We start from the raw sequence: 143408 nt of genomic DNA on the forward strand, positions 1-143408 counted from the left end.
CCCGCCCCCTGGCCCCCTTGCTCCCTCGTTCCCTCTTTTCCTCCCAGGAGTACACAACAAGGCTGCTGAGAGTTCCCCCCTTCTCCCCCCCACCCCCCGTGGGAGCTGGCTGCAAAGGAGTCTCTGGGAGCAGAGCAGCCGCCTGAAGAAAATAGAAACACGGGAGGCCGCCTGGACGAGGTGTGGATCAACCCAGACACTGGAGGGGACCGACACTCTCCAACCTGCCCCAGCTGCCTGCAGGCTGTGTTCTAGGTTCCCAGCTTTTGTGAGCTTTCCCGTGCGGTGGAAGGCTCCGGAGATGCAACTGTCTTTGAGTCGTTTGCGCTCCTGTCGGTGACCCCTCACCAGGTTGGACACTGAAGGAACCCACGCTTTTGTCTGCTGTGTGCTCCCCCTCTACAGTCAGTAGACGTGTGTGATGCAGCTCCCTGGGAAAAGGCTTGTTACAAAACAGCACATAACAAACAAACAAACAAACAAACACGAAAAAGGCTTTTGAACGGAAGGGAGCTGAGAATGAACTTCTCGGTTGTATGGTGGAGCATGTCTCCCACGTGCATCCTTTTCCTTTGAAACAGCAAGCAAAATTTAAAGAGGTGGTGAAGAGCTCTCTGTTGGGATTTATCCTCGACTGAGGGTATCTAAAACTGAGTACCGCAGACAGGAAGGGCTTTTTTCTCTCACCCAGAATGTGAGAGGAGCCTTTGGAGGGAGCTGTGTTCTCTGCACTGCTATGAAGCGGCCCACCTAACTGTGGCCTCGGGGCGGGGCATCAAGTCAAGTCGGCCGCCCTAGCTGCAGGCCTCAGCCTGATTTGCATGTGGAACAGTGCGGAGGAGGAAGACTTGGAGCAGGGGCTTTGATTTTTTATTTCCTGGCAGATGGGTCTCCCTGGCAGAAGCTGTGTTAGCTGGCGAAAACAGGTCGATACTCTAGACCCGAACGGTCGGTCACTCTGCAGACCCCACAAGATGACTCAAGCTGAGACAGTGCCAGGCTAGGCTGGGACTGAATATTGAAGCGAAGGAAGGGAGTAAGAATGGAAAAGAAGGACCTCGCTCCTTCAGTGTATACCAGCGGCCTGGGGTCAGTTAGAGGGGGTGAGAGGGCGAGCACAAGATGGCTCCGCGGTTGAAAGCTGCTTACAGTTGGTGACAGCCATGCCTAACGACCCTTTCAGGACTCCCCCAGGCAGGCCTCTGTGGGGAAAGGAGAAAATCGACTCCCCTCAGTCGCCCTGGCCTCCATCCCTCTCCCGCCGCCATAAACGTTAAGAATCAGGCCTGATAGTAGGTCCGGCCAATTCTCTTGCCTTTTTTGCGATTTAGGATTACAGGCGCGAGCGAGCCACTGTAGTCAAGTATACTGATGGAGGTTGTAGCGAGCTTATATGCGAAAGGAAAGTAGTTGGCTGGGCCGAGGGTGCAGCTGGACCGGTAGACAGACTTGGTTGCCTGGCACGCACAAAGCCCCGACGAGTGTGTGATCCCCAGTAGTGCACGATGGCACACAGCCAGGATCAGACGTTCAGGGTCCTCCAGGGAGACCGGTGGAGCGGCGGAGGCACGCGGGGCGGGGCGTATGCAGATGAGGCGGCGCGCAATGGCTGCCGGTCCCGCGTGGTTCGGGGGGACGCGTGTTGCTCCCGCATGGCGAAAAACACCGCGTGACGGAGTGTGATGTGCGTGGGGACGAAGAGACAAGGACGGGTCTCTGGAGGTCGCGCGCGGCGAGGCGGTGTCGCGAGTGCGGTGACCGTGCGTTCAAAGTGCGTTGAGCGCGAGGGAGAGCGCGCGCGGGGCGGCTGCAACTCATACTTACCTGGCAGGGGAGATACCATGATCACGAAGGTGGTTTTCCCAGGGCGAGGCTTATCCATTGCACTCCGGATGTGCTGACCCCTGCGATTTCCCCAAATGCGGGAAACTCGACTGCATAATTTGTGGTAGTGGGGGACTGCGTTCGCGCTCTCCCCTGGTTCTCTCTGGTCTGAAAGAAAAGAATCTCTGCCGACTGGATGGCGAGTAGGCGGTCCACAGGCATGTGGGCTTTTCGTTTCCCTTGCGGAAGTTCGGTGTTTTCTGGTGGTATTTGCAGCTTGAAGGGCTCATGGGGTTTTTTTTCCGCTTTTTTTTTTTTTTTGGCCTTTCGAGACAGGGTTTCTCTGTGGCTTTGGAGCTTGTGCTGTCTAGCTCTTGTAGACCACGATGGTCTCCAACTCACAGACATCCGCCTGTCTCTGCCTCCCGAGTGCTGGGATTAAATTAGCTTTGTGCGACCAACGCCTGACATCTTGCATTAAAGAGTAATGTTAACAGTGCACGCTAAGGACTAAAGTTGCAGGGGCAGATTAGACCAGAAGTAAGAGAAACTTGTTTTACTCTTAAACAAGACCGCGAAGAACTTTTGTCTAACAATCACTAAATATGCTTCCACAGGGCTCCTGCTCCCTGCTCCCTGCTCCTGATTACGTCCTGGAGTGCCTTTCTTATGAAACTTAAAATCCAGCACCTCCAGTCGGATGACTGCCACCCAGCCTTGCAATTCCTGCATCGGAAGACCTCTCCTCTGAATGGCCTCTTCACACACGTGGCATACACAAACACATAAATATCTAAACCAGCATGAGGGGCTGGTTCCGTCGGTAGAACCGATGCATAAGGCTTCACAACTTCTCAGCCAGGAGTGGTCGCTAGGAGTGAGTTCTAGGCCAGCCTGTGTTACGGAGTGACTCAAATTCCCTCCCAAAACCAGGAAAAGAGAGTAAGTACTCTCCGTTTCTGTGTTGGTGCCAGTGGCAGTTGCTCCTTCAAAGATGCAGTGGAGCGTGGCGACTCCGGGGGACTGGCTGAGCACCATTAAACCCATCCACACTCACTCCGGCCCTTTATGGCCAGGACACCTTTATTCTTGGGGCGCTCAGGCCTATGGGTCGTAGATCTCTTTGGTTCAAACTTCTAGTGTCCGTTTTTTGTAAAATCAAACCAGTTCTAGGGTCTGGAAGTCTATGTGCCAGCATGGTCATCTCTGTGAGGGTCCTCTTCTAGGTGCGAGTCACTACTTGGTATCCTCACCTGGCAGAAGGCACAGCTTTATCACTGCGTCAACCCACAGTTGCAGCGTTGCGTTTTTTGGCTCCAGACCATGCCTGTATCCTGGAAGAGAAAACAGATTTGAGGATATGTATGGAGATCCTTATCACAATTGTGTGTCACTCAGGTTCTAAGGGATATGGGGAGGGGGAGGGCATGATGCCCTCCCTCTTCTGTCCTCCACTGGGCACTGTGCACATGGAATACACCGAAATACACACAGGCCAAACACTTGTAAAAGTAAAATCACTCTCTCCCCACCCCTCATCCTTTTCTTTGTTTTTCCAGACAAGGTTTCTCATGTATTGCCCTGGCTGTCCTGAAAGTTGCTCTGTACAACCGGCTGGCCTCAAACTCACAGAACTCCATCTGCCTCTGCTTTCCCGAGTGCTGAAACTACAGGCTGCGCCATCACCTGCTGGGTGGGAGTGGTTTCTCTGGAGGAGTGTATATAACATGCTTTGACGTCAGCCGCCAGCGCCAGCTGGCAAACAATGACATGGAGATTTCTTATGAAAGCTTGGCATTAGCTGAGGCTTGTCCCACTAGCTCTTGCCTGGAGTCACCCAAGGTTCATCTGCACTTTTGGAGCATCCGTCTTTAGCCCACAGGCCTAGAATATCTGACAGATTTTTCTGTGAAGCAGGAAGTTTTTGAAAGACTGACTTGCCTAATCTTGGCAAAGTTCAACAGTCTTTTTCCTTTGTGTCCTGCTTGTCCTGTCAATGTAGAGTAAAAGTGCCAGCAAAAGAAACCAACCAGTTCCTGAGCAGGAAATCTAGCAGGCTGGCCCTGAACCCAGAGCCAGTCAGTGAAAGAACCACCCTAGCCCTGAATCTAGAAACTAACAAACATACCCTGACTCTGAAACCAGAGCCAAAGAAACACACTTTGGCCCCTGACCAACTGAACTAACCAATGCCTGAGCAGGAAAAACAACCAATCCCTGAGCAGAAAAATCTTCTCCCTGGGAAATATCTATCCCTAAGAAACGCTATATAGGTCCCCTCTGCCTGCTCAGTTGTGGGCTGTGTTTTTCCACCCTGACAGAGTCAGCCACCTTCCTGGACTCCTCCTTCCCAAAGAAATCTCTTTCTCAAAAGAGTCTTGGGTGAAGAACTTCATTCCCCAGTGCAGAATAGAAGAACCTTTCTGAGACATCCCTTAGGGGGACTGAGCAGCAAAAACCTTGCTGAGAGATTCCCTTGGGGGGCAGGGGGTGGGGGGCGGGGTTGAGCAAGGCTGAGCAGAAAAAAGTAACTTTTCTGCCAGAGCTGGAGGAGATAGCTATATTTCTGCAGGGGTTTCCCCTTTAGCAGAGTGAATCAGAAGAAGCAACACCTTGGGTCAGAGAGAAGCAGCAGCAGCAGAACTCTGCCAGGAGGCCCCCTTAAGGGGGAGGGGGCCTCAAGCAAAGCCCAGCTGTAATAGCTCTCTCTAGGAGAGGAGCAGGGTTGCTATAACCTGCAGGGAGACCATGCCCCACTGCTCCCCAGCTTCAGCTATCTCTCAACTTCCGGACAAGTTAGGATACCTCTCCCTCCAGGGCTGAGCTGTCCTATTGTGGCTCCAGCCACCAAGCTGCCCTAGGTATAGCCCGGCTTCCTGATAAGTCAGGTTATCTGTGCAGCCCGAGAGTGCTGTAAGACTCACACTCGCAGTCAACAGTCAAGACAAGAGCAGTTTCTTGCCCAATGGCTAGTTTTGCCAAATTGAAAGCAAACTCCAGGGGCTGGAGAGATGGCTCAGCGGTTAAGAGCACTGACTGTTCTTCCAGAGGTCCTGAGTTCAATTCCCAGCAACCACATGGTGGCTCACAACCACCTTGAATGAGATCTGCATGCAGGCAGAATACTGTATACATAATAAATAAATAAATAAATAAATCTTTAAAAAAATGGAGTTTCCTTGATGCCCATCATCTTCTCTGAGGCAAATGGTGCTGCCGGGAGCAGACATGTCTCATTGTCACGAAAAGCCCTATGTTAACAAAACATTTTAAATGCCATATTCTATAGGTCTTTGAAGTGTTTGAAGACCATCTATCTACCTAAAATATATCTTGACAGGCGGTGGTGGTGGTGGTGGTGGTGGTGGTGGTGGTGGTGGTGGTGGTGGTACACGTCTTTAATCCCAGCACTTGGAAGGCAGAGGGCAGGCAGATCTATGGGAGTTCCAGGACAGGCTCCAAAGCTACAGAGAAAACCTGTTCCGAAAAATAAATAAATAAATAAATAAATATCTCTAACCTCGAAAACAGAATACCTAAGATGACTAAAAGTTTGATTGTTATAGGTAACTAACTACTAGCCTTCATTTCTTTATTATCGTGACTAGTTTGTAGTAGTAACTTTCAAGGACAGGAAATTTACATTATATGGTCAAATGAGCTTCGTAGAACCAACACCTTAAACAAGAGTAGAAATTTATGTACAGCATGTTCTAACAAAAATAACCTTCAATCAGTATCGATATACAAAAATACAAGCATAGGAATGTATATACGGTTACAACAAAAATAACCTTAAATTTGTATCAGGATACAAAAATCCATACCAATGTAATATGTAAGACTAGTAGTTGCTGTTTCAGTTTAAAAGTGGAATTCAGCAATCTACCCTTTGGTCGTATCATTTCTATATCACCGCTTTTTCTTTTCAGAACAAGATCCCTGAATCTCATCTCCTTTGTTCAGTTTTTTTCCCCTGACCATTACTGATAACAACTTGCAACCAACCTTACCCTAGATGATGACAAGTATCCGCAACCCACCGAATGACCAAAACCCACCCACCCCCACATCTTGGGAATGTGGGCATCATGTTCTCTAGATTGCTGCCTGTTGTCCTGGGGGTTGGGGGTGGGCGCTGCCACCTCCAGGGGAGGGAACCTGAGAAAATGGAGATAATGGTGAAGACCTGGGAGAGCTAGCCATATCCTTTGTTGCCAGTCTCTGTGTAATGGGAAAGTCCCAGCGGGAGTAGCACACGCTCGAGAGGCTGGACCATCTCAGCTAGCCGCCTTGAAATTGTCCTGAGCAGTCTGTAGTCTAAAGATGATCTGTTGGGCGGTGTTTGTCAGCTTAGCGGCTGGCCTTACCACAGTCCAGGTGGAATCGTTGTTGTGGGGCCCCCTCATCCTTTTGGAGACTTCAAAGGTCGCTGTTAGGAATGGTCATTGTTTACTGCAGAAAACTTAAAACATTTTAAAGGTCATAGGCAGCAGATCTCGGAGAGGTTGAAGGACCACCATTTGTTAAGTACATCTGGGGTACACAAATTTAATTCCTAGTTACCTGATAGAGCCTCAAGCCTGAAATCATGTACAGGAAGGTAGATGAAGCCTTTTTCAAGAACTAGTTAGTACTCCATATGACCATTAATATCATAACAGAAAATGTAAATATATGTATATATGCATATATATCTTATAAATGTTGAGATAAGACTTATACCTTAACCTCCAAGCCCTCTTTCTAGCCTCAGGGTACTTTCAAAAGGTGAGTTCGGCTCTAATGTCAACTATTCTGGCATGTTGAAGTTTCAAGACTTTTGTGAAAAACCACAGTCCAGTTCTCCTGACATGCTGGCTTCAAGTTTGAAGCATAGGCACACTGTTTTTGTTTTTCAAGTGTGGCTTCCTGTGCCTCGGTTGAGAGGCACCACCAGGGCCACACAGCATCCGGGACTGGGGGAAACACAGTGAAGGTGGAAAGGCCGGAGTCAGGTTTTTTGATTTAGCATTTTTATTTGTTTAAGTCGTTGGTGCTGAGTGAGGCTCGATCTCGCATGCTAGGCATGCCCTCTCTCACCAACCTATATAATAAAGTCCCTGCCCAAGCCGTAGTTTTGTTTGTTGTTGTTCTGAGACAGGGTCTCACTGTAGCTCTGGCTGGCCTAGAACTCACAGAGCTCACCACACACCCAGCCCTCCAGCATTAGTGTTTCATTTCTGTTTGTTTGAGAGAGGGTCTCGCTCTGTAGCTCTGGCTGTCGCGGAACTCACTATGCAGCCCCTCGCAGCCGTGACGAGAGTTAGGGTCATCAGAGAGGAGGGAACCTCAGTGGAGAACCTGCCTCCAAAAGATCAGGCTGGAGGCTGGAAAACCTGAAGGGCGTTTTCCTGATCAGCGGTGAGTGAGGGAAGGCCCAGCCCACTATGGGCGGTGCCACCCCTGGGCGGCTGGTCCTGGGTCCTTGGAGAAAGCCTGGCACGCACAGAGCTCCGAGTGCGTGATCCCCAGCAGTAGACGATGGCACACAGCTAGGATCAGACGTTTAGGGTCATCCTAGGCTACATAGAACGCTCCGGGCGGGTCGCGCGACCGAGGCACGCGGGGCGGGGCGGGGCGGGGCATATGCAGATGAGGCGGCGCGCAATGGCTGCCGGTCCCGCAGGGCTCGGAAGGCCGGTCGCGCGTGGTGCTACACCGAGAAACGGAGCGAGATGTCGGTGGTGAGGGGCGAGGAGCGGGGTCTGGAGGTCGCGCGCGGCGAGGCGGTGTCGCGAGTACGGTGACCGTGCGTTCAAAGTGCGTTGAGCGCGAGGGAGAGCGCGCGCGGGGCGGCTGCAACTCATACTTACCTGGCAGGGGAGATACCATGATCACGAAGGTGGTTTTCCCAGGGCGAGGCTTATCCATTGCACTCCGGATGTGCTGACCCCTGCGATTTCCCCAAATGCGGGAAACTCGACTGCATAATTTGTGGTAGTGGGGGACTGCGTTCGCGCTCTCCCCTGGTCTTCTCGGTTGAAAATAAGACTCAGTTGTAGTTTCTTTTGGTCTGCAGCCAGATGCAAGGTGTCTCTTATGCCTAGCACTTGCTACGGCGGTAACACTCAACTCAGTTTGATGGTAAGGTAACTTGTGATGAGGTGGTTGAAAAGACTGCTACGGGGTGGGGTGGACCCCGAGAAGGAAATCATGGGGTTTTGGGTGAGCGAGACTTAAATCAGGGTGTTATTAACGACCCTTTCCTGCCTGTTTAAGTCCTAAGTTTAGACAAGTTAGTCTTGAAAGAAAAACAAAACATCTTGGGCCACAAATTGCAGCTAATTACTACACAGTTGACTGACAGGTTACAGAGTCTTGTCCCGTTCCCCCGGGCTGGGAATCTTTACAACCGGCAACTAGCAAAAAATGGATAGTCACCTCTTCTATGAGAGCAACCAGGCTCCAGTCGTGGTATTCCTGATTTAAGGAGTTAATTTTTGATCCAGTTTAATCCCAGCAGCACTCACGCGGTGCAGCATCGCCGAGTTCACGCCTGAAAGGGGGGGGTGGGGGTGGAGAAAGTAAGATCTGGCTTTTGCAAGGCTTTTTTTCCTTTTCATTTATCTTCTCTCCTCTTCCTTTTTCTTCCTCTCTCTTCTCTGTATAGCACTGGCTACACACTCAGGACCAGGTTGGTCCAGAAAGATTTGCCGGCCTCTGCAGACATCCTGAGAGCCACCCACCGCACACCACTAGGGATTGTCTGTCGGTCTTGTCAGTGGCAAACGGCTCCTCTGACATCTACTGTCGTGAGATGGCTTTTCCTAATATACCAACCGAAATGTTGGTACGATAAAGCACAGTGCCCTGCACGTTTTTTCTTTCAGACCAAGAAAAACCAGGGGAGAGCGCGAACGCAGTCCCCCACTACCACAAATTATGCAGTCGAGTTTCCCGCATTTGGGGAAATCGCAGGGGTCAGCACATCCGGAGTGCAATGGATAAGCCTCGCCCTGGGAAAACCACCTTCGTGATCATGGTATCTCCCCTGCCAGGTAAGTATGAGTTGCAGCCGCCCCGCGCGCGCTCTCCCTCGCGCTCAACGCACTTTAAACGCACGGTCACCGCACTCGCGACACCGCCTCGCCGCGCGCGACTTCCAGAGACCCGTCCTTGTCTCTTCGTCCCCACGCACATCACACTCCGTCACGCGGTGTTTTTCACCATGCGGGAGCAACACGCGTCCCCCCGAACCACGCGGGACCGGCAGCCATTGCGCGCCGCCTCATCTACATACGCCCCGCCCTCGGCCTGATGTCACAGGCCCGCTCTGAGCTAGGACGCACTCCGACCGGCCCTGGCCCTGAGCCTGAAGGGGCGCTCTGCGCATGGCCAGCCCTCCCCTCCCCTCCCCTCCCCTACCCTCACCCTCCTCTCCCTCCCCCTCTCCCCTCCCCTCCCCTCCCGCTGCCACTCCTCTCCCCTCCCCTCCCCTCTTTGTTTTAATTCAGTTGCTGCTCGGTGTGGTGACTGCAGACCTTTAACCTCCGCATTCCAGAGGCAGAGCCAGGGAGCAGGAGGCATGGCAGAGGGAGGCAGAGAGAGGAGCTCTTAGAAATCGAGGCCCTACTTGTCTATGTCTCGAGGTCTAGGCCAACCAAGACCACATAATGAGATCCTGTTTACAAAGGAAAAAGAAGACAAATCCAGTTGCTTATCTCCTATCAACCACAGTCCTGAGTTTGAGGCTGAGGGCTTACAACCTGAGAGGAGCTGCGACCCTCCCGGCTCAGCAGGACAAGAACACCTGCGCGACAAGAGACCCAACGTTTGGCCTTGGGACTCTGGAGAAAACACATCCACTTAAGAATAAAGTAGAGGGGCTGGAGAGATGGCCCAGTGGTTAAGAGCACTGGCTGTTCTTCCAGAGGACCTGGGTTCAATGTCCAGCACCCACATGGCAGCTCACAACTGTCTTTAGCGGCCAGTTCCAGGGGATCTGATACCTTCACACCAATGCACATAAAATAAAGTTAAATAAATTATTTTTTTTTAAAGAATAAAGTAGAAAAGGCCAGTGAGTAGATACTGATTTACTTAGTGATTTACTTCAATCAAGGCTTGTACGGCCCATTTGCCAAGCATGACTCCACTTGCTCTCTGAAACAGAGTGACCTGGAGAAATAGCTGTTAAGGTCTTTGCCCTTAGCAACCTGCTGACCTTGGGTATGCTTTTGTTAACTCTTGCTTCCTTGCCTGCCCCACCTGTGGTGGTAGAGTATAAAATAAATACAAACCGGACCTGCCCAGCATTGAAGCTTCCTTTTAGTGGCTGTCCATGTTGTGCCCAGATTTCGGAACCCCAAAAGAACCCGCCAACAAGGGAATGTAAGGAAGCCTTCCTAAAATCGACCCAATTGAGCCTGGTGGTAAAGGGCCTTTAACTCCCGTGCCCAAAGCTTGGGATCCCATCTGAGGGGTCAATACTGCACTGTAGGAGGAGCAGAGGTCCAGTCCTGTGCTTCCTGGGGTACCTCTGACAAGGTCCTGTATACAATGGGGTTTCTCCGGGGTAGGACCTGAATAGGGCGGGAAACAGGAGTATCTAGGGCTCCGTATTCCTGGGAATAAGGGGCCCAGAGCAGACCCTGACTCCCGTTTCCCGGAAGTGGCAGACAGTTACCCTGTACATCAGTCTTTGATCTACACCTATTGCCCCAATAGTGTCCCTTTTTACATCGGGGACAAAGACCTGGCCCTGGGCAAGGAGGTGCAAAAGAGTCTTTAATGGGACAATTTTTCTTAAAGTGACCCCCTTGTCCACTTCCAAAACATGACTTAAATCTGGCCCCCCTACCGATCCTCTTATTACCCTGCATGGCAGAGGCGATAACTTGTCCCATAATGTGATGTCCATCTATATCTCTACAAATTTGAATGTAATCATTGAGGCTTCTGGTCTTATGAGGCTGTAAAGCCACCTTGCAGTATTTGTTGGCACTTTCAAAAGCTAATTGTTTTACTATAGGCATGGCATTATCGGCATCCCCAAACATGCACCCTGCAAGTTGCAGGAGCCAATCCACAAACTCAGAATAGGGTTCAGATGGTCCCTGAAGGACCTTAGAAAGTTGGTCTCCTGCAGCCTTATTAGGTAAGGCTTTCCATGCTTGGCCAGCAGCCACTGAGATCTGTGCAGGGTCATAAAGAATCTGCTGGCCTAGACCTGCATAGGCTCCCATGCCAGTAAGCATTTCTAAGTTCCTTCCAGGGAAACCAGCAGCTGTGTTGTGCTGCGCTGTTTGATTACAAAGTTCTTGGTATTCACCCCTCCAGATCAAATATTCTCCCTCTGACAGCGTAGCTCGACATAATTGCTGCCAATCACTGGGGGTGCAATTCAAGGCTGCAAAGGATTCAAAAATAGCCAGAGTAAAAGGGGCATGAGGGCCGTATGCCACAACTGCCTCCTTTAGTTTTATATTCTTAAAGGTAAGAGGGGCATGCTCTCTCTGACTCTGGCCTTGGGGATTAATTGTCTCTATGACTGGGAATATCACTCCACCCCTCTGCTCTTCAGGAGGGGCTGAAGGAAGACAGAAAGAACTAGAATGCTTGGGATTATGAGCAGGGGGACACGGCTCAAGGGAGCATCTCCTAAGCTTAGGCTTTAATTTGAGGATGTCATTCTCGAATTGAAGTGCTTCACCTTCCTCAGTCTCATCCCCTGAAGAGGAGAGAGAGGACTCAGAGGAAGAAACATCAGAAGCTTGGAGTGACATAACAGACTCTTTGTCCTGAGCCTCTGCAAAAGCAGCTTTGGCTTTCTCAACCTGCTCTTTCACCTCCACATCCTCACTAAGAAGTGCCTCCTTGACCTGACACCACAGAGAAAAAGTAACAATTGATATGGCATTTGCCCCTTCTTTTTGTAATGTCCTTTGTAGGTCTCCCTTCACCTGCTCCCAATCAGGGATATTAAGGTCACCAGAGACCAAAAACCAAGGGCTGACCTCATGTACAGTTCTCAAGAAGCCTTTGCTGTCTTATGTTTGATACCGATGCCCTGTTTTTTAACAATTGGTGTAGGAAGCCGGTTCCTGCATTATCCATTACAATAATAGGTGCCTGAAGACACCACGTTGTAAATTACTTCACAGGCACTGGGTAATCTCCATTCCTTTGATCTCTGCCTATCCCGTGGCTCATTTAGCCTGAGGAGCTAAAGCCATTCATAGGGTAACACGTCCCAGGCGGCTGGTCAGCCTTTATAAGGGATGGTTTTCTTGGTTTAGTGTCTCCACTCTGGTAAGATGCATTAAAGCTTGTCTGCAGAAGGATCCGAGTGTCCCGTGTATGATTTCTTGCTGGCGAGAAATACAAATTGGACCAGTTGGTCCCCCATAATTTGGTTTCCTTTTTAAGATACATCCTTTGATTTTTCCAAAGATTGTAGTCTCTCAGCCTATTTCCAAGGGGCATGTGGTTTTCACCGATGGTTCTTCAAAGGGTACAGCTGTAGTTGTATCTTTTCCCATCATAAGACAGCCAGAATCGCTGCAGCTTCTGCCCAAATGGCCGAACTCTTAGCCTTGGCCATGGCTCTGCAGCTCTTCCCCACAGTTGGTCCCCCATAAGAGAGTAAGAACTAGCAGCACCCATGTTCAATACACCCTCTCCTTACCTTATTGAAAATGCTGGTAAGCCTTCACGGGTGATCCTTCAGCGTCTTCACTTCTTTCCCTATCTCGGTGGGACCTCCACTTGTAGCGCCTGCCTACAACACTTCCACAGTATAGGGCGAGGGGCTTGAGGATTCAAATAAAGACAAGACAGCAGGTCTTTCTTGCAGGGAGAATGCCCTTTACTCCAACAAGAGTGGGGGCTTATATACCAGTCAGCAGGGATGGTGGAAAACTACCCAGATCACAAGTTCAGGTTCCCTGGCCCATCAGGCAATCCTGAATGGGCGAATAACAGGATAACAGGAACTTGCACTCAGGCTTTCAAGGAAGGAAGAAAACAGGATGTACCTGCTAGGTAAGCTCCTAGTCACAAGCTGGTCAGCAGACCCCTATGGGGGAAGGGCCCAACAGATTCTCTGGACTTCCTCAGTGTCTGTTGTTATGCCCCCCTTTTCACTTCTGATTTTGTTAATTTGCATGTTCTCTCTCTGCCTTTTGATTAGTTTGGATAAAGGTTTATCTATCTTGTTAATTTTTTCGAAGAACCTACTCTCTGTTTCATTGATTCTTTGTATTGTTTTCTTTGTTTCTACTTTATTGATTTCAGCCCTCAATTTGATTATTTCCTGGCATCAACTCCTCCTGGATAATTTCTTTGTTTCTTCCTCAACTGGTGATTAATGCAACTGAACAGTGTTCAATTTCCATGAGTTTGTAGTTTTTCTGCAATTTGTGTTATTGAATTCTAACTTTAAGCTATGGTGATCCCATAAGATACAGGGGGTCATTGCAATTGTTTTTTGTATCTGTTGAGGTTTACTTTGTTGCCGAGTATGTGGTCGATTTTAGAGAAGGTTCCATGTGTTGCTGAGAAGAAAGTATTTGGATGGAATCTTGTGTTTGGATGGAATGTTCTATAGATGTCTGTTAAACACAATTGGGTCATAACTTCTGTTAGTTCCTTTGTCTCTTTGCTAAGTTTCTGTCTGGTAGTCCTATCCAGTGGTGAGAGTAGGGTGTTGAAGTCTTCCACTGTAAGTGTGTGGGGTTTTATGTGTGATTTGTGTTTTAGTAATGTTTCTTTTATGAATGTACTTGTGCATGGGCATCGATGTTCAGAATTGAGACTTCATCTTGATGGACTTTTCCTTTGATGAATATGAAATGCCCTTCTTCATCTCTTTTGATTCATTTTAGTTTGTAGTCTAATTTTTTAGATATTAGGATAGCCACACCAGCTGTTTCTTAAGTCCATTTGATTGGAAAATCTTTTCCGAACCATTTACTCTGAGGTAATGTCTGTCTTTGAAGTTAAGGTGTTTTTCTGACCCGTGCCGCAGGTCCAGTCATTCAGGGTTCCGAAGGGGGGCTGCCTGAAAGAGTCATGGGCAAGAGAAAGAAAGGAGACCAAGCGGCGAGAGAAAAGACAAGAGTCCATCTATGCAATGTCAAGGTCTCGATTTATTGGGGCTTAGAGTGGGCTTAAATAGCCCTGCAACAATAGAATTGGGGGGGGAATAACAGAAGGAACATCAGGTATTTGCTGGGACTGGAACATTCTTCTTATCAGCCGGAACATCTAGTGGTCTTCCTTGGAACAGCGAACAGAAAAGCCCCAGACCCTTTCTCGGAACAGAAGCAGTTAGCAGTTCCGCTTGGCCAAACCGTATCTAATTACAGGTTACAGGAGGCTCACAGAGCTGGCTTTAAGCCGAAAACTTAAAGGTCATTAAAAGGCTTACAAAGGTGGGCTTTAAGTCACATAGTTTTGGGCCCATGGAGGTGAGGACTAGGCCACAGGTAGCATTCTTAGGGGGTCTTTGTTCATGACCATCTCTGTCTTAGGTTAGTTGGACCTTGCCACCTCACTGACTTTACCCGTCTTCGGGTGATAAAAAAACCCGCCATCCAGGAGTCCCATGTCTTAGGTTAGTCAAGGAGGGAAGGAAGTTGCCCGCCATCGAGGCGGCCATTTGTACCCGGAGCTACCAGTGTTGCATGCCTAGGGATGGCAAGTTTGGCTCTAAAGCCTGTGACTAGGCCTTTAGCAATTTAGAAAAATTAAGCCTCTCTTGATGGCCCAAAGGGTTGCCTGGTTCGCTCTGCTCGTTACGCTGCTCATCACCTGGGTTCTGGATCCGGTGATACTGTACAGAGACAAAATCTTTAGGGAGAAGTGAATCTATCTGACTTTTTATAAAGCGATTCATTCTTTGGAGGGCCCACAGGCCAAAAGAAATCATCAGCAATAGTCCTATAAGAGATCCCAGGAGAGATGGTAGCAAAGTAGAAAGCCAGGGGGAGGTTGAAAACCAATTTTTATACCAGGACTCTTGTTGCTCTCTTTGTTTCTTTCTATCCTCTAGATTTTTCTTTATTTTTTTCTATACTATCTTGTACTAACCCAGTTTTATCTTTGTAAAAACAGCACTCTTCTTTGAGAGCTGCACAGAGTCCGCCTTCTTTGAGGAAAATCAAATCCAGTCCTCTCCTGTTTTGCAGTACCACTTCTGACAGGGAGACCAGAGAGTCCTTTAAATTTTGAAGTCCTGTTTGCAGTTCTTTTATATCTTTATCTACTGCTTGGGACAATTGAGTCAAATGTGCATATTGCTGTTTGGAAGTTATTAGGGAAGCTATTCCTGTCCCGGCTCCAGCTGCCCCTAAGCCCAGCATGACAGCTAAGGTGATGGCTGAAATGGGCTCTCTCTTGTGACCGGGCCTCTCCTCCCAGCTAGGGATCAGCTCCTCCGGGGCATGTACTGTTAGGCAGGGCAACAGCCGTACCAAAACGCATTAATCTTTACTCTCTATAAACTGAAGGGTGGAGATAAAAGTGGTGGGTCCCTAAGAGCAAGCAAGGTAGGTTGATTGGGGAGCAGCCACATAAAAGAAAGTTTGATTTTAATGAGACAAATGTCTCATTACAAATGGATTGTAAGGGAATTGGAAGCAGTATACGGGGTCCTAAAATACAAGTACCAAGACCTGAGATTTAAGTGAGTGTGAGTCCTTGCTTATTGGGGGACCATCTCAATTGGTTGGTATCATTAGTAAAAGTGAGATTATTAAATTCTGCAATACCTTCATAAAAAGGTGGTATGGGAGAAAAGCATATCCAGCATTCCTGGTAATTGGAGTCATTAAAAGACTGGAGGGTCATGGCAGAAGCATTTACCATGGATTTAAGGCCTGAGAATTCCAGTCCTTTAGGACTGTGGGGGTTTTTATAGTCATCAGCTCAGAATCTAATGCCTCTAGGCGATGGTAGTGGACCAAAACCAATTTTTTGAAGATGGCGTCAATCTTAACCAGACTTAATGAATCTGGTTAGTTTTTGAAAAGGTAGAGGTGACAATTTAAGTAGTTAATCTAGTAGAACAGGCAAGGTAGGAATTATTAAGTGCCTGCAATTCCCTGATAAAGGGGAGGGGTGGAAGAATAGCAGACCCTACCGTCCTCTATAAGGGAGTGGTTGGCTTGATGAGAGGCCTGAACAGTAGGGTTAATTAAGGATAGAATAAGGTCAGCGGAGGAGGGAGGTCCTGGGGGGAAAAATGATCAGGGGTTCCCTAGTCTGGAGAGGCCCCACATAAATCATAATGCACATAAATCAACTATCAGGGGGGAATAGGAGGGGGTGGTCGTAATAGTTGTGGAAGCATTGGCAGCATCATTGGCTTGGTTGAGGATCATCCAGGTGTAGTTGTAGATCTGATAAGGGCTTCCAGAGGCAATGGCAATTGAAGGAGGGAACACACAAGTAGCCAAAAAGACAGCATCTTTTATATAGAATTAAGCAGAATTAGAAGGCTTCTCAGGGGCTTCCTCTGGGTGGATTATTTAGTTTTAAAAGGCATTTAGGCAACCATCTAGCATTATTGGTCTGAGTATCAAAATTCCATGCATGTCCTTTTCCCCAAATGAGGACCGGATCTGGTCCGTGCCGCTTGTAAGTTAGGGGATCTTTCCATAAGGCTTGAGTATAATTTTGAGCCATTGATGGATGTCAGAGGCTATCCTCGGCTGATTAAGGCATGCCCCACCACTGCCTGGCTTGTGGGCTAGCCTCATGTCTCACCGCTGCTACAGAAGCACGGAGGCAGGCGTTTCACACCCCCAAGTCAGCGGCATGCTGCGTCCCCAAAGGCCCAGCGGTCCCTGCTGCTATGGGCTCGGCAGGCAGGTCCACGCACACATGCTGGGCAGGACTAGGCCACATGGGCTGTCCGGTAGCACAGGTCTTGGGAATTAAGCACAAAATTGCTGGAAAGCTTTGTTAGTATATCCAGACCCATTATCTGTTTTTATAACTTTTGGCATTCCCATGTAAGCAAAACATCTTAAACAGTGACTTATAACATGCCTGGTGGCTTCTCCTGTTTGTGGAGTGGCACATTTTTAACTTGCCAAACTCTGTAATGTGAGTCACATCCATTCGCCATAAATGGTTGGGGAGCAGGCCTTGAGGATTCATCCTTAAATTAGCCATAGCCATATTGTGGACCTATTCCTCATTGTTTGATGATTTGACCAGCAGTCTCTCTGGTTAAGCCAAATTTCTTACTTAGACTTTTGCTATTATGAAGTTACAAGCCTGTTGAGCTTTTTCTATTTGAGGCAAATCAACTGATTTTGTTAATCAGATAATTCATTCCATTTGGCTAGTAATCAGGGAAAGGCCTATTTAGTAGGCTCCCATTGTGACCCATAAACATGGCAATTCTCTTAGGTGAATAACATTTTGAATTTGCTCAAATTAATCTAATATTGGATCCTATGTATGGAATTGTCTCTATTACCATAAGATCCTTGAAGACATAATGACTATCAGTATATAAATTAAATGAATTATTTACCAGGATTTAAAAGACCATTATAACAGCTTGCAGTTTAATTATTTGAGCTGAAGCCAGAGCTGTCTGCTCTATCTATTTCTTTCTATTAATAACCTATATAAGTGACTCTCCCAATAGAACCATTGGTAAAAATTAGCATAGCATATTTTTATAGGACTAATTTTGGAAATATAAAAGATGCATTAGTGCAAATTGTAACAGTTCATGAGCTAGAAACTGATTATTAATTCTTCCTGAAAACTGAGCAAAGACAATCACCCATAAGTCATTGTTCTGAAACCATCAATTAAACTGTTGCTTAGAGTAGGAGACATGTATCATACTTGGTTCTCTTCTAAAATACTTTCTAAAATATTGAACGAATGCGAATTCGGGTGTCAGCAATATTGGGGAAGCTGCACAACCCAGCAAGGGTTACAGGCTCCTTATATAGAAAAAAACTGCAGATCAGCATACAGGCAAGGGGCATAAAGTGATTGATTACAAAGTATGATCTCATGTTAGATTGGTCACCCAGGTGTGACTTGCTTTTCTACAAAGGAAAAACCATAGAACGTACCCTGGAAAGTCCTTGATTATCTGTTGGCCAGTCAGGTGTGACCCAAAGAGGATTGTCTTGGCGATTGCCCCCGTCTAAACCATAGGATGTGCCCGGGGTTGGGGCCAACCCCCTTGTAATGGGCCAAGGCCTGTGGGAAACTTTTTCTCTCTCTGTGAACTAAAATCTTTTAAAACTTTTTCTCTCAGCAAACTAAAATATTTCATTCCCCCATCTTTTTTTGTGAGGTTTTAATCCTAAAACCCATGGTCCTGCTTATTGCCTGAGAGCCTGATATTGCTGATTAAGAACTAGGGTTTGGGTTATGGGTAAGCATTCTTTAATAAATCGGAGTAGGTGATTAAGAATGTATAGCCCAGAAGTAAGCAGCAGTAAAAGAATAAGTAGGGGTCCTAAGAGGGTGGAGATTCCTTTAAAACAGCCTTGTTGGGACTCCCGTTCCTTTCACCGATGGTTGAGTCTTTCTCTGAGCTTGGCCATGGAATCCCTAATAACTCCAGAATGGTTAACATAGAAACAGCACTCCTCTTTTAGGGCAGCATAGAGCAATCATGGAATTGTTGTCTCTCCAGCGTCCCCATCAGAGAGTGAGAGATATTGGCATTCCCCCATGTAAGGGAGTTTCTTTTGACTTAGCATTTCAACCAGGGAAAATGGGCGATGCATTCTTTTCCATGCTACTTCCTGCTGACTTTGGGACGAAGTTAGGGACCCAAGAAGGCTGAAATGCTAGTCAAAAGCAAAAAAAAAAAAAAAAAAAAAAAAAAAAAAAAGGGAATTTAGGCCTATACGGCATTTCTGTACCATGTAGGCTAATGCTGAATCGCCTCCTCTAATTATAGAACTTGTCTACCTTTCTAGTTAGCTGTTTGGGTATATCTGGATCATTATCTCCTTATAGAATTTTACTTAAAGGATTTAAATCATCATTAGATGTCCCAAAAAGGGTACTTAACCAATGTTTTATAACAATTTCTAAAAAACTCATTTAAAGATTTTTAAAGTATCTTTTCCAATTGCTATCTATTAAGCCTTAATTTCTTTAGAATATAACATATGTCTTTAACAGTTCTCTAGATTTATTTAGAGTTTCTGAGTAGCCTTTTCTAATCTAACCTTCGAGGCTGACAAGCTGATAAGCCCTTATTTGCATGTTAGCTGACCTGTCAAGCTGTGAATCTAACAGGTTGGCTCTTTTGTGAGGCTTCTCATAAATCCTTCTCAAAATGATGCATTAACCCTTATTTTCTAGATGTCCTTTTTTAACCATAAAAATTTAGTAAGACCTATATCCTCTCATCTGCCAAATTTTATAGTATCATAGATTACTCATATCTCTAAGCTAATGCTATAAACTTTTGCTAACTTTTTAATTGACTATCTCCTAGGGCTCAAATCATAATTTTTCCTGTTAAGACATTGACTCATTAACTGGATGCTCTTTTTGACTCTATTAAAGTGATTTTGATATTTTTAAAACAATATCCAAGGCAATGTAAATATCTCTAATCATATCCAAGGCAATTTAGGCATTTCCATTCATCCGCATTCATAAATTCACAATCACATCACGCATCCAGGTGTGGCCACACCGTTCATTCATAACTTGCATACGTCTCACATTTCTCCTTTTGCCTAGGTTATGATCAATTTGTAGAAAAGAAAAATCCCTAATTGGAATTTTTAACATAGTAGCTTATAGTCAATCATTGAAACATGAGCATCCAAAATTTGAACAATTCTAAGCTTAAATATGTTGCCTTTTCTTTTCTATAAGTCTCAAAAACAGTTTCTGTCTGGCTGTATCAATAGCACTTATATACATTAATTAGCCATCAACCATGGTGACATCTCCCAAGGCTGTAAGTTGCAGCCCCCAAGCTTGACCGCCTCTAAGAAATGCTGCCAGCAAAGAGCAGACCAGTGAGTCCTCCGTGGCTTGCAAGTATGCAGAGCCCCAGGAGGGTGAGAGCTGGGGCTGAGGGAATTGGGGAAGGTCAGTCATTGGCTTCTGTACATGACAATGGTCTCGACTTCTGAAGGAAGTCTTTAACAGTCAGCAAGAGGCAAGACCTCTCACCAACGAGTTCAGGGCTCTGAATGACGTCCCTGAGAAGAGCCCAATAATTAAGAATAACTTCAGGAACATTTTTTTTGGGGGGTTTAACTCATACATCTTACCTAAATCTCTCCCAACCTTTTCCCAGGTCTGGGGAGCTATGTCTGGTCCCATTAAAATCAAACATAGACAAGCTTTATTAATAAAACAGAAAAAATGGACTAAATCTTTCTTTTTAACTCATTTCTTTTTATCTTCTCCTTTTTAATTTTTACTCCTTTTTATCTTTCTTTTTTAACTCTTATTCCTTTCTCCCTGAATGCTATTTTGAACTCTGTTATGAATTTTAACCCCTTACTAATGAAAGTACCCATGGCATTTGGACGGCAATGATTGGTACCTTACCTCCACCTGGAGAGAGCTCCAGTTTAGCTGTCTACAGGATCCTCTTTGTCCCGGGCTGTCTTTTCGCCGTCTGACAGCTGACCATACTTCGGGTCCCTGTTCAGGCACCACTTGACCTGTCCCGCAGATCAGTCATTCAGGGTTCCGAAGGGGGGCTGCCTGAAAGAGTCATGGGCAAGAGAAAGAAAGGAGACCAAGCGGCGAGAGAAAGGACAAGAGTCCGTCTGTGCAATGTCAAGGTCTCGATTTATTGGGGCTTAGAATGGGCTTAAATAGCCCTGCAACAATAGAATTGGGGGGAATAACAGAAGGAACATCAGCTATTTGCTGGGACTGGAACATTCTTCTTATCAGCCGGAACATCTAGTGGTCTTCCTTGGAACAGCGAACAGAAAAGCCCCAGACCCTTTCTCGGAACAGAAGCAGTAAGTGGGCTAGGATTGTGGTCTTATTCTTGATCAGTAGGATTGCCAACAGTCCATTTGGCTTCTGTTAGATCAAAATTGATCAAGGCAACACGGAAATGAGAGAAGGAGCTCTACAGGCGCAAAATCGTACACCTTGCCCCTTCTTTGTCTCTTCCCTTTATTTTTGAGGCAGGAACTGTCTATGTAGGTCTGGCTGTCCTGGAACCCACTGTGTAGACCAGACTGGACTTGAATTCACACAGATCATCCTGATTCTGCCTCGTGAGTGCTGCTGGGATTAATTCGTCCACCACAACTGATCCCCCCACCCCAACCTGACACCAGAATTGTCCTTTGATCAGAACAACTGAAGGACAGTGGTCTCTCCTGGGGAGTGGAGACTGTGCATCAGAGAAAAGGACGTTGGGAAAGGAAAGCTTCATCAGCGTGTTGCGGGGAACTTTCTAGAATAAGCACCCCAACACCAGTGAGAGTGGAAGAGAGATGTCACCAGAATCCAGGATGAAAAGGGGAAATTAGTTAAAGTCTAATGCCCAGACTCCAAAGCCCAAAAAGAAAACTCGGAGTTCCCAAAAGGCAGCTCAGCAGACAAGGTTAAACAAAGGTCCACAGGACTCAAGCCCTTAGACCAGATACCACACCCTAGAATGGTGTCCACATTCCTCTGGTCCAAAGAGGATCAGATATCAATTGTAGAAGTCCCCAGCCCAGGAGACAAATAGCAAACTCATTTCCTCTGCAGCATCCTGCTTAATTGCACCTTGCCTGAAGCATACAATCTTTGTCCTGTCCTGGGTAACCACAGAAGTTTTGTGATCTTGAGGCTTCCAGACCTACAGTTTTCCTTATAAAAACACCCCTCAGTCGAAAGTGGGCACTCCATTTGTTCCCAAACAATTGGGGTCCTTGCTGCAGCCCCTATCCTCGAGTCAATAAAGAAAACTTTGTCCTTGCATTCCCTTGTTGGCGGGTTCTTTTGGGGTTCCGAAATCTGGGCACAACATGGACAGCCACTAAAAGGAAGCTTCAATGCTGGGCAGGTCCGGTTTGTATTTATTTTATACTCTACCACCACAGGTGGGGCAGGCAAGGAAGCAAGAGTTAACAAAAGCATACCCAAGGTCAGCAGGTTGCTAAGGGCAAAGACCTTAACAGCTATTTCTCCAGGTCACTCTGTTTCAGAGAGCAAGTGGAGTCATGCTTGGCAAATGGGCCGTACAAGCCTTGATTGAAGTAAATCACTAAGTAAATCAGTATCTACTCACTGGCCTTTTCTACTTTATTCTTTTTTTAAAAAAAAATTAATTTATTTAACTTTATTTTATGTGCATTGGTGTGAAGGTATCAGATCCCCTGGAACTGGCCGCTAAAGACAGTTGTGAGCTGCCATGTGGGTGCTGGACATTGAACCCAGGTCCTCTGGAAGAACAGCCAGTGCTCTTAACCACTGGGCCATCTCTCCAGCCCCTCTACTTTATTCTTAAGTGGATGTGTTTTCTCCAGAGTCCCAAGGCCAAACGTTGGGTCTCTTGTCGCGCAGGTGTTCTTGTCCTGCTGAGCCGGGAGGGTCGCAGCTCCTCTCAGGTTGTAAGCCCTCAGCCTCAAACTCAGGACTGTGGTTGATAGGAGATAAGCAACTGGATTTGTCTTCTTTTTCCTTTGTAAACAGGATCTCATTATGTGGTCTTGGTTGGCCTAGACCTCGAGACATAGACAAGTAGGGCCTCGATTTCTAAGAGCTCCTCTCTCTGCCTCCCTCTGCCATGCCTCCTGCTCCCTGGCTCTGCCTCTGGAATGCGGAGGTTAAAGGTCTGCAGCCACCACACCGAGCAGCAACTGAATTAAAACAAAGAGGGGAGGGGAGGGGAGGGGAGGGCTGGCCATGCGCAGAGCGCCCCTTCAGGCTCAGGGCCAGGGCCGGTCGGAGTGCGTCCTAGCTCAGAGCGGGCCTGTGACATCAGGCCGAGGGCGGGGCGTATGCAGATGAGGCGGCGCGCAATGGCTGCCGGTCCCGCGGGGCTCGGAGGGACGCGTCCAGCTCCCGCATGGTGAAAAACACCGCGTGACGGAGTGTGATGTGCGTGGGGACGAAGAGACAAGGACGGGTCTCTGGAAGTCGCGCGCGGCGAGGCGGTGTCGCGAGTGCGGTGACCGTGCGTTTAAAGTGCGTTGAGCGCGAGGGAGAGCGCGCGCGGGGCGGCTGCAACTCATACTTACCTGGCAGGGGAGATACCATGATCACGAAGGTGGTTTTCCCAGGGCGAGGCTTATCCATTGCACTCCGGATGTGCTGACCCCTGCGATTTCCCCAAATGCGGGAAACTCGACTGCATAATTTGTGGTAGTGGGGGACTGCGTTCGCGCTCTCCCCTGGTTTTTCTTGGTCTGAAAGAAAAAACGTGCAGGGCACTGTGCTTTATCGTACCAACATTTCGGTTGGTATATTAGGAAAAGCCATCTCACGACAGTAGATGTCAGAGGAGCCGTTTGCCACTGACAAGACCGACAGACAATCCCTAGTGGTGTGCGGTGGGTGGCTCTCAGGATGTCTGCAGAGGCCGGCAAATCTTTCTGGACCAACCTGGTCCTGAGTGTGTAGCCAGTGCTATACAGAGAAGAGAGAGGAAGAAAAAGGAAGAGGAGAGAAGATAAATGAAAAGGAAAAAAAGCCTTGCAAAAGCCAGATCTTACTTTCTCCACCCCCACCCCCCCCTTTCAGGCGTGAACTCGGCGATGCTGCACCGCGTGAGTGCTGCTGGGATTAAACTGGATCAAAAATTAACTCCTTAAATCAGGAATACCACGACTGGAGCCTGGTTGCTCTCATAGAAGAGGTGACTATCCATTTTTTGCTAGTTGCCGGTTGTAAAGATTCCCAGCCCGGGGGAACGGGACAAGACTCTGTAACCTGTCAGTCAACTGTGTAGTAATTAGCTGCAATTTGTGGCCCAAGATGTTTTGTTTTTCTTTCAAGACTAACTTGTCTAAACTTAGGACTTAAACAGGCAGGAAAGGGTCGTTAATAACACCCTGATTTAAGTCTCGCTCACCCAAAACCCCATGATTTCCTTCTCGGGGTCCACCCCACCCCGTAGCAGTCTTTTCAACCACCTCATCACAAGTTACCTTACCATCAAACTGAGTTGAGTGTTACCGCCGTAGCAAGTGCTAGGCATAAGAGACACCTTGCATCTGGCTGCAGACCAAAAGAAACTACAACTGAGTCTTATTTTCAACCGAGAAGACCAGGGGAGAGCGCGAACGCAGTCCCCCACTACCACAAATTATGCAGTCGAGTTTCCCGCATTTGGGGAAATCGCAGGGGTCAGCACATCCGGAGTGCAATGGATAAGCCTCGCCCTGGGAAAACCACCTTCGTGATCATGGTATCTCCCCTGCCAGGTAAGTATGAGTTGCAGCCGCCCCGCGCGCGCTCTCCCTCGCGCTCAACGCACTTTGAACGCACGGTCACCGCACTCGCGACACCGCCTCGCCGCGCGCGACCTCCAGACCCCGCTCCTCGCCCCTCACCACCGACATCTCGCTCCGTTTCTCGGTGTAGCACCACGCGCGACCGGGCCTTCCGAGCCCTGCGGGACCGGCAGCCATTGCGCGCCGCCTCATCTGCATACGCCCCGCCCCGCCCGCCCCGCGTGCCTCGGTCGCGCGACCCGCCCGGAGCGTTCTATGTAGCCTAGGATGACCCTAAACGTCTGATCCTAGCTGTGTGCCATCGTCTACTGCTGGGGATCACGCACTCGGAGCTCTGTGCGTGCCAGGCTTTCTCCAAGGACCCAGGACCAGCCGCCCAGGGGTGGCACCGCCCATAGTGGGCTGGGCCTTCCCTCACTCACCGCTGATCAGGAAAACGCCCTTCAGGTTTTCCAGCCTCCAGCCTGATCTTTTGGAGGCAGGTTCTCCACTGAGGTTCCCTCCTCTCTGATGACCCTAACTCTCGTCACGGCTGCGAGGGGCTGCATAGTGAGTTCCGCGACAGCCAGAGCTACAGAGCGAGACCCTCTCTCAAACAAACAGAAATGAAACACTAATGCTGGAGGGCTGGGTGTGTGGTGAGCTCTGTGAGTTCTAGGCCAGCCAGAGCTACAGTGAGACCCTGTCTCAGAACAACAACAAACAAAACTACGGCTTGGGCAGGGACTTTATTATATAGGTTGGTGAGAGAGGGCATGCCTAGCATGCGAGATCGAGCCTCACTCAGCACCAACGACTTAAACAAATAAAAATGCTAAATCAAAAAACCTGACTCCGGCCTTTCCACCTTCACTGTGTTTCCCCCAGTCCCGGATGCTGTGTGGCCCTGGTGGTGCCTCTCAACCGAGGCACAGGAAGCCACACTTGAAAAACAAAAACAGTGTGCCTATGCTTCAAACTTGAAGCCAGCATGTCAGGAGAACTGGACTGTGGTTTTTCACAAAAGTCTTGAAACTTCAACATGCCAGAATAGTTGACATTAGAGCCGAACTCACCTTTTGAAAGTACCCTGAGGCTAGAAAGAGGGCTTGGAGGTTAAGGTATAAGTCTTATCTCAACATTTATAAGATATATATGCATATATACATATATTTACATTTTCTGTTATGATATTAATGGTCATATGGAGTACTAACTAGTTCTTGAAAAAGGCTTCATCTACCTTCCTGTACATGATTTCAGGCTTGAGGCTCTATCAGGTAACTAGGAATTAAATTTGTGTACCCCAGATGTACTTAACAAATGGTGGTCCTTCAACCTCTCCGAGATCTGCTGCCTATGACCTTTAAAATGTTTTAAGTTTTCTGCAGTAAACAATGACCATTCCTAACAGCGACCTTTGAAGTCTCCAAAAGGATGAGGGGGCCCCACAACAACGATTCCACCTGGACTGTGGTAAGGCCAGCCGCTAAGCTGACAAACACCGCCCAACAGATCATCTTTAGACTACAGACTGCTCAGGACAATTTCAAGGCGGCTAGCTGAGATGGTCCAGCCTCTCGAGCGTGTGCTACTCCCGCTGGGACTTTCCCATTACACAGAGACTGGCAACAAAGGATATGGCTAGCTCTCCCAGGTCTTCACCATTATCTCCATTTTCTCAGGTTCCCTCCCCTGGAGGTGGCAGCGCCCACCCCCAACCCCCAGGACAACAGGCAGCAATCTAGAGAACATGATGCCCACATTCCCAAGATGTGGGGGTGGGTGGGTTTTGGTCATTCGGTGGGTTGCGGATACTTGTCATCATCTAGGGTAAGGTTGGTTGCAAGTTGTTATCAGTAATGGTCAGGGGAAAAAACTGAACAAAGGAGATGAGATTCAGGGATCTTGTTCTGAAAAGAAAAAGCGGTGATATAGAAATGATACGACCAAAGGGTAGATTGCTGAATTCCACTTTTAAACTGAAACAGCAACTACTAGTCTTACATATTACATTGGTATGGATTTTTGTATCCTGATACAAATTTAAGGTTATTTTTGTTGTAACCGTATATACGTTCCTATGCTTGTATTTTTGTATATCGATACTGATTGAAGGTTATTTTTGTTAGAACATGCTGTACATAAATTTCTACTCTTGTTTAAGGTGTTGGTTCTACGAAGCTCATTTGACCATATAATGTAAATTTCCTGTCCTTGAAAGTTACTACTACAAACTAGTCACGATAATAAAGAAATGAAGGCTAGTAGTTAGTTACCTATAACAATCAAACTTTTAGTCATCTTAGGTATTCTGTTTTCGAGGTTAGAGATATTTATTTATTTATTTATTTATTTTTCGGAACAGGTTTTCTCTGTAGCTTTGGAGCCTGTCCTGGAACTCCCATAGATCTGCCTGCCCTCTGCCTTCCAAGTGCTGGGATTAAAGACGTGTACCACCACCACCACCACCACCACCACCACCACCACCACCACCGCCTGTCAAGATATATTTTAGGTAGATAGATGGTCTTCAAACACTTCAAAGACCTATAGAATATGGCATTTAAAATGTTTTGTTAACATAGGGCTTTTCGTGACAATGAGACATGTCTGCTCCCGGCAGCACCATTTGCCTCAGAGAAGATGATGGGCATCAAGGAAACTCCATTTTTTTAAAGATTTATTTATTTATTTATTTATTATGTATACAGTATTCTGCCTGCATGCAGATCTCATTCAAGGTGGTTGTGAGCCACCATGTGGTTGCTGGGAATTGAACTCAGGACCTCTGGAAGAACAGTCAGTGCTCTTAACCGCTGAGCCATCTCTCCAGCCCCTGGAGTTTGCTTTCAATTTGGCAAAACTAGCCATTGGGCAAGAAACTGCTCTTGTCTTGACTGTTGACTGCGAGTGTGAGTCTTACAGCACTCTCGGGCTGCACAGATAACCTGACTTATCAGGAAGCCGGGCTATACCTAGGGCAGCTTGGTGGCTGGAGCCACAATAGGACAGCTCAGCCCTGGAGGGAGAGGTATCCTAACTTGTCCGGAAGTTGAGAGATAGCTGAAGCTGGGGAGCAGTGGGGCATGGTCTCCCTGCAGGTTATAGCAACCCTGCTCCTCTCCTAGAGAGAGCTATTACAGCTGGGCTTTGCTTGAGGCCCCCTCCCCCTTAAGGGGGCCTCCTGGCAGAGTTCTGCTGCTGCTGCTTCTCTCTGACCCAAGGTGTTGCTTCTTCTGATTCACTCTGCTAAAGGGGAAACCCCTGCAGAAATATAGCTATCTCCTCCAGCTCTGGCAGAAAAGTTACTTTTTTCTGCTCAGCCTTGCTCAACCCCGCCCCCCACCCCCTGCCCCCCAAGGGAATCTCTCAGCAAGGTTTTTGCTGCTCAGTCCCCCTAAGGGATGTCTCAGAAAGGTTCTTCTATTCTGCACTGGGGAATGAAGTTCTTCACCCAAGACTCTTTTGAGAAAGAGATTTCTTTGGGAAGGAGGAGTCCAGGAAGGTGGCTGACTCTGTCAGGGTGGAAAAACACAGCCCACAACTGAGCAGGCAGAGGGGACCTATATAGCGTTTCTTAGGGATAGATATTTCCCAGGGAGAAGATTTTTCTGCTCAGGGATTGGTTGTTTTTCCTGCTCAGGCATTGGTTAGTTCAGTTGGTCAGGGGCCAAAGTGTGTTTCTTTGGCTCTGGTTTCAGAGTCAGGGTATGTTTGTTAGTTTCTAGATTCAGGGCTAGGGTGGTTCTTTCACTGACTGGCTCTGGGTTCAGGGCCAGCCTGCTAGATTTCCTGCTCAGGAACTGGTTGGTTTCTTTTGCTGGCACTTTTACTCTACATTGACAGGACAAGCAGGACACAAAGGAAAAAGACTGTTGAACTTTGCCAAGATTAGGCAAGTCAGTCTTTCAAAAACTTCCTGCTTCACAGAAAAATCTGTCAGATATTCTAGGCCTGTGGGCTAAAGACGGATGCTCCAAAAGTGCAGATGAACCTTGGGTGACTCCAGGCAAGAGCTAGTGGGACAAGCCTCAGCTAATGCCAAGCTTTCATAAGAAATCTCCATGTCATTGTTTGCCAGCTGGCGCTGGCGGCTGACGTCAAAGCATGTTATATACACTCCTCCAGAGAAACCACTCCCACCCAGCAGGTGATGGCGCAGCCTGTAGTTTCAGCACTCGGGAAAGCAGAGGCAGATGGAGTTCTGTGAGTTTGAGGCCAGCCGGTTGTACAGAGCAACTTTCAGGACAGCCAGGGCAATACATGAGAAACCTTGTCTGGAAAAACAAAGAAAAGGATGAGGGGTGGGGAGAGAGTGATTTTACTTTTACAAGTGTTTGGCCTGTGTGTATTTCGGTGTATTCCATGTGCACAGTGCCCAGTGGAGGACAGAAGAGGGAGGGCATCATGCCCTCCCCCTCCCCATATCCCTTAGAACCTGAGTGACACACAATTGTGATAAGGATCTCCATACATATCCTCAAATCTGTTTTCTCTTCCAGGATACAGGCATGGTCTGGAGCCAAAAAACGCAACGCTGCAACTGTGGGTTGACGCAGTGATAAAGCTGTGCCTTCTGCCAGGTGAGGATACCAAGTAGTGACTCGCACCTAGAAGAGGACCCTCACAGAGATGACCATGCTGGCACATAGACTTCCAGACCCTAGAACTGGTTTGATTTTACAAAAAACGGACACTAGAAGTTTGAACCAAAGAGATCTACGACCCATAGGCCTGAGCGCCCCAAGAATAAAGGTGTCCTGGCCATAAAGGGCCGGAGTGAGTGTGGATGGGTTTAATGGTGCTCAGCCAGTCCCCCGGAGTCGCCACGCTCCACTGCATCTTTGAAGGAGCAACTGCCACTGGCACCAACACAGAAACGGAGAGTACTTACTCTCTTTTCCTGGTTTTGGGAGGGAATTTGAGTCACTCCGTAACACAGGCTGGCCTAGAACTCACTCCTAGCGACCACTCCTGGCTGAGAAGTTGTGAAGCCTTATGCATCGGTTCTACCGACGGAACCAGCCCCTCATGCTGGTTTAGATATTTATGTGTTTGTGTATGCCACGTGTGTGAAGAGGCCATTCAGAGGAGAGGTCTTCCGATGCAGGAATTGCAAGGCTGGGTGGCAGTCATCCGACTGGAGGTGCTGGATTTTAAGTTTCATAAGAAAGGCACTCCAGGACGTAATCAGGAGCAGGGAGCAGGGAGCAGGAGCCCTGTGGAAGCATATTTAGTGATTGTTAGACAAAAGTTCTTCGCGGTCTTGTTTAAGAGTAAAACAAGTTTCTCTTACTTCTGGTCTAATCTGCCCCTGCAACTTTAGTCCTTAGCGTGCACTGTTAACATTACTCTTTAATGCAAGATGTCAGGCGTTGGTCGCACAAAGCTAATTTAATCCCAGCACTCGGGAGGCAGAGACAGGCGGATGTCTGTGAGTTGGAGACCATCGTGGTCTACAAGAGCTAGACAGCACAAGCTCCAAAGCCACAGAGAAACCCTGTCTCGAAAGGCCAAAAAAAAAAAAAAAGCGGAAAAAAAACCCCATGAGCCCTTCAAGCTGCAAATACCACCAGAAAACACCGAACTTCCGCAAGGGAAACGAAAAGCCCACATGCCTGTGGACCGCCTACTCGCCATCCAGTCGGCAGAGATTCTTTTCTTTCAGACCAGAGAGAACCAGGGGAGAGCGCGAACGCAGTCCCCCACTACCACAAATTATGCAGTCGAGTTTCCCGCATTTGGGGAAATCGCAGGGGTCAGCACATCCGGAGTGCAATGGATAAGCCTCGCCCTGGGAAAACCACCTTCGTGATCATGGTATCTCCCCTGCCAGGTAAGTATGAGTTGCAGCCGCCCCGCGCGCGCTCTCCCTCGCGCTCAACGCACTTTGAACGCACGGTCACCGCACTCGCGACACCGCCTCGCCGCGCGCGACCTCCAGAGACCCGTCCTTGTCTCTTCGTCCCCACGCACATCACACTCCGTCACGCGGTGTTTTTCGCCATGCGGGAGCAACACGCGTCCCCCCGAACCACGCGGGACCGGCAGCCATTGCGCGCCGCCTCATCTGCATACGCCCCGCCCCGCGTGCCTCCGCCGCTCCACCGGTCTCCCTGGAGGACCCTGAACGTCTGATCCTGGCTGTGTGCCATCGTGCACTACTGGGGATCACACACTCGTCGGGGCTTTGTGCGTGCCAGGCAACCAAGTCTGTCTACCGGTCCAGCTGCACCCTCGGCCCAGCCAACTACTTTCCTTTCGCATATAAGCTCGCTACAACCTCCATCAGTATACTTGACTACAGTGGCTCGCTCGCGCCTGTAATCCTAAATCGCAAAAAAGGCAAGAGAATTGGCCGGACCTACTATCAGGCCTGATTCTTAACGTTTATGGCGGCGGGAGAGGGATGGAGGCCAGGGCGACTGAGGGGAGTCGATTTTCTCCTTTCCCCACAGAGGCCTGCCTGGGGGAGTCCTGAAAGGGTCGTTAGGCATGGCTGTCACCAACTGTAAGCAGCTTTCAACCGCGGAGCCATCTTGTGCTCGCCCTCTCACCCCCTCTAACTGACCCCAGGCCGCTGGTATACACTGAAGGAGCGAGGTCCTTCTTTTCCATTCTTACTCCCTTCCTTCGCTTCAATATTCAGTCCCAGCCTAGCCTGGCACTGTCTCAGCTTGAGTCATCTTGTGGGGTCTGCAGAGTGACCGACCGTTCGGGTCTAGAGTATCGACCTGTTTTCGCCAGCTAACACAGCTTCTGCCAGGGAGACCCATCTGCCAGGAAATAAAAAATCAAAGCCCCTGCTCCAAGTCTTCCTCCTCCGCACTGTTCCACATGCAAATCAGGCTGAGGCCTGCAGCTAGGGCGGCCGACTTGACTTGATGCCCCGCCCCGAGGCCACAGTTAGGTGGGCCGCTTCATAGCAGTGCAGAGAACACAGCTCCCTCCAAAGGCTCCTCTCACATTCTGGGTGAGAGAAAAAAGCCCTTCCTGTCTGCGGTACTCAGTTTTAGATACCCTCAGTCGAGGATAAATCCCAACAGAGAGCTCTTCACCACCTCTTTAAATTTTGCTTGCTGTTTCAAAGGAAAAGGATGCACGTGGGAGACATGCTCCACCATACAACCGAGAAGTTCATTCTCAGCTCCCTTCCGTTCAAAAGCCTTTTTCGTGTTTGTTTGTTTGTTTGTTTGTTATGTGCTGTTTTGTAACAAGCCTTTTCCCAGGGAGCTGCATCACACACGTCTACTGACTGTAGAGGGGGAGCACACAGCAGACAAAAGCGTGGGTTCCTTCAGTGTCCAACCTGGTGAGGGGTCACCGACAGGAGCGCAAACGACTCAAAGACAGTTGCATCTCCGGAGCCTTCCACCGCACGGGAAAGCTCACAAAAGCTGGGAACCTAGAACACAGCCTGCAGGCAGCTGGGGCAGGTTGGAGAGTGTCGGTCCCCTCCAGTGTCTGGGTTGATCCACACCTCGTCCAGGCGGCCTCCCGTGTTTCTATTTTCTTCAGGCGGCTGCTCTGCTCCCAGAGACTCCTTTGCAGCCAGCTCCCACGGGGGGTGGGGGGGAGAAGGGGGGAACTCTCAGCAGCCTTGTTGTGTACTCCTGGGAGGAAAAGAGGGAACGAGGGAGCAAGGGGGCCAGGGGGCGGGCCTAATGGGGTCTGGTCAGTTTCAGGAACTTCCTGAAGCGATTTTGAGTTGTGTACCTCCTGGCTTAAGAAGTTTTAATCTCCCGGGAAAATGCCACACAACAACGCAGGTACGTGTATGTGTGTGCTGTGTGCAGGTAGCCAGAGTCCAACAGACGGGTGCCTGCAACCGGAGGAGGTACCGGCCGGGCGGGCGGTCATGAGCTGCTGGAGTGGGGTGCTGAGAACCCCCGCTCTGGTCCTCGGCAGGTGTGCCGGTCTCTCCGGCCTCTCACGCCCACTCTCGGTAGATGAGTCTGCCAGCTGACCCGAGCAGGTTTTTGAAGCCCAAGTCCCCTAGGTTCTCTCAACCCGGTTTTCTGCACCGTGCTCGATCTGCTTCACTCGGCCTTCAGGCCTCACTGGAATCGGCTTCTTAAAAGGTGGTTCCAGCTCGGCCCTTCTTCACACCCGCTGCCAGACACGCTGTGACTGCTCGGCTTTACGTCCTGTGCCTCCCACCAGGTAGGCGAAGTCCCCTTCTGGGCTTGGAACACCTCATGCTTCTGGCAACCCCCTAGTGCCGCCTCATTGGACTCCAGCGATGATAGGGAAACATTCGGTGTACTCCTCCCAGCAGTGACTCCAGAGTGACTGCGTTTACAGTCAATGACCTGTTCTACAGGGCTGCACAGGAGCGGAGCGGCCTTCCTAAGTGTGCCCCGTGGGTTCTTTTTGCTGGGTTTCATCCATTAAATCTAAAAGGGGGGAGGGGGCATGCGTGGGGGCTACAGCAAGCGAGTGTCCTGGTCACGGGCCGACTCCTGGGAAGTTGGTTTTCCCTTCCACTCCGTGGGGTCTGGGGAATCAGATTCAGGTTGTCTGCCTGGCAGCGGTTACCTGTACCCAGTGAGCCACCTTGCTGCCCCCTAACCATTTAGGGGAGGAGTGGGGGATGGGGTGGGGGTGGGGGCTGCATCTGTGTAGCCCTTGCCTGGCTTGGAGGAACTTGCTATGTAGACTAGGCTGGCCTCAAATTCCGAGATGGAGCCTGCTGCCGCTGGCATTAAAGGTGTACACCACCACACCCGGTGTTCTTGCCTGGCCTTAAATTCACAGCGGCAGTCCTGCACTGCCTTTCCCTGCCCTGCACCCTGAGACTACCATGCTAAAAGGCCAGAGACATGTCTCTTTTTTTTTCTTTCTCCAAGATGTATTTATTTTATCTATGAGTGCTCTATCTGCATGTATGCCTGCACGCCAGAAGCGTCAGATCCCACTACAGATGCCTTGAGCCACCGTGTGGTTGCTGGGAATTGAACCCCGGGACCTCTGGAAGAGCAGCCAGTACTCTTAACAGCTGAGCCATCTCTCCAGCCCCCTACATATGTTGTTTTCCAAGGTGTTGGTGAGACAGCCTGGTACACTGTCCTCTCATTACGTTTGTTATGCACCCACCACCCAAGGTCTGCTGGGTAGACGGTACCCCAGCCCCACAGGAGGTACTTTGACAGTAAATCCTGGGCCTGCCAAGTCGTCTTCGGGGCTAAACGCACTTGCTGTTATTATGGCTGGCAGCCCGAGTTTGATCTCCACAGTCCACTTGATGGAAGACTCACAGGAGGAGCCCTGGGACCATCCTCGCAGTCCCTGCCCTCACACACTACACACACACATTTAAATATAATTTGGGCCTGGCAGTAGTGGCTAATGCCCTTAATCTCAGCATTCGGGGAAGGCACAGGCCAGCCAGGCCTATAGAGCTAGTTCCAGGACAGCCAAAGCTACACAAAGAAACCTTGTCTCAAAACAAACAAGTAAACCTCAGGACCTGGCGGTGGACCAGCACTTTGGAGATAGATCTGCGATTTCGAGGATAGCCTGATCTACAGAGCCAGGGCCAGGACAGGCAAGGCCACACAGAGGATCCCAGTCTGGAAAAAGACAAGATTTATTTATAAAGTCTGTGTTGGAGAGATGTGTCGGAGCGCCCTGACTTGCTCTTCACTAGGACCCCCGGGCTCTTTTCCCAGTATCCACAATGAGGCTCCAGTTCCGGGGCATCCGATGCCCTCTTCGACCTCCACGCGTTCCCCGGTGCTGCACACATGTGGAACACAGACCGTGGTCAGGTAAAAGTATCTCTAAACAGTATATAAGATCACTCCACTTCTTTCCCCTCCAAAAGAGACAATTTTGATAACACAATAACCCACGTGGAAGAGAACCATCGTACATTTGGCCCTCTATCGCCCCTAGGCATTTACACGGCACCTTCACATTTCCAAAGCATGGTACCAACATTTATTAATCCTCACAACACCCCTGTGAGGTAGGTCAGCGTGTCCTTTATAGCAGAGAACTGAGGCAGAAGTCAAGAGAATCTTGCCCAAACCCGATTGAGGTCACAAGGGCAGCTGGTGAGGGCCGGACGAGTCCAGAAGCAGGGGCTGTCCGGTCCTGCACTCACCCACCGGTGGACACCCTGTGGGTGCATTTCTATCAACGAAGGTCGCGTACAGGAAGGACGGAAAGGACCTTTCGGCCAACAACAGGAGAACCGACCCTGAACAGCACGCGGAAACGTGTCAGTCGGGGAGGACACTGACCAGCACGCCAACGAGGGAAGAGAAGAGAACACATGCGCTGAGCAAAGGCTGGGCGGGGGGTCACGGCGACCGACCACCGCCTGCGAGGAGGACCCGGCGACCTTCAGACGGTTTGGAAAACTACAGTTTTACAAACTAGGAACCCATTCCAGGGGTGACCAGCCCAAATCCCGTGGTTTCCTTCAAGAGAAGAGGACTTGGGAAAAGACAGAGGTGAAGTCCGCCCAACCTAACTTTACTCAGGGAATGAAGATCGTGCCAGCTCCCGTCAGAGAGCCAGGGAGTGTGTGACACGGGACCACCACCGGCACTCCGCATCCCGTCTGCACACCGACTTTTGTCCCCGGGAATCTACTTCCCTCCCCACACAAGAGCTCTTCCTTCCAGCAGAAGGCTTGCCCTCTGTGCTAGTCAATAGGCTGTCAGGGTGGCCGTGGTGACCACGGAGGGGCTCGGTGGACAGATGGCTGCGCCCAACTGGCTGAGCTAGGGACGGGATCCAGGGCTCTATGATGCTCCTGCATTTCGGAAACGGCAGTGGTCTGCCTCCGTCCTGCTGTCCAGCTGCACCTTCTGGGTGGTGCTCTCCGGTAAAGCGTTCGGTGAACCTGGTTCAGTTGGCCATTTCAAAAAAAGAAGGGGAGGAAAACAAAAACAAAAAACCTGCACTGTAAAGCATAATACTGGAGTAGATTTATTATCGCTACCCCAAATTCCAGAGCGATACAAGGAGCATGGAGTTAAAACGCCGCTGGTATCGCCGGGCGTTTTACAATATTGGTTTAGTCCACGAGTTTAAGGCAAACATGTAACGCATCTGCTTTTCTTCAGAGATCATATAAAGCTCACAGAAACTGACCCAAAACTCTACGTTCATTAATTCAAAGTAAGTCTCATTAAGAAGGTTTACACGGATACATGAAAAAACGCAGGACACAGGATACTTAAAAAGAAAAAAGAAAAAAAAAATCTAGAAAGTCAACCTTTATCATGTGTGAACAACGGACTCTGAGAGTCCACACCTTGCCAGCTGTTTCTGTTGTCCCCAGTGAGCTTAGATGCCTTCTGTTGAAGGCAGCCCTTTTCAACAGAAAAGTGTGGCCTATGTGTCTCCGTTTAAAACCGCAAGGCAGTTCTGCAGCAGCTGGAGGTTGCCCTAGAGGGAGCAAACAAAATCAACCGTCTTTAGTCCCTAAAGCTCAAAAGAAAGAGTCATTGTTTGCAAACATTTTCATCGTTAGGTGATGTGTATGGGTGTTTGGCTGCATTTGTGTCTGGGCACGTGTGTGCCCGCTGCTGTCAGAGGCTTCGCCAAGCGACCGAGAAAGGATGAGAGAGATCGCATTCTGGCGTCAGAATTCTAGAAACATTTCTGTCTCGGTTTAAAGACACAAAGTACCAGCTCGTTCACCAAATAAATTTCTACATAGACCAATATTAATGGTTTAGATAGTCTGACTGTTAAATAAAGATTTGGTTTTATTTCATGTGGACGAGTGATTTGTCTGTGTCTGAAGAGGGCATCAGATCCCCCGGAACTGCGATTACTGACAGCATGAGCTACCGAGTGGGTGCTGGGAATGAAGAGCCTGGATTCTCTGAGAGAGCAGCCAGTGCTCTCAACAGTCCTACCACGGTCTCTCTACAGCCTTGATGTGGTTTGACAAGGGTAAAATAAAGACCCCCGTGTCTGATGTTAACTGGTGAATTTGGTTTCTGATTTTTGTGACTGGCCATTAAGCTGGTATTTTTAAAAAAGTGCAAACATCACACACAAATATTCTACAGCATTCACATGCAGCTAGCCATTTGTAGAACATTTGAACTTGCTTCAAAACTTAAAAGAGATTTCACTAAAGGTGTAGCATTCTGGAGGCAGACAAACGTGGATCTATGTTGAGCTCTAGGGCAGCCAGGACCCTGTCTCAACTCCCCCACACCCAACTGTGATGGTGTGACGAATGGCTTCCATAGACTGCTATTTGAATGTTTAGGGAGTGGCATTAGGAGGTGTGGTCTTGTTGGGGGAAAGTGTCATTGTGGGTGGTCTTTGCAGTTTCAAAGCCCAAGCTAGGCTCAATGCTTCTCACTTCTCTCTACTGTTTGGAGATCCAGATATAGGACTCTCAGCTTCATCTCCAGCACCATCTGCCTGCCTGCCTGCCTCACCGTGCCTCCCACGACGATGATGGACTAAATAAAACTCTATATACCAGCCCCAGCTAAATGTTTTCCTTTAGAAGTGTTGCTGTGATTACGGTGTCTCTTCATAGCAATATAATACCAACTAAGAGATCTCCCCTAGCTGGGCAGTGTTATTGCGTGCCTTTAATCCCAGAACTGGGGTGGCAGAGGCAGTTGGATCTCTGTGAGTTCCAGGCCAGCCTGGTCTGCAACGTGAGTTCCAGGACAGTCAGTACTGTTACACAGACCGTGTAAATAAAAAAGAAAGACCCCTCTCCCAAGAAATCAAATTCATTTTAGAGATGTATACAAATATAATTAGGATTTACACACACACACACACACACACACACACTTTTAAAAATTTTATATGTATGAGCACTTTGCCTGCCTCTCTGTCATCCGTGTACCACGTGCATACCTGGTGCTTGAGGATGTCAGAAAGGGCATCAGGTCTCCCAGAACTGGAGTTATAGAGAATTGTGAGCCTCCTGTTAAGAACTGGAAACTCAACACAAGTGTCTTGCCTTTTTTTGTTTTTTCTCTTTTTGAGTCAGGGTTTCTCTGTGTGTCCCTGCTGTCCTGAAACGAGCACTGTAGGTCAGGTTAGTCTCAAACTTACAAAGATCCACATGCTTTTGTTCCCAGAGTTCTGTGATTAAAGGCATAGACCACCACAACCAGCATACTAAGTCCTCTTAATCACCGAGTCCTCTGTCCATTGCAGTCTTTTCCATTTTTCCATTTTAAAAATATTTTTGTTGCATATTGTGTGTATATGTGTAGGAATCCACACATGCGCAGGAGACTTGTGTCCTATATTTTTTAACTTAAAATTGATTTACTCTGTGTTTGAGAAAGGGAGGGAGGAGGGGGAGAGGAGGAGGGAGGAGGGAGGTGTAAGCACACCACAGCCAAGGCCCTCCCCTCATGTGGAGGTCAAAGGATAACTTGTAGGGGCCAGTCCTCACTTTGTGCCTTCTTCTGCTGCTGTGCTGCACACCTCAGTCTAGATGACCCACAACCTCCCAAACAGTTCTGTGTCTGCCTCTCATCTTGTCTTAGGAGTGCTGGGTTACAGATGTGCCCTGGGTTACAGATGTGCCCTGGGAGTGCTGGGTTACAGATGTGCCCTGGGAGTGCAGGGTTACAGATGTGCCCTGGGAGTGCTGGGTTACAGATGTGTCCTGGGAGTGCAGGGTTACAGATGTGCCCTGGGAGTGCTGGGTTACAGATGTGTCCTGGGAGTGCAGGGTTACAAATGTGCCCTGGGAGTGCTGGGTTACAGATGTGCCCTGGGAGTGCTGGGTTACAGATTGTACTGTTGCTGGAGTTTCTTGTCTCACCAGTTCCTTCTGCTTCAGACCCGATTAATCACACAGAAACATAGTAATTATAAAATTGGTAGCCTATGGCTAGGGCGGCTTCTTCTTCTTCTTCTTCTTCTTCTTCTTCTTCTTCTTCTTCTTCTTCTTCTTCTTCTTCTTTTCTTCTTCTTCTTCTTTTTCTTCTTCCTCTCTCTCTCTCTCTCTCTCTCTCTCTCTCTCTCTCTCTCGTTTCCAGACAGTGTTTCTCTGTGGTTTTGGAGGCTGTCCTGGAACTAGTTCTTGTAGACCAGGCTGGTCTCAAATTCACAGAGATCCTCCTGCCTCTGCCTCCCGAGTGCTTAAAGTAGCGCACTACCACCGCCTGGCTAGCTCTCTCTTAACTATTAACCCATAACTACTAATCTATGTATTTCTACATGGACTTATCTTACCAGAGAACACCTGGCAAACCCAGTCTCTACATTGAAAAAGGTGAGCTTGTTGTTTTAAGATACCTTTATTCAGAAAAATACCAGCTAAACGCAAGCCAGACTGTGCCCAGGGGCAGCAAGGCAGGGAGGCCAGGGAGAAGGGGCAGCAGAAGGGGAAGAGAGTGTTCCATGTGCTCGGGGTTGCTAAGAGCCCATCCTGTGTCACCCTTACATCACCTTGACCACACCTTGACAGGCATGGTCAGGCACACCTGTAGCCAGCCCCTAGGAGGCATGGTGATGGTGTCTCCTACAACTCCCCTTTTAGTCTAATAGAGGATTAAAGCTTAATAGTCTAAAATATCCAAAATTAACAATCATAAAGGTGAAATACAAGAAGATACAATAATCTTCTTTGCACATCCTAACTATGTCTATTTCAGCTAAGTCTTAATAGGAAAGTTATTCCTTAGAACTAGGCTTACACTACCCTAATAGACAATAATGGGGAACGGGGGCATAGCATCCTCTAAGTTACATCCTGCTTAAATGGGACAATGGTAGCTTTGTGGGGTCCTGTGGGGGGAAAATGTTAGTATAGTGAAAGCCTCTAATGGATTATATCCAGTCCATGTTAGATGGGATTTGCTTGATTGAAGATCTAGTTTGAAATCCTCAATTTGATTGGAGTCAGTACTCGAAACTCTAGTTGGAGTGTTAGTTGAAATGGAGTAAGTTGGATCCAGTGTAGTCTAGGAGGTATGGCCCAATTCCTTTTCCAGAGTGTAACCCTACAATACATGGTGTATCCACAAGGTCTCTTTCTGCCTACCAATCCTAGAATTCTTTTATCTCCCAACAGTGGCCCAACAGTGTTTTATTCATCAACCAATAAGAGAAACACATATACAGAAGGACATCCCCTTCAGCCAGGGCTAGGAGACAAGAAGAATTCTGTAAAAAGGTAGGCAGAGTGAGACAGCAAGGAGACACCATGTAGAAACTCAGAGATCTGCCCACCTCTCAGAGTTCTGGGAGTAAAGGCATGTACCAGTACCACCTGTCAGGCTTTAATTAGTTAAAAAAATTATTTTGGGGACTGGAGAAATAGATGACTCATCGTTTAAAAGCACTTGCTACTCTTATAGAGGACCCAACTTTGATTCTCAGCACCCAATTTAGCTGTTTCACAGCTGCATGTAACTGCAGGGAATCTGACATCCTCCTCTGGCCTCTGCAGGTACCCATACCCATGTGGGACACACATACACAAATATAAAAATGACTTTAAAAACTTAAAAATTGAGACTGCAGAGATGTTTCAGCAGTTAAGTGCTGAGGAATAATACTCTTGTACACTGTAAAGCTTTGTCGTTTGAACTGGTTTAATAAAATGCTGATTGGTCAGGCAGGAAGTTCAGGTAGGGTGACCAAGCTAAGCATTCTGGGAAGAGCCAAGCCAGAGAGTCATGGGCAAACACAGAGAAGCAATATGAGAATGCCATACTAAGAATGGATGCCAAGCCATGTGGCTAAACATAGATAAGAATTATGGGTTAATTTAAGTGTAAGAGTTAGCTAGTAACAAGCCTGAGCTATTGATGGAACATTTGTAAGTAATATGCCTCTGAGTGCTTATTTGGGAATTGGTGGGAGGGAGAGAAACATCTGTTAATAGTTAAGAGTACTGGCTGCTCTTCAGAGGACCTAGGTGTTGTTATTTTGTTTAAGTTTAAAAGTTAGAAAGTCTAGCTGAGCAGGGCGGTGGTGGTGCACGCCTTTAATCCCAGCATTTGGGAGGCAGAGGCAGACAGATCTCTGAGTTTGAGACTAGCCTGGTCTACAAGAGCTAGTTCCAGGACAGCCTCCAAAAGCCACAGAGAAACCCTGTCTAGAAAAACCAAAAATAAATAAATTAATTAATTAATTAATTAATTAAAAAGTCGAGAGATGGAACCGGAACCGGCGTGATGGAACACAAATCATAGAGAGTACATTAACCACAGAGTTTATTCCAGGATAGGAGAGCGAGAGCGTGAGAGGGAGAGACAGAAAGAGGATAGGAGACACGAAGGTAAGAGAGGACTTGAGAGTAAGAGGAAGGGGAGAGAGCAAAAAAAGGAAGACAGTGTAAGTGGGCAGGGGTCTGTCTTTTAAAGGGGTCCTTTATATCTGCGTGCAAGTCCACATGGAACCCTGGGCTGACCAGAGTACTGCCTGAGTACATCCTGCCAGGTAACCGGGGTAGGCCAGCATGATGCCTGAAGCTTTCATTAGGTGAATGTCCCAGCACCCACACTGCAGTTCACACCTGTCTGTAACTCCAGTTCCAGGGCTTGTGACACCCTTACACAGATATACATGCAGGCTAAACACCAATGAACATAAAAAAATTATATTTTAAAAAAGGAAAAAACCACCCTTTCCTCCGACTCATCACAAACCAGAGTCCTCATCCAGTGGCTGATGGAAGCAGAGACAGACATCCACAGAAATACACTGAGCTGAAATCTGGAACCTAGTTGAAGAGAGGGAGGAATGAAGAACGAAGGGGTCTGTACCAGGTTGGAGAAACCCACAGAAACAGTTGCCTGAAAAAGGGAAAGCATATCGACCCCAGAGGCTCTTTGGGAGGCCAGTACGGACTAATCCAGCCCCCTGATCATGGATGCCAATGGGGAGGCCCCTGCACTCCTGGGAGCCTCCGGAGGTGGACTGGCGTTTTGCCCTGGTGTGTGTGGGGGACTTTGAGAGCCCATCCCACGTGAAGGGATGCACTCTATCCCTGAACACATGGGGAGGGGCCTAGGCCCAGCACAGGAAGATTTGGTGGACTTGGTGGAGCCCCGGTTGGGGGTCCTACCCTGCCTGGGGAGTGGTGGGTGGATGGGGGGGGGTAGGTTGGAGGTGGGGGAGAAGGAATGGGGGTGAGGGGAGGGAGAGGGAGAGGGGAATTACATAGGAAACAAGCCTGTTCCCTAACTTGAATTAATAATAATAATAATAATAATAATAATAATAATAATAATAATAATAATAAAGAGGGAAAAAAAGGAAAAAACCTCCACCAAATTCTTAGGGCTGGACCTCGTGGTGGTGCACGCCTTTAATCACCAGCTCTTGAGAGGTAGAGGTAGGTAGATCTTTGTGAGTTGAAGGTTGGCCTGGTTTATAATAGTGAGTTCCAGGAAGAGAAGAAAAGAAGAAAAGGGGAAAAAGGAAAAAAGAAAAAGATACCTCAGCAGGCGAGGGCCCTTGCCACTGAAGCTGATTGAGTTCCAGCTCAGAACTCAGGGTTGGAATGAGCTGTCCTCTGCAACAAGTTCTCTCCTCCCCATGGGAACATTTAAAAATGTATATTGATTTTTTTGAGACTTGCTCTCATTGTATTGCCCAGGGTAGACTGGAACTCATTATATAGAACAGGCTGTCCTCTAACTTACAGAAATCTGCCTTGCTTCTGCTTCCTGAATGCTGAGTTAAAAGTTGTGCTTCCTCATGCATATAAAAAATATGCATGGACATATTTGTGGTATGTACCATGTTCACAAGTGCGTTAGAGGTTGTAGAGTTTTTTGTTTTTTTAACTGAAGCAGGGACTCTTGCTATGAACCAGAGCTCACTGATTCAGTCTATAGTTAGCTTCTCTGAGGTGTCCCCTTTCTCTGCTTCTGGAACTGGAGTTTCAGGCAGATGAACTACCTCCACTCAGCGCTGGAAATGGAACTGAGCTAGCTCTTCAGCTCCCCTGCGCAGGTTTTGTACGTACATGTAAATACAGCTTCTGTGAGGTGACGTGTGCGACCGCTGCATCACCTCCAGTAGACAGCATTTCACAGCTCTACTCCCATTCACATGCTGCCAGTTCTTAAATTCTTATGAGTTGTGCGGTTGGTGTAGACCATTCATCTGAACTCATTTATTATCAGCGTTTTGACTGGTTGTGGATCCCAGCAGCGACCTCTACGTCAATCAACGTTCGTGCTGCATAAAACCGCTTCTCTGGCCAGTTGAGAAAAACCACAAACCAGATATAAATAAGTACAAGTATAAGGCAACTTGACAGCATAACCTTTTTACACCAGCCTACAGGCCTACAGGTACCGACAGGCCTAATGAAATTCACTGGGGTTACAACAAATAAACTCCAAACTAAAGAGCAGTTTAATAAAAGATTTTAGAGTTTCCAGCTCTATAATACCATCTAGCAGTAAAAAGAAATATCAAGAAAAAAAAACAGCAGTAACTAGACAAGCACACTCTTCTAGCTTAAGTTTTTTCCCTTACACAACTCAAAAGTCTAACGTTGTACAGTAAAACCAGGGGAGAGCGCGAACGCAGTCCCCCACTACCACAAATTATGCAGTCGAGTTTCCCGCATTTGGGGAAATCGCAGGGGTCAGCACATCCGGAGTGCAATGGATAAGCCTCGCCCTGGGAAAACCACCTTCGTGATCATGGTATCTCCCCTGCCAGGTAAGTATGAGTTGCAGCCGCCCCGCGCGCGCTCTCCCTCATTATAGACTTACTCTCTACTTACGGTCTGTTTTTTACTGATCCTCCTCTCCCTCACATTCCCTTGGTCTAATAGTGAACCCTAAAACCACCCTGTACATAAGTGAATATTATCCATTAACAGTATGGGAAGCCTTCTTGCGGGGAACCTGCATCCTCTGCGTGCATGTCATTTACATACACCACGCCTTTGTTGTGACGTTGCAGGAATGCGTGCTAAGGCCCCGCCTACTAAGGGTGGCGGGGCGAGGCTTGTTATTGATTGAGGGTCAAGTCTGGAAACAAAAGGGGCGGTGAAAACCTGTCTTTGAGGCTCAGGCTCTGGGCAAAAAAGCAGCTCTAGCTCATCGTTTCCGCCAGCGGAAGGAACTCATCCTCACAGTTCAGTTCTAGGAGATTCACCCCTGTAATGTTTAACTGCCGATAGAAAATCTTTTTACTTTTGCATAGTATTTTTCTAGGTAGGTCTACCACATATCACTTATTTGCATACAAACCACTAAGCCTAATAAAAACCTGGGGAGAAAGGCCAAGATAACAACTTGGAAGAAAGAAATCAGAGTGCACGGTGGCGCACAATTGTAATCTCAGGGCTCCGCAGGTCAAGGCAGGCGGAGCAAAGTCAGCCTGGGCTGTGTAGCGAGTTCTAGGTCAGACTGGGCCAGTGAGACCATCTCAGAGGCTAAATAAAGCGACAGCAACAACAAAAATCCATAAAAAGGCAACTGCTGTTTTCAGCGGCAAAGAAAACGCAGAGCCAAGCTGATCCCCGACCCTCCTCCGGTGCCCGTGCCCTGGGACGCCCTGCGCAGGCGCGCACAGGAAGGGCTCGCATGACCAGCGGAAGTGGAGAGTCGGGACGCTTTAGGGGAGGTACCCGCGGAGTACACAGACACCCGGACCTGCAGGGGACCGCGTAGGCCTCCCTAGGCCGCCATGAACCGGCTGCAGGATGATTACGATCCCTACGCCGTGGAAGAGCCGAGCGACGAGGAGCCGGCTCTGAGCAGGTGGGCCGCTGCCCCGCGGTGTCCGCCCGGCCCTGGCCCGAGGCCGTCGTGCTCGCCGAGCCTGGGTACACTGTTCCCGCTTCACTTGTAGGAGCCTCAGGGTGCCTGGTGGGGCTGCTCAGTCTCTGGGGAACCGGGATGGACAGCAGTGCGGGAAGAGGGATGTTCCAGAATCCCGGGGGGCCCCCAAGCGTAAATCTCAGCTGGAACCCTGCTCCTTAGCGTTTGCTAGCACTGTGACTGAAGGCAAGTCAGTTCTCCTCAGCTTCGCATCTGTAAATGGAAATACAAGTGTGGGACTCGTGAGGTCCACAGGCCTCAGTACTCATCTGGAAGACTGTCAAATAGAAATAACGGAGCAGTGAACGGGGAATTTCTTTTGGCTTATGATAAGAGATACAAAATACACAATTCTTGTCTTGGTCTGTGGTACTTTTGGAAAGGGAGTATTTATCCTACCTGAGGGAACTTGGAATGCTTTTACTTATATGTAAAACATGTTTTTTTTCCCCGTTTTTAAAAACCTTGCCGGATATTAAACCCAGGGAATTTTTTAAATCTATCTGTTTCGGTTTTTTAATTTTAGTTTTGAGACAGGGCCTCAATGTGTAGCTCTGCTTGGCCTGGAACTTGCTCTATAGACCAAGTTCATTTTGAACTCAAGAGACCCACTTGCCTCTCTGCTTCCAAGTGCTAGGGTTAAAGTGCACCCCCCTGACTGGCTTGTTTACTCCTTTATTAACCTAGATTCTAGAGTAGTGGTTCTCAACCTTCCTGATGCTGGGGCCCCTTAATACAGTTCATGCTGTGCTGACCTCAACCATAAAATTACTTCATTGCTTGGCAGGTGTTCGGTGTTTCGTGGGTTGGTTAAAGGAAGAGGATCACTCCTAGATGAATTTTAGGTTTTCTGGCAGCTGGGAGGAACAGTTTCTGTGAACTGAACTCCAAACATTTGTGCAAAGTTGTATTTGATTGTTACACAAAAGGTGTTTTTTTTTGTTTGTTTTTTTTGTTTTTTGTTTTTTTTTTGTTAAAACAAGTTCCTTATACCAAAGTCCCTAATATAGTCATATGTCCATGTCCTTCTGAAGAAAAGCATCACACATGTGCCACTTTAGTCCTTATTGTTCACTGTATTATTGGGTATTGCAGTACCCAGTAATCCAAATTATCCAGGTGTGCCAGGACAGTCTTGTGACCAAAGTCATGCAAAGACTGTAAAGCTCTTTCAGAAAAACAACTCTATAGATAACAGCAAACAATCACTGTTTTTTACAGTGATTTCTTCAAGGTCTCAGTACTTCTAGAAAGCAGCTATTATGAAGTTTATCTTTAATACAGTGAAAAACAACTGTTTCATTCTAATGTTTACCTTAGATACAATGATTCTACTAATTTTTCTTGCTATATTTCTACTTTATAAATAATCTTGCTACTGTTATGAATCATACTATAAATATCTGTATTCAGGGTATCTGATATGTGACTCACGAGGAAATTGAGAACCATTGTAGAAAGGGCATGTGGGTGCTGGGAGGGGAGCTAGATATGAACATGCACACAGTAAGTCTGTTACAAGCTAAACCATCTATTTAACTGCTATATGTTGATATATTAACTGTATATTAATTGTATCTCTCTCTCTCTCTCTCTCTCTCTCTCTATATATATATATATATATATATATATCCTAAATAAAACTCTCAGTTTTGTGAAGTAAGTTTTTTTCAGTTGATAGAATTATGAATTGGTACAAATATTGAAAATCAATGTGATAATACAAGAAGTCAGAAAGAGGGACAGAAAAGATGGCTCAGGGGTTAAGAGCACTGGCTGTTCTTCCAGAGGACCCGGGTTCAATTCCCAGCACCTACAGAGCTGCTCACAACCATCTAACTGTAGCTTCAGTTCTACGGGATCCAGTGCTCTTTTCTGGCCTCTATGGGCACCAGGCAACACAATTGATGCACAGATACACATACAAACAGAACACCCCCACCCCCACACACAAACGAAAGAAAGAAAGAAGCCAGACAGTGGTGGGACACACCTTTAATCCAAGCACTCAGGAGGCAGAGGCAGGTGGATCTCTGGGTTCAAGGCCAGCTTGGTTCTGCAGAGTGAGTTGTCGGACTACACAGAGAAATCCTGTCTCACAAAACCAAAACAAACAAGCAAACAAAAAGTAACCAACCAAACAAATAAAAAACCCAGAAACCCGCCCCCTGAAAATCGGAAGGATTAGCTGATCTATTGTTTATTAATGATTATTGCTGCATGTAATGTGATAGGTATATCAGATGTAAATTTGTCAAATTTACATTTGCTATTAAAATGATAGAAGTTTTAAGTGATTTTATTTTGTTTTGTGATGCTATATTTTTAACCTAGGACCTTGCACATTTTATGTGAGTATTGTACCACTGAGCCACAGCCTAGCCGTGATTTTAATATTCAGGGCTAGAGAGATGGCTCAGTGGTTAAGAGCACTAGCCACTCTTCCAGAGAGGTCCTGAGTTCAATTCCCATTTGTAGTGGGATCTGATGCCCTCTTCTAGCCTAAAGGCATACATGGAGATAGAGCACTCCTGTACATACTCCTGTAATAAATAAATTAAAAACAAAGAAAAATACTTTAGTATTCATATTCCCTGTCTGTTATGTTAGTTCTGAAGATGAAGTGGATGTGCTGTTACATGGAACTCCTGACCAAAAACGAAAACTCATCCGGGAATGTCTTACTGGAGAAAGTGAATCATCTAGTGAAGATGAATTTGAAAAAGAAATGGAAGCTGAATTGAACTCTACCATAAAGACAATGGAGGATAAGCTGTCCTCCATGGGGACAGGTAAACTGTGGGCTCAGTTCTCACAAGACACCCTGTAAGGGAGTGAATGAGTGTATATATGTGTGTGTGTGTGTGTGTGTGTGTGTGTGTGTGTGTGAATGACGGGTAGTGATGGGAGGTAAACCTGGGTCTTGTGTTTGTTAGGTAAATGTTCTACCACCGACTTCTAGCCCCACCTCCCTTAAAATTTGAGACAGGGTCTGGTTAGTTATTCAGTCTGGCCTTGAACTCACTGTAGCCTATGTGATCCTTTTGCCTCGATTCTTGAGTGTGAACAGGCCTGATTAATACAATCCTTACTAAATGAAGAAATGAATGTACTTGACAATCTGCCCGAGTTTTCCACTGACTAACACGTGTCATGTGTTATTGGAAAGATATTATTTAATAACAAATACATGTATTATTTCCTTTTGTAGTTTTTAACACATGTGGGCATAGTGGCCCACACCTTTACCCCCAGCATTTGGGGGCAGAGAGAGGCGGATCTTAGAGTTTGAGGCCAGCCTGTCTACAGAGTGAGTTCTAGAACAGCGAGGGCTACACAGAGAAGCCCCGTCTCAAAAAAACCTAAAGAAAAACAAGGCATACGAAAAATTGTAAGGTTTAATGGTATGTCACTACAGATTCCTGTCCGTTTGTAGTGACTAATAAGCATATTTCATTTTTAGATTTTTATGTAAAAGTTACTTGACCCAGAAATTGGTTTGTGGAAGTAGGACTGCTCGGAACTGGTTTTCACGTTGGTGTGTTTATAACTTGAGGAACTGAAAGATATAATTGACGCAGAGGAAGAATCAGGGACACAGGCATGTGAAGACAAGCTGGAGAGAGGAAGTCTGTTCTTGGTCCATATCCCTGTCTTAACATCCCTTGAAACAAGACATCCCTTCCCTGTTCTCCATGGAGTATTTGTATTATGCATGAAAAAGTAGAAGTATATATGCTGAGAACCAGGAAATCTGCATTTAAGTTTTAATTAGATTTGTGGGAAGGGAGAAAGAACAATTTTCTCCTAATTTGGAAAACTTGTCCAGGAGTGATTCCCTATGGGTACATAGGGCACAGATACCAAGTAAGTCACTGGCATAAGAATATTTTACTATACAAATGAGATTGTGAATAAATTAATATTGTTTGTGTAATAGAAGTATATATACAGGCTCTTTGTTTCCTCGAGGACCATATGTGGTTTAGTTTCTAAATGTCACTTGTGGTTTAGGAGGGTCTTCGGCAGTTGGGAATGTTGGAGGAGTTACAGCAAAGTACTATGATGACATTTATTTTGATTCCGATTCTGAGGATGAAGACAAAGCAGGTGAGTACCTTTTTGTTTAGCAGGTGTATTTTATGAATATTATCTGCCTTGACAGTTATTTAATATTAGATTTTCCATCTGAATTTTTTTAAATTTTATGTTAATGGGTGTTTGGCCTGCATGTATTGTCTGTGCACCATGTTCATTCCTGGTGCCTTTGGAGTCCTGGAGAGGGTGTTGAATTCTCTGGAACTGGAGTTATAGATGTTTGTGAGCTGTGGGACCAGCAGGGCAGAAACCTCCATCTTCAGTGAGCCACACCATGTAGGTGCTGGAAATCTAACCTGGGTCCTCTGGAAGAGCAGCCAGTGCTCTTAACTGCTGAGCCGTCTCTCCAGCTCTTCTCTTAAGTTATTTTTAAGAAACTATAGACTGTTGGGTGGTGGTGGCACACATCTTTTATCCCAGCACTGGGGAGGCAGAGGCAGGTGGATCTCTGTGAGTTCAAGGCCAGCCTGGTCTACAAAGTGAGTTCCAGGCCAGGCTCCAAGACTACACAGAGAAACAAAAACAAACAAACAAACAAAAAACAAAAAAAGAAAGAAAAAAGAAAGAAAGAAACTATAGACTAAGCCAAGTGTGCAAGTGTGGTGGCTACACCTTTAGTCCCAGCACTCAGGGAGGCAGAGGCAGACCAGAGCTATACAGTAAGACCCTGTCTTTTTTTTTTTTTCTTTTTTTTTTTTTTTTTTTTTTCCGAGACAGGGTTTCTCTGTGGCTTTGGAGGCTGTCCTGGAACTAGCTCTTGTAGACCAGGCTGGTCTCGAACTCACAGAGATCCACCTGCCTCTAGCCTCCTGAGTGCTGGAATTAAAGGTGTGTGCCATCAACGCCTGGCTCAAGACCCTGTCCTTAAAAGAAAAAAAGAAAGAAAGTGTATGCTGTTGATGGGGGTGCAGAATTGGTTAATAAGAAAGGCAGGGCGTGCAGATGTGTGCGTTTACAATAGCAGTTCTCAACATGTGGGGTACCACTCTTTCACAGGGGTTGCCTAAGACCATCAGAAAACACACATATCCCGTGTTCTCAGGAACTGAGACACTGTGCCTCTCTCGGCCTCCAGGTGGTCCACCTACATGTAGATACAGGTGTGATGACATCATCACTCCAACTCCTTCACATGTACCCCAAACAAATACAGGTGTATGTGACAGGTTGGGTGCAGTAATGTCCTTATGCAGACCAGTCACACATGTGTAGAGAGCAGCTAATGTTTTGAAAGCAGCAATACTGGAGGTAAAACTACACTTTATAAATTATAATTAATGGGTAAATGTAAAATCATCAACTACTGCAAAAAAATAAAATAAAATAAAAGCTGGTGTACCATGGAAACTTAATCTAGATGCTGATCTGTCTTTTTATGTTCAGCTGTGGTTGATGTGAATATTGCTCCCTTGTGATAGTTACAGGGTTATAAAAAACCAAGACAGGGCTTTTCGGGGCAGGGCTTCTCTGCATACCAGCTCTGTGTGTCCTAAAACTCACGCTGTAGACTGGGCTGGGCTTGACCTCACAGAGATCCACCTGCCTCTGCCTCCCCAGTGCTGGGATAAAAGACGTGCTCCACCATGCCTGACCAGTCATAGAACATTTTAATAAACTGTGTTGACTGAAATATGCAATGTATCATCTTTTGTCTTATAAAAGCTATTATTGTATATTATTTTCATTAGAAAACCATCCTATGGCTGGCATTGGTGGCCCATGCTTTTAATCCCAGCACTCAGGAGGCAGAGGCAGGCGGATCTCTGTGAGTTCGAGGCCAGCCTGGTCTCCAGAGCACTGCCAGGATAGGCTCCAAAACTACACAGAGAAAACCTGTCTCGAAAAACCAATGGATTATATATAGGAAAATATTAAGAAAATATAGTATTTTTTTTACAGTATGGTTTACCTCAACAATTACAGCAGGAATTGAGAAGTCATGATATTTTATTTGTTGTGAAGTTCTGTTAGCAAAATCTATGAAGCTGAACAAACTAAAATACCATTTTGATAGCAAGCATCTGAGCTCTGCTGGCAAGAATACCAACTAATTTAGAAGCAAAGCTCATGGACTCAGAAAAGCCAGACTTGACAGGTGGTAGTTATGCACGCCTTTAATCCCAGCACTTGGGAGGCAGAGGCAGGTGGATCTCTGTGAGTTCAAGGCCAGCCTGGTCTACAGAGTGAGTTCTAGGACATCCAGGGCTACACAGAGAAACCCTGTCTTGAACCCCCCGCCCCCCCCCAGCCCCCCCCCACACACAAAAGAAAGAAAACCAGACTTGACACTGGTGGCAAGTACCACAAACAAAATACAGCAGCCACTGAAGCTTCATATTTGGTGGCACTCAGAATTGCCATAGCTATGAAAACTCACACCATTGCTCAGGATTTACTGTTGCCAGTGGTCAAAGATGGTGCTCAAGATATGAGATCAGAAGTGAATTTGTTTCATAATTAATGCAGTTTCCTTATCTAAAGACACTGTCTGCAGAAGAGTAGATGGCATGTCTGCTGATATTCTTGATCAGGTAATCCAGGAAATTGAATCTGCTGCACTTCCAACATTTATTTATTATCCAGCTTGATGAATCTACAGACGTTGCAAACTGTTCAGTTACTAGTTTACATGAGGTGTGCTAATAATGGCGATATTAAAGATGAGTTTCTTTTTTGCAAACATCTTGAAACAACAGCTACTGCACGTGATGTATTTGACACAGTTGGTTCATTTCTGAAAGAGCACACAAGCTCTTGGGAGAGGGTTTGTGGTGTTTGCACCAGCTTGCTAGGATTTCAATGTTTGGTACTCAGTAAGTCACCAGAAGTCATCGGAACTCTCTGAATGATTCATTGGCAAAAGATTCATTAGCAGTGAATGATTCATTAGCAGTGAAGATGCTGCCACAAGAGTTATAAGAAGTAATGAAAGGTGTCAGTTTTGTCAAAGTGAGCATTTTAGACAGTTGACTGTTTTGTAGCTGTGCAGTGAGTTGGATGCGTTGAACAAAGCTCCGCTGTTTCACACTGAAGTGCAATGGTTGTCCAGAGGGAAAGGGTTCAAACATGTGTTTGAGCTTTGTGATGAACTCAAAGATTTTAGATTTATTTACTTATGTATTTTTTGTATGAATGCTCTGTCTTCATACACACCAGAAAAGGTCATCAGATCCCATGATAGATGGCTGTGAGCCACCATGTGGGTTCTGGGAATTGAACTCAGGACCTCTGGAAGAGCAGCAATTGTTCTTAACTTCTGAGCCATTTCTCCAGCCCCCTCAGAAAGCAGTTGGAAGCACTTTTCAGCAATGAATGTGAGCTGCAGAAAACAGCTTACTTGGTGGACATCTTTGTCATCTTGAATGAGTTAAATTTATCACTGCAAGGACCAAATGCAGCATGCCTGGATTTGTCTGAAAAGACCTGATCATTCCAAATGAAACTTCAGCTTTGATTAAAAAGGGAAAAAAAAAAAGATGATAATAGAATTCACATGTTGTCTACCTAATCTTCTTTCTTTGAGGAACATGACATTGAACCAGACAAAAGGATATTATATTTATGTGAAAGAACACTTGCACATGAAATTTCATCATACTTTCCAAATCTACCTGACACCCCATTTGCCCCTGCCAGAAGCCCATTCACAGTCAAAGTGAAGATGTTCCCGAGAAACGGCACAAGAGGAATTCCTCACTGAAGTCACTGACAGCTGTGCAATGAGGATCTCTCTACACTGCCAGTTGCATAATTCTGGGTCAAGTGTTTGCAGTCAGATCCTGTGCTCTCTGAGGCTTTGTTGTGCTTTCTTCCATTTCCAACAACATATCTTTGTGAAACAGGGTTTTCCAGCTTGTTGGTTATAAAGTCTAAATACAGATGTAGACAGTGCACTTGCAAAGACTGGCCCGAGAATTTCTGATCTGGTGAGAAAGAAGTAGTCTCAACCTTTGCACTAAGGTTGGCTTTTTACGAATACTGTTGAAAAATATAGTTTTTTTTTTTTTTTTTATTAAGGCTGTTACCCATGCTACACCATGTTTCAAGACAAAATTTATTTGTAATTAGAAGTAAATAGTCCACAATATAGAATTACATATTATTTCTGTGGTTAGTCATTATGCTTTAATTATGTTCATTTTGTAACAATGAAAATATAGTCAGGGCTACGCAGAGAAACCCTGCCTCATACAGGGGAGACTGGTCTCAAACTTGCTATCTAGCCAAGGATGACCTTAAACTCTTGATCCTACTGATCCACTGGGGTTACAGAGTTGTCACCATGCCAGTTAGTTTAAATGGGTATTTTGAGACTGAATTTTCATTATTTGAATTTAGCCCTTTGGCCTCTTTTCTCTGTAATTTGGTGTCTTAATTGAACAAAAACTCTTATTTGAAGAATAACTATTTTATGAATTTGTTTTTGGGGTAGGATTTTATTTTTGTTGCCAGAGTGGCCTGGGACTAACTGTGTAGTCCAGGCATGGCAGTTCTCCTCCTGCCTCAACCTCCTAAGTGTTGGGATTGCTGGCTAAAGAAAGGCTTTGGGTATCTTTTTAAAAGATAATATAAATAGAATAAATACATAGTATGGGAAACAGGAGAGTCATTTTATATTAAAGAATTGTAAACTTTAGACATGATTCTGATCCATATTGGTAACCTTTTAAAAATTAGCACAAGTGACCAAGAAAAAGAAGAAGAAACAACGCAGGATTCCAACAAACGATGAGTTGCTATATGATCCTGAGAAAGATAACAGAGACCAAGCCTGGGTTGATGCACAGAGAAGAGGGTAAGAATTTAAATCTATATATGTAATCTTTACAGGAAGAATGATTTTTCCCTGCTTTTATATTTTATAGTATGTGTATTTGTTTTTACACAAACACATCAAAAACAATTTGAGGAGAAAAACTTGAATAGTTTATTTGAAAATAACCAGCAGTTTTAGTCAGACAATTGAATATTTGTTTATTTATTTACTTTTTTTTTTTTGAGGCAGGGTTTCTCTGTGTAGCCCTAATTATCCTGGAACTTGTTCTGTAGACCATGCTGGCTTTGAACTCAGATCCACCTGCTTCTGTCTGGGATTAAAGGTCTATGCAATCACTACCTGGCTAAATTTTTATTTATTTTAAAACAGATCCTCGACGGATGTTGGTGGCGCACACCTTTAATCCCAGCACTCGGGAGGCAGAGGCAGGTAGATCTCTGTGAGTTTGAGACCAGCCTGGTCTGAAAAAGCTAGTTCCAGGACAGCCTCCAAAGCCACAGAGAAACCATGTCTTAACACCCCCCCCCCCAAAACAAAACAAAACAAAACATAAAACATTAAAATAAAACAGATCTTCATGTAGCCTAGGCTGGCTTTAAAAACTTAGTATGTGGTTGGGGCTGGTCCTGCTTCTACCTTCCAAATGCTCTCTGGAATTTCAGGTTTGTGTCACCACAGTTAATTGTTGAGTTATTGATGGATCTAAACTGTCATAGTCAGTCACTTCATTTAAGAAATAGAACTTTTTAGCTGGGTGATGGTGGCACACGCCTTTAGTCCCAGCACTTAGGAGGCAGAGGCAGGTGGATCTCTGTGAGTTCCAGGCCAGTCAGGGCTGTTACACAGAGAAACCTTGTCTCAAAAAAGAAATAGAACTTTCTATTGTTCTTGTGGGACAGGGTCTTGCTATGTAGGCCTGGCTATCCTGGTACTCATTATGTATGTTGCCCTGGCTGATTTATAGCAATGCTGCCTCAACCTCCTAAATTCTGGGATGATAGGCATGTGCCACCATGCACATACCTTGCCTCTTGCCCCTACCTCTGTGGTACTAGGTTCAAACCTAGGCTCTAGCATGCTGGCAAGTGTTGCAGCACTGATCTGTATGCTCTATCTTCATGTATGCCTTTACGCCAGAAGAGGGCATCAGATCCCACTATAGATGGTTGTGAGCCACCATGTGGTTGTTGGGAATTGAACTCAGACCTCTGGAAGAGCAACCAGTGCTTTTAACCTCTATTCTGAGCCATCTCTCCAGCCCCTCGCCCCCCTTTTTTTTGCTTTTAAAAGTTGTTCAGGCTGGCCTTGAAGTCACTCTGTAGCCCAGTGGGCCTGGAACTTGGAATCCTCCTGCCTCAGCATCATCGGAAGCAGGGATTATGGGCCTGTACCAATAGGCCTGATTACAAAACTAACTATTCAGTGTTTGGTTGGTTTGTAGTTTGGTCTTTTCAAACTAACTTTTCCCTAATAGATAGGTTAAAACTTTTTTAAAGTTTTTGTTGTTTATTTCTTGAGATAAGGTCTCTCCCAGACTGGCCTTGAAGCCCCAGGGCTACTCCTGTCTCAGCCTTCCAAATGCTGGGATTATGAGTATGTACCACCATGCTTATAATTTTAAATTATTCTGAGATTAGAGTTTTAGCATCTAAATTGTTAATTTTATTTTTGGCTCTCCTGGAACTCACTATGTAGACCAAGCTGGCCTTGAATACACAGAGATCCATCTATCTCTGCCTCCCAAGTGTTTTTTGTTATTTGTTTTGTTAGTCCCAAATCCTGAGATTAAAAGCTTGTATCACCTTGCAGGCCCAAGAGCAAAATGCTTTTGAGGTTTATCTACATTGCCACACAGTACTTCTTTTTATGGCTGAACAGTGCCATCGCATGTAGTATATATCTTGATTTTTTTTTTTTTTTATCCAAATGGGATGTTTGTATTCTAACTACCTTTTGACTGTCATGAATAGTGTTGTCAACACTGATGTACAGATGTTTGTTTGAGTCCCTACTTATGTTTTTTTTGGTTATAAACCTCAGAGGAACATTGCAGGATCACATGGTAAATCTGAGTTTTAAGTTTTTGTGTGCCTGTGTGTATGGTCCTGGAGATTGAATTTATGCTGTTGAACATGCTAGGCAAGTACTATACTGCTGAGCTACACTCTCAGTGCCTAGGAGGCTGTGCTTCAGTCCGGATGGGGATGGTTATCTCTGTTTTCCAAGTCTGGAGGGTTGATGTTGCTGTGGGATCTCTATACAGTTTGCACTGTGTCTTTTTCCTGGTCTCTATTTACTTCTGTGCAGCTCCCTCCAGCGCCCCCTGGTGTTCACTTACTCAAGCTTCCTTTATTTTGTTTTTAGAGGAAACATAGTTTGGCTTGGAATTTGCTGGGTAGCTCAGGTTGGCATTGGGAGCTTTTGTTCTTCCTGCCTTAGCTTTCTGAATTTATTTTACTTTACATTTATTTATCTTAAAATTTATTATTGCTTTGCATATGTGGCAAGGCGTGCTTGTGGAGGACAACTTCTAAAATCAGTTCTCTTCTTCTGTCATGTAAGTTCTCTAGATCAAATGCAGGTTGTCAGGTTAGTGGCAAGTATCTTTACCTGGTAAGCCATCTTACCAGCTCTTCTACCTTTAGTTTTTGAACCAGAATCTCTACTGAACCTAAAGCTCTGCTTGGGTGACTGCCAGTGAGCCCCAGGGATCTGCCTGTCTCCGTCCTGCTGTCCCTCGAGAGCACTGTGGCCACAGGCCCATGTCTCTGTGTCTGTTCTTTATGTGAGGATTAGGCTTAGCTAAGGTCCTCAGATTTTGCACAGCAGGCACTTGGCTGACTAAGGGTCCCCTGAGTGCCTCCTGACCCCTTTCTAAGGCTGGTCTGGTGCTCACTGTGTAGTCCAGGCTAAATTTGTAGTCTCTCTGCTGTTGTCTCCCTGGTGCCAGGATTACAAGTGTTGGTACTTTGCCTGACCAACTTAAGTTTTTTGGTATTTCTCTGTGTAACAGCTCTGGCTGTCCTGGCACTCACTATTTTTTTTTTTTTTTTTTTTTTTTTTTTTTTTGGTTTTTCGAGACAGGGTTTCTCTCTGTAGCTTTGGAGCCTATCCTGGCACTCATTCTTTAGACCAGGCTGGCCTTGAACTCAGAAATCCACCTCCCTAGTATTGGGATTAAGTTCGTGACTACAAACGTAAAATAGTTTCTTACACTTGCCTTGTTTTTGGCATCTTAAATATCTTGAAGAGCCATAGCCAGGTATAAGAAAGAGTTAGTTTCTTCTTAGAATCCACCTGAGATTTTCCTCACAATCATGCTGATATTATGGGTTTTTGGTTTGGTTTTTATGAGACATGTCTCATTTTAGCTCATACTGGCCTTGAACTCTGGATCCCTGCTTCTGTCTCTGGAGTGCTAGGATTTCAGCCATGGACCATCACATACCACCAAACTATCTACTTTGAAAGAAAATTACTGTGTGTAGTCCAGACTTAAGGAGTGAGTTAGGTTCTGCCACCTTGAAATTTGGTTTGATTGTTTTTTTGTTTTTTGAGCACTTTTTTCCCCCTACTTTCTGCCTCTCCAAGATGCTTTAGGTGAATCTTCTAAACTGTATCCTTAGAATTATCCATTTCTGGTGTTGGAGAAATGGCTTATTGGTTAAGAGCACTTGTTGCTCTTGCAGAGGACCTGAGTTTGGTTTCTAGCACTTACATGGTGCCTTACCACCATCCATAGCTCCAGTTCCTGGACGTTCCAGACCTCCTTCTAACCTCCGAGGGCACCAAGTGTGCACCTGGATACTGCAGACAAGACATTCGTACGTATAAAATAAATCAATCAGAAATGTAAATAATAATAATGAGTAATTTCTCTGAGTACTGATTCCTTTTTCTGGACTGTGACATTAGAAACCAGGATTTAGTTGATTAATGTATTTTTCCTTTTCAAATTTATTTTTAGTTACCATGCTTTTGGATTGCAGAGACCCCATCAGAAACAACAGCCTGTTCCAAACAGTGATGCTGTTTTGAATTGCCCGGCCTGCATGACTACACTGTGCCTTGATTGCCAAAGGTAAGGGACAAAGGTAAACATATAACATGGACCCGAGTGAGTGTGCCCCACGATAGAACAAACCTTCCCCAGAACCAAAACAGTTCGGTGGGCCTTTGCTTAAATCAGAATTAGACTATTTTTGTTGATTATGTAGACATTTATTTGACCAAAATCTAGAAGAGTAGTAACTATAGCATATGATACAGTTGCAAAAATTTAAAGAACAAAGTGGATTTGCTAAAAGGTTACCTCTGTGGTAGTGTTTTGCTTAAAAACAGGAGTGAGAGCTGGGCGGTGCTGCACACCCCTTAACTCCAGCACTTAGGAGTCAGAGGCAGGAGGATCTCAGTGAGTTCGAGGCCAGCCTGGTCTACAGAGTGAGTTCCAGGACAGCCAGAGCTGTTACACAGAGAAACCCTGTCTCGAAAAAATAAACAAAACAACCCCCCCCCAAAAAAAACCCAACCAAACAAACAAACAGGAGTGAGGGCAGGGGTTCAGATAAATTAGAAGCAGATAATTTTTAGCCAGGATGGTAAGCTTGAGCTTAGCAAACCCACTAAGTTTAAAAACAAATTTAAAAATTGTTATAGAAATAATTATTTTTTTCTGGGATCAAAGTTGCTTCCCTCCTCCTTTATTTTTTATTTTATTTTATTTTGTTCTTTCAAGACAGAGTTTCTCTGTGTAGGTGTGTACCACAATCGCCTGGCTTTTCCCCTTTATTTTTATTGTGTGTTTACTGATGCTTTGCTTGCACATATGTCTGTGCATTGTATATGTGCAGTGCCCACAGGCCAGAAGAGGGTATCAAAACCCTTGGGACTGGAATTACAGATGGATGCAAGCTGCTATGTGATGGTGGAATCAAATCCAGGTCCTCTGGAAGAGCAGCCAATGTTCTTAGCAGCCAAGCCATCTCTGCAGTCCCTAAAAGTTGTTTTTAAAGCAATAGGAAAAAAAAAATGCTGTTTTCTAGTTAGGTCGCAGAGGTTGGTGGTGAAGGGACACTAACTAGCCCACTCAAGCAGGTGCCTCTGGCAGGCCTTGACCTTCTCCCGGATTCCCTCTGCCTGGCGAAAAAACTGTTAGGTTACATTCCTAAAGCTAGCCACCAAGGTCTATTCCCTTACTTCCTCCTCCTCCTGAGACTGACTTCTGAGGTCCAGCTATCAAAGTATTAAAGTCCAGCCATCAAAAGCCCCCTTTGGTTCACCTAATTAACATGCCCAATTAAGATATGCCACTGCAGGGAGCTGGAGAAATGGCTCAGTGGTTAAGAGCCTTGGCTTTTTTTTTTTTTTTTTTTGAAGCAGAGTATCTATGTAGCCCTGGTTGTCCTTGAACTCACAGAGATCCCCCTTCTTCTGTCTCCTGAGTGCTGGAATCTAAGGTGTGTGCCACTACACCCAGCCTTACGTTCCATTTAAGAAATATATGTCTCCATGGAGTGGCGGTGCATGCCGGCATTCTCATTACTTGAGAGGTTGAGACAGGAGGATTTTCAGGTTAGCTTTCACAGCTCTGTCTCAAAAAAAAAAGAAGTAAATAAATAATTCTTTCAAATTTCCTTAAATTTCCATTTCACTCCCCTGTCTTTATTTTGGTGAATATTCATGTTAGGGGTTCTCAGAGTTGATCTAAAAATGACAACTATTAAGTCCTAACTCTCCATTTCATTCTCCCTCTAGGCATGAATCCTACAAGACTCAGTACAGAGCAATGTTTGTGATGAATTGTTCTGTCAACAGAGAGGAGGTTCTAAGATACAAGAATCCAGAAAACAGGAAGAAAAAGCGGGGTGCTAAGAAGATGAGGTCTAACGCTGAGGGTCCTGTGGAGACAGAAGAGGAAGAAATCTACCATCCTGTCATGTGCACAGAGTGTTCAACTGAAGTGGCAGTCTACGACAAGGATGAAGTCTTTCATTTTTTCAATGTTTTAGCAAGCCATTCTTGAACCCTATCTCAAACAGGTAGTGGCTTCCCAGCACTGTATAAAGCAAATATGGACTCTTATTTTCTCTATCATTCAGTGACACTGATTAAAGCAGTATTTCATCTTTATGAAAATGGTTATCCACCTCTATCTCCTCACTCTTTTTGCTTTGTAATTTTCCCATGAGTAATGACGGGGCTGATCATTTCATTTTTGGTGCATCTTTGGAGACTTTGGTACTTCTTATTTATTAAATTAGCTTCCTAGAGTTAAATTGTTTTGGAGTAAGTGTTTGTTTCTTAGCGTTTGATCCATTTTCTATTGCCGTAACAAAGTACTAGAGGTTGGTGCTTTATAACGAAATGAGTTAGGGCTTAGCAAGATGGCTCTGCATATGGCGTGCAAGCCCGACAACCTGCCATCGTTCGAGCCCTGGAGTCCTCAGTGGAAGGACATGCTGACTCTCAAAGTTTCCTCTGACTGACTTAAGCATGCGTGCACGTGCACACACACTCACACAGAGGACCCGGAAAGTGGGGCGTGTTGACCATTTGGTGGGGTAACAGAATTGGGGCAGTAAGTATGAGCAAAGTTCAGTGATATGCATATGGAGTTGCCATAATGAAACCTGTTTTGAATGCTTACTAAAAGCAACATGAAATAAAACACTACTAAGACCTATTGTTCATGTCCTTTCACTTAGAAAAGAATCTTGAGATATCAGACATTTCCTGAGGCTATTTGTGCTGGACTCAGAACTGTGCTACAGTGCTCCCCTCTTACATGCATAGCTTTGAATACCTTTCTGTTCTTTTATTAGGATGATTTCTATAACTGACCTGTAACTGATTGCATCTTAGAAGACAGTGTTTTTCAGCATAGCCTTCTCATATTTTATCACTATATATATTTTTCTCTTTATGTTAGGCAGCTGTCCATAATTCTTTGAAGGATCACTTATAGCCTTCTTTTGCCTCAGCTCTCTCCTACCCTCCACAGGGTCTCCTATACCCAGGCTGCCCTGGAACTTTCCTTGTGGCTAAGGATCACCTTGGGCTCCTGATTACCCTGCTCCTACCTCCATGTTGCAGTGATTATAGGTGTTCACTAGCATGTCTACTCTAAATCCATTTTAAATGGAACATAAAATACTTGCTTAAGGGGTTTAAATAGATCTCATTGAAGCTAATTGTTCCTTCGTCAGCTTGGTTTATTGTATCATGCCCTATTGTTGTACAGTGTGGCCTCAGACATACAGAATAACACACATTCATTGTCATAATTTTTTTGTGTCAGGAACCTGGCCACACTTAAGCAGTGCATTCAACAAGGCGATAAGGAATCTGGTTAGGTAATGTGACCTCTTGGAGACTTGGCTAAGCAAGTATCTATTCCCAGTGTCTCAGGCTGTTGGCAGAGTGTGCATCCTTATAGCCACAGGACTGAAGTGCCTTTCCCCCCCTTATGGTTGTCAACCAGGAGGCAGTGAAGTTGCCATTTTCTTTTTTCCTGATTGATTAGCCAGGAGCTGCTCTCAGCTCCCAGAAGCTGTCTGCCTCCAGATGTAGAAATGCACCAACTATTACATATCACTTGTTAAGTGTTTTATGTTTCAAAGGAACACACACACACACATACACACACACACACACTCTTCTATGCCATGTGTTTCTGTATGGCAGATGTTGGCTATGCTTGTTTTGTTTGTTTTCTTAGTTCCTAATCTGAACTCAGACACTCCTAGAAGCGGTCATTGCTGTAGGCTTTGGAATCTTTACCAGAGATTTGGAGCAGAAAGAACAGGTAAAAGACTGTAATTAAGAAAGCTAAACACTTAAGAAACAGTGACATGTACCCACATCCCAATTTGAATGCTTTTTTTTTCCTTGTAAGTAATTTTTGAGTGACTTCTTTTCATTCTTGATGTTTGACTATCACTGACTCACTTGCTGAGGTTTCTTAGCAGTCATGCAGACATGGAAGTTTTTGTTGTTTGTTTTGATTTTTCCTGTACTGAGAATTGTACCCAGAGCCCTGTGCATGCCAGGAAGTGCTTTACTACAGAGCTACAACCTAGCCATAGTTCTATGGGAACTCAGCTCCTAAATGTAAAATCAAAGAGGTTACCCCACTATATATATATATATATATATATATATATATATATATATATATATATAGTTACTGTGTCAATTAAAAAATAAGCATTGGCTGGGCATGGATGGTTTGTGGCTTTAATCATAGCACTCAGGTGTGGCTGCTCTTGGCCACTAAGTCCGAGTATTGGGCGAAAGCCTGGAGATTTGGATGAACCACAAGACTCTGGTCCTTTTCTGAGAGAATGTCTCTCACCTCTATTGTGAGAGCAGCCTTATATACAAACTTACAAAAACCCCAGGTCAGAGCGTTCACAACAGGATATTGATCCCAGTGGGGTGAGGTCAGGAAAACAGGAGGTACCTGTGGTTATGCTGGAAAACAACTCTTAGAGACCTCATGGGGGCTGGGTTCCAAAACTCAGGAGGCAGAAGCAGGCACATCTCTGAGTTCAAAGCTAGTCTGTTCTATGTAGCAGGTTCCAGGTCAGCCAGGGCTACATAGAAAAACCCTATCTCAAAAAGGCGGCAAAAACCCTTCAAAATTAAAATTAAGTAAATACGTTTTTAAGTATCCCTTATGCTTATAGTTTTACTTTAACTGGAATCAATGCTTGCTCCTACCCTGTCCACTCTCCTATGTAATGGAAAATTTGGAGCTCTACACTCAGCTGCAATGCTGGTTTGGGTGTTCCTCAGAATTAATACGTTGGGAATTTAATTCTTTTTTTTTTTAAAGATTTTATTTATTTATTATGTATACAACATTCTGCTTCCATGTATATCTGCACACCAGAAGAGGGCACCAGATCTCATAACGGATAGTTGTGAGCCACCATGTGGTTGCTGGGAACTCAGGACCTCTGGAAGAGCAGTTAGTACTCTTAACCTCTGAGCCATCTCTCCAGCCCCCCTGGGATTTTAATTCTTAAAGCCATATGATAATGGCTTTTGGAGAGGGGCCTCTGGGAGGCAGGATTAGATGAGTCCCCTCCCCCCATGATGGCATCCATGGTTTTGTAAGAAGAAGAAACCTTTGCCATCATGGCAGTTGCTTGGTCCTGCCATGTGGTGCCATTACGTTATAATGCAGATGCCGATGCCATGGGCCACAGAGTCCAGCCGTAACTCAGAGTGGGAAGCTATTACACAACCACGAACACCAACAAGCAGCCGTCCCTGGGACAGACCTGGGACTGGCAAAGTCCCAGCACTAGCCTTCCAGCTTATCTGGGAATGGAGAGTTGTGATGACACTGGCAAACCTTATGTAAAGGAGTAAGTTACCCCAAAAAGGACTGAAGAGACCAGCTTCCCTTTTGGCAGCCATAACGGCCGAACACGTGCTTGTCTGACCTTGTCCTAGACACTAGAAAGTCAAATGCCTGCCTCGTGACAAGGAACCAATCAGAAGTTAGCTGGTGGCGCTATACTTTACGACCCTGGGTGTGCTTTACTGACAAGCGCACAGCAATGATGCAGAGAGCATAGGAACCACCCTGGGAGGGCCTATGGGCCATAACAACCAGTTGGCCAATCAACACAGGGCAAGCCCTCCAACCCTGGAGGCACACCAATCGTGAGCCTTGCGTACCCCTAGACACTCCCCTTACGCTGTCCTATAAGATCTCTTGGGAGGCCCTAGGAGCTGTCTTTTGCTAGCCATCCGCCATGGCGGGTGGGTGAAAGACCCGAGCTAACATGGGGTTAGCTTGTTAAATTACAATAAAGCCTCATGCAGTTTGCAGCAAGCTCTTGAATCCGCCTGGTGATTGGGGTGACCGCAGTCGTGGCCTGGGACCCCAGATACCTGAGTTTTCCGGGGGTCTAACAGGACTGTGATATGCTAGCATTTAATCACTGTGAGAGGAGTCTTAAGTTTGTACTATCACCTGAAAACCAGGTAGTTCGTGTGATCATTTAAAGATGACTTTTTTTTTTTTTTATTTTTAAGTTCAGTGGTTGGAAATAGGCCCCCAATGGGGTTAATTTTAGCTTAATATGTAAGAGGTCTGAAAAACAGACCTCATGTACAGTTTTTTTGTTTGTTTTGTTTTTTGTTTTTTGTTTTTTTTTTTGTTTGTTTGTTTTGTTTTTCGAGACAGGGTTTCTCTGTGGCTTTGGAGGCTGTCCTGGAACTAGCTCTTGTAGACCAGGCTGGTCTCGAACTCACAGAGATCCGCCTGCCTCTGCCTCCCAAGTGCTGGGATTAAAGGCGTGTGCCACCAACGCCCAGCCTCATGTAGAGTTTTATAATTATTTTATAGTGAAGGAGTTTCAGAGACATAGTACTTATGAAAGTCTCTATAGGGAACCAAATGTCTGAAGCAGATGAGTTAGGAATAATATTTGAGAAGCAGAGCTGAGGGCTTGCTGTATCACAGGCCTTGAGAATGGCAGAGGAAGCTGAGAAGCCACAGTTCAGTTGTGGGAGTAGAGACAGACCCTTGATGTATACTTACAGATGTTTGTCCATACAGGGCACAGAACTACCTCAAGGGGAAGAGAAGTTGCACCAGCCTAATAGGGCTATCTGTATGCTTGGATTCTAGACATTCACTCTGTAGACCAGGCTGGCGTCGAACTCACAGAGATTTAGTTGCCTTTGCTTCCAGAGTGTTGAGATCAAAGGTGTGTACCACCACCCCCCCCAGTCTAATTTTATTATTTGTAATCATGTCTCTCTCTCTCTCTCTCTCTCTCTCTCTCTCTCTCTCTCTCTCTCTCTCTCTCTCCTGTGGGTGCGTGCATGCGTGCATGTGTATGTAGGTGCCTGGGGAAGCCAAAGGCACTGAATGGCCCTGGAGCCGGAGTTACAGGCTGTTGTGAACTGTCTGAACTTTGGTCCTCTGGAAAAGCAGTACATCCTCTGAATTGCTTAGCCATCTTTCCATCTCCCTACTCCCCAACTTTTGGAGGCTGGGCAGTAGTGGCGAACGCCTTTAGTCCCAACACTTGGGAGGCAGAGGCAGGCGTATCTCTGTGAGTTTGAGGCCAGCCTGGTCTACAAGAGCTAATTCCAGGATAGGCTCCAAAGCTACACAGAGAAGCCCTGTCTCGAAAAACAAAAAACAAAACAAAAAAAGATTTACTTTTGGGACTATATTACAGCTATCTGTAACTCCAGTTCCAGGGGATCCCGTGTCCTCTTCCAATTTTCACAGACACCAGGCATGAAGGTGGTTACACATACATAGATGCAGGCAAAACACCCATGCATATAAGCAACATTTAGTGTGTGTGTGTGTGTGTGTGTGTGTGTGTGTGTGTGTGTGTGTCTGTCTGTCTGTCTGTCTGTCTGTCTGTCTGTCTATATAATGCTAATGCTATGTGTGTGCAGGTAACTTATGAGTCCAGAAGAAGGCCCTGGATTCTTTAGAGTCATAGTTAGGAGCAATGCCCCATACAGGTGCTGGAAACCAAACTTTGGTCCTCTGGAAGAGCAGGAAGTGCTCTTATCCTCTGAGCCATCTCCCCAACCCTTCATTAAGAAATTTTAAATTGGTGAGGGGACGTTTGGGATGTAGCTCAGTTGGTAGAGTGCACTCAGCATGACACAATAGAACAGATGAGACTCACCTTGGGAAAACTACCTTTGTGATCATGGTGTCTCATGCCAGGTAAGCATTTCCTTCCACGTCTTACTTGCTGTTTCCCTATTACTATTTCTTTGGGTTCAGCTATTGTACTAGTTGCTCTTCATTGTCAACATGGATGAATTTAGAGTCACCATGGAGACACTTGTTGTGTCTGTGAGCATGCTTACAGGACGATTTAAATGAGGAAGGAGGACCTAGCTTGAATGTAGGGCACCATCCCATAGGGTGGGGTTTGTGGACGAATAAAAGGAGACAGCAAGTTAAGCACCGGCACTCACCTCTCGATGTCTGATTGCAGATGCAGCATGGCCACCACCTTCTTACACATCAGCCACCATACCTTTCCTGCCCTTATGGGCTGTGTTCTCAGACTATGAGCCAAAACAAGCCTTCCTTCCTTCCTTCCTTCCTTAAATTGTTTTTTTATCAGATACTTTGTTACAACAAGAAAAGTAACTAATACAGAGAATAGGACTTTTCTGTGATAAACCCATGTGGTTCTTAGGCCTTTAGAACTAGTTTGCAGGAGACATGGGGAAAGAGTTGGAAGTTGTGGGCTTAAAGAAGCCCTAGAACACTGTAAGCAGAGCTTAAAGGGCCATTCTGGTGGGAGTTTAGAAAACCAGAATGAGCTGGGTGGTGGTGGCACAGGCCTTTAATCCCAGCACTCAGGAGGCAGAGGCAGCCTGATCTACAGAGCAAGTTCTAGGAAGCCAGGGATACATAAAGAAATGCTGTCTCAAAAAAACATAAACAAAAAACATAATGCTAAGAAAAAAAAAGAATAGTGGAGGCACATGAAGCTCACGAGTTTCAGGGAGGAAGATGTGTTATATCAGGGACTGTGTTAGAGGGTGTTTGTTACACAGTCTTGTAAAGAAACTAGCTGCAGTTCTTTCTGCCTGTGTCCTGAAAATTTGGATATGGTGTAATTAATTTTTAAAAGTTTATTTATTATGTGTGGTGTGTGTGTGTGTATCTGTGTGCATACATGGAGGATGGAAGAGGATGACAGGAGTCTTCCTCTATTGCTTATTATTATTTGAGGCAGGGTCTCACAATGAAGCCTTAGCGAGCCTGTAACTCACTATTGTCAAATCAAAAATCACAGCTCTCATCTCAGAGCCATTTTGAGTGACCATGGCCAAGGAACACAGATTTAGGTTACCCCAGATTCCGTGTTCCAATGGAAGCCGTTTCAAGAAGTTTTTATAGTTTTACAGAACAAAAAAAGTCATCATAAATCAAGGCAAGTTTAAAATACATTGGTGGGTACATCAGAGAGGCAGGTACAGGAGATGGGGGAAGCTTTTCTATAGGCCCAAGATGCATCTATAGGCTTTTGGGTTGATATTGGTCTGCTAAGTTACTAGATCCCAAAGATTTCCATTAGTCACAAGATGTTAGTTCTGGCACAGAGATGGGTAAGGAATGCTTACCACAAGGCTAGAACTAGCTCAAGATAAGGTAAGTAGCCTGTGGACCTGCACTATTCCAGTCTCTCCACAGTACTGAAATTTGAATCACTTGGTTTCTGCAGACAGCTTCTTTTCAGGAGTTTAGTTCATACTATGTAGACCAGGCTGTCCTGAACTCACAGAAACCCATTTGTCTCTGCTGGGATTAAATGGAGTGATCCACAGTCTATCTGATTTTTTTGAGACAGGGTCTTTTTTTTTCCATTCATTTATTTCGCTCATAAATAAAGTCATGCACAATTATGATACATAATACAGTATATTCACAATGGCATGGCTAAATTAAACCAATTAACATGTTATATCACACATATTCATCATTTTTGTTTTGAGAACACTTAAAGTATACTATCTCACAACTTTTAAAATATAGCATATTGTTATCAACCATATTTATCTTGCTCTCAGTAGACCTCAAGACTTCAGAAAGTCCATGCCTCTTGTCCAACTGCAGTTTTATATCCTGTAGGGAGCCGGTTCCTGCATTATCCATTACACCAAGATGTAAATTACTTCTCAGGCGCTGGGTAATCTCCATTCCTTTGATCTCTGCCTATCCCGTGGCTCATTTGGCCTGAGGAGCTGAAGCCATTCATAGGGTAACACGTCCCAGGCGGCTGGTCAGCCTTTATAAGGGATGGTTTTCTTGGTTCAGTGTCTCCGCTCAGTCTCCACTCTGGTAAGATGCATTAAAGCTTGTCTGCAGAAGGATCCGAGTGTCCTGCGTATGATTTCTTGCTGGCGAGAAATACAGAGCGCGCGGGACAATATCCTTAAACCAATCGTTTCCCCATTGTTAAAAGACCCACATTGAAGCCTAATAGCCACAATTCTGCTCTCTGGGAAAGGGTCTTTTTACTGTACTGGAAACAGAGTTTGAGCTGGGCCAGTGAGCCCTCCATGTATACACCTGTCTCCACTCCCCGGTGCTGGGGTTACAGGCATGTATGTGTAGCCTTTGTTTTAATCTGGTTTGGGGAGGGGCAGGATAGAGAGATGACTCTAGTTAAGAGGACCTGGGTCAGTTCCTAGTACCCATATAGTGGTTCATAACTGTGGTGGCTATTCTTGGTTGTCAACGTGACTACACTAGAATTAAGTAACACCCAAACAGCGGGGTACACCTGTGAGGGAATTTTCTTTCATTGAATTATTTGAAGTGGGAAGACCCACACTAAATCTGGACTTTCTGGTAGCAGCCTATCTAAAGGACACGGAAGAAGGAAGCTTTTGCGGTTTGGCTGCTTGCCCTCACTCTCACTAGCAAGTTCATTCCTTTACTCTAATAAGAGCCCACTTCTTCAGGATTCAAGCATATATGGAAGACCCGTTGAGATATTCAGCCTCGTGGACAGAACAGCTACTGGATTCTTGAACTCTCCATCAGGAGGCAGCTATTATTGGAACAGTCAGACAATAACCTATACCTATTAAGCCATGCTAATAAGTCCCACACATATATGCTAATAAGTCCCACACATATATCAGTTCTGTTTGCTTCTCCAGAGAACTCTAATACAATAACCATCTGTAACTCCAGTTCCAGGGGATCTAGTGACCTCTTCTGAACTTTGCAGGGTAGCAGGCATGTATGTGGTACACATACACACATGGAGGCAAAACACTCATAAAATGAATAAATCTACAAATAAATCTATAAATAAATAAATGTAGTTGATGGGGTTTTGAAAGCAGAGCTTCTTGCTTTCATGGCAAGTGCTCTTACGCTCAGAGCCGTCTCCCCAGCCCCAATAAAAAGTGATGTACTGGAGTCAGGTTGACAAGAGGTAGGGCTGAGATAGTTCATCTTTATTGTAAACATGACTGGACTTAGAATCACCATGGAAACACATCTCTGGGTATGTCTAGGAAAGTGTTTCTAGTCTATGTCATACCATCCTGAAGGTACCTGACCACATCTGTTCTAGGATGCTAAGCAGGATCAGGCCTGGTTAGTATTTGGATGGGAGACCTCCCCAGAATACTATGTACTGTAGGCTTAAAAAGAAAGAAAGAATTTCTAGAAAGGTTTAACTGAGGAAGGAAGACCCATTTTGGATTTAGTTTGCGCTCTCTTATGGCTGGCATTCCAGATCAGGAATAGAGGAGTGAGCCACACACCAACATTTGTCTCTTTCCTTCCTGACTATGGTGTAATGTTCCCACCACAAGCCTTCCTTGCAGTGATATGCTCACACTGAAAGCAGAAAACAAGCACTAATTCCCTTAAGTTTTGTTTATCAGGTTTTTTTTTTATCACAGAAGAAAAGAATAAACAACAAAAGAAACTAACATTCCTACCCCAAGAAACTGTGAAATCCTAGAGCCTGTGAATACATCTGGAAACCACTCATCTAAGTCAGAACAACTTGATTATTATCCTTTTCGTAAAATTATTATTATTATTGTTATTATTAATTTGTGTTTTTTTTTTTTGAGACAGGGTTTCTCTGTGTAGCCCTGGCTGTCTTGGCACTTGCTCTGTAGACAAGGCTGGCCTCAAGCTCACAGAGATCCACCTGCCTCTGCTCTTGGGTGCTGGGATTAAAGGTGTGTGCTATCACTGCCTGGTGTTGTTCTGAGAATTTACAGTGATGTGTATTTAATTTGGGGAGGAAGGGGATGTTAAACTAATTTATTTGCCTGTGTGAGTGTGGGTGTGCAGAGGCCACCGGGAGTAGGATGTCGTCTCCATCGCCCTCAGTTTACCCTTTTAGGCTCTCTCACATCGGGGCTGTGTTTTCTTGGGCAGGTTGGAGATCAGGGAGCGCTGGCTATCTTCCTGCCTCTTCCCTTCTTGAAGCTGGGGTAACAGGCATTTACAGCAATACCCGGATTCTCAGCCTTCCTGATGCTGCCACCCTTGAATACAGTTCCTCATGTTGTGGTGACCCCAATTTTATGTTCTAGTATATTTATATTAGTTTTTCTTAGGAGATCTTGTTTATTCATTACTTGAAACTCTTTCCTTTTTCCTCCTCTTCTCCTTTTCTTTTTCTCCTTCTTTATTCCTTCTTTATTCTTGAGACAAGGTCTCATTCTATATTCTGACTGGCCTAGAACTCATAATGTTGCCCAGGCTGGTCTTGAACTCTTGGTTCTTCTCCTGCCCTTGTCTTCCAAGTGCTGGGATTTACAGGTATAAGACATCACACATGAGTTTTTCTTTTGATTATAATTCTTAGTCTCATCTTGCTCTAGGAATATTACTATTTTGTGGAATTGGGGGCTCGAGGCAGTGCCTCACTAACTTAGCTCTGGCTGGCACTGAACTCACTAACTCTGGCTGGCATTAACCTCACAGAGAGCCACCTGCCTCTGCCTGGAATTCAAGGTATGAACCACAATGCTTAGCTTACTCTTAACCATGCAATGGTTTTAATGTTTCCAGTTCCTCATACACCTCACAAATTTTCAGCTTTGGAATTATCTATATAGAGAACATAAACAGAATGACTGAACTGAGGAAACTATCAGTGGATGCTATACAGTTAGAATATCCATTCCATCCATTGTATGATTTCAATAACTTCCTGATGGGGCCTTTCTGTCTCCATCTCTTATTTCCTAAGCTCACGATTTATACTTCGATTAGTTTTAACCCACACAGTTCTCATTAAACTTCCCTGATCTTCAAACCCTTCCATGTTTTGAACTTGACAGACTTTCCTTCCCATTCTCCTCATGTACTTTCAGGTTGCAGCCAAATGAATCACGGGTTTTATTTCATGCCCCACACCGGCTCACCCTTAATCTCTTCATTTTGCCTGAAGCCTTCCCTGATCTGCTTCCTTCTTCAGTTACCACAGAGCACGAAAGGACTGCCTCTCTCTAAGCTGTCCCATTTTATGATATGGAGGTACCATGTTCACCTTTTTTGACTCAGCATGGCAGAATCTAATCACATCAACAGTAGAATGGCCTTCTCATCTCATAATCTTCCTGTGTCTAATGCTGGCCCAATCAATGCCCAGTGGAAGCTCTTTCTAAAAGAATCAGAAATTCAAGTGCATTAAAAAAAATTTGAGACAGTCTTATTATATAACCCTGGCTGTCCTAGAGCTCACTCTGTAGACAGGGCTGGTTTCAAACTCACAGAAATCCACCAGTCTCTGCCTCCAGAGTGCTGCGATCAAAGGTGCATGTGACCACATCTGGCCTCAAGTGTTTTTTTGAGGACTTAACCTGAATCAGAAGAGGTGGTTATGTTAACATTACCAAGGGGTTGATAGCATCCTAGGTGATCTGTGTTCCTTTCCACATTTCCACAAAGATGAATTCCTGTAGCTTCATCTTTGAAACCAGGATAAAGGAATCCAAGAATGAGATCACCATAAAAATATGTTGCCATTAAATAAAGTAAGTGTTTAGTTAAAAAAAGTTGAACTTTGGGTTTTTATATTCCTTTACTTGCAAGCCTCATGCAAGTAATGAACATGAAAGTCAAGAGCAGTCTGCTGGTGAATTAAGGTCACACAGTGATCTTTGTGGGGGAATGTGTGGAGATCCAGGCTGGCTGGGGGCTTTCCATCTGTGATCTGAAGATCTCCAAACGCCACCTCTTCAGGACAGTGCTATCTGGAAAGTATCTCCCAGGCTGAGTCTTCTCAGGTCAGAGATGGTCTTCCCTTCCACAGAGTGTCCAGCACTGACCCAAAAGATGAGAAAGGAGAAGTCCATTGGGGAGGTAAAGAAGGAAAGATAAGATGCTTAGTATAGGTGAATGAATATTCTATCAAGTATTTGAAATAATATCAGAAAATTATGAACTTAAAAAAAACCCAACTCCTTGCTACTCATGTGATTTTCATGTCTTCTGATCTCTACCCTATTCCAGGCTAGAACTTGAACATGATAATGAGAAACAATTTCTGACTTAATTAGTCATGGCTATTGCTGAGACATAACTCCTTTTCATTCAGAGGATCAGTTTGCTGAAAATTTTCTAGTTTTCTTTTGTATTTTAAAAAAGATTGTTTACTTATTTTTATGTGTACAAGTGTTCTGTCTGCATGTATATGTCCTGGCATCACATGCCTTGTGCCTGAGGAGGTCAGAAGAGCACGTCTGGTTTTTTGGAACTGGAGTTGTAATTCATAGTGTGGGAACCAAATCTGGGACCTCTGCAAGAGAAACAAGTGCTCTTAGCCATTAAGCCTTCTCTACAGTCACCATCTTTCTATTTATAAAATGTAACTATGGAACATTTGTAACTTTGTAACATTCAGTGTAAGCATAATATAATACATTAAAATATGTACTTTTTTTTGTTTTGTTTGTTCGAGACAGAGTTTCTCTGTGGCTTTGGAGGCTGTCCTGGAACTAGCTCTTGTAGATCAGGCTGGTCTCGAACTCACAGAGATCCTCTGCCTCTGCCTCTGCCTCTGCCTCCCGAGTGCTGCGATGGCGTGTACCACCAACGCCTGGCTAAAATATGTATTTTTATGGAGATATGGAAAGTTGGCTCAGCTGTTGAGAGCACTTGTTCTTTCAGAGTACTCAGTTCGGTTCCCAGAACCTACATGGTGGCTCCTAACTGTGACTCTAGTACCAGGAGATCCAATGGCCACTCTGTCCTCTGCAGGTACTAGTCATACATATGGTGCACAGACATAGAGAGGCAAAAAACCCATACACATTAAAAAAAAAACCCAAAAAACCTAGCTGGGCGGTGGTGGTGCACACCTTTAATTCCAGGACTCGGGAGGCAGAGGCAGGTGGATCTCTGTGAGTTCCAGGCCAGCCTGGTCTACAGAGCGAGTGCCAGGACAGCCTCCAAAGGTACAGAGAAACCCTGTCTTGAAAGACCAAAATAAATAAATAAATATAAAAAAGATAAAAAGTCTAAAAATATGCACTCCAGATTTATTTTCATTTTCTTCAATTTCATTGTTTACTGTGGGCAAAACATGGTAGGTACTGTCATAATAATGAGTTTTATTTTTAATAGCAATGGTTTAGGGAAACTGTGCTCCTTTTGTGTTCAGGGTCTCTAACCCTGGGCTGACGGGATCCTCCTGTGTCAGCCTCCTGAGTGCTGGATGACAGGTGTGCGCTGCCATACCTGGTTGATGTTTGTGCCGGTTTGAATGTAATTGGTCCCTGTAATTTTGTAGAGAGTGGCACTATTAGGAGATGTGGCTTTGTTGGTGTGGGTATGGCATTGTTACACACTTCCTCCAGGGGCAGGCTTTGAGGTTTCCAATGCTCAGGATACCACCCAGTGTGTCATTTGACTTCCTGTTGCTTGCAAGACGTAGGAATCCCAGCTACTCCAGCACCATGTCTGCCTGCACTGCTCCCTATCACAATGATAATGGACTGAACTTCTGAAACTGTAAGCCAGCCCCCCACCCCCAGTTAAATACTTCCTTCATAAGAGTTGCCATGGACTCAGTGTCTTTTCACAGCAATAGAAATCCTAAGACAACGTGTGTCTGTTTTTTGTTTTTTTTTTTTTTTTTTTTTTGATGATATTCTTGCTAAAATGTTCTTGGAAGCTGGATCTGTTGGCAGAGGCTGGTGATTGAAGCTATTTGGGGGACTGAAAGAGGAATATCTCAAGTTCTGGGGCGGGCAGTCTGGACAACAGTGTGAGTTCAAGGCCAGCTTGACAATTAATGATACTATGTCTTAAAGTAAACAGACAATAATCAAAACAAAACAAAACAAAAAACCCCAAAGTAACCAAGTTAAAAATTTACTAGAGAGATGTGGCTCAGTGACACAGATCTTGCCGAGTATTGAATTCGGTCATCGGTACTACATAAAAAACAAAAACCAAGAAACAAACATGACCCATCCCCAGTTCTTGGAGCACATCATCCCTTTATATTTATTTCATGTTTGAGACAAGGTCTGTCTATTATGTAGCTCTGGCTATCCTGAACTTGATATGTAGACTAGGCTGGCCCAAGTGTTGGGATTAAAGTGGCAGTGCCCAACTATGCCCAGCCCTTCAAAAAAAATTTTTTTTTGAGACTGAGTTTCTTTGTGTAGCCCTGGCTGTCCTGGAACTCGCTCTGTAGACCAGGTTGTAGACCCAAACTCTGTCTGCCTCTGCCTCCAGTGCTGGGATTAAAGGCGTATGCCACCACTACCCCTCTGATTTTTTTTTCAAGTCACATTTATGAGTGTTTGTGTATGTGAACAGAGGATATCTTTCAGGAGTCAATTCTCTCTTTCCAGTATGTGGGTCTCTGGGGTCAAATTCAGGGTATCATCAGTCTTGGTAACAAGCACCTTTAGCTGCTGAGGTGTGCTCCAGTTCAAGAATGTACTTTGTTTCTGGCACTGCCAGAAGCATAAATGGACCAGTCCACAGCTTGTTCTCCAGGAGCTCATTTAATAGCAACTACAATTCCCTTGGTAGACAGTGCTAGTGCAGGCATGAGGAGCACCAGGGGAGGGCTTTTCTGGGGTCTGTGTCCTTTGGCAATGGGGTTGATCCTTGGTAGATGAACAGGAATCCAATAAGAACAAGAATAGGGAGACATGGTACTTCACAAGACAGCATAGTTTCTCTTGTTGTTGTGGTTGTGGTTGTTGTTGTTGTTGTTGTTGTTGTCTTTTGTAAGTACAGGGAGGGGAAAATAGCTCTTGTTGCAGTCAGTGGTAATAATCCTAGGTGCCTGAGGGAGAGATCAGAGCCATTAGTGTGCTTATCCTGTGGAGGCAATGCAAGTTGTGTGTGCCTTGGAAGATTCACTGGAGCAATGGAGAGGAAGGCCTGGGCTAAGGCACAAAGAAAGAAGATGAGGTTAGTGTGCAGTAGGCATAGGAGGTGCCTGTTGAGAATAGATAGCTTCCCTCTAATTCCTATTGGGAGCTGTGTAGCATCAGTAATGCTCAGAGATTTGACAGTACTCTTCACAACTGTAAAGATCTATGGTGAAGATTAACTGTGTTAGCTTTCTGATTTCTGTGATAAAACACCAGAGACAGTCAATATGAAAGGAGGAAAGGTTTATTTTTCCTTTAGTTTTGGAGTTTTCAGCCTGTTTGATTTTTTTTTAACTCTTCAGCTCTTTTGGCTCATTGGGAACCCACCACCCAACCCCCAAATAAATACATGGAGGCTTATTCTTTCTTATGAATGCCCAGCCTTAGCTTGGCTTATTTCTAGCCAGCTTTTCTTAAATTATCCCATCTATCTTTTGCCTCTGGTCTTTTACCTTTCTCTATTTCTGTATATCTTTCCTTTCCTTCTTATCCATGGCTTGCTGTGTAGCTGGGTGGCTGGCCCCTTTTCCTCCTTTTCTTGTACCTTGACCTCTTCCCATATTTCTCCTATTATTCTCTCTTCCTGCCAGCTCCGCCTACCTTTTCTCCTGCCTAGTTATTAGCCATTCAGCTCTTTATTAAACCAATCAGGTGTTTTAGGCAGGCAAAGTAACATAGCTCCACAGCAACATAAAAGAATGCAACAAATCTTTGTATCGTTTAACAAATGTTCCACAGCATAAACAAATGTCACAGGTCCGGGCATTCTCTGGTAAGCCAAGACCACGTGGAAATATATAGATTTATAGAAATGGGTTAATAATTAAGACAGAGCTAGCCAATAAGAGGCCCTAGCCATCAGCCAACAGTTTCATAATTAATATGGCATCCATTTGTTTATCTGGGGCAAAGTGGCTGTGGGACCAGGAGGGACAAGAAACTCCAGTTACATAACACATTTTTTTTTAATTTAATTTTTTTAAATTTAGAGGCACTCATATTTACATATCCATGCCCCCATTCCCTTACCATTCCATCCTCCCATGTTCCCCACCAAACCCCCAACCCATCCCCCAACCCCTCCCTAGGGATAATGAGGCCCTCCATGGGGGACCTTCAAAGTCTGTCATAACATTTGGGGTAGGGCCTAGGCCCTCCTTGCTGTATCTGGGCTGCAATAGTATCCCTCCATAGGGAATGGGCTCTCAAAGCCCATTTGTTCTCTAGGGATAAAGACTGGCTCCATTGTTAGAGGTCCCATAGACTGTCTTGGCCTCCTAGCTGGCACTCACATTCAGAGGGCTTGGTTCAGTCCAATGCCGTTTCCCCAGCTTTATGATAAGGGTCTCCATGCTCTCACTAGGTGAGGTCAACTGTTTCTGCAGGTCTCTCCAGCACCGTCTTGGCTCCTTTGCTTATCCCTCATCCCTCTCCGCAACTGGATTCCAGGAGTATGGTTCAGTGCTTAGCTGTGGGTACATAACACATCTATAATATTCTACAAGTTGATTGGCCTTGATGTGTTGGATCTGTAATAATGTAGCAAGCTGTTTGTCTGAGGGAGAATAGGAAGCAGAGTTTGCCAGGGTCTCAAACCTCCTCCAAGACATGTCTTAGATGATTGAATTTTGTCTCATTAGGCGCTACCTACTTGTGGTGGTTTGAATGAAACGTCTCCCTTTCATGTCCAGAAAAACAATGTTTCACACTGTGATCCCTTCTTATTCTCTGGCTCTGACATTAATTCTTTCTCCTCATCCGCAACCTTCCTGAGTCTTGGAGGGGGTGATACAGATGTTTCATTTAGGGTTGGATACTCAACAGTCACCATTTTGACCAATTATGAGTCATTGCTTTAACTGTCACCCACTGCAAACCAAAGCTTCTTTGACCAAGACTGGGTATGAATGTTGTTATTTAAAGCCAGTTTAACTTGAAGCCCGTTTAGCAAACATCAATAGCAGGTTCCCTCCTTGGGCCTATGACTTCCCCAGCCATAGGCTTTTGACCAGATTTACAGTAGCACAATTCTCTCTTGTGGAGCAGGCCTAAAATTCTATTGGAAAGCAGCTGATTGCTTCCATAACAGTCATGCCTTTATCGCACCAGTGAGCCTGGTAGGTTAGTTTTGTAGCTCACAGGCTTTACAACTGGATGGGACTACTGATGAATTTTCTCCCTAAGCATCTTATACCTTTGGGCACAATGAAAGCTAGTCAGCAAGGAAGAAATTTTCAGTTCAGATCCAGTTTAATTTCTGAGCTTACTTCTTGCCATCATGGATCTGAAAGATGAGTTCAGACTAGGTGTGGTGGTACATGCTTGTAACCCCAGCACTCAGTAGTCTGAAAAAGGTGAATTACTGGGAGTTTAAGGCCAGCTTGGGCTACATAGTGAGACCCTGTATACTGGTTAGTTTTTATTGTCATCGCCATAAAAACTAGTCACTTGGGAAGAGGAAACCTCAGTTGATGAATTGTAACATTGGAATTTGGTTCATGGGCATGTCTGTGGGCGAAGTGTCTTGATTATATGTGATTGGCCCCAGACTACTATGGGCAGTGCTATTCATAGGCAAGTGAGACTGGGTTGTTTAAGAAAGCAAGCTGAGCAAGCCAGGGAGAGCATGTTAGTAAGCAGTGGTCCTCTGTGGTTCCTGCTTCAGTCTCCTGCCTTCACTTTCTGCCTTGGCTTCCCTCACCTATTAGATGAGATAAATTCCTACCCAAAACCAAAGGTAAACTAACAAAAGGTCTGAGAATGAGTAATGGCTTTGGCTGAATAACTGGAGTACTGGGGTCCTGTCTTAGGGTTTCTGCTGTAACAAAACACCATGAGCAGAAAGCAAGTTGGGGAGGAGGAGAGAGTTTACTTGGTTTACACTTCCACATTGCTGTTCACCACTGAAGGAAGTCAGGACAGGAACTCAACAGGGCAAGATCCTGGAAGCACGAGCTGATGCAGAGGCCATGGAGGGGTGCTGCTTACTACTTTGTGTCCCATGACTGGCTTAGTCTATCTTCTTATAGAACCTAGGACCACCAGCCCAGAGACGACACCACAGGCAATGTGCTGGACCCTCCCCGGTTGATCACTAATTGAGAAAATGCCTTAAAGCTGGATCTCATGGAAGCATTTCCTCAACTGAGGCTCCTTCCTCTCTGATGACTCTAGCTTGTATCAAGTGGACATACAAAACCATCCAGTACAGTTCCTTAGTCCTGGAATCAAACACTAGACTTTCATGTAGAGGTATTATTTTTCTGTGAAACATCTATCACCCATGTTTCTTCTATTAGTACTTCTCCAGCAGTTAGCTCAAGAACTATTTCCCAGAAACCTTTACCCTTCCAATCTAATACAGAGAACACAGATATCCTTTAATCACACTTCACTGTAGTCTACCTGCCTGCCTTCTCTAGCAGTACTAAGTATTTTATGGATAGATTTAAGTCTATTACTGTTTTTAAGGTCTTTGCTCATAAAGAACACTTGGTATTTTTAAGTTAATAGTTGTCAGACTTCAAAGTTTTAAAGCTTAAAGCAGCAGGCTCAAAACTTTTAAACATGTAAATTGCAGATCATTTAATTATGTCATTTCATATGCAGACAGTGCATGGACTTCCAGAAGAGTGGAATACAACTGGTATTGTTGCTGGTAGAAAAATCTTAGGAGTGCATCTCTAGGAGACAGCTCCCACACTGACCTCAAGCTGTCTGAAGAACCCACTACATTAAGTTCTTAAGTTCACTTCCCTTGATCCTGATCTACTTGGCTGTTTCTTAAGTGCAGCCACCAAAAATGGGCAGCTGTTTATGGTCAGTTCTCTTGTCTTTAGGTTAAGGAGTACTTGGGGGGCGGTTACAAGGCCTAGATAGGTGTGTTTTCATGCATGTGCCTGGGTGAAGAGAAGAACTGATGTACCTGTCACTTTTACAGTTTGCAATACCTCCTTGGCTGGGTGACATTTGGTAACCACGTTCTCTTTGATCCTTCATTTTCTCAGTCCAAGGACACTTTATTTGCATGCCTGACTCCATGGTTGCATTCTTACCCAGCCTTGTAACCCCCTGGCCCAGAGGCAGAAGAGAGATATTCTACACACTTGTTCCTAAAGGAAGAAACCCTTCTGGGCTGGTCTGAAGGAACCTGGTTCGAAAGGGCATGCCCTCGACTGGACACCAGTGGACACCGAAACCGGTCTCGCAACCGCCATGCGGGCGCGTGGGGATGCAGAACAGGCGCTTAAACCCAGACCGTTTCCTCCGGCTGGAGAGCGCACCGGGGGCGAGGCACGGGGCGGGGCGCGAGCACCGAGGTGGCTTCCTGACCAATAAGCGCCGGTCAGGCGGGACCGGCGGTGGCCGCTCGGGGTGCGCGCGGGGCTGGGCGTACACGGTGACGCGCGGAGCCAGCAGGGCCAATGGGCGCAGGGTGGTGGCGGGCGGGCCCCGAGGCCTGGGGCTTTAGGAGGTGAGCGGGCCGCCGGCCGGCCTGACGCTGCTGCATCGCGGGAGGCGCATGGCGGGCATGGGGCTGGCGCGGGCCTGGAAGCAGATGTCCTGGTTCTACTACCAGTACCTGCTGGTCACGGCGCTCTACATGCTGGAACCCTGGGAGCGGACCGTGTTCAGTATCCTGTGTTGCCTGGCCTGGCCGGGGCTTGGAGGGGCACGCGCGCTGGGGGGTGGGGGTGGAGTGGGGCGGGGGTCTTAGGGCCAGGGGAGGTGAAACCGCGGAGATCCGGGTGTAGGGCGCAATTCCCCTGCCCAAGGTGGTGGCATCCTGATTTCTGCAGGCCGTCCGGAGGGCGACGTCTCCCCTGGTGCTTCCTGCCCCGCTTCGGCCGCGCCTGCCTTTTGCTTCAGTCCCCTGGTAGGAGGCAGGGATGATGCTGGTTGAGCAAATCGCTCCAGGCTTGGGCGTCTTTGACCCTTTAGCTATTCCTGATTTGATTGGCTTTGGAGCTACAGAACTCTAACCAGTTCACCAGGTTGTGAGGACGTGGTCGTGACACTCTCATACAGTTTTGGAAAGCAGTTTATAAGTTCCTGGCAGGCCTTTTTGATCTTCAAGATGGCAGTTTAGAAAGTGGGATTTATTTATGATTTCTTTGCATCGTAAATACAAACTGTGCCCGGGACAGATTTGTGGTTAGTTGTAGGTGGGGTTTCAACCTGTGCTTTGTTGTGTAGTTTATAAATAAGAACTGTTGAGTGACGACTTTGCTGAGCATTTCGTGTATACCTTACCTCACCTAATTTTGACAGCCCCAATGAACAGCTCAAGGTTGTGATGTCTGGGATGTTTGTTGGCTCCCAATGTCTATTTTGATATCCTCTGATATTATTCCTGTGGACTAAATACTAACAATGCATTCTTTCTTTCTTCCAGTCCCCTCTCCTTAATAAAATCTGAATTATTTCACATCACGTGTTCATTTCGTCAAGGCTCAGCTTTCTGATGTGGTTTAGCTTCCTTAGGAACAACTTCACACATGCACTGTTGCATTCTGATGACTGAGGTAGCGCTGGCTCTGCCTTTTATCAAGGGTGCCGGTGTTGAAGTAGCATGAAGTTGTTTGGAGCTGACTCTTGAAAAATTTTAGCTGCTTGCAAGACATTTTATTACCATTGGTATTTCTTTTCTAACCTAGAATTTAATAACCAGAATGCATATTTGGGGGTTTGGAATATAAAGTTGCTGATTTTCTGTATTGTGTGTTTTGTAGCTTTAGTTCTGTCTCTGGATTTTGTAGGTCAGGTAAAATGTACATTTAAATACATGTTTTATTGGAGCTTCTCAATAGTAGCAGGTAATCTTGACTGGAAATTAAACAATGTCAAAATAACAATAATGAAAGCCTAATGTGGTGGTTCATAACTGATTGCAACGTTCAAGAGGGTTGCTGGGAGTTCAAGGCAGCCTGGGCTACATAATACATAGCCAAGGACCAGGCAAACCAGGGTTACATAGCAAAACTCAAAGGAAGGAAGGAAGGAAAGAAAGAAAAGAAAGAAAGAAAAGAAAAGAAAATGGGGTAAAGTTTGAAACTCTTTAAGTCAGAGGTTGATGGTAAAGCTTAGTGTGGACATGTATACGTCAAAACATTTGTTGGTTTATGGATAAATACTACAGTGGCAACAATATTAAGATTTTTCTGTGCTATGTTTTAGTAGAAATAGTGTCCTGTTTTGAAGACAGAGAAATTATGAAGGGAAACCTCAGTAGATTTTGGTTTTGGTGTTTTTGACTAATTGGATCTAGCTATGCATCCAAGCTTGTGTTTGGCCAAGCTATGTGGCCAAACTTGCCTCAAACTCAAAGTCATCCTCCTCTCTTAGCCTTTTGAGTGCTGGTATGGTGTGGGCCACCATGTTTGCTGTTGTGTATTTTCTGCTGTTACCTTTGGATTTTCCTTCTGCAGGAATGGATGCTCTTTCCTAGTACCAGGGAGGGCTAACTGGATGAAACAGAATCTTAGTGAACCCTGTCTCCAAAAACAGCAGCTGTAGCAACAGCATCATTATTCGAGATCACATAGTGTAGTGGTCTTCAGACAGTTGGTGTATGTAACCCTTCAAAGGAAAAAAAGGTGGATGATGGATTCCCTTGCTCATTTATGTTGACATAGGAGTCTTGTAGATAGCTAGAAAGAATTTATTTATACATATATTTTAATACTTTTGTTAAAATTGTTTTAACAAAAATTATTTTTTGTTACTTTTTTAACTGTATACTTTTGTTAAAATGATTTTCTTACAATTCATAGAAAATGTTCATTGCATAACTGCAAAACCAGACTGCACGGTGAAGCCAATAGGAAAAAAAAAATCAGCTTTAATTTCTATCAGAAAAAAAAAGCTGCCTTTTTTTTTTTTTCCTTCTGTTCAAATTATTGTGTCCATAGCTAGATGCAGTGGTGCATGCCTGCAGTCCTAGAACTAGGGGAGGTAGCTAACCGCAGGAGCATCAGAACTTCAGGGCTAGCTTCAGCTACATGGTGAGTTTGAAGCTAGCCTTGGCTTCATAAAACCCTGTCCCCCCCAAACCACAAAACCAAACCAACCAAAAAACATTGTGTTAAAATAAACACTCCTGTTTTCCTTTGGGTGAGTAAATAGATGGCTTGGGGTTGTGCCAGATGTCTGTTATCTGAATGAAAGTAAAACCTAAGTTATTATCCCTTCTTTGCTGTGTTAGAGGTTCTATGTGTGGAGTCATGCCCCCTCCTCTCCCCAAGTGTTCTCTCTTGAGATTGAAGTAGGTGGGAGGGTATGAGGAGGGGGATGGGAAGACTAGGTAGCCCAGGGACAGTTCTCAGATCCTTGTTAGAAGACCGGAAGTAGTTCTCTAACTGGATTGTTGCAAACTTCCTGGGAGATTATTTCCTCAGTTCCAGTTTCTAAGCTTTGGTTTGTTTTGTACTGTGTTTGTATTGAGAATGTTAGAAAATCTAGTATCTGTACTCCTTAGGCTTTTAAATAATGTTTTTCTTTAATAGCTTTTAGGAAAGGTGTAAGATAGTGAAGATTATGCTTAAGGTCTGGGGAAGTCCTAGGAGGCACTGGTCCCTGCTCTGTTTGCTACAGTGCTTCAGCTTGTGAAACTAGCCATTTGTTACAATTTGTTAGTAGCAATGACTGAGGGCCTCCTTAAGCCTTGAGTATTGTGATGTTTATGGCTCTTCTGAGATTAACTAGAACAGATTCATTCTCTCTCTCTTTTTTTTTTAATTAAAAAAAACTTTTTTAGAGCCTTGGCTGCCCTGGAAGTCACTATTATAGCCTCAAAATCAGAGATCCACCTGCTGGGATTAAAGGCATTTGTTACCCTGTCTGGGCCAATTTGTTTTGTTTTAGTTTTTGTCTGTGTTTTTTTGAGACAGTGTTTCACTGTGTAGTCCTGGATGTCCTGTAACTCACTCTGTAGATCAGGTGGCCTTGAACTTAAACGATCTGCCTTTCTCTGCCTCCAGAGTGCTGTGATCAAAGGTGTGCATCATGGCCCGCTCCTTGGGGGTAGCACATGCCTTTAATTCCAGCACTTGGGGATTTCTGAGTTTGAGGCCAGCCTGGTCCACAGAGGGATTCCAGGACAGCCAGGGGCTACACAGAGAAACTCTTTAAAAACAAAACAAAACAAAAATAAACAAACATAAAAAGAATAAATTGGAGGCAGGGCAGTGGTGTTGCATGCCTTTAATCCTAGCACTTGGGGAAGCAGAGTGAGTTCCAGGACAGTCAAAGCTACATAGAGAAACCAGAAAACTCAGTTATTCATATTTAATAATTAAAAGCTAGGTTTCGGAACTGCCAGAGTATATGTTAGAATGCTTAAAATAGTTATGGAGTGTTTGAAAGAATATTTATACTAAGTAGTTATAAGTAGAAGTTTCATTCATAAATTTTGGCCAGCATGCATTATGTATGTTCTGGACAATCCCCAGATAGTAGTGTTTCTTGGAAAACAGTATTTTAGCATGCCACTGGGAACTTGTGCAACTTACCAAGCAAGCTGTAACAGAAACAATCATTGTCATCTTGGGGGACAACTTGATTAGCCTAGGTAGGCAGCTCAGTGTGGCTGGCAGCTGCCCCAGGGTTCATTAGAAATGCATGGATAGTGTTGAGTGGAAATACTAGTTGTCAGGTTTCTAAGGCTGCTACAGATGCTTTATGGGATACAGTGCCACTAGCATCAGCTGAGAGCTGGGCCAGTCTAGAGATGTGTCTCTGGAGGCTGCTCTGCTGCAGATGCTAATTTCTAATTTTCTTAAAATAGAATCCAAAGGACTTCTGCCTGTGCAGCAGCTGAGCTGAGAGATGTCTCCTGCTGAAGGTTGTCAGTGGTTGCCCTCTAATCTGGTTTCCCTAACAGATGAAAAATTCCATATGAGGGGCTGGAGAGATGGCTCAGCAGTTAAGAGCACATGCTGCTCTCACAAGGACAAAGGTTCAGATTTTAGTACACACATGGTGGTTCATGCCTTTCTGTAACTCCAGTTCCAGGGGGTCTGAACTGCTTCCCCTTCAAAAAAGAGGGAGAGACAGAGAGACAGGTCCCATGTCAATGATATAGAACCAGTTGCACGGGAGCTAACTGGTATTCTAGAAATGGGGACTGAAGCAGAACCCTGGGAAACCACTTCCCCCAGTACTGGGCCTTTAAACCTTTAGAAGGCAATAGACTAATTAATGAATATACACATCTGTTTGTAAATTTGTATCTGCAATCAGAGCTTCAGAAGATTTCCAGGGGTTTAGTTCAGGGTGAGGATGTTTTTCAGGGCATACCCAGTGTTCAGCAGCATGACCTTTCTCTCTCTCTCTCTCTCTCTCTCTCTCTCTCTCTGTGTGTGTGTGTGTGTGTGTGTGTGTGTGTTTATGAGCTTGTGGGTTTCAGGGACTGGGCTTAGCCCAAAGCTCCTTTACCCCCTGAGTGCTTATCAGCAGACACTTTCATCTACCTTCCTGGCATCGTTTTTTTTTTTTTTTTTTTTTTTTCTCTTCGTTTGTAAGGAGTTCCGTGTATAGCTTTTGATTAGTGGAAACAATTCTTTCTTGGAGTCAGCCAGCTGTAAACAGTCCAGGGGATGGGTTTTACTCCAGAGCACTAACTTATGGTGCTGATAGGATTTCCTGTGATTTGAGAATGGCTGATCAGGTAATCTACACAGCTGTAACAGTACCATGTAACAGTATTCGTCCCCTTACACATGCTGTTTCATAAGTATTAAGACACCGTTGAGACATTTGAGACAAATAAGCTTTCTTACCATTTCTTTTGGGGATGATCTGGGGATGATCTCCAGCTATTTCAGGTCAAGAGAATAAGTAAAGATTTCTTTTTCTTTCTTCCCTCATCCCCTCCACAGTTTCTCTGTGTAGCCCTAGCTGTCCTGGAACTAGCTCTGTAGACAAGGCTGGCCTTGAACTCACAGAGCTCTGCCTCCCTTTGTCTCCCTAGTGCTGGGATTACAGGTGTGCACCACCACCACTAGACTATGGCAACTACTTTTGTGTAGGGCTTTGCCTTTGACTAAATATTCTCTGATAACAATCAAATGTTCTTCCCTACTCCCTCAAATGGTTCTTTAAAATAAGTTGTACTCATCAAACTTTAGGATACTTTTAAGGGTTAAATAGCATTTTATAATTGTTTTTTACAAAGGACTTTGACCAATGTAAGATTAGATTGTGTTGGGCTTGGTGTCTCATGCCTTTGATCCCAGAATTTAGGAGGCAGAGGCTGGTAGATTTCTGTGAGTTCTAGGCCAGGTTTACATATCGAGTTCCAGACAGCCATGGCTACAGAGAGATCCTGTTTCCAAAAAGAAAACAAAACAGAGAGAGACCCATTTGCTTTAAAATTTTCTGATGTGAGCAGTGTGATCAGAGACAGAAAACATTAAGTGGAGTGGGCTGTACCCTGGTAAAACAGAGTGAGCCGCCTCCCTCCACCCCCCAGTGGAGATCCTGACTTTCCTAGAGACCAACTACTTTCCAGTTTTCCCAAGTCTTGTGAATGGCAAGGTGGTGGGTGTTACTGTTTGGGGTAGGCAGTGTTAATTGCCGATCTTGTTTGTCTTTAAAGCATTTCCTGACTTTGTTACAGTACTTTTTTTTTTTTTTTTAAGTTGCTGGAATAAGCTCTGGGTTAACCTGTTTATTTTTTATGTTTTAATTCTTTAGCTGAAAACTTACCAGCTAAAGTTGGCTAATGTCTCTTAAAGAAACAGCAAGCTCCCTATAAATATATACTTTTACAGTCATTTGATTTTGTTTTTAAGATTTGTTTATTTACTTTGTATACACCAGATCTCATTACAGATGGTTGTGAGACACCATGTGGTTGCTGGGAACTGAACTTAGGACCTTTGAAACATCTTTCTAGCCTGTCATTTGATTTTTTGGTTGTTTTGTTTTGAGATAGAGTCTTACTATATATCACTGGATGTTCTTGTACTAGCTCTATAGTCCAGGCTGTCCTGGAACTCGTAGAGATCCACATGCTTCTGCCTCCTGAGTGCTGGGATTAAAGGTGTTTAGCCACCATACCTGGTTCCATTGGCTTTTATCCATGAATGTAATAAAATGTTTATGTTACAGCTGTTTTTCATTAGCCCTTGTACATTCGTTTGCATGTAGTAACTAAATGTCCTCTCCAAATAAATAGGACCCTAAATGTTAATGAATAAAGGATTTTTTTTTTTAAAAGAAATCCAGGCCAGGCAGAGGTACTTGGGAGGCAGAGGCAGGCAGATCTCTGTGAGTTCGAGGTCAGCCTGGTCTACAGAACAAGTTCTAGAACAGCCAAGGCTGTACAAAGAAATCTTGTCTTGAAAAAAACAAAACAAAAAAGGAAGAAAGAAAGAAAGAAGAAACCCAGCCAGAATGTTGGGGACACCCCAGATTATAGTATAAATCATAACACTTTGGTAGCAGGTAGCTGTGGGAAAATGCCATACAGGTCTGAGTTGGGGTGGCAGATGTTCAACAGTTGAAGAACAGTTTTAGTGAGGATTGTGTTGCCTTCTGCAACAAAGCAGCCTGGATTCCTAATTCTCACATCAACTCTCAGCTAGGTTATGTGTCTATATTTTATAGATTAGGACACTGATAGAGTTTTGAGATAGGTAAGGATGGCAGGCTATGCTCTAGAGTAATGCTGTTTCTAGCTCTCACTTTTTGTACTTTACAGTGTCACAGATAATTTATTATCATTTTAAAACTATGTGTGTGTTGGTGTGTGCAAGATGTCCACATGCCATGCCTTCTACTTTGAGACAGGGTCTCTTGTTTGCCTCCATAAAAGGTAGGCTAGCTAGCCTGCAACTTCCAGGGCTGTCTCTGCCTCCTGTCTTGACGGAAGAACCCTGAGATTACAGGTCCGTGCCACTGCCCAGCTTTATGTGAGTTCTGGTGAGCTGAAGTTGGATATTCATGATTGGTTTCTATCAGTTTACCTACTGAGCCATTTCCCTAGCCTATCAGGGATACTTCATACCTGGAGAGGTTTGGAACAGATTGAGACAGACCAAGAAATGCATTTAAGCACCAGGTGGAAAATCACAGCCGGCCTGCTCTAAATGGCACATGTGTACTTTTGTGAGGACCTATGGCAGGGCTGAAGAGAAGGCTTGGTGGGTAGGGGCACTTGCTGCTTTTGCAGAGGACCTGGTTCAACAATTTCCAGCACCCACATTGGGGCAGCATACAACTGTGGTCCCCGGGGATCCATTGTCCTCTTTTGATCTCTCTCTGTCTCTCTGTCTCTCTCCCCTGTCAAACACACAAACACTGATTTTTTTGAGACAGGGTCTCACTGTACAACCTTGGTTGGCCTGTAATTCTCTGTGTAGACAAGGCTGGCCTTGAGCTCATGGAGCCAGCTTCTTCCTCTGGCTACAAAATAATTTTTTTTTTTTTTTTTTTTTTTGAGACAGGGTTTCTCTGTGTAACCATAGCTGTCCTGTCCTGGAATTCTCTCTGTAGACCAGGATGATCTCAGACCCATCTTCATGTTTCCCAAGTGCTGGGATTATAGGCATGTGCCATCATGCTCAGCATTCGTTTTTGGAGCCAGGTCTCTTCTATGTGATACAGGTGTTCTGGAACTCACTCTGTAGACCAGCCTGGACTTAAAAGTTACAGAGTTTACTCACACTCTGCCTGCCTCCACCTTCAGAATGCTGGAATTAAAGACGTGGGCCATCATGCCCAGAAGACTAGAAATAAATGTTTGTTTTGTTTTTTGTTTTTCTAGACAGGGTTTCTCTGTGTAGCTTTGGAAACTGTTCTGGAACTTGCTTGTAGATCAGGCTGGCCTCAAACTAACAGAGATCAGCCTGTCTTTGCCTCTGCCTCTGCCTCTCAAGTGCTGGGATTAAAGGTGTGCACTACCACTGCCCGGCCTTAGAAATAAATCCTTAAAAGAAAAAAAAAAAGAACAAAACCAAAAAAAAAAAACAAAAAAAACTGTAAGGATAAGTTCAGGTAGCTTTCAATAATTTCGTTTACCTTTGGCAGAACTGATGGTTGCTTGTTCCGTTTCTGGGAGTGATGACCAGTTTTGATCCAGATACACAAGGCATATAAGTACTGATACTGCCTGCCTCCATCATCTTTCATTGCTGAGGAGAGGAGAGATGAGATGGGGATTTATTTCTAGGGATTGGAGAACTGGGAAGTCTTAAGTAATTTGAATGTGGGAAGAAGGAATCAAAGAAGCTTCTGATTGGACGGGTAGGCAAATAGTTCAGAGCATCACAAAAATTAACAGGCTGGGGATGAAGCTCAGTGCAAATGAGCTAGCATGCCAAACCAACCGGTCACACTGCAGTGGATGTCTGGAAGAGAAGCATTATCTACTCAGTCATCCTACACACAAGCGATGGACAGGGAAAGGCGCAGGAGATGTTAGAGATGAGAACCCCAGAGAAACTCCAGCCCAGAACAGGAGGTTTAGTGCATCAGGGACCAAGCCAGGCCCTAGTTAGCCATTGGGTTTGATAGGCTGTCACTGGGAAACTTAGGAATGTCTGTAGTTAGTATGATGGGGGGAAGATCATTGCTAATGATAGGGAGTCAGTAGGTGGGTATTTGTTTATTCATTTTAAAGGAATGAGGTGATTTGGTAAAGAGAAAGGTAGAGATGTAAGGATGAACAAGATGAGATGCCTGTGTGGTGTTGCACTGGGAGGCAGAGGCAGGCGGATCTCTGAGTTCGAGGCCAGACTGGTCTACAAAGCGACAGCCAGCCTGGTCTACAAAGTGACAGCCAGGGCTACACAGTGAGACTCTGCTCCTCAATAGCCCATGCCTCCCAAAAAAGATAAAGGTGAAAGTACAATGTAAAGTTAGAAGAAAAAAGATGAGAGATTTTTCAGTTAATATATGCTGTGGGTTCCTGCCCGACTTGTCTGGTCTGCGCTTGGAGGGCGGCGTGTGGATTGAGAGATTGCAGGTAGCAATGACAGACACATTTTTTTGACATAGGATGCATTCAGGAGGACTCTCAGTGAATACTGAAGCCTCAAGTTTATTTTTTATAGCCCTTCTATACCCCAAGCCAAGGGGAGGGCAAACAAGAGTGATTACTTCCTTAATATTCAAGATATCTAATAGCAATGCCCTATGTCAACATCCTGTTATTAGGAGTAAAACATCTAGTTGCTACATCTTAGGCCAGACCTTGAAGGAACAAAAACAAGCTTGAACTCTGTAACCCTAAGTCAAGATGGAATCAGGCCACAAGATGGAGTCGAGATGGACTCGCACAATTTGCTCCATGATGTAAATGAACCTAAGTTCATTTAGGTTTTGAGTCTTGGTTTGACCTCTGGTTCTAATGACAGCTTTCAGTCTGGCCCTGGACAAGTCACTGTTTTCTCAGTCTCTGATGAGTAATAACTACAATAAACATCTCATAGAAGAACTCTTGATTAAGAGATTGGCCAGCTTAACTGTTATGCAAATATTAGTTTGCAGTCTGCAGATTGTTTAGTTAAACCCTGTCTTCTCATAAAAAAAGCTGTGGACCAAGAAAATGACTCAATGGGTAAAGTACCCGAGTTTGGAGCCCCAGCATCCAGGTAAAAAGCCAGGCATGGTGGTGCATGCCTATGATCCCAGTGCCATGGAAGCAGTCTAACTTCAACGTCAGTACCTTCTGCCATGTGGTAGTTTAAACCTGAAATTCCTAGATCATATATTCTTTTTAGCTGTTAATTAGATTTGTAGACCTTATGAAGTTATTAAATATAATTATATTCTGTGTACTTATTTCCCTCCCTCCTCCCTCCCTTCCTGTCTTCCTCCCTCCCTCCCTTTATTTTATGGGCATTTTGCCTGCATGTATGTCTATGTACCAGGGAGGCCAGAAGACAGTATTACTTGCCCTGGGACTGAAGCTACCGGATGTTGTGAACGTCCGTGTGGGTGCAGAGAATTAATTGAACCTGGGTCCTCTGGAAGAGCTTCCAGGGCTCTTAACAGCTGAGCCGTTTCTCCAGCTCCAAAGTGCACTTGTTTCTTAGACTGAACACTATATATACTTAGTTTTAAGTCGGCTGATGTTTTCACCTCTCTCTAACAGGGAAAGTAATTAATAGTGCTGACTTTGCATGGTTCCGGTAGAGGTAAAACGGGCTAAAAAAAAAAAAAAAAAAAAAAAAAAAAAAAAAAAAACCCTGAGGATGTTGTAATGGCAAGTACCCCATTTCTGCACTATTCTTTCTAGGTACCTAATAAATGTGAAACATACTATGTATCAGAGATGGATAGTTGTTGAAAAAGCGGTGTGATTTAGTTTTTGAATAGGCTAAGAAAATTAAGTTTCCTTAACTATAACACAGATTCAATGCTGGTTTCTGTTGTGGGGATGGCGCTGTACACCGGCTATGTCTTCATGCCTCAACACATCATGGCAATACTGCATTACTTTGAGATTGTACAGTGACGAAGATGTGACCAGGATCCAGAGGTTCCTGGGGAAGATCCACCTTATGAAGTTGGAATGAGACCTCATCAGACTAAGATGCTCTACAGATGTCAACATAACCAACCTTATAAGTTAACAAAGACTGAAATTCATGAGTAGAACAGGAAAATCATCCTGACTCATGTGTTGTGTTCTTTCTTTTTGATTTTAAAAGAGGCTCTTATATAGTAGCTTTTGTCTATTTTAACATTGTAGTCATTTGTACTTTGATATCAGTATTTTCTTAACCTTTGTGACTGTTTCAATATTCTCCAGTGAAAGCTTTTCTTAATGTAACTTTGAGTACATCTTAATTGCCTTCTATTTTTAAAACCCAAGGTCATTAGTTGGGCTTTACTGTTCTTGCTATTGAATGGCATATACATCTGCCTGGATATATTTCTACTCTTGACCAAAGTTTTGTAAGACACAATACAGAATTTGGGGATGGGAGGGAGGATACTTGGAGAACTACTTACAAAAGATTTATCTGCAAGCTTGAACTCAGGAGTATGGTTTTAGCCCTCTAGACTCTTTAACAGCTTTTGCTCTAAAACTATTAAAGTGTTTCTTAGTAATGAAAAAGTAACAATCTTGCTAAAATTAATACAAGGAATGCTTCACCTTTTAAATAATCTAATTCTTACGTGGACTTATTTCCAAGCAACTTTGATGATTCTCATGAGGGTGGGTGGTCAGTAGCAGCATTGTGTAATACTTAGATATACTGTAGCGCTTTTCACAGAAGGCAGAGCAGTTCCTTCTGAGACAATATTGACAGTGTATTTGCTTTAGTTTGCTCACTGTGACAGGTGCTGTGAAATGTACTTGCACATTGTGATCAGATGTGATGAATTGTTCAGTACCATAACCAAAAGACATGTAAATTTGGTTAAAAATCCTTTCACTCTTTGTATTTTTTTTAAAAAGGTTTTTATTCCTTAGATGTAAAATGACTACTGATTTTTTTGATGTAAACTCATTAAATTCAAAGAAAAAAAAATGAATGTAGCAGTGTATCTTTTTATTGTTAAATATTGACCTAGTAGTTATTTTGTCAGTTGATTGGTAGAGGACTAGATAAATAGTAACTATATCTATCTGAACATAAAAGTTTTAGTAATTAGAAAATGCACTTTGTATTTTAAGATGTTTTCTAGCATAAGTTTATATATATATATATACACACACACATACATACGTGTATGTATGTATATTATATGTGTTCATTGGTGCTTTGTCTGCATGTATGTCTGTGTGAGGAGGCGCTGGATCCTCTGGAACTGGAGTTAACAGACAGTTATGAGCTGCCCTGTGGGTGCTGAGAATTGAACCCAGGTCCTCTGGAAATTAAGAGCTAGTGCTCTTAATTGCTGAGCCATTTCTCCAGCCCCAGTTTCGCTTCATTTTATTTATTTATTTATTTATTTATTTATTTATTTATTTATTTATTTATTATTTTTGAGACAGGGCTTCTCTGTGAAATAGTCCTGGCTGTCCTGGAACTCACTCTGTAGACCAGGATGGCCTCAAATTCACAGAGACCCACCTGCCTCTGTCCCCCCACCCCCAGTGCTGGGATTAAAGGTGTGTGCCACTACCGCCCAGCAGTTTGTTATTTTTTAAAAAATGTTTTGGCTCTGAATTTGAAGGATAGGTTTTTTGGAAGTGTTTTTTTTTTTTTTCCCCAAGGTTTCAATTAATATACAAACTTTCAGTATTTATCATCACAGCATGGAATGGTAAGACTACGTAACTACTTTAGTTTGAAATAGTTAAAAGTTGAGTGTTGTTTGTGAGCTGTACTCAGACTAAAAAATGAATAAGAGCATTTAACTTAGGATTTGTTCACTCGATGCCCATTTTTGCCCATTAAGAACTGCTGATAGGGCTGGAGAGATGGCTCAGAAGTTGAGAGCGCCGACTGCTCTTCCAGAGGTCCTGAGTTTGGTTCCCAGCAACCACATGCTGACTCACAACCATCCGTTATGAGATCTGGTGCCCTCTTCTGGTGTGCAGATGTACATGGAAGCAGAGTACTGTATACATAATAAATAAATAAAATCTTAAAAAAAAAAAAAAGAACTGCTGACAAGTGGATGTCTCATGTTCTTATGTCTCCCTAGTGAGCTGAGGATAGACAGGCACCCAGATTGCCTACCCGCCCATCTTCTCAGACATCATAATTATTCTCATTCTTTGCTGGAATTTAGTAAATTGCCTTTTGTAACTGATGATTGGCACAAACACTGGCCTCATGAAAGGTATGTTTACCGTCATAGAAAATCAAGATGAGTTATAAGGAGTTGTGTGTATTGAGAATTGTTCAGGGAAATACTTTCTCACCAACTTGTCCAAGAGTCTGTCTGTCAGTAAATAACAAACAGGGAGGTAATTTCCTCTTTCTTAAAGATTCATCAGACAGTTCTGCTTGTCTTTCTGTCTATCTCACAGGGAGAGGTACTGACTGCCTTCAGACTATAATGTTTTCAGAGATTATAGGGAAGATGGCGGAACAGCCAGTGTCTCCCACCAGAGCAAAGGGCAGGTTTGCTCAGAGCTTTGGAGAATAAAAGATACCTGCTTTGGAGCAAAGGCCTTCATGAAAGACATAGGAGAGGAGCCCTTAGGTGCACGCCACTTATTGTATTATAGATACCATCTGGCTATTGGCATGCTCTGGTGGGAACTGGGGCTTGGGAACTAGAACAAGAAAATCTTAATACTTTGGAAACAGCTATAACAAAGTCATTTGTTTCCAACTCCAGGACCTTGAGTTTTCTGTCAACATCAGACTAATGGATTAGTTTGTAGATAGAGTAAAATCTCAGCTGCCTCCAGTTATCCTTCGAGATTAAGTCTTTAATGGTTCTTGCCCACTAATCTGACTAAATGAGGTATCCTCTATCAGGAGGCTTCGGAGACACTCCTTGCCCCTTCTGAAATACTACTCTATTCTGGACTGATCTATGGAGGCCTTGTGACTCTGACATGATATCACCACTTTGGGATGTGTCACCTGGACTTAAAGACCAGGTAGGAAGCGCTAATGTCATCCACTTCGATGTCAAATGGAAATGTCTTGTTCCAAAATGCAACTGACTCGGCTCCATCAGCATTTCTGCTTTACAAGGAACCATGGCTGTTGCCCTTCACAACTTCGTCTGCTGCCTGCAGCGGAACCGCTGGCCAGTGAGGACCTCCATTCAGAGATTGTGTCCATGCCTGGGCCTGGCTCACTGCTAATCTGGAAGCTTAACCTCGATGCTATCCCTTGAGCTATGGCTACTATTCAGCCTCGGTCTCAGCTCTACAGAACCAAATGTGAAGACAGTTCCTTTGAGCTATCTGTGTAGAACTCTTGCTATAGCCCTGGCAGATAGTCCCTTTCTTAAAGCTTGTTAGGATTTTACTCATTTATGGGCTTGTTCCAATGACCTAAAAGTTTAGTTTTTTCATTAGAGAAAAAGAACTACAGACTAGCATGTGGATGGAGGTTTCTGTCCTGCCCGGTTCTGCAAACGTTTAGTTCCAAATAAACACACAGACTTATATTAATTACAAACTGTTGGCCGATGACTCAGACTTCTTATTGGCTAGCTCTCTCTTAATCATTAACCCATCTCTATTAACCTGTGTGTCTCTGTGTGGTCTTGGCTAACCGGTGATGCTCGAGCCTCTTGCTTTCTGTGCAGCTACCTGGTGTCTCCTCCAAACTCACTCTCTGTGTTCCTCTTCCCAGCATTCTCCTAGTCTGGTAGTCTGTCCTGGCTACATCGTGCCTGTCCACTGACTGAAATAGCTTTATTCATCAACCAAAGAGAGAAACATTCACAGCATACAGAAGGACATCCCTCATCACTGGTAGGTTAATGACACTCCTGGTTGGAGGCCACAGAATGTGATAACAAAGCTCATTAAACTAGGTGGGTGGTTTCTGTAGACATCCAGGAGGGCAAGCCTTCTGGTGTCACACTGCCAATCAAGACTCCACTCGGATTGCCACCAGCATTGCTCAGGTGCATTGTTCTGCTGCACCTGGCAACAGCCACCACCAGAGATGTGTTAGAAAGGACCGTTTGTGGAGCAATGGTGACCACCAGGCAGACCTGGAAACACAGGTCACACAGAGTGAGCTGTCACCTCTGCCTCTTTTCATAGGTGCCCCAGGGCCTCACTGGTGTCAAAACCTTCTCAGGTTACAGCATTGTTGATCCAGACTGACCAGCAGATTCCAGCCACACTCTTTGCAATGAGTCTGTGTCTTGGTTTTTCCTTTCTGGGTCATCTGCAGCTTGATACTTATATTGGTTTTGTTTTTGCCACAAGGGTCACTCAGTAGAGTGGGCATCCCAGTACTCAGTGGGAAGTTCACACTCCCTTGCCAGTCAGAAGCATCTGATATAACTGATCATTGGAATGGGCTCTTTAAAAGTCAGTTCAAGTTGGGGTTGTGGTGCATGCCTGGAATCCCTGCACTTAGAAGGTGGAGCAGAAGGATCAGAGCTCAAGGTTATCTTCAGCCACATAGTTTGAGGCCAGCTTGAGATATGGACCTGCTTCAAAAAATAAAACATGGCTGGAGAGGTGGCTTGGTGGGCAAAGGCACTTGCCACCAAGTTTTGCAACTTGACTTCAATCTCTGGAACCCACATGGTATAAGGAGAGAACCTACTTCCACAGGTTGTCCTTTGATCTCCACATGGGCCCAATGTCATCTTCTCCCCTTCATCAAACAAATGTAAAAGAAACTAAAACAATGAAACAAAAATTCTGAACAAAACCACAAGAAGCCAAATGGGTTTCTGACTGTAGATCCCTCATCTCTTCCTGGTTCATATTTGGTAGTTTGGTCACTAAAGTACCTCGGAGAGATCACCTCTGCTACTTCCTGCTTACTGATCAGGATAGCCTATTGCTATCCTAAAAATTGGGATCCCCTACATTTCCTGGGTACCATGCTTTTCTGTATTGTAATGGTAGCCTGGGCCAGTGCAACATTGGAATTCCACACTAATTGTGGCTCAATGACCTGCATCCTTGCTGAATTTGTGTGACCCTGAGGTCAATGACCGCTTGGTTGAGTACAATGGTTCAAGAGTTAACCCATACAACCCAAAGTGAATGGCATAACAAATCTCTGTAAGTACAAAAAATGTCATAGTCCAGTCTCAGAAAGACAAATAACACGTTTTCTTTTGTGTTTTCTCAAATTTACATAGATATATAAGAGGACATGGAAATAGAAATAAAATTGCCCAGGGGGTCAAAGGATACTTACTAATGGGAGGTAGGAGGGTATGGTCAATATATTATATACATGTTTGAAACTTTTTAAAAAAAGTTATCCTTTCTGCACCTGATTCTTTGTGTATTTAGAAAATTCATTTTATTCCAGGTGGTGGTGGTGCACTCCTTTAATCCCAGCACTTGGGAGGCAGAGGCAGGTGGATCTCAGGCCAGATTGTTCTACACACCAAGTTCTAGGCTAGCCAGGACTACATAGTGAGATCCATTCTCAAATAAATATATACAAACTGTACCTATTTTTATTTTAATGAATTTTTATTTCGTTTATTTAGACAGGTCTTGCTGTGTAGCCCTGACTGGCTTGGAACTCACTATGCAGATCAGGCTGGCCTTGAACCCTCAGAAATATGTCTGGCTTTTCGTTGGTTACTAAGTTCGTTGAGATTCCGGTGCTGTCTCTGGCTTCTTTCAGGTCCACTAGGGTGTTTTTTATTTTTATTTTTAATTTTTTAAAAATTTGACACAAACTAGAGTTATCTGGGAAGAGGAATTCCAATTAAGAAAAAACATGGCCATCCTGTTTGCTGTAAGCAAGCCTGTGGGGCATTTTTCTTGATTAATGATTGATGTGGGTGGGTCCAGACCATGGTTGTGGGGGTCACCTGAGCAGGTGGTCCTGAGTTGTATAAGAAAGTAGACTGAGTAAACCATGAGGAACGATCCAGTAAGCGACACTCCTCCATGGCCTCTGCTTCAGTTCCTGCCTCCAGGTTTCTGCTCTGAGTTCCTGCTTTGAATTCCCTCAGTGATGGAATGTGGCCTCAGAGTTGTAAGGTAAAATAAACACTTTTCCCCCAAATTGCTTTTTTTCAAGGTGTTATTATAGTAATGAAAACCCCTACCTATGATAATAGGATAAGGCACCATTTCCACAGCTAGCTTTGTGTCAGCCCATAGCATCCTGGTCTAGCTTTTCTTCATTAGATTAATTAGGGTGACTGATAGAGGAGCATAGTAATTATGGGAAAAATTCCTAGAAGCAAAGAGGATATGGAAACCACATAATAGAAAGCACACAGTGTTGTGGAGCTTGTGGGTGATATTAGGAGTTAGCTTTTGGTGGGCCCCTTGTGTTTCTGTGTGTGTTTGTTGAGATTTTTATGAAACTTGACCAGTCAGGCTGACCTAGTCTCAAAAGCAAAACAGGCTTGGCATGGTGTTGCACACCTATAATCCTAGCCTCCAGGGCTTGGTGATGGAGATAGGAGATTCAAGTGTTGGTGTTGGAGAGATGGTTCAGCGGTTAAGGGCATTGGCTTTGATTCCCAGCTCCCACATGTAAGTTCAAAACTGTCTGTAACTCCAGTTCCAGGGGACCTGACACCTTCTTATGGTCTCCATTGGTACCAGACATGTACTCGGTACACAGACATACAAAGCATCCATATACATAAATTAAAAATAGATCTTTAAAAAAAAAGTTCAAAGCCAGTCAGCTGCAAAGTAAGTTTGAGGCCAGCCAGGGCTGAGTGAGATACAATCTCAAAGAAGCAAGCAAAACAAAAAACAGAAACAAAAATATGCACTACAAATACAGTGCATAATCAGAAAATATGCACTATAAAAATGTGGTTAGTGCCAGGCGTGGTGGCACATGCCTGTAATCCTAGCAATTTGGGAGGCCGAGGATGGGTAGCATGTGAGTTCTGAGCCAGCCTGGTGAGTTTCAGGCCACTCTATGTGATTGGGGTCCTTGGCAACTGAGCCCTGCCTCTGTTTAAAAGGGAAACAAAACCATAAGGGTGGTTTGTTTCATTAGTAGAGAAAGAATGCTATAAAGCAAGCCATCTTTTGTTACCTTTCAGATTAGCAGCAGCTGATAATTTAGGGTGGGAAAGGGGAAACAACATTCTCAATAAATCTGAGATGGCCCATGATCTCTGCTGGAGTCCCCTATCTGTGAGTGGACAAGATCTGTGTGTGGCTTCTGGACATCAAGGATGGCATTCCTGTGATTACATTATATTGCTTGTGATTCTAGAGGGAGGTGGAGGAAAGAGGGAGGGAGGGAAGAGTGAGAGAGACAGATTTTTAAACCACTAGAATATGTGTTCCTAGAGTAACATAGTTTTGATGATTTTTTTTCTTTTCATTAGATTTTTAAAAAATCATCTGTGTATGTATGAAGGGGTTAAGCTCTCCCACTTTTACAACTGAATTTAGATTTCAGCTCTCTGAGAAGGATACACAGGTGTCTCTCCCAACAAAGAGTCAATTATCCACTGTACCTTACATTCAGGGTCGAGGAAGAAAACAGAGGGTCTAAGTCAGCCTCACAGTATCTCAAGGACAAACCCAGCCGCCCCCTTCTGAGTTATGTCCAAGCTTATACATATGTGTCCAAAAGTAAAAAGACTGAATCTCAGTCAATTAGAAACATACTAATGTAACTGCTGCTTGCTTAACCAGTTATGTAGCTGACCCTTAGCTGTGCTTAAAAGGAGCCTGCAGGTGAAGGACCCCACATCCATGTGGTATAATAAACACTCTTTGTTGTTACATACTATTTAAATCTGGGGGTTCTCCTTCAGTGTTTCCTAGGCCCTACATGTATTCTTAAAATAACATAGTTTCACTTTGACTAGTTTTGAAATTTATACAAATAGAAATTTTTTGTCTTGTGTTTGTTTGCTTGCTTGTTTTCAGTGTTTCTCCTTGTATCTCTGGCTGTCTTGGAACCCACTCTGTAGACCAGGCTGGCCTAGAACTCACAGAGATCCACCTGCCTCTGCCTCCCGAGTGCTGGGATTAAAGGTGAGTGCCACTGTAATAGGCAAATAGGAATCATTTTATGGTCACTTTCACCTCTTTCTTTTGCTTCTGTTTGTATACTGGATCCTACTGTTGTTTGTAGATTTAATTTGTTCATTTTCACTGCTGTGTGACATTTCCATTTTATGAGTCTATATAACAATTTTCATATCTGTTCTAATTTGCTAATTTGTATATCAGCAGTGTGTGAGTTACTGCTTGCTTTTAAATGTAAAAAACTGCTGGGCATGGTTGTATGAACCTTTAACCGCAGACCCAGAGGAAGATGGATCTCTGAGCTCAAGGCCAGCCTGGTCTATGTAGTGATCTCTAGGACAGCCAAGATTACATAGTGAAACCCTGTCTCAAAACAGAGGGTGGGGCTGGGTAGTCCAGCAGTGGCCCTCTGCATCCACAGAAGGCTGGGAACCAAGATCTGCTCAGCGGGCTGTCTGGGGATGAAGGCCTGGAAGATGCTGAGGACTGCTGGCTTTCTGTCTGTTAGGTTTTAGAGATGGAGAGAAGAAAGAAGGGTAGGTTCCAAAGAAAAGCACTGAGGTCAGTGTCCTTCAGGTGACACAGCAAATAGTACATATGGGATCCAAAGCAAGAGAGGACTCTGTCCCACCAGTCAGCAATGTGTCTACTCCTGAAGGTTTCTGATGGGAGGTCCCTGAACCATGAGGAAGCAGGCTTGCTTAATGTGTTGTCTTAGGGTTTCTATTGCTGTGAAGAGATACCATGACCACAGCAACTCTTACAAAGGAAAACATTTAATTGGGGGCTTACAGTTCAGAGGTTTAGTTCATCGTAATCATGGTGCGACATGGCATCGTTCAGGCAGACATGGTGCTGGAGAAGGAGATTCCCCCATCCGTAGCTGTCTCTCTGTTTCCAGTAATACCCCTATTTTTTCTTTTTAATTGCATGTAGGTGTGTGTGTCTGCATGTGCACATGAATTCAGGTGCCAGTGAAGGCCAGAGGCATCAGATCCCCTAGAGATGGAATTACACTCAGTTGTGAGCCACCTGACATGGGTGCTTAGAATTGAACTTGGGTCCTCTGGAAGTGTAGCAAATGCTAACTGCAGAGCAATCCAGCCTTCCACTGATGTGTTTTAAAATTGCCTTGGCTTATGGCTGCTTTTGTTCTGCTACTACCAACCTTCATGAAACTGCTTCTTCATTGGAGCATGGAACACTTGGGGATGTGCATGTGAGTGCTGGTGTCCCCAGAGACCAGAGGTGTCAGATCCTGGAGTTGGAGTTTCAGGTGGGTATGAACAGCTTGATCACGGGTGTGGGGTCCTCTGTAACAGCAGACTTTTCTACCACTGAGCCATTTCTTCAGTCCCTTCACCTTGTTTTTCTAGGTAGAATCTCTCTGGCACTTAAGAGTTCTGCTAGAATGGCTGGCCATAGAGCCCCAAGGTTCCCTTGTCTCTGCATCCCCAGCACTTGGATTTCAGGCACAAGTCTGGCTTTCACATGGTGCTAGGAACCAAATTCAGCCCCTTAAGCCCATGCAACAAGCACTTAATGGGCTGAGTCATCTACTCATCTACCCATTTCAGATTTTCTTTGAGAAAAAGCCACGTTAATTTCCAGTGGCTGTAACATTTTTATATTCTATCAACAGTGCATGAGAATTTAATCATATCCTCATTAACTTTTGATAGTAGACATCTTAATGAGGGTAAGGAGGTATTCTTGTTAGTCTTGATTTGCATTCCTTATCGATTAGTGGGGTTGAAGATATTTTTAGTGATTGCCTAGAGACCTTTTAAAATTTGTTTTGTTTTTGTTTTTTGTTTTTTGAGACAGGGTTTCTCTGTGGCTTTGGAGGCTGTCCTGGAACTAGCTCTTGTAGACCAGGCTGGTCTCAAACTCACATTTGTTTTGTTTTTTAAGACAGGGTTTCTCTGTGTAGCCCTGGCTGTCCTAGAACTCTCTCTATAGATCAGCTGGCCTTGAACTCAGAGATCAGCCTGCCTCTGCCTCCCAAGTGCTGGGAATAAAGGTGCTTGTCACCATGCTTTTTTTTTAAAGGAGGATTACCATTTTGTGGCTCCACCCCTAGGATAGTTTTTCTTCAGACTGCAAAGACTCAGCTTCTTACCTAGTTTTTGGTATAGGCTGTGGGGTGGGACCCGGTCCACCTGGGTATGGGTGTATCCTGTCTTCCAGGTTTCATAGCACAACTCATGAAGTGATGCCATTCACATGGATGGCACAACTATGAAGTGATGTCATTCCAAATACAGCATGGGAGGAACACGGACACCAAAGTTACTGCTTGGGAAATACCCTTCACAGCTACTACTACCTCTTCCTCTTTTAATGCTAAGGTAGACTTACTCTAGATTTATCTTTTTTTTTTTCTGACAATTCAAATACTTTTTTGTTTTGGAAAGTTGAGGAAAAAATATATATAGTGTGTGTTTTGAGACAGGGTCTCACTGTGTAGCCATGGCTGGCCCAGAACTTGTGAGTCTTCTGCCTTAGTACCTGAGTGCCAAGATTATAGGGGTGTGACACCACACCCAGTTTATATATACATTTTTTTGGGTTGGTGGCTTCCACCTCACAAAAGATGAAACACATCAAAACTAAACAAAACAGAATTTGCCTACAGAATTCGTCAACCGCCTGGCATCTGGGCCTTTGAACTCACTTTCCATTGGTTTAGGGCATAATTTTCTTGGTTTAGGCCAGAAGGAAAGTGAGAGAAACTTCCTTCTACAAAGTGTCTTTTCTGCAGTTTTGGACAAGTACTTGCTGCTTTAAAGAAGTAACTGGGACACCCACACACATATGGGCAGCCCTAACTGGGCTCAGTGGGTTGTGTGTGTGTGTGGGGTCATGAATTGGGTTGGGATGATGGGGCAGGGATAAAGAGTAGACAAACTCATATTTCATTATACCTATATGAAATTATCAAGAATAAAGAAATTTAAAATCTCTAAAAAGGTAATATTAACCACGTGCAATAGGCCAGGGTGAGCTCAGTCCTCTTTTTGTCAAGTAGAGAAAGCTCAGTGCTTGTAGGTTATGGGGCAGACTGCACTATCCATCAGAAAGTTCACAGGCCTTTGGATTCTGATGTATTTCCTGCCAGCTGTCTTTGGGCTGGTGGTTTATAGCACTCTCTTTCAGATAAGAAGCCTCAACGCTGGAGGATTTATGATGCCTAACCTAATTTTCCATCACTGTACCTTGACTTTGGCCTTAGAAATTGTAGCCCATATAAAGCAATTGATGGCTACCCTCTGGAGGCAAAGGACCTCCTTTAACTCCAGGGCAATAGCTAATAAGGTCTTGATAATTGTGGCTCCCACACTGTCAGCCATGGCTTCCTGCCCCTTCTAAAGTTGCCTGGGATTGATGGATTCAACTTGTGTGAGAGGACGACACTCCTAGTGACTTTCCCCCTTTACCTTTAGCCTCACCAGGGCTCTTAGAACAGGAGTAATGGAGTCATTTTTCTTCCAGTGTGGTCTTCTGTAATGAAATATGGTGTAAATTCATCTTCTCCTGAGCACATCATTTCTCCCTTGTCAGACCTGCAGTCTTTCCTTGACTGAACCAATTTGTTATCTACAAAAGCCATGGCCTTGTATTTCCCTTTTGATTCTAGGAACTCTGGGTTGGGCCAAAAGGAGCTTTCAGCTGTAAATTTAGTAGAGGGTCAGCTCCTTCCTCCATTGAGACCTCTGTTCTCCCCTTGAATGGATTCGAGAGAAAAAAAGAAATGTATCTTATTGGTAAGCCTCCACAATGCTTCAATGTGCTGTTTTCATAGTTGACTAGACGTCTAGGCAAGCTCTGCTAGGAGAAAACTAGTTTTTCTGTACACCCCTGGAGTGAGAGATGCCTTAGTCATGATCAGAAACAAAGCTGGGATAGTTTGGCTTCCTCATTTAGCTGAATCATCACTTACGAATACCTGGAACCCCGAGTCACACTTTTTGTGTTCTGGCTCATCTGCAGCAAGTATTGATTTATTTTACTTTTTGAGTTCCTTATAGATTTTGCACATCAATCCTTGGTCAGAGGCGTAGTTGACAAAGATTTTCTCCCAATCTGTAGATTACGGGGGCTAAGGCCAGGTGGTGGTGTGGCAGTGGCAGCAGTGACCCAGCATTGGGAGGCGAGGCAGAGGCAGGTGGATCTCTGTCAGTTCGAGGCCTAAAGCCTTACTTATATCTGAGTCTAGCGGGGTTCTTTTATTTCTCTAGCTGCCCACCATGGACATCATGTGGAAATGCTCCAACTTAGACATTATAAAGCTCTGAAACTTTTTTTTTTTTAAGTCTTTGTCATGTAACTCAGCCTGGCTTAAATTCACCATGTAGCTGACTGAAGGTGACCTGGACCTCCTATTCCTCTTTGCTCAGTCTCCCAAGTTCACTTATAGGCATGGGCCGTCATGCTGGGCTGAGACATGTTTTTCCTGTTCCTTCTCGCTTTCTTTGGCCTTCCTACCTCCTAATGTCTTTTGTAATAAAGTCCACTAATTCCCATCAATATCTATCCTCCCCCTACCTTTTTCAATTTTGATCCTGGGAATGGAACTCAGGACCTCTCACATATGCAAATGACCCACTGCTGAGGGAAGCCTTAAGCCTCTTCCTCTTTCGTTTATAGTGATGAGATTTCTATTTTGATATGAGGCGAATGGCTGCCCTTTTCACTTGGGACTATGTGACTACATTCTGGCCCGTGGGGTAAAAAGGGAAGTGACTTGAGCAAATTCCAGACTATGAAATTTGAAGGGGAGGACAGGTCATGGTGTGGGTGATGGGGGAGGTCCTTCTGTATAAGTGTTTCTCTTACTGGTTGATGAATAAAACACTGTTTGGCCAATAGAGGTAGGAAGATAGGCAGGACTAAGAGATGAGGAAAATTCTGGGAAAGGTAGGTGAGAGAGACTGTGAAGAGACGCCATGTAACAGAGGAAGGAGTAACAGGTCCAGACCCTTCTCTGGTAAGATAAGACTATGTGGAAATAGAAATGGGTTAATAATTAAGACAGAGCCAGTCAATAAAAAGCCCTAGCCATCAGCCAACAGTTTTATAATTAATATAGCATCTGTGTGCTTATTTGGGGCTGAAGGGCAGCAGGACCTGGTGGGACAAGAAACTCCAGCAACAGTGTGGTCCATCTGTCTATCCATATCCCCCCATACCCCTTTGTTTTGCTGACTAGAGCATGAATACGACAGCTGGTCATCTAAGACTTTGTAGAGGGTGGCAGCCATCAAGAGGTGGTGGAATTAAGCAACACTGGCCAGGAAGACAAGACCAGAGTTCAAGTCCCAGCCTCCACAGGCTGTGATGAGAAGCTTCAGTGATCTCTATCAGCTCTTGCCTTCAAGCTGGAATTCTGCCTCTGATGCAGGAGCTGCCCATTGCTCTTGTGTTTGAAGGAATGGGTGAAGAATCCTAAATATCTGTGCTCTTTTCTAAGTTGGATGGCTCTTTTCCTTCCTTCTTATTTACTTATTATTAGAAAAGCATATTCATATAGATAGGGATCTTTTCAATGTGAAAGGCAGAACCCAATTAAAAATAGATTAAGTATAAAATAGGAGCTTATTGACTTATTTAATGATGAAGTCCAGGAGAAGAGCTGGATCCAGGCTCCTAAATCCCAACCTCTCTCCATCCCCCCCCTTCTTCTGCTTATGCCAATCACCCTGTTTTAGATTTTGTGTCCCTGTGTGTATTGGGTAAGAGTAGCATGGCTGCTGAGCTGAGCCCAGCTCATTTCTGGCCCATCCACCCTTCAGGAGCCAGATAGAGCTTCTCTCTATATATCTCTCTATAAAATGCGGATGCTCATGCACCCTCCCTGCTACGTTCTCCCTTCATTCCTGGGATCAAGAGGAAGAAACACAAAGATGGTTAAGAAGTAGGGCATTTTGATTGTCATTTCCTCCAGAATCACATAGAACCAAGGAGACAGTTCCTTAATGAAAAGATGAATAGGCAGAGAAGAGAAGGAGGAAGAAAAATATCCAAAGAGGCATCTGTCTGTATAACTACCCTTGGTGCTTACCATCACTGCCCCTTGGATTCTCCACAGTTGGCCATGGAGCAACCACTGTGTTCTAGGATCAGGGCAGTTCCTGCAGGTATGTAGTCTCTTTCAGAAAACTATATAATGATAGTCACTGTATAGTCTAGATCTGGTATGTACCCCTCCCTCCAAAAGTTAATGTTGTAATGCTACACAATGTGGCACTCTTGGGAGAACTAGAAGAGGTGGAGCATAATGGGGGGGAGGTCTTAGGTCACTGGGGATGTGCCCTTAGAAGGGAGAGTGAGACCTCACCCTTTCCTCTTTGTCCTTTGTGACCCTGTCATGAGATTAGTTAGCTTCCTTTAGTATGTGCTCTTATCATAGTATTCTGCTTAACTGAGTGAGAATCAAAAACAATGGAACAAATCAAACAGTGGCCCAAACCTCCCAAACTATGAGCTGGAGTATCTTGTAGTAATAACAGAAAGCTGACTAATATGAGACCATTCTATGGGGGAAGAAACAGGCTCTGAAAATATAATACACTGACTTGAAGTCACAGAGCTAGTCTGTCTGATTCCAAGTCCGCCTACTTTCTATTACACATCCACTTTATGCCATGCCAACCTTTGCCTTCCTGGGGGGGGGGTCTTCTGTCATTCACAGATCCCCCAAGGGGGATCTGGAAGAGTGCATTGCTTTAATTTTTTTTTTATGTGCATTGGTGTTTGGCTTGCATGTTTGTCTGTGTGAAGGCATCAGATCCCCTGCAATAGGAGTTACAGCCAGTTGTGAGCTGCCATTTGGGTGCTGGGAATTGAACCCTGTTCCTCTAGAAGACCATTTAGTGCTCTTAACCACTGAGCCATCTTCCCGACCTCTGAGTGCATTGCTTTTAAAATCAACCTCAGTCACTTTGGCCAACTTTTTTTTTTTTTTAGACAAGGTCCCATTGTGTTACCCTGGCTGTCCTGGAACTCACAGACATCCTCCTACTTCTGCTTCTTGAGTGCTGGGATTAAAGGCGTAGGCCACTAGACCCAGAAATCTATGCATGTTTTAAATATAGTATTGAATATCTATCTTCTGTCTGTCTACCTATCTACCATCTATCTGTCTGTCTGTCTATCTATCTATCTATCTTGCTGGACATGATGAACATGTGATTATAATCCAGCTAGAGATGAAGTTCAGTGCTTTAACACTTGGCTGTATGCAAGAGGCCCCAGGCTGACTTCCCAACACTGAAAACGACTTTTAAAATAATCTTGCCTTTTTTCTTTTTCTTTATACTGTTTAATTTGCTATTTGCCATTAGCTCTTATAGACATAAATATATCGGTAAATAGCATTTTAAAGCTTTTTGAAATATAATTCACCCTCAATATATAAGCAGTGTGTAGTGGCTAAGGGAGAAAAACCAGTGTATCTGTTATATCTAATTTAAGTGTGGCTCATCTATTAAGTGGAGAAATGGAGAGAAAGGAATTAATTTGGATTTTAAGCTAGGAGGATATTCAAAGCACTTGGAACATGTTAAGTTGTAGAGTGTTAGAGGCACAGGGTTTAGTACTTGGGCTGGGGTTTGGTTTCCTGTGAGCTGCTACTATAAGAGGGTTAGTGAACTACAGTATATATAGGGTGGTCAGCCAATGTGCTCTTCCTGGGTTTATGGGTGGGAAGCTCATGTGGCAATGCCAGAACAACCAATTTCTTGTTTAAAGAGAAACAAGAGGCATAGAAGTTGGGTGTTGGGTGGCTTTTTAAAAATTTTTTTGCAGGTGAAGAATTAGGAGCTGAAAAGTCATAGAGGGTCTGAAGATGCACAGTCCCTCGAAACTCCAGCAAGCTGAAGTCAAGAGGAGCTCTCAATGGTTAAGGCATGCCCCTCAGAGTTTTCTGGGCCATGTAAGTGTCCCCTCCCACAGCTCTTTTGCATATTAACAGATGTAAATCCCACAGGAAGACATTTATCTGGTGTTAACTCAATGCTTCCAAGGCTTCCTTGGTCAATGGGGTCTCTAACCTGTTAACATATTTTACACTATCGCATTCCATTGAACAGCAAGACAGCCAACAGGCCCTTTCTCAAGGGAGGTTGGAAACTTCCTTGCTTAGGGGGATCATGAGAATATCTTGTCAATAGACGTATGTGGGAACCCACAGACTTGACTCCATTTCATTCTGACTTAAGGTCAGAGAGTTTTTATCTGCCATTGTTCCTTCAAGGTCAAGCTGCAGAATGTTTGGCCTAAGAGGTGGCTATTGTGTATCTTACCCTGACAACAGGATGTCTGGCCTAAGAAGTGAATGCCACAGGATACTTGGCATAGGATGTGATTGCTGTATGTCCTGCCTAAGTAATACAATACTTAACTCAGGATATAGTTACTTGGTGTTTTGGGTATTGAGAAGGTAGTTACACTTGCTTGTTCTTTGTATCTTGGTAAGGAAGTCTTTTGCCTTCTCCCCCTCCTTTGATGGTGGCATAAAAAAAACTGTGCACAATAAACATGGGTAGTCCAGTACTCACTGGATGCCCTCCAGTCTCTATCCCGTATCTCTGTCTTTTTTTTTTTTTTTTTTTTTTTTTTGGTTTTTCGAGACAGGGTTTGTCTGTGTAGTTTTGGAGCCTGTCCTGGCACTCGCTCTGGAGATCAGGCTGGCCTTGAATTCACAGAGATGCACCTGCCTCTGCCTCCCGAGTGCTGGGATTAAAGGTGTGAGCTTATCTCTGTCTTTTATTTAGTATCTTTACCTGCCATTTCTTAGTCCATACTCCCTCTCTCAGGTGCTAACACGGCTAAGACAGATGCGTCACACTCTGCACTGGCAAGCTGCCATGAGAGTTATTTTTTTTTATCTCCAGTGCTATTCTTATTTCCAAATCCACGAAAAAAAATGACCAACTGAGAGTGTGACTAATATAACAGTTTGCTAGACCCTGTTTCCCAGTGGTTCCTCAGAACACTCTGACAGATGACAAATATCCCCACTTCTCATTAAGTGTTGGAACAACTATATGACACTTGCTAAGAGATTATGGAGCTGACATTGCCAGCAGTACCTCTTGATTTGTTCTAGATGAGGGTGAAGAATTCAGTCCTCAGTGGGATGAGGGTTGTTTCTGTGCTTTTCTGGGGAGAGCGTTCGCTCCCTCAGGGCTGGAGCCTCCAGAGTTCCTCCACAGCTGTGAGGACTGGGTCTGAGCAGGAGTTGGAGGAACTGTACACCACTGGTAGAGGTGAGGACCCTGGGCAGGAAGATGAGAGGTCTAAATTTCCCCGTTTACAACTGAATCTAGGTTTCAGTCTTTTTAAGAGCAAACAAGTTTTGTTTTGTTTTTTTCTCCAACAAAGGGCCATTAGTCAATACCACCCCTGACAGCAGGGATGAGGTGGAAATCATGTCTGAGACCTGAGACAGCCTTCAGTGTCACAAGACAGTGACCAAAAAAAGGACAGTTCCTGTAACCCCTGAAACAGGCCAAAGATGGAAAAAACTAAAACCTCAGCCACTCAAAAGTATACTAGTGTAACTGCTGCTTGCTTGACCAGTCATGTTTTAGATGACCTAACCATTCCGGAAATTCCCCTAGCTATGCTTAAAAAGACCTGTGCACCTTTGTCCCTGGTCAACACCATTTCGTACAGGTGAACAACCCAGCATATGCTGGTAAATAAAGTCTTTGCTCTTGCATACTATTTGAGTCTGGGGTCTTCTTCAACATTTTCTTGGACCCCTACAAAGAGGGGTTTAGGTTATTTTGAAAAGATCTGAGAGTAAGGCAGATCCAATATGGCATGGCCGAGGGGACAGACAGCACCTGAGGCGGTTGGAGGAGGACCCACCCATGCTGGACTCTATTGCATGGAGAGAAAGGGTGTCTGAGGAGAAAGATCCAATAATTGTGTATCTGCTGCTCACTCTACCAGTAGAGCAAGAACATGTCCCTGCCTCTTCTTCCCCTTCCTCCTCCTCCACTTTTTTCTCAACCCAGAGAGGAGTTAGAGAGAGCTGAGGGATGTGGGGAGGAGGCATAGAACACATTGAGAATATCTAACTCCTCGTCTCTAGCCAGTTTCTCAGTAGAGAGAGCTCCCAATTTGGGCCACGGGGACATTTTCACTGGGTAAGGGTTTGGAGGTAGGATGTTGAACTATACCAGGATTTATGCCTGAAAAAATTATGTGGCTGGAGAATGGATGAGCCAAAGGCCAGGATGGAGATGGTCCACACAGTGGTTTTTCAGAAGCAACCATGATTTGGATTTGTTGAATTCTGTACCCTACACAGTGGGACTAGAAAAGGCCTCAGAGTCATTCTAAATAGTGTGTAAATGTTTACACTCCTTCCTAAGTAATTATACATGGACTAATTCTAAGCTAGACAATCACAGATATAAACTATACATACTATTAATATATCATTAACCAATAAAACATTTATTAAAACCAGCTAGGGTCCTGGGGCTAGGAGGACATGCTGGTCAACTGGATGTGGTCATTGGAAAGCTGAGGCATGAGGATCGTAAGTTTGCAGAGTTCAAGGCTAGCCTGTCTCCAAACAAACAAAACACAAAACAAAACACAAAACAAAAAAGTGTCTCCTTTCTATCTTAGGGCCTTGCACATACTAAAGGTGAGTCATGTATTTCTGGGCTACATCCCCATTCCTAGCCTGGGGTGGAGGACCACTGCAATTTTGAGACCAGCTTGATCTACATAGTGAGCTCCAGGCCAGCCCAGGCTACATAGAGAAACCCCATTTCAAAAGACCCAAAACTAAAACAGTCCCCCAAATCATCCAGCACTACACATGAAGGAACAGCTCTTGCAATCCTGGGCTGCATGCTGTTGGTGACCACAGTTAGCCCAGAACCCAGGACAGTATTGCACCTGTGGATAAAACAAAGTTGCCACCTATTCCTTATTGCATCCAATGTGAATATATAATCTATTCTTACCAAGGAAGAAAAATATGCTTAGGGTTGTTTGATTTAAAATAAGGAGTAAAGGAAATTTATTTTAAGACTTCCTGAGGAGGCATGTCCTTTAAAGACAAGCAACCATCTTGCAGAGCCCTGCCAAACGTTCTCCCACGAACAAGCTGGGCTCAGGGTGGAAGCAGGCCTGGAGCTCACTATGTAGATCAAGCTGGCCTCAAAGTTGCAGTGGTCCTCCTGCCCCAGGCTAGGAATGGGGATGTGGCCCAGAAATACATAACTCACCTTTGGTATGTACAAATCAGCAATTTGTTGATTTAATGATTCAAGCAATGTAGAGGAGGCCAGGTATCCTATAAGGGAATCTTTGTAAAAATAGATGTAGGAGTAACCAGGTGTGGCCACTCATGTCTGTAATCTCAGAACTGTGGTGGCTGAAAGGTTCAGGCATTATGCTGGCCTGCCCCTGTTACCTGGTGGAACAGGTAGTACCCTGGTCAGCCCAGGGTTCCATGGGAACTATGTCTGCATGCAGGTGCAGAGGACCCCTTTAAAAGACAGATCCCTGCCCATTTACGCTCTCTCTCTACACTTCTCTCTCTCTCCTCTCTACTCTTCTCCTCTTCTCTTTCTGCTTCTGCTTCTCTTCTCTCTCTCGCTATGGCGACCGGCCATGGCAGTCAGCCATTAACCCTGTTCCTCTTCTCTCTTAGTCTCCCTACTCTGCCAGGCCTATAATAAACTGGTTAATATGTCTAATACATCTCATCCTGTGTCTCATCTTGCACCCCTTCTTCTTTATTTTTAATTTAAACAAAAGAATAACAGTGGCTAATGCGGTAGGATCAGGAGTTTAAGGCCAGCCTGGTCTATGTGGTGAGACCATGTTCCAAAGTGGGTGGGAGACAAAAACAAAACTACTGGGAAAGAAAGCCTGAGTTTTTCTGTGTGCTTAATGTATAGAATAAGTGGGACAAGCTAAAGCTTTATAGTCTTGGGCTTGGTTTAAAGATTACATTTCTGTGAAGTGTATTGTTTGGTTTCCTTCATGGTTGATTTTGATGACTCAGTGCATGATATGATTTTAAAATCACAAGTAATTATTAGATTAGAAATCAGAAGCTAGGAGATGGCTCTGTTGGTGAAGGGCTTGTTTTACATGAATGAGGACCTGAGTTTGATTCCCAGAATCCATGTAAAAATTCAGGCATGATGATGTGTGTTTGCAATCTAAGTTCTGGGAAGGCAGAGACAGGAGGATCCTGGAAGTCACTGGTCTGCTGGTGTAGTCAACTGGTGAGCTCCAGGTGCAAAGAGAGACCCTGTTTCAACCAACCAACCAACCAACCAACCAACCAACCAACCAACCAACCAACCAAACAAACAAAACAGGCTTAGGTGGTGAGATGGCTCAGCAGGTGTGGTAGTTTGAGGGAAAACTGTCTTCCACAGGCTCAGATATTTGAAAACATGGTCCTCCATTGGTGGTTCTGTTTGGGAGGTCCTGGCACATCTTGCTGGGGGAAGCATTGGTGCTGGAGGCAGATTTCAGAGTTTATAGTCTCACCCTATTTCAAGTTGGCGCTCTGTTTTTCGTGAGTGGTTGGGGATGTCATTTCCTAGTTTTCTGCTCTGGCTGCTTCCAGCCACACCTCTCCCGTCATTATGAACTCCTCCCTTTGCAGCCTTAAGACAAAATCAACTCTTTATTCTGTAAGTCACATTTGGTTGTGGTGACTTATTATGGCAATAGGAAGAAAGTAACTAATATAGAAAGTAAAGGTACTTAATCACAGAAGCCTGAGGATCTGAATTCATTTGTGCCCTTTGTGTACAATAATAAACAAACAAACAAACAAATAAAATAGGATGGAGAGCAAAGACACACAAAATTGATCTCAGGCCTACACACACACACACACACACACACACACACACACACACACACACACACTCTAACGCCAAGACAAGAACAATTGGAACCAGTTATAATTTTAGAAATTGGAATAGTTTTTTAGTGGTAAAATAAGTGAGAAGTATGCTAAGCAACTGTCTTAGCTTGGGTGTTTATAGCTGTGATAACACACCATGACCAAATGCAACTTGGAGAGGAAAGGGTTTATTTTAGTGTACAGTTATTTAACGCCCTCATCACTGAGGAAAGTCAGGGCAGGAACCCGAGGCAGGCACTGACAAAGAGGCCATGGAGAAATGCTGCTTACTGGCTTGCTCCTTGTGACTTGCTCAGCCTGCTGTTTTACATACTCCCACACACCACCAGACCCAAGGTGGCCCTGTGTTCTACAGTGAGCAGGGCCCTTTCCCTTTAATTATCAATCAAGAAGATGTACCACAGGCTTGCCCATAGGCCAATCTGGTGGGGGCATTTCTCAATTGAGTTTTCCCTTGCCCCAGATGACTTTAGCTTAGGTCAAGAGGCATAAAAGCTATCCAGCACAGCAATAGACCATGGTTTTGACACAGGAATTTATATTCTTATGGTTATTAATTTGCTAAAGACCATCGAGCCACGGATATAGAAGAAAATCTGTGGAAAACTGACATATGTATTTAAATTGGAGTACTATATCACCATAGCTGAGATATGGGGCAATAATATAGTTTTAAATATTAAACACAATGCTATGCCAATGTAATTACACGTGTGGCATTATCATAATGGGAGCTGATTAAAGAGGCTGACATAAAGCAAAGGTGGGTATTAGCTCTTTGGACACTGATGTTCAGATAGCTCCCAGAGAAGTCATTTTTCTCAAAACTCTGTCCCTCAAGGATTGTAGAAATGCCAATTGTTTCTGTAGTTTCCACTTCAAGGAGCTTTTTGTTCATAATCCCCAGGAATTCTCTTCAACAGACTACAATAAGGCTTAAAATTAATGGTGATGACATTTTAGATCTAAATTACTGCCTTCATGCCTTAAATAATTGCTCAAATTCCTCATGTAAGGGACTTAGAGATTTTTCACTTCATTTCTTTCTTTTCCCCATTTCACTTCTTATCTGTCATCTCCACCGCTTGACTAGCTCCTCGTCCCTAACAACTCTATGAGCCTCTTTGTTCTCCTCGCCCCTCCCACTCTTCTCCTAGGGCCCTGAGATCTGCCACACCCCCAGCAGGTATTTGCTCTGAATGCAGACAGACTGCCCGGTAAGGGACACTTTAAACAAGACTTTGAAAACCTTGACGTGGGCTGGTCTGGTTTCCAGGCCTGTCAGCTCCTGAGATTCGTGTCCTTCTTGGCTATGAGGGAATACACAGGGACAGACAGCTCCAGGTGCAGGAAGTACCCTCTGACCTCACCAGCTAAGTGGAGTCACCAAGTATGGAGGAGCTATCATTTTAGTCTGCAGGTTACAGCTTTCCTCCAGGGAATTTCTCAGGGCTCCCTGGAATGATGCCCAGTGTTCCCACAGCAAGCCCTTCCTTTGAGGCCCTTTAAACATCAACCATGGTTATTTGCTCTACAATGTGTTCTAAAGAAATTGGCTTTTGCCAGGTGGTGGTGGCGCACAGCTTTTATTCCAGCACTTGGGAGGAAGAGGCAGGTGGATCTTTGTGAGTTCAAGGCCAACCTATTTTACAGAGCCAGTTCTAGGACAGCAATGGCTGTTACACAGAGAAACCATGGTGGTGCACGTCTTTAATCAAAGTACTTGTGAGGTAGAGGTAGGAGCAGCCAGGACTACATCAAGAGAACCCCTCTCCCTCTACCCTCCCCTGACCAAAAAAAAAAGGGGGGGTGTCTTTTAGCAGGCACCACCATACACGGGTCTGTAAGCACTCTGGAAGCTAAGGCAAGAGTATCTTGAGTTCAAGGTCAGACAGGACTACACAGCAAGAAGCAAGAGCCTGCCTCAGAAGGGACTATGAGCTCCAGTTTTATACCATCTATACAGCAAGAGAGTCCATAAAGGGCTTTACTCAGCTAAAAAGACAATATTTTAAAGGAACCAATCTTGTTTATAGTTTACATACATTTTAATGTACTTTCTGTGGGTACCAATGGTTTTTTGTTTTTTGTTTTGTTTTGCAATGGAGGTCACAGCCCTTGGATGGCATGACCCTGAATCCAGGCTTGTCACTGGGTGATGGCTCTGCACAGAGGCCTCACTCCTGTCAACCCCAAATGCTTGCCAGGTTCTTATGACTTGGGTTTTCTCAAACTGTTCTCTTTTAAAAGTAAGGTTCATTATTTTTAATTATGTGTGTGTCTGTGTCTGCCTGCTAGTGTGTATGTGTGTGCATGCGTGCAGGGGCCTGTGGAAGTCAGAAGAGGGTGTCCTATCCCCTGGAGCTGGAGTTGCAGAGGGATGTGAGCCTCTCCCCACCTCATGGGTGCTGGGAACTGAAAGACATCCTCTGCAAGAGCAGCAAGGGCAGCCTCTTAACCCATGAGCCACCTCCCTAGCCTACTGACCCCTCTTTCTTTAGGGAGAGGAAAAGAGAAATGGTCATTTTCTTTCTTTCTTTCTTTCTTTCTTTCTTTCTTTCTTTCTTTCTTTTTTGTGCAAACTGTTTACAAACTGTTTTCAGCCATTTCATTTTCTCAAATTTGTGTGGTGTAAATTTCTTCATGTGAATTTCTATAAAATGGAAAGCATTTCTGGGTGGGTGAGATGGCTCAGCAGATAAAGGCACTGGACCCATGTGGTGGAATGATACAAGTGGCTCACATAAGTGATCCTCTGACCTCTACACATGTGCTGTGGCTTGAATGAACCCAAACACACACACACACACACACACACACACACACACACACACACACACACACACACGGGGAGAGAGAGAGAGAGAGAGAGAGAGAGAGAGAGAGAGAGAGAGAGGGAGAGAGAGCAGAGAACATTTAGATCTGTGCTTCAGGCAGGTGGGTAGAGCCACACCTGATCTATATTCTGACACTGTGGCCTTGCCCTTCCTGTGATCACATCTCCTAACATCAGTCAATGGATATAGAACCGGAATGAAAGAGACAGCTCCATGGAGGGAGCAGGTGCCAGTTTAGTTTTAATTTTATTATAACAAAAGCAGAAAAAATGCTTGATTCAAGGTGAGTCCAGGGTGTAGGATTTGAGGTTTTTTTTTGGTTATTAAGTTTAGTGTTCCCCCCAATACCATTAATAAAATGAGACTCAAAAATTGTTGTACATGCCCATTATGGCCCATTACTGTTGCTTTATTGAAAACAGTTAAAGGTTCACAGTGTGAAGTTTCTACCAAGAAAAGGGCTCATGACTTTAAAGTACGGTCATGCCACTTACTTGGTTGGGCTATTTTGACATTAACTTAGAGAAAACTGGCATATTTTGTTTTGTATTTCCAGGGGTTCAGCAAGATGGCTCAGCATAAAAGGAAAACCAACCAACCAACCAAACAAAAATCACCAAAACCAAAAAACAAAACAAGACAACAAAACAAGATGGTTCAATGGGCAAAAGCAGGTGCTATACAAACCTGGTGACTTGGAGAGCACTGACTCCACAGAGTTGTCCTCTGACTGTCACAGATGCTGCCACTCATGCACATACACAGACAATAATAAATAATCTGTAAATTAAAAAATGTATCCAAGCAGTCCCCATTACCCTGTGTGTGTGAGTGAAGGTACACTTAGGGCCAGCTACCATGTGGGAATGCCACCTGAGAATGGCACTATGGGCCAGGAGGTCTTGTAGTAGTACTTCTAAGTCCCCTTCTGTTTTACTGCTCAAATCTAGGTTTCAGACTTTTCCCTGTCTCTTTCTTCACCCCACCCCCAAAGCTGACTATCATACCCAGGGTCTTGAGCTTGCTAGGCAAGCACTCTACTACTGAGCTAAATCCCCAACTCCTACTGCTCAAATCTAAATATATGATTTTGCTAATAAATAATTGCTTTGCCATTAAGAGCTAATTTGTCCTTTATAAATGCCTTTTGAAAAAACTTATTTTACTTAGCAAGTTTGTAGCCTTTTAGACCAGTGGTTCTCAACCTATGGATCGAAACCCCTTTGGGGTTTGAATGACCCTTTCACAGGGGTCACATATCAGATACTTACATTACGATTCATATCAGTAGCAAAATTACAGTTATGAAGCATCAATGAAAATAATTTTATGGTTGGAGGTCACTATAACATAGAGAATCGAATTAAAGGGTGGCAGCATTAGGAAGGTTGAGAACCACTGATTTAGACCAACCCTTTCCAATGAATCAGTGTCTTAGTCTGTTTTCTCTTGCTGTGATAAACACCATGACCAAAAGCAACTTGGGGAGGAAAAGGTTTGTCTATTGCTAAGGAAGTCTGGGCAGGAACTCAAGGCAGGAGTCTGGAGGCAGAATTGAAGGAGAGACCTTGGAAGAGTGCTGTTAATTGACTTACTCCTCATGGCTTTCTCATCTTACTTTCTTAGTCTACCCGGGACCTCTGCCCAGGGACACCCTCACCCGAGTGGGCTGGGCCCTTCCATATCAACTGTTAGTTAAATCAAGAAAATGCCTACAGACTTGCCTACAGTCTGGTGGAGGCAGCTTAGTTGAGGTTACATTTGGCTATTGAAAGGTCCAGGCTTTAATGCTGACCCGCTCTATCTCTTTAAGAGACAGACCCGGGCCCCTGATGACAGGCGGGCACTCTCAGGGACTACTATGCCAGTCACGCATTACATGAGGACACTGTGCATGTGTCAAACCTCAGTTCTCATGCCAGGTCTTCCCATTAAAAGTTCCAACTTCCTCCACCTCCCTCTCTCTGCCTCTTCTTCTCTCTGTGGTGATTGACCATGGTGGTCAGCCATTAACTCTGTCTCTCTTCTCTCTTACTCTCTGTCCTGCTCTGTTCTTCTATTTCTGTCTCACTAGCTTTCCTGCCCTATAATAAACTTGCTAATGTATCTCTATAGTCTCATGTCTCATCTTGCGCCTTCTTTCTTTGTAATTTAAGCAGAAACCTAACAGCTATATTGGGTACCTGGCTGCCTTCAGCTCTGGCAAAGTGGATATTGTTGCCATCAGCTCCCATCTCCCAAGAATAAGGACATTTCCAAGACAACCAGGATGTCATCTTGCACCAAGCAAAATTGACATTTCTTCAAAAATATGAAATATCTTGTCCATATTCAAATTCCTCTGAATTGTTTTCTACAGATTGTTTAAATTGGTCTCTAATCAAAATTCATGTGTTATAATTGACTATCAATAGTTCCTCAACTTTCCTTAGTCCTGAGTCCTTAGAGAGGACTCCATGATCCTCCAGATGGCCTCCACTCTGGGTTGGGTTAGAGTTAGGGCAGTTACTTCCAGCTCTTATATAGTAAGCAATGCTTGTACCTTCCTCTAGGTCACAGTAAAGTGAGTCCGTGTTACTGTTCAGCCCCTTCTTTTGTCTGGGGTCTTATTTAGTACAGTTTGACCTTGAACTCCATAAAGTAGTTCAGGATGACCTTGAGCTCTTCATCCTCCTGACCCCTTTTTCTGAGCGCTAGGATTACAGGTATTTACCATACCCAGCTGGGACCCTTTTTATAGTTAGAATTTTCATCCAAATATCATAAGCTGTCCACATATATGTTATATATCACACATATTTTCCCAAACAGACACATTTTCTGGGTCATTCACCCATCAGTGAAGTATGTGAGTAGATTTTGTATAATTTATTTGAATGTTTTTTTTCTTGGCTTTATAGAAACCTGCATTGTAAATAGCTTGTTCTACAGGAGGCCTTCTAAATGAACCTGCATGAGGTTCAGCTAATACAAAGACTTAGTCATTCTGACTGACTGACATGACTATGTTTTCCTCACCAGCCATTATCCCATATAATTCTGATAGATGGCTGTTGTTTCAGAGGCAGACAGAGGAAGAGCTTGCTGCTTAAAAGTTTGAGAGAGGAAGGGAGGTAGGCAGGGGAGCTTATATAAGTAGAACTCTTTCGGTGGTAAGCAGCAAGCCACATATAAACCGAAGGCCAAAAGGGAGGGATTTACAAAGAGACAAGGAAGTTAGGCTGACAAAAGCATGTGACTGGTGTTTTTGAATAGAATATTGGGGAAAATTCAAGAAGGTCTTAGGTGTTGAAACTGGCCATGCAGCCCAGCACAACCCTAGTTCTAACTCACTGTGGAGTCAGGTACAAGTGGTTGTCCCTGTACCTTTTCTTTATTTTTGGTTGTGAGCCTAGCCTTTAATGGCTGAGCCATCTGTTCAACCCATACCTTTGCTTTAAAGTAAGCTAAATTCAGGGTTTTGCTCTGGTCGTGGGACTTCTATGTTGGAGCTTCCTGCAAAGAGTGAATCAGTAGATATGAGTCAAGAAAATATTATGTGGGTGGTTATTTATTAGGGTTAATTAATTTATAGGAGTAACCTTTGCTTCCTTAATGATCTCAAGCCACAAATAGGAAAAGGGAAACCTTTCGGCTGTGGATTATAGATGTGGAATTTGAACTCTTCACATGCAATAATCTCAGCTCAGTTTTTTTTTTTCTTTCATGTTTTAACTTGACTGTCTACAAAAGTAAATACAAGTTTCTACTTGTAGTACAGGTGATGACATATGTTGGTATTCTTCAGAGATAATGTAAGGGCAGGCTGATTCATATATTATTGGTAAAGGAATGTGTGCTGGCTAGTTTTGTCAACTCCATCCAAACCTAGATGTATCTAGGAAGAGAGAATATTAATTGAGAAAATGTCTCAATCACATTGCCTGTAGGCAAGTCTATAAGTGTGTTTTCTTGATTAATGATTGATGTAGGTGATCTGAAGCCTCTATAAAACAGACCCTGAACAGTTTGGCACCAAGCCCCAAGCCAGTAAAAGAAACACACCCTAGACACTTTAGGGAAAAAAACCCTAACTCTGAAACTAGTGCCAAAAGAACACACTTAGCCCCTAGGTTTGGGTCATGTAAAAGAAATTCACCCAGGCCCTAGAATTGGAGTAAAAAAGCCAAAAAAGAACCATAGAAAGAAACACAGTTTGGCTCTGGTATCTGAGCCATTTTTGCCCCTGATTCAAAACTAGCCAATCCCTGAGCTAGAAAAACTGACCAATCCCAGGCCAGCAGGCTTCCCCTAGATCCAGGGCAGCCAATCAGCTGAGTTCAGGCTTAAGCCAATTCCAAGACTATAACTATGCAGTTTAGGAAGGCTTGAGCTAATCACAAGGTGTAGTTAAGCAGGTTTGGTGTTCCTTAAGCCCCTCCTTCCTGTCTGGTTACTATATAACCCCCCCCCCCCCCTTTCCTCACTGCTCTGGGTCTCTCCTGCTCTGCTCCTGTCACTGCTGCCACTTTGAATGGAGGGACCAGTGTTAACTTAAAAATAAAGATTCTCTGTTTTTGCATTGGAGTTGGTCTCTTGGTAGTGATTCAGGTTCCAAATTTGGGGCTTAACATGTCCATTTTACAGGAATGGGGTATGGGGAGCAGAGGTAGGGAGCCACCCCTGGGTAGGTGGTCCTGGTTTTGGTTTATATTAGAAAGCAGTCTGAGCAAGCTACAAGGAGCAAGCCAAGAAGCAGTATTTCACTATGGCCTCTGGTTCAGTTCCTGCTTTCAGGTTCCTGCCATGACTTCCCTTAGTGGTGTGTGTTACCTGGAACTGAAAGCTAAATAAACCCTTTCCTCCTCAAGTTGCTTTTGGTCATGGTGTTTTATTACAGCAATAGAAACTCTAAGGCAGGAGGGACTGGAAGTCTATAAACCATGCCTGTGATCTGAGTGTTCTTAGATTGTGATTGTGGGGGGTCAGGTTTTAGGAAGAAAAATCTAGTGATGTTGCTTAGGAACTCTTACCTGTGGACAAGCTAAAGCTGAGCAATTGTAATTAATAATAAGCCTCTGTGTCTTTATTTGGGAGCTGGTTGGTTGCCCAAAGAAAATTTCAACTACAGGAGACTGTGTCACACTTTCTCACAACTTTTCCTTACAGGGTGAGACTAAGACGGAGATACCACAGGACTAGGTGACTTGGCTTAGTGAAAAAAAAAATCTCAAAACTAGTGGCTGAGCTGGTCCAGTGTCAGTTCACTTACATAGAAGCTCAGCCCAATTTTGGCAGAGTAATAGAGTCTAGTACTGGAGGAGCCTTCTATTATCTAATGATCTGGCAGCTACTGAAGATGCAAGTACAAACAGCCTGACAGACACACTCCAGGACAAGAATGGAGAGGTTGATACTGGCAGGAGTTCTGACAGAAGGAGATGAAGAAATGGGATTCATTGAATTTGAGGAAATCTAAGACAAAGGTTATTTTTCTGTGCTTGACACGATCCTGTTTTCAAACCTGAAAAATGTGGGAAAGTTTTGAGGTAAATACCTGTAATTACAACTGAATTGCCTAGACAAATGGAGATTTGTCTAGGATGTGGTAAAGCTGGAGGCAGAATACTTTGTGTAGCTATTTTTTTTTTTTTTTTGTCTTTTTGAGACAGGGTTCCTCTGTGTAGCCTTGGTTGTCCTAGAATTCGCTCTGTAGATCAGTATGGCCTCAAACTCAGAGATCTGCCTGCCTCTGCCTCCCAATGCTGTGTTTAATTGTTTTTACTGAAGCAATTTTTGTTCAGGTTCTAACTTTAAAGAGTTTTATCTTGGCAAAAGGGGTTTAGGCAGCTGTAGAGAAAGCACACAGTTCTTCCTCTATATTGCTCTGTCAAGTGTTCTCTGCACCAGAGAGCTCACAACTGATGCTAGTAAAACACTTTGTAGTACATCCTAGTCACTTCTCTTACTTGACCAAGTAGGCAGCCTGAGTACACAAAATTAAAACATGGAATTATTTCTGAAGGCTAATATTGTTTTAAAAGAGCTTTGTAAATTTAAGCTAGTGAGAATTTCAATTTGGGCAGCAGATTTAAGTGACTTCCAGTATTTGATGTTTATTATACTACTACAGGCAATCAAAAATGAGCTAAAAGGAAAGAAATGATAGAATCAGTCTATTGATTTTTGTTGTGAGAACATTTTTGTTATTATTTATTACTTTAGACCCACAGATGTCAACATGGATAGCACTTAAAAAAAAAAAAAACTCTTTGCCTGAGTCCCATTTTAGAGAGACTTCATTCAGTTATTTGAAGGTGGGCTTTATGTGTAGATTCCTTCCTTCCTTCCTTCCTTCCTTCCTTCCTTCCTTCCTTCCTTCCTTCCTCCCTTCCTCCCTACCTCCCCTCTCTCCCCCTCTTTCCCCTTTCTTTCTTTCTTTCTTTCTTTCTTTCTTTCTTTCTTTCTTTCTTTCTTTCTTTCTTTCTTTTGAACACTGATTCACTTCTTCTGTTCCTGAATTGTGCGGACAGGGTGAGAAACACTAGACTAATAGTTTTCCCTGTTTAAAGGAGAGTGCTAGTTTGAATCAATGCCTGTTAGTTTAATCCTTATTTATATAACTAAATTATTGTGTTACAATTGCTATTTTGTTGTTATGCGGTTTATATTTGAGTTTTGTATCAGTGACGGAGTTTTGTATTGCATTCAGAATGTTAGCTTGGTTACTGAATAACTTGTCCATGGTTTGATATTTTTGACATTAAACCTGAAATTCAGAAAAGATAGAAGTCAATGAGAAGAAGAATGAGAAATAATAAATTGTATCTATCTAAAAAAAAAAAAACAGAAAGTAAGCCGGGCGTTGGTGGCGCACGCCTTTAATCCCAGTACTTGGGAGGCAGAGTTCGAGACCAGCCTGATCTACAAGAGCTAGTTCCAGGACAGCCTCCAAAGCCACAGAGAAACCCTGTCTCGAAAAACCAACCAACCAACCAACCAAACAAACAAACAAAAAAACAAAACAAAACAAAACAAACACAAAAAAACCAGAAAGTATCGCTTACTGCTTTAGGTTCTGAATCCACACCTATGCTCTTTCTCTGGGTTTCTTGAACCTGTAGGGGTAGAATGGATCTGCATTTGCTAGAAGCTCTGTTTCTGAATGCACAGTGGAGGAGCATTCTGAAGAATGCTGGCACCAGGCTCTAGGGACTCAGCTCATAGCTATGCTCTTCACCCACTGAATGACTTTGGGCAAGTCACTTAGATTCTCTGACCCTAAAGAAGCACATTGGTGATAATTACACCCTTCTTCTAGTGGCTTTGGGAGTAAGGTGGGAGGGATGTCTGTTAGCAGCTAAAAGCAGGGCCTAGAGGCAGGGCTTGGAGGGCACCAGAGGACACAGCCTTTTAGAAAATGAAGTGTGCTTCTGAACTCCTTCCTTACTGCTGGGGTTCTGCATGATTCCACCTGCAGGCCAGTGGTTCTGTCCTGGATGTCCAACATCTGTCTTGGAGGTCCAATGGAAGAACACTGAAGTCTTATCAGCAGTCATGATTTAAAACAGATGTCTTTGGAGCACTTGAATGAGAGCTCGCACTCATTCAAGTGCATAAGACAGAAAAAAACAAAAACAAAACAAAAACCCTGTGCCTGAATATGGTAATAATTGCACTCTTAGGTGTTGGTGAGCAGGAAATTGTACTGAGCATGCAATAACTACCGTCCTGGAACTCTGGTTAATGGCAGAAAGGGGAGTCATAAAACACCAGGAGGACATTTATCATAGTGTTTTCCTGCCTGCCTGCCCTAGAACACTGAACACACAAGACTCTCTGAGATGAAAGGAGTCTATTGTTGGAAAGGGGCGGGGACGGTAGGGCTAAGAAACATTTCTTTGCTATGTTGGTGCCTTCCCCCACTGTCATGAGAATTCCAGCAGTAAGAAAACTCAGAACTCAGTATTTCTGTACTCATTTGAACAGATGATGCTGTTAAAATCCAGGGGCAGAGGCTGGGAAATGCAGCCTGTAACATTTGGGTGTGTTATTAGGGTTAGATAGATAGGTTCAAGCTAGGAGTAGATGTTCTTGGAAGTTTCTCAAGAGAGAAGCAGGGCAGAGGGAAATTATTTGGCCACATGAGTAGTCTTTAATCTCTGCTTAAAGATTTCCTCAACTTTTTTTTTTTTTTTTTTTTTTTTTTGAGCCCTACTCTCAACTTTCTACGTAGCCCAGGCTATAATCCACCCTGACTGTTTGGATCATAGACACATGACACTATGCCTTGGTCCTCAACTTATTTTATATTATAAAATATTTCAGACATACTTTAAAGGATTGTCACTATGAACTATTATATCCTTTCTAGCTTTAACAATTGTTAATATTTTCTTTGTTTCTGAAAGCGTTTGCTTTCTTGTTGCTGTTGAGCCAACTGAAAGTTAGTGATACGCACATTATGATACAGTATTCAGCACCAGCCAGTTAAGAATACAGGTATTTGTCTTCAGAATACAATGTACTATTCAAAACCTTAGGATAGTAAAGGTTAGTGATTTCTCTGGCTGCTGTGACCAAATCCTGATAAGATAGATATTTAAGGAAGAAAGGTTGATTTTGGCTCCTTCTTCAGGGATATAGGTCACCACTGTGGGGATGGCATGTGGCAGGAGCAGCCTGAAGTTACTCACATCTGGCCAGGTCAGGAAGCAGAGGAGGGAAGGCCTGACTTCAGCCGCCTTTCCCCCTTTTTATTCAGGACTGGACCCCATGGGAAAGGGTGCTGCTCACATTCAGGGTGGGACTTGCCTCGAAAGTTAATTCTGCCTGGGAAAACACTCATAACTTAGGGTGTGTCTTCTTACTGCCCTAGGTGTTTTTTTTTTTCTTTTTTCTTTCTTTCTTTTTTTTTTTATTAGTTCAAATTAGGAACAAGCTTGCTTCACATGTCAATCCCTCCTCCCTCTCCCTCCCCTCCCCAACCCTCCCTCCAACCTCCCACCTGCCCCCCACCCCATCCACCCTCCACTCCCCAGGTTGGGTAGGGCCCTCGACGGGGGGGGGGGTTCCCCAAAGTCCACCATATCATCCTGGGCCGGGCCTAGGCCCTCCCCCATGTGTCCAGACTGAGATGTGGGATGGGCTCTCAAAGTCCCTTCTTACACCACCAGGGAACAATACTAATCCACTATCAGGGGCCCTCTAGAGGGCAGAGGCCTCCTCATTGACATCCACATTCAGGGGTCTGGATCAGTCCTGTGCTGGCTTCCCAGACAGCAGTCTGGGGTCGATGTACTCCCCCTTGTTCAGGTCAGCTGTTTCTGTGGGTTTCACCAGCCTGGTACTGACCCCTTTGATCTTCATTTCTTCCTCTCTGCAACTAGGTTCCAGAGTTCAGTTCAGTGTATATCTGTGGGTGTCTGTCTCTGCTTCCATCAGTCACTGGATGAGGGCTCTAGGATGGCATAAAAAGTAGTCATCAGTCTCATCATAGGGGAAGGGCATTTAGGCTGTCCTCTCCACCATTGCCTAGATTGTCAGTTCGTGTCATCCTTGTAGGTCTCTGGAAGTCTCCCTAGGGCCAGATCTCTCCTTGGAACTACAATGGCTTCCTCTGATATGGTATCTCTCAACCTGCTCTCCTCTATTCTTCCCCCAACTCAACATTTCTGCTCCTCCATTTCCTCCTCTCCCCTCCTCCTCTCCTCCTCTCATTCTGGCAGCTCCCTCTTCCCTACCCTCATGCTCCCAATTAGCTCTGGAGATCCTGCCCCTTCCCATTCTCAGGGGTCCACGCATTTTTCCCTTAGAGTCCTTCTTGTTTCCTAGTTTCTTTGGTGAAGAGGATTGTAGGTTGGTAATCCTTTGCTCTATGTCTAAAATTCATATATGAGTGAGTACATACCATGTTTGTCTTTTTGTGACTGGGTTATCTCACTCAGGATGGTTTCTTCTAGTTCCATCCATTTGCCTGCGAATTTCAAGACTCCATTGCTTTTTTTCTGCTGAGTAGTACTCCATTGTGTAAATGTACCACATTTTCTCTATTCATTCTTCAGTTGAATCTAGGTTGCTTCCAGGTTCTGGCTATTACAAACAATGCTGCTATGAACATGGTTGAACATATGTCCTTGTTGTACGGACCTGCATTATTTGGGTATATGCCTAAGAGAGGAATTGCTGGATCTTTTTTGTTTGTTTGTTTGTTTGTTTGTTTTTGTTTTTCGAGTAGACTGATTCCCATTTTTCTGAGCAACAGCCATACTGATTTCCAAAGTGGTCTTACAAGTTCACACTCCTTCCAGCAATGGAGGAGTATTCCCCTTTCTCCACATCCTCTCCAGCATAAACTGTCATTGGTGTTTTTGATTTTAGCCATTCTGACAGGTGTAAGATGGTATCTCAAAGTTGTTTTGAGTTGCATTTCTCTGATGGCCAAGAATTTTGAGCACTTTCTTAAGTGTCTTTCAGCCATTTCAGATTCCTCTGTTGAGAATTCTCTAGTTCTGCACCCCACTTTTTAATTTCATTGTTTGGTGTTTTGGTGGGTAGCTTCTTGAGTTCATTGTATATTTTGGAAATCAGTCCTCTGTTAGATATAGTGTTGGTGAAGATCTTTTCCCATTCTGTGGGTGGTCGTTTTGTCCTACTGACTGTTTCCTTTGCCTTGCAGAAGCTTCTCAGTTTCAGGAGGTCCCATTTATTAATTGCAGATCTCAATGTCTGTGCTACTAGTGTAATGCTCAGGAAGCAGTCTCCTGTGCCAATTCATTCAAGGGTATCTCCCACTTTCTCTTCTAGAAGATTCAGTGTGGCTGGATTTATGTTGAGATCTTTGATCCTTTTGCACTTAAGTTTTGTGCAGGGTGACAGGTATGGATCTGTCTGCAATTTTCTGCATGTCCGAATCCAGTTGTGCCAGCACCATTTGTTGAAGATGCTATCTTTTTTCCATTGTATAGATTTAGCATCTTTGTCAAAAATAAGGTGTTCGTAGATGTGTGGGTTAATTGGATTCCATTGGTCTATCAGTCTATTTTTGTGCCAATACCAAGCTGTTTTCAGAGCTATGGCTCTATAATAGAGCTTGAAGTCAGGGATGGTGATGCCTCCAGAAGACCCTTTAAGAGTTGTTTCCTAGATGTTTCTTAATTCACTTCAAAGTGGAGGCCGATTGTCACACCACCTGTAGTTAATATTTGAATCTCCCCAGTTGTCCTACAGAATGGCTCTGCAGTTGTTTTTATGCCCTGATGTACCCAATGCATTATGTATTTTAACTCAAGTGTTCTTACCTCTTCGGTTCCCTTGGTGACACTATTTTTTTAAAGTATTATTTCCATTTTATTTTTCTCATGTTTTCCCTTCTTTCCTTATGAAGCCTTATGTGGGCTTTGGTGGCGGTTGTGGGGCAGCATCAGCAGGCCTAAATTGTGATGGGGGTGTTCAGTCCATCAGGCTTCCCGGGATGGATTCCTGACCATAGCTATGCACAGCACGGCTCATTCAGTAGAACAGCCTGACACAAAGCTTGGGAAGTGCACAAGCATTGAAGACTTACTTGCCTCTGTATTGTCCCCAATGGCAGGGCCTCTACAATGTCCTGAATAATGGCCGTGCATTGGGTAGTTTGTGCAGCAAACTGGCTGCACTTGGCTGAGGCCCCTTTGTCCTGTCGTTTCTTCTTCTCTTGCTTTGTTTTGGAGCAAAGATTTGAAAGAGTGACAGTGACTTCTTGGACAACTCATGCTAACCTTCCCACAGTCTAGAAGTTTCTGTCTTCACATGACAGTAATTTCTTCTCTAGCTCAGAAACTCTTAACCCCAAAGCACATTAGACTCTCCAGTCTCATTGGGTTGGCCTTACAAGGGAAGAGTAGCAATTGAATCATTCTATTACCTCTGGAAGTTACTTAAATATAACTTAAATGGAAAACAACACAAACTCCAGAGTTTTACTGTAATACATTTAAGCCAGAACCACTTGGATGAAGCTCATGTAGCCATAGTTTCAAAATGTTCTAGCTGCTTCTAATATGAAGTCAGTATTAAGAACTACGTCCCTGGGCCAGGCACAGTGGAATTGGGGTTCCCGGTCACACAATGATGGGGGACAGATCACCAAAGTCTACTAAACCAGAAGCAAGCTTTATTCCAAGAAAAGAAAACTGCTCCGTGGAGCACAAAAGCTTGCCAGCTATAGCAGAGACCACAGCCAGAGTCTGGGCTTCTGAAACTGTGGCAAATTGGGCAGGTTTTTTTTTTTTTTTTTTTTTTGGTTTTTCGAGACAGGGTTTCTCTGTGGCTTTGGAGGCTGTCCTGGAACTAGCTCTTGTAGACCAGGCTGGTCTCAAACTCACAGAGATCTGCCTGCCTCTGCCTCCCGAGTGCTGGGATTAAAGTTGTGCGCTACCAACTCCTGGCCTCAAATTGGGCAGTTTTCAAACTTCCTCTTTTATAGTAAGAAGCAAGCATTAGTCATGAACAAAAGAACTTTTACAATCTTGAGGTAGAACTCAGTTACAAATTGCTTTTTACAATTTCTGCTAACAGAGTTTTTGTTATTGTTTAACTAGTGTTTGTATCTAGTCCATTGTTTCTCTCTGGCACTTTCTGGTGGTGTTTACCAGAACTCTGTGCTCCCCTGATACAGCCAGGTTTGTGCAGCCAAGAAGAATATGAAAGAGTGCACAACCAAAAGTCATGGACATCTCATCATTTAAAAGTTAACTCAGTTCATGTCAATGAGTGCTAGTCATGAGTGGTCGGCGGGAGAGGGGGATATCTAAAAGCTGACTGTCAGTTTGCAGAGAGATGCTTAGTTTGCAGAGGGCCATTTTATCCTTGCAGACAGAGCTGTCAGTTGGTTGTAAAACAAAGGAACCCATTGTTAATAAATAATCCTTAAGCTGCTGAGAAAGTTGCTGACAGTCTGTTCTCATTCTTTTATGCTTACAACTTTGTATTTTATATTTCTACATTTCTATTTCTGGAACCTACATTTCTATATCCTTATTATTGAACTCTTCATTGGCACATGCCTTTAATTCCAGCACACAGAAGGCAAAGGCAGGCAGATCACTGTGAGGTCCAGGCCATTCTGGTGTACAGATTGAGTTCCAGGACAGCCAGGGTTACATAGTGAGACCCTGCCTAAACAAAACAAAACAAACCCATGACCACCATCACAACAAAAAACCCACTGCCCTATCTCCTATAGATCCTTGAGATTCAAAGTTAGATCTAGGTTCAGTGTTGTCTATAATTCAAACTCTCTGTCTCTGTCTCTCTGCGGGTTTTTTGAGACAGGGTTTCTCTGGGTAGCTCTGCCTATCCTGAGCTACATATTTTGTCTACATAGCCTTGTCTACTTGTTTTGCCGACCAGGTTGGCCTCGAACTCACAGAGATCCACCTGCCTTTGCCTCCTGAGTGCTGGGATTAAAGGTGTGTGCCATCCCTGCTCAGCTTCGTCTATAATTTGTCAACACAAAAGATAGCTGTCACTCTAACAGGAGCAAGAGATTCCCCAAGTGACGTGTTCTGCGGTGGAGGTGGTTACATGACTCAGCACCATAGAACAAGAAACAGTCATGTATCAATGTGTGCACTGGTGAGGACTGTTGGTAGGTGCACACTGCAAGCATACACTGGTGAGGGCTGTAGGTAGGTGCACACTGCAAGCATACACTGGTGAGGACTGTTGGTAGGTGCACACTGCAAGCATACACTGGTGAGGGCTGTAGGTAGGTGCACACTGTAGCAGAGTGGGATATCCTTCTGTTTCAGACACAATTTGGTGGCAGTCTTGGCTCTTGGTTTGGTGGACTCTAGTGGTTTGCCGAGACACATTTTGGAGGTTTTTTTCTTGAAGTCAAAAGGATGTTAGGTCAGATACCTGGGTGACAGCTAAATAGCTACTAAGGGCACTGAAGATAGCACAAGGAAGTTTTGGTTCTTGGAGTGCAACACTGAAATTCTAGAATTGAGTAGTCAGTCTGCAGAATCTTCAGTGTAGGTGGCTTTTTCAGGGAACTTGATTTCACAATACCTCTTTTTCTTTTTCTTTTTGAGGAAGCCTTATTCTATAGCCCAGGCTGGCTGCAAATTTGCCATCCTTCTGCCTCATCCTTTTCAGTGATGACATTATACACATGGTCACAACAGGGAGTTTATTGTCTACAGTACCTGTGTGTGTGTGTGTGTACACGTGGGGGGAGCAAGCATGTGTCTACACGTATATGGGAAGTGTGAAGGTCAGAGGCTGACACCAGGTATCTCTCTCAATTGCTTATATTCTGGTATAAAGTTTCTTAGTGAACCTGATGATTGCTGTTTCAGTTAGGCTGGCTGCCTGGCCAGCTAGCTCCCAGAATCCACCTATCTCCCCTATCCCTCCTAGCTGGTATTACAGGTGTGAGTGACCAGCTGTTATATGGATGTTGGAGATTCGAACTTAGGTCCTCATCTTGTACAGAAATGCTTTTACCCACAGAACCATCTTCCATGTTCTCCTATGCTAAATCTTTTTTTTTTAAAATTTATGTCTGTGAGTGTTTATACACCATATGCATACAGTGCCAGAAGAAGCCAGAAGAGGGAGTCAGATCCTCTGCAACTGGGTGCTTGGGAGCCACCATATGTCAGTGCTGGGAACCAAACCCAAGTCTCCCGGAAGAGCAGCCGGTGGTGAGACATCTCTCCAGTCTTCCTCTATTTCTGTTTCTAACAGATGAGTATGTCTCATCTTAGACAAAAGGGATGGGGTCTGTGCTCTGGGCCAAATGGTGGCATCAGGGTAAGGAACAGATTAGAGTCACCCAGGAAGTGGTGGGGAGGAGCAAAGTGAATGACAAGGGCCCCGGTGATGGGGGGTGCAGGGAATGAAGTGTAAGAGCATCTTGTCTGGGTTTGGAGAGGTGGTTCAGGGTACTAGGCTCACACACAGTGCACATATGTACATTGGGGCAAAACATTCATAGACATAAAATAAAAAATAAATCTTTCGAAAAATCCCATTTTTCCTCTCACTCAGAACTTGACTAACATGGTGGTTGCCCATAGCAGGTGGGGGCCTTCTTTGAGAAAGAACCAGACTTTCCTTCTAGGCCAGGCAGCTTCTGAGATCCTTGACTTATTGTTCCTGCTATGGGCTGGGTAGGACGGGCTGTGTGCACAAGCTGCCCAGTGGGGCCCATATTTGGGGATTGCTTCCCTTCAGCTGGTGAAAGCAGGGCAGACGATGGCTTTCATTGTTTAATGCATAAAGGCCAAGTCACCTCTACTCACCCTGAGCTGTGAGACAGTTGGCAGCTGTTATGAGGCCATGCAAGAATTTCATCAGCTTTTCCTCAATTCCTCTTTCACCTTGAGGAGAAGACTTTGGCGAAATATAGGAAAACCCAGAATATTAATGAACATTCAACTAAGCTACAAGCCAGCAGTATAAACAACAGAGATATTGATTTGTGGGCACACTTCATTAGGGTACTAATAGGCACCCCCTTGATGATCAGTAGGGTTCTGCCATCGCTTTTTCAGAAAGGAGCTGGAAACTTGTGGGAGGACAGGAAGGTGGGTGAAGGCCCGGGAGGTGATAGTGTGAGCAAAGAAGGGAGGCCAGAGAGGGCAGGACCCCAGATACCCTGGTGACTGGATAGGAAGACCTTTTCATTATCTTCTTGACATCACTTAACCATAAACATCCACTAGCACGCTCCCCTTAACAACGGAATGAGCCACATGCTCTCCTACAGACAGGGTGAAGCACTGATCCCAAGACAGGAGGAAGGGCATATAGGATCAGAGTCTGGTTGGCGAGCTCTGTTTAGAATGGGTTTTGCTGAGTGCCATAGAGAGCAGGACCATAGCGTGCTCTTAGGAAGTCAGTCGGGTCTCAAACCCCAGCTCTGCATTTCAGAGTTGTGAAAAGTTGTGTCAGTAATGCAACTTCTCTGGACCTGGTTTTCTTCAGCTGTAAAATGGGGCTGGTGACCCCTAGAGCTCTCAGGGGCTTGTGAGTATCCAAGGAGGTGGTTCAGGTAAAAGCATTCAAGAAATGGTTCTCATGGTTGAGATGGCTTTTGGGGCTGCCTTTCTGGGTGTGTTTGGCAGGCACTGACAACCTTGGTTGCCCACTAGAATCACTTGGAAAGTCTCCATCCTGTATCCCAGACCATTCCATGTTAGAAGCTGGGTCAGAAGAATTAGGTTGCAACTCTGGGGTGGGAGCGAGGCTGGGATATAGTTGCAATATTTTAGGTGATTGTAAGGTGCTCATTAATAATTTCATCATTACCAACTCGGTGTAGGTGTGTACCATTCCAGTCCAGAGTCTGTGCTGGTGAGATAGAATGTAATTCTCCCCTTGAAGAATTAATAAGACAACAAGGTTCATGTTATGAGGCTCTAGTCATAAAAAAAACACAGTGTGGTAATCCTTGCTAGATCAGATAAGGTGTTGGGAAATAAGGAAGTGAAATAGATGGTGAGGGAATTTGGTGGAGGCTCAGGGGTCTGGGAGCCCAGTGGGCATCTCAGGTTCACCCAGACAGATGCTGACAATTTAGCCAAAGACTTAAAAGACAAAAACCATGTAGTGTTCCAAGAACATGGCAAAAGGACTTACTGTGGTGGCAAGGTTGTGGAAAGCAGTTAAGCAAAACAGTGAGTGAGGGACCGATGAGTAAAGAAGGAACCAGGAAGAGAGGAAAGGGCATGGAGGGAGTCGGGGGTGGGGGGGGAAAGGCATCCACAGGGATTTGTCACCTCACGAAAGTAGATTTGTCACCTACAAGTGCTCACAGTGTAGTCATCATTGACACAGCAACCATTCATCAGTATGCCAAATAGTAGGCAGTCAGCCTCCTCAGTGCTGGCATCCTTGCTCCTCTGGTGGACAGTGTGGCAAGTGCTCAAAATGGGCTGCATCTGTCTCACTGACTCAGGGATGATTTTACTGTCTCCTCCCTCCTCTGCTCAGTTCTGGCTCTCCCAGCGGGTGGTGGTTGTGGGCAGTGGGTGACAATGTATTGATTGTGTGGGGGTGGGCAGGGAAATAGGAAATGAGAAGGAAAGGGATAAATTCCAATGGGAACTGATGTTTAGATCCTGCATTTACCACCTTCTGTCCCCTTGGGTATGCCACATGAAAAGGTAAATTTTAACTAGGAGTGGCTTGGTAAGCAGGGGGAGAGAACAAGTTAGGTGAGTTCAGTCTACATCAGATAAGAATCTCCACCACGATGACTAAATTGCCACTTTCCCAGGCTGCTCTAGTCTCCAGGGCCTGGTCCTTTTCCTTAGGCCTATTTTGAGATGCTACAGCTAACTTTTACTCTGATTTTATTTCTTTTCCTTCTCATGTAAATGAATTATTTAACTGGACACATAGCCTTGTTTTAAAGCCTGCATCATTCTGACCCTTTCATTGATTTGTATTATCTTTCTCAGAAGACAGCCTTATTTCAATTTTTTGAAGGATTTTTTTTTTTTTTCTTTTTGGAGAGACAGTCTCACTGGTAGCCCTGGTTAGCCTGGAACTCACTTTGTAGGTCAGGCTATAGGTCACTTTGCCTCCTGAGTGCTAGGATTAAAGGCATGTGACACCACACCCTGATAAGGATAATTCTTAAGTCCTTAATCATTAACAATGCCACACACGTATCAGTGTTAGCGCCGGGCATTGGTGGCTCACGCCTTTAATTCCAGCACATGGGAGGCAGAGGCAGGTAGATCTCTGTGAATTTGAAGCCAGCCTGGTCTACAGAGAGAGTTCCAGGACAGGCTCCAAAGCAATACAGAGAAACCCTGTCTCAAAAAACCAAAAAAAAAGAAAAAAAAAGAAAAAAAAAAACAAAACGAACAAGCAAACAAACAAAAACCCAAAATGAGGGCTGGAGAGATGGCTCAGAGGTTAAGAGCACCGACTGTTCTTCCAGAGGTCCTGAGTTCAATTCCCAGCAACCACATGGTGGCTCACAACCATCCATTATGAGATTTGGTGCCCTCTTCTGGTGTGCAGATATACACGGAAATCTTAAAAAAAAAAACCCTCAAAATGAAACATATCGGTGTTAGCATTCATATTCAATATGGTAACACATCATTTTATTAAAATCATGCATGTTCAGGGAGACTAATATTTATCATTTATAACTTACATACCTCCTAAACAGATTCAAGGCAATTGATAGCTCAGGGTGGTGATGTAAACATGAATAAATGCCTGGGTGCTGACTAATCAGAATGAATCAGCATCAGAAATATCCATGTTGCCACTGTAACAGGCATGGAGCTAAGTCTAGAGGCAGACACTAAAATTTCTAGATTCTTGGGCTGGAGAGATGGCTCAGCAGTTAAGAGCACTGGCTGCTCTTCCAGAGGACCCAGGTTCAATTCTCAGCACCCACATGGCTGTTCACAGCTGTCTGTAACTCCAGTTCCAGTGGATCTGATACCTTCACACCAATGTGCATGAAATAAAGTTAAATAAATTACTAAAATTTTCTAGATTCTTGTGCCTCCTTTCAATGGATTATACATAGACACGTGGATAGTCACAAGAAAGAAAATAGTTTATTGAGAGAGGGTCACAGGAGTGTCGAGGTATGCCGGATCTCACAATGGCCTGCCACAAAGAGGGCAAGAAGGGAAAAAGGGTGGAGTGAGGTCCTCAGACAGTAACCTGTCATGGGACATTAACTGGTACCTACCTCCCCCAATTTTCCATCCTGCGCTAATCTGTATTCTCCTGCCTCAGTACTGGTTCCTACCAGATGAATTTGAGCCCTCTTAGATGTTAGGACATCTATAATATAATGTCATTGTGGCTAACTCAGAGAAACACGTTAACACAAGTTTTGTGAGAATGCTGATGGGTGTGAGGGCACCTTCTGTGTGAGTGTGCTTCTGGTGTGTGTGTGTGTGTGTGTGTGTGTGTGAAGGTCCAAAGGCAGACAGGACTAATGGCTGTCTGTCTGTGGTGCCTATTAGCATACTAAACTACATGCTGGTCTCCAGGTTCCTTCAGCATCCCAAGTACTGAGTACACATTTCAAAGTCCATGCTGGCATCCTGGCTCTTCTTAGCTCTTCTAACCTCCTCCTCTACTTTAAACTTGTCCAGTTCATGGGCTTCCCTCCCATGAGCTACTACTCATTATCCTTATAACCCTGCTATTTCAGCTATGCTTTGCCTTCCTCTCTCAGTCTCTTTCTCTGCACCCCCAAACCCCATCTTCTCCATGCTCCTGCTCCTACTTCTCTCTTGGCCAGGTCCAGTCAGCTGGCCATGTTCAGTCTACTTACTTTCTCTTTCTGCCCTGGACTCCTCCAGATTCCTCTGGCTGTTCTCTCACCCATATCTGCAGTCAAATGCTCTCCCACTGAGCTATACCCCCTCTCTCTCCCATATCTACAGTAAGAACCTTCTCCTTTCAGTATCACGGAGCAGTCATATCATCAGTTTATACAGTGCACATGTGTGGCACATGTGTGTGGATGTATGTGCATGTCCATATGTGGAGCCCAAAGGCCGACATTGGATGTCTTATTTTATTTATTTATTTTTGGTCTTTTGAGACAGAGTTTCTCTGTGTAGCCCTGGTTGTCCTGGAACTTGCTCTATAGACCAAGCTGGCCTGGAACTCAGAGATCTGTCTGCCTCTGCCTCCCAAGTGCTGGGATTAAAGGTGAGCACCACCAAGGCCTGGCTGCCACCTTATCTTTTAGGACATGATTTATAACTGAACCTGGTTCTCATTGATGGTCTAGACTAGCTGGCCAGTGATTTCTGAGAGCTACTTGTACATGCCTCCAGGGCTAGGGCTATAGACATACGTGCCTGTGCCTGGCTGTGTAGGTGGTGTACTGTCAACTCGATACAAACTAACATCATTGAGAGGAGGGAGCCTCAACAGAGAAATTTGCTCCATAAGATCTGGCTATAGCAAGACTGTAGGGCATTTTCTTAATTAGTGATCAATGGGGAGGGCCCAACCATTGTGGGTGGAGCCACACCTGAGCTGCACAAGCCAGTAAGCAGCTCCCCTCCTTGGCTCATACGTCAGCTCCTGACTCCAGGATCCTGCCCTGCTTGAGTTCCTGTCCTGACTTCTTTCAGCGATGAACAATGATGTGGAAATGTAAGCTGAATAAACCCTTTCTTCCCCAACTTGCTTTGGTGATGGTGTTTATCACAGCAATAGTACCCTAACCAAGAGAGGCGGGCTCTGGGGATCTGAGCCCAGGTCCTCGGGCTTGATTGGCAGGCACTTTATAGACTGAGCCATCTCTCAGCCTTTCTTTACTTCCTTTTTCTTATTATCACAGCCGCTGGTGCTGGTGCACATATCCTTCAGTTAGCAAAATAATTATTTTTCATTAAACTGAAGCAGCCACTGATTATTGCACTGGTCTTTATTATATGTTTCACTGAGAAGGAAAAAAAATGTTTTCAACTAACTTACAACATACCAGCAATTATAGAACAAGTCCAATTTCTAATTTGTTAAAATGGAAAAAAATCTATATTTTAGGTTCTATGAAATATGATACAATCCCTCAGAACAATGAAGCTTACCTTTCTGTACCTATAGACTCTTAATAAGCTTGTGGGTGGAGAGATGGCTCAGGGGTTAAGAGCACTGACTGTTCTTCCAGATCCTGAGTTCAATTCCCAGCACCCACATGGTAGCTCACAACCATCTCTAATGGGATCCCTCTGCTGGCCTCCACTGTATACATGATAAATGAATAAATCTTTAAAAAAAATAGGTTCAAAAATCCTCAACACCATCTGAGTTTTGAAAACAACTCAGAGGTCCAAGTCAGGCAAGATCATGCTCATCTGTGCAATCAAAACAGCTGATCTCAGGAAAGGTCAGAGTTGGATGGTGGCTGCAGAGCCTGGGAGTGTGGAGAGGAAGACTGGGGGAAGGTTGATAGGCAGAACTAAGTGAACCAGATAGGATCAAGAGGTTGTGCTCTGCTATCGTATGGCAGGGACTATAAGCAACAATAATGTACTGTACTGGTCCCAAAACAAGCGGAAAGGAGGTTGCACATTTTGATTTGAGGAAATAATTAAAGTTTGGGGACACAGATAATATTCACCCTGACTAGAACATTACACAGTGTATCCATATGTGAAAACATTACATGGTATCCCATTAATATGTGTGATGTTTGTTATGTGTTATATAAATAATCGTAAGTTCTTATCATGGATGGGCAGAAAGAATGATATAGAACAGTGCAGTGCCTAGGAATGCCCGACTTTTCTGGAAAATTACCCTATGTTGAATTATTCCCTCGAGGGAAATTTCCAGTATAAACTGACATGTCTGCTTGAATCTTTTCTTTCTGGAACTTTCGCTCTACCCTAACACTAACCCTAACCTGAGGTAGAGTGAAAGTCTTTCCTTCAGGGAAGAATTAGGAAAAGTGGCCAAGAGTTGGGACCAGGAGGAGGCAAAGCCTGCACTGAGGCAAGATTGATAGTGCCCAGTGACCCAACACTGGAAACAGACAAGTTTCACTTTGATTCACATAATTTCAATATTCTTCACTGCTTTGAGCAATGGGTTGCTCCTGCCTACCTCAGAAATACCAGGAAATCGTGAGGCTAAGTAACTCACCTCCTGTCAAATCCAAGGCAAAAGACTGCATAGGGATTCCAGCTGTGTTAGCTGCTTTGGCACTTCAGCCAGGTGTAATTTACTTGCTGACTCATTCAAGTGAATTTGAAATTTAAAAAATCTGTATTATATATATATATATTACATATATATTATATATCTATATCTATATCCTTAATTGTTTGTAAGTGTGCATCAGCTCAGTTCATGTTGTATAGTTGTATAGTGAGTCTCTGAAACTCTCCATCTTTCATAAACGGAACTCTACTTGGGACCTGTGAAGCTCCAAACTCCCTGAGAACCACCATGCCAAGAACTGGATTACTCTAGGTAGCTGTTCATGGCATGGTGTGGGTGTGTCTTTTGTGATTGGTTTCTTGCATTTAGGGTAAAGATTTTAAGGTTCACAGAAGTTTATGATGGAGGAGCTTTTAATTTTACAACCATCTTTTCCTGTAATTCTGGTTATTTTATTGGATTATTTTTCTGTTATTTCTAGTCCCCTTTCCTATAAATGCTTTATTTGTTATCTTTGGTGTTTATTCTCCTTTTCTTTCTATTTTTTATTTGAATTAGAAACAAGATTGTTTTCTTGTTTAATTCTTATCTAAACAAGATTGTTTACATGACAATCTCAGTTCCCTTCTCCCTCATGTCCTCCTCTACCACCCCCCCCAATTAACACCCTACCTATCACATATCCTTTCTGCTCCCCAGGGAGGGTGAGGCCTTCCATAGGGGGGTCATCAGAGTCTATCATACCCTTTGGGATAGGGCCTAGGCCCACCTCTGTGTGTCTTGGCTCAGGGAGTATCCCTGTATGTGGATTGGGCTCCCAAAGTCCACACCTATGCTAAGGATAAGTACTGAACTACTACAGGAGGTCCTGTAGATTTCCGAGGTCTCCTCACTGAAACCCATGTTCCTGGGGTCTGGTTCAGTCCCATGCTGGTATCCCAGCTATCAGTCTGGGGACCAAGAACTCCCTGTTGTTCAGGTCAGCTGTTTCTGTGGGTTTCACCAGCCTGGTGTGGACCCCTTTGCCCATCACTTGTTCTTCTCTGCAACCGGATTCCAGTTCAGTTCAGTGATCAGTTGTGGGTGTTTGCTTCTACTTCCACCAGCTGCTGGATGAAGAATATATTAAGAATATATTAAGAATAAACATTAAAAGAATAAACATAGCTAGTAAGAGTGTATTATATTCTGCCCCCAAGATGGAGTTTCTCTATGTAGCCCTGGTATGTAGTCGTGGAGCTCACTTTGTTGACCAAGCTGGCCTCAAACTCAGAGATCTGCCTGCCTCTGCAACCCAAGTTCTGGGATTAAAGGCACCACCTCCTGGCTATAATCTTTGTCTAAAGATTTATCATACTTTTAGTTTTTCATCTCTCTCTCTCTCTCTCTCTCTCTCTCTCTCTCTCTCTCTCTCTGTGGGGGTTTAATTCTGTGGTTCTTGCTGGCCTCAAACTTTTAATCTTTCTGCCTCAGTCTACAGAATGTTAAGATTTTAGGCATCTTCCACTACACATAGGCCAGTAAGTTTGTAAAGTGTGCTCTGATCAAATACAGCCTTTCTTTTTCTTTTTTTAAACCTCAAAAGGACTTTTTCTCTTTTCTTTTTTTTTAAAAAGATTTATTTATTCATACAGTGTTCTGCCTGAGTGTATGCCTGCACTCCAGAGGAGAGCACCAGATCTCATTATAGATGAGCCACCATGTGGTTGCTGGGACTTGAATTCAAGACCTTTGGAAGAGCAGCCAGTGCTCTTAACCTCTGAGCCATCTCTCCAGCTCGCAAATACAGCCTTTCTTTATCCATCTTGTCTACTTCCACCCTCTAGAGTTCACTATTCTATATTGAAATGAAGTACTTAAAAAAAATTCTCTGTATGAGAGAGAACTTGTGATATTTGTCTCTCTTTCTTGCTTGTTTGGTTTACGATAATGCCTTCCAGTTATATTCATTTTGCTTTAATTGTTAGGATTTTATTTTTGTTTAGACCAGAGAATAATATTCCTGGGTATATGTACTACATTTCTGTGTACTTCCCTCCACTGGCGTGCACCTTGGTCATCGTGTATCTTAACTATTTTGAGCAGTGCTGCATGAACATGAGTGTGTGAGTGTGTGTGCTCTTTGGTAAGCTGATTTCAATCCTTTTGGACACACACTCGGCAGTGGCATGGCTGGGATAATGCGGGAGTTCTGGTTTTACTTTTTCAGGAGCCTGTGTACTGTCCACTGTGGTTCTATTAATTTATCCTCCCATCAATAGTGTATGAGAGATTGTTTCTCCACATCCTTGCCAACTCTTTTTCTTCCTCTCCTTTCCTTCTTCCCTCCCTCCCTTTCTTCCTTCCCTCTTTTCTTTTCCTTCCCTTCCACTCTTCCTTCTTCTTTCCTTCCTCCCCCTTTCATTCTTGTGAGACAGGCTCTTACTATGTTGCTCTAGATGGTCCCAAACTCTCCATCCCCATGCCTTAGCTTCCCAGGTGCTGGGATCACAGCATGCACAGCTATACAGGATGTTGTAAATATTGCCTGTCAATAGTTTATCGAAGAAAAGATAAATTATGTTTTCTTTCACATTTTTTAAAAATTGTATGAGGCCAAGACTTCAAACTAGCTTAATCAGTGAAAAGAGAGTAAGAGCAATTCCCTCACTGTCATACCCTAGGAAAACCATCATGCAAACATGATTCAGGCAGGACTGGATTGGGGGCTCCAACAATGCTGAGGGGTGCACCTCTTGGCTCTGCTGCTCTGTGTTGACTCCTTATACCTTGTATATGATTTAAATCAAAGGTTCATGTGCTAGTAGCTTGGTCCTTAGTAAGATAGTATTGGGAGGCAATGAAGCCTTTAAAGGTGGAGCCTAATGAGGGGTAGTTAGGTTACTGGAAACATTGTTCTGTTGTGGTTTGAATCTGAAATGCTCGCCATAAACTCATGTGTTGATAGCCTTGTCTCCAGCTGGTGGATCTTTTGGGACATGAATGATCTTGGGGGACACTAATCTCATTAAGAGATTAATTCACTCATGAGTTCATAGCTGAATGGGTTATTAGGAAGTAGACTCTGCTTAGAGGAAGTGGATCAATGAGGATGTGCTTTTGAAGGAGCTATCTTGTTGCTAGACCTTTCTAATTCCTGGCTGCCATAAGGTGAAGAGCCTTCCCTACCACACACTTCTGCCTCAATGATAATTCTTTCTTGTCTCAAGTTCAAAATGATAGAACCATTTAACCTTAGGCTGAAACCAGTGAAACCATGAGTCAAAAGAAACATCATCATCATCATCATCATTATTTTTTGGCTTTGAATTGCTTTTCTCAGGTATCTTGTCACGGTGTAGAAAAGTTGAGGAACACACCTCAGTAAGGTATTAATGCTGCAGCATGAACTAATTCTTGTGAGGATAGGTTGTTATAAAGAGTAAGCCTGATGCTGTATAACTCTTCTTGTGGAGATGTGATCAAAGATCTATTCACTCCATATAGGGTACCAAGTGCAGACCAAAGAGATGATTGTACTAGAGTCCAACTTTGTGCACCAGTGGGTTTATTGGGGTTCCTTACAGGAGTATGGGTGAGCTGTTACTTACAAGATCATGGATGACTCAAAGGCAGCTGTGTCACTGAAAATCCATCCCAGCATGGGTGATGACTCAGGAAAGCTGTGTCCCTGGATCTCCTTTCAGGATGTGAAGGTAGCTTGGTGTGGTGGTTTGAATGTAATTGGCCCCCATAAGCTCATAAAGAGGGGCACTATTAGGAGGTGTGACTTTGTTGCAATAGGTATGGCGTTATTGGAGGAAGTGTGTCACTGTGGCGAGGCTTTGAGGTCTCATATATGCTCTAGCTACATTCAGTGTCTCAGTTCACTTCCTGTTGCCTGAATCTCAAGATGTAGGACTCTCAGCTCCAGCACCATGTCCACCCATGATGATAATGGACTGAACCTCTGAGCTGTAAGAGAGCCACCTCATTAAATGTTTTCTTTATAAGGTGTCTCTTCACAGCAGTAGAAGCCCTAAGACACTTGGCAAGGTGGGAAGTCTCCTTTCCCCACCAGTCCTTATTACTTAAATCACCTTGGGAGGGAGAGCCTTGGTGAATCTGGTTGCAGGAACTTCTGAGAGTTGTGAATTGTTTCCCAAGTCTCACAGATCTTCTCTTTAGGATGGGATGTTTCAAGGTGGAACTTAATGAGCTGTAAGGAGACCCCCTTCCATGATGGTCTTGACTGGGCAATCTTGCTATTAATCCTTGACCCTTAGTTTCTCTGGCTCCCTATCTCTTTAGGTGATCTCTTCTACACATGGCCATTTCCCTTCCTTCTTCTTTGCCATGTTGTGCGCCTGCCAAGAGGTGGCTTCATTTGAGGCTGAATAGAGAGGGCCACCCAATCTTAAACTTTTAGTCTTCAGAACTGTGGGCTAAATATACCTCGTTTCTTGATTTAATAGCAGCCTTATACAATACACAGATAGTAGCAGAATGCAGCTACTTTCCAAACTCCCTGTCATGGCCTTAGAGTTCTTAGCTTTCCTTCATTTTTGACAAAAAATCTTATGAAAGATGAGAGGAAGCTTTTCTCTCCCATACCTAGCAAATCTATGCCTCCCCCCTCACTTAAAGGAAAATCATTACAGTCAAAAAAAATGTGTGTTTCCAGGTGCATGCCTTTAATCCCAGGACTCAGGAAGTAGAGGCAGGTAGATCTTTGGGTTTGGAGGTCAGCCTGGCATACCGAGTGAGTTATAAGACAGTCAGGGTTGTGACAAAGAGAAACCCTGTCTCAATTAAAAAAGAAGAAAGAAAAAAAAATGTGTGTGATAGTTGCCTTGTGGGTGAGGCTTGGAGACTTGGTACTTGGACTTAGAATGAATCATTACCAGGAAGAAAACCAAAGCTTGGGAAATGGATGTTGGGAGGCAAAAGCCAACAAATAAATACATGAGTTAGATGACTGTGGATAAGGGTATTTTTTGTCAGAAATGAATATTGAAATATGCTCAGGGACCTGGGAATAGCCAGGATCCCAGAACTTTGCAGTGTGTTATCCAGAAGGAAAAGTTTGAACCTGCAAATATACAACATTGGTCATTTTAACAGAAAGCAGTGTTCCAGGATGGCTCTGAAGTAGTTTGGGACTGTTTTGAGTCACTTGTCATGATGTGCACAAATTTAGGCACACAGCTCGAAATGTGTGAATCACAACTCTGAGAGTGTCCCACATAAAACCATTAGGAATTGGAGTATCTCTGTTACTAGGGAATTCAGGGTCCCATTTCATGGGCTCTTAGTCTCATTAATAAAAGAATTTAAGCACTGACTCCAAAGGAAGCTTGAGGAGTATCTTATTAGAGTTTGAGAGAAAAACAACAGGACAGGAAAACTGTGAGTTCTGGCAGTTGCCAGGAGGAGAAAGATGGATAGAAGGAAGAGAGAAAGGCATACCTTTTAAGTTAGGGTCCAAGAAAGCAGGCAGGTTCAGCAACAGAGGTCAGCAAACAGCTGCACGATAGAAGAAGGTGAGAGAGAGAAAAATATGAAGATATCCAGAAGGTCATGGAAAGAGACACTTATTTAAGAAAGAGAAAGCACAACTTCGAGCGAGCGGAAGGGAGTTAGTGAGCAGGGAAAGCATGTGCTCTAAGAGCTATGTAGCATACACCTCCCAAGGGTTCACTGCGCAGACTTTTTTCACGCATGCTTTGTACATTACACGAAGCCCTGTCGAGGAAGGGTTTCCAGTCTCTTTGCCAATTGTTTTCTTTTGTATGTTGATATTGATGTGTCAATCACAGTCTCTGCTCTCCTGCCACAACTCTACCCGAATAAAACCTTAAAAATCAGTCATTAAGCCGGGTGGTGGTGGCCCACGCCTTTAGTCCCAGCACTCCAGAGGCAGACACAGGTGGATCTCTGTGAGTTCGAGACCAACCTGGTCTGCAAGAGCTAGTTCCAGGACAGCCTCCAAAGCTATCTCGAACCCGCTCCCCCCCCCAAAAAAAAAAAAACCAGTCATGGAGAGCGGGGGTGCAGAGGTGGGGAGGAGGAGAGAGAGAGAGAGAGAGAGAGAGAGAGAGAGAGAGAGAGAGAGAGAGAGAGAGAGAGAGAGAGAGCTTCAGGAAAATTCCCTACCACCAGACTGGTTTCTGTTCTGCCCTGACTGGTCATGCTTCTCTAGCAAAAGATTCTAATGAATTCCGCAGGTGTGCTTGCATCTGCATAGACTGAGAGCAGGGCCTGTTTCCTGGAGAGAATCCTTGGCTTCTGTGCCAGCAGCACTCCGGAGTTCACAGGGTCATTACCAGAGCACTGGAACCACCTGGAACCCTTTACTGGCCACCTTGAATGGACAGTTGGTAATCGGGAGTCATCGGTGAAATGCGATTCTGATAGTTTTGGTGTTTCTAGTTAACAACAAAAGACAAGTTTTATCAAAGCAGGGGGGCAGTGCCATTGTAAAACGAGCCTGCCTGACTAGGCCAGCTCCGGTTTCAGCATTACGATCTATGGATAGGTGCTTAAGAGGGAATATCTCCCAGAAAAGGAATTTAAACTCTTTTTGTTCCCAAAGATTGCTTGTAGGAGTAATAAGACTTTTGTTTAATTTCCAATTTAATTGTGAGACATATACCTGAATTTATGGGATGAAAGCTCACTCTTAGTTAAGTCCAAAATATTAATTAAAATATTTGCTTATACTTATTTATTTTTGAGACGGAGTTTCACCATGTAACTCTGACTGGCTTAGAACTTTCTGTAAGGCTAGGTTGACATTGAATTCACGAACTTGGCCTGCTTCTGCCTCCTGAGTGCTGGGATTAAAGTCATGTACCACCATACCCCAGCTATTTTTATTTTTTTAATTTGTGGGTTTCATAAGGAGTGTAATTGAATTCTTTATACTCCCTTCCCCCAACTCCTCCTGTGTCCCCCACCCCGTCTCAAATTCATGATCTCTTCTATATTTATTTTTGTTATATACATTTAAGTATATAAATAGGCATAACTGACTTTAAGAAACACACTTTTAAGACATTTTTTGTTAAAAGTACACATGAAACTCACCCACAGTGTGCTTTTCATGATTGCTGTTACTTAAGATACTAATCTTGGGGCTGGAAGGACACCTCACTAGGTAAGGTGCTTACTTTGCAAGCCTGAGGACCTGAGTTTGGATTTGAAACATCTACTTAAAAGCCAGATGTGCCAGTGGGCTGCCTACAACCCCAGGGCTGGTGTGTGTGTGTGTGTGTGTGTGTGTGTGTGAGAGAGAGAGAGAGAGAGAGAGAGAGAGAGAGAGAGAGAGAGAGAGAGATCCCAGCTGCCCAGCTAGTGTATGAAACAATGAGCTCCAGGTTCACTCAGATTCTTGTTCAAAAAGTAAGGTGGAGAATGGCTGAAGAAGATATTCAAAGTTGACAGATGAGCATACTACACACAGGCATGTGTATACACACACACAGAGGCATGTATATACACACACACAAACACACACATAGTGTTAGTATTCAGGCATCTGTACTGGCCTGCCCGTGGGGTCCTGACAGGAGATACCCTCAGCTGCTGCCACTAAGAGCACCACCTGTGCTTATTCACTATGTTCCCTTTTAGAAGGTCCCTGCCCACCTCCCCTTCTCCTCCCTGCCCTCTCTCTGTCCCTCTTTCCTCTCTCCTGCTGCTCCTTTCCCTGGAGGTTGGGCTCCCCTTTCCCCTTTTCATGATCCCTTTCCCTAGTAAAAAAAAACCCTCTGCTTGAACCCTGTCTCATAGAATCTTTCTCTCTTGAGCTGCTTTTCTTAAATTATAACACATAGGCCTGTGTACACAGACATACACACAGGCATGTGTACACACACAGAGAGAAGCATGTGCACACAGACACACACACACACACACACACACACAAAGAGAGAGAAACATGTTTATACACACAGAAGCATGTTTACACACACGTACACACATTATTAATTAGGTGCAGTCTGGTCATGTTTTTCCTGCTTTTGTCTGTGTAGCTAATACCTGGCAAAATGATCTATTTGAAAATAAAAGTTTCAGTCCAGACTTTATCTCTGAATTTATTAAGAAGTGAAGGACCAAAAATTAAAATTAATAAAAGTTTAAAAAAACTTGGGCTGCTGAGAAAAAGGGAACTTCTGATGGTGAAAAGAATTTGACCCCCTAGCTGGGAGCCTAAACTCAGCTCTCAGAGAAAAGGAGTTAGCTGGCCACCATCTGTGTCAACATTCCTTTGTTCTAAAGAAAACCAGATAACCACTATTTGCCAGTTGTAAAAATCCCCTGGCCCACAGGATAATTGGCAAACTCATGACCCCATTCCCTTGCAACCCCATGTCCCTCCCCTATCTTGCTCAAATGTATCTTGCTAAAAAGAGAGTCTTTGCTTTACCTTGGACTTTGTATCGATCTTGAGTAACCATGGAAACTTTATAATCTTGTGGCTCTCGGCCTTATGGTCTTGGCCTATTAACCCCCCCACCCCCAGTTATTGTTAGGGACTCCTGCCTCCCCCCTAGTGTAGAGATCCCTGCTAGCTTGAACAATAAAGAAACCTTTGCCTTTGCATAGGAAGTGTCGGCTCTTTGGGGTGGTCTGTTTGGGGTTCTGAGAACCTGGCATAAGTGAAGCAGTTTCCTGACTTTCCTACAGTTGGCTTTTCCCATGATAACCACATTTGGATTCTGGTAGTGTGCCATAATAGC

The 143408-nt window shown here is 44.5% G+C and overlaps 2 protein-coding genes and 7 non-coding genes across 9 annotated transcripts; 5 read left to right on the forward strand and 4 right to left on the reverse strand.

The window, feature by feature from the left end:
- Window positions 1-1816: 1816 nt before the first annotated feature.
- On the forward strand, window positions 1817-1980 carry LOC113836215. The gene has a single exon (XR_003486199.1). It is a non-coding gene; the product is annotated as a U1 spliceosomal RNA (small nuclear RNA).
- Window positions 1981-7671: 5691 nt separating this feature from the next.
- On the forward strand, window positions 7672-7835 carry LOC113836221. The gene has a single exon (XR_003486208.1). It is a non-coding gene; the product is annotated as a U1 spliceosomal RNA (small nuclear RNA).
- Window positions 7836-8708: 873 nt separating this feature from the next.
- LOC113836222 lies at window positions 8709-8872 on the reverse strand. Its single transcript, XR_003486209.1, has one exon. It is a non-coding gene; the product is annotated as a U1 spliceosomal RNA (small nuclear RNA).
- Window positions 8873-23013: 14141 nt separating this feature from the next.
- On the forward strand, window positions 23014-23177 carry LOC113831800. The gene has a single exon (XR_003485409.1). It is a non-coding gene; the product is annotated as a U1 spliceosomal RNA (small nuclear RNA).
- Window positions 23178-24050: 873 nt separating this feature from the next.
- LOC113835720 lies at window positions 24051-24214 on the reverse strand. The gene has a single exon (XR_003485408.1). It is a non-coding gene; the product is annotated as a U1 spliceosomal RNA (small nuclear RNA).
- A 5684-nt stretch (window positions 24215-29898) lies between these two features.
- LOC113831803 lies at window positions 29899-30062 on the reverse strand. Its single transcript, XR_003485407.1, has one exon. It is a non-coding gene; the product is annotated as a U1 spliceosomal RNA (small nuclear RNA).
- Window positions 30063-42707: 12645 nt separating this feature from the next.
- On the reverse strand, window positions 42708-42871 carry LOC113831802. Its single transcript, XR_003485406.1, has one exon. It is a non-coding gene; the product is annotated as a U1 spliceosomal RNA (small nuclear RNA).
- An 882-nt stretch (window positions 42872-43753) lies between these two features.
- Eapp (E2F associated phosphoprotein) lies at window positions 43754-59122 on the forward strand. The gene is made up of 6 exons (XM_027416320.2): window positions 43754-43912; window positions 46583-46764; window positions 47987-48082; window positions 52748-52865; window positions 56815-56928; window positions 58602-59122. Exons 1-6 carry the CDS (start codon window positions 43839-43841, stop codon window positions 58867-58869), a joined length of 852 nt encoding a protein of 283 aa, XP_027272121.1. The 5' UTR covers window positions 43754-43838; the 3' UTR covers window positions 58870-59122.
- Window positions 59123-78185: 19063 nt separating this feature from the next.
- Window positions 78186-89858, forward strand: LOC113835711 (serine palmitoyltransferase small subunit A). Its single transcript, XM_027416319.2, has 2 exons — window positions 78186-78376; window positions 89102-89858. Exons 1-2 carry the CDS (start codon window positions 78265-78267, stop codon window positions 89203-89205), a joined length of 216 nt encoding a protein of 71 aa, XP_027272120.1. The 5' UTR covers window positions 78186-78264; the 3' UTR covers window positions 89206-89858.
- The last annotated feature ends 53550 nt before the right edge of the window (window positions 89859-143408 follow it).

This window comes from Cricetulus griseus, chromosome 5, assembly GCF_003668045.3.
Source record: "Cricetulus griseus strain 17A/GY chromosome 5, alternate assembly CriGri-PICRH-1.0, whole genome shotgun sequence".
NCBI lineage: Eukaryota > Metazoa > Chordata > Mammalia > Rodentia > Cricetidae > Cricetulus > Cricetulus griseus.

Coding starts and splice junctions, on each gene's coding strand:
- Eapp (XM_027416320.2), top strand. CDS start 43,839: ATGAACCGGCTGCAGGATGATTACGATCCCTACGCCGTGGAAGAGCCG. Junction 43,913..46,582: donor GAGGAGCCGGCTCTGAGCAG/GTGGGCCGCTGC, acceptor CTGTTATGTTAG/TTCTGAAGATGAAGTGGATG. Junction 56,929..58,601: donor CTGTGCCTTGATTGCCAAAG/GTAAGGGACAAA, acceptor TTCTCCCTCTAG/GCATGAATCCTACAAGACTC.
- LOC113835711 (XM_027416319.2), top strand. CDS start 78,265: ATGGCGGGCATGGGGCTGGCGCGGGCCTGGAAGCAGATGTCCTGGTTC. Junction 78,377..89,101: donor CTGGGAGCGGACCGTGTTCA/GTATCCTGTGTT, acceptor ACTATAACACAG/ATTCAATGCTGGTTTCTGTT.